This window comes from Anomaloglossus baeobatrachus, chromosome 7, assembly GCF_048569485.1.
Source record: "Anomaloglossus baeobatrachus isolate aAnoBae1 chromosome 7, aAnoBae1.hap1, whole genome shotgun sequence".
NCBI lineage: Eukaryota > Metazoa > Chordata > Amphibia > Anura > Aromobatidae > Anomaloglossus > Anomaloglossus baeobatrachus.
This window is the reverse complement of record NC_134359.1, coordinates 219,425,848-219,570,026: the sequence shown is the minus strand read 5'-3', so window position 1 is coordinate 219,570,026 and position 144,179 is coordinate 219,425,848.

Sequence of the window (144,179 nt, the reverse complement as noted above, 5' to 3'; positions counted from 1 at the left end):
AGAGGAGACTCAGCCAGAACCAGCTCATTCCAGTTGTTTCCAGACAGAGGCTGGAGAATAGCTCCACCTATTGAGCCATGTGACCAAGAACTAGCCAATAGGATAACACCCAATGAACACTTCAGATTCTTACAGTTTTCATCAGTAGATGGTGCTAGAACACAACAAATGAAAAATGCTTTACTTATAACATATAGCATAATATTACATATAAGTAAATGTACTTAAAGAAACAGACACAATCTGGACCAGGCCACTACACTTGTATTACTCTAAGCAGCCTGTTTTACCTAAACATGCTACCATGGCCTACCGTATTTCCAGACTTGTCTGCCATCGAACACATTTGGATCGTCAGTTATCAGCAATTACGGATGAAGGTGCCAACAGAGGATCTTTATGATTTGTGTGCACAAATGTGTTGCGTGCACCTCTAATAGACAACCATTGATGACATGGAGCATGGATTTCTGCACATGGTGTTCATATTCAATACTGAATAGCTTGAGATGTTTTGAATACTTTGTTTCCATTTTTTCATCATTTCTATATTACTAACCTGTCTATCCATCCTGTGGTTTCCATAATTCTCCATCTTTTCCATCTTAGTGTTGCAATTTCAATGTTGAGTAGAGTATATACTTAATCTGTTTGTACTTTCTTTAGTTCGATGACCTGAGCATTTTCTATTTTTACAGTGTAGAGGTTACTCTGGGACTCCCGCTACCTTGTCCCCTCGATGCCTTATAATGAATAAAATATTCTCTATAATATGGAACATTTGTTATAGGGTTTAGACAGCCTTATGCTTTACTTTCTAATACTTTACCCAACACTTGAATGGTTTCCCTTAAAATAGAAGCTATTAACTATGCATTGTGCTTTATAACTCTTGTGAGAAATGGTTACTGTAACCATTCATCCATGGTCCTATTAATGGAGCACTAGACCGTCTCTCAGGCGTAAAATACTAATCTAACTCTGTGAAGTATTTTTTAGTGCTTGCTTATTCCTCTGGGGTTATTTTGAGGGATGTTTTCGCTAATGTAAAATTTACTATTAATAGGATTACAATATCACCATATGTGTGTTTAGATACGTTTTCCAAAGTTATTGTTTTGAATATACAGGTAAAGCTATGGCAGATATTTATCAATGGAGTTACACTAATTTTGTTTTTTTAATAGCTCAATATATCACGTATCAGGACACATTTTTGCTATATGAAAGTTTAAAATACCAAAAGTTTTCAAATTTACCAACTCCTTTTACATCCTATCTTTAGCCATCCAACTAAAAGGAGAAGGGACCAAAAAAGAAATCCAAATCTGAAAAATGAAATCTCCTGAGTTTATAACATTGCAGTAATATTTTCTATCCATTGAAACCTGATTTGATAACTTTTATATTTTATTTTCTATTATTGCCTTTTTTAAGCAGAATTGAATGGAGACACTATATTTTCCCATGTTGCAATTGATGGTCTATTCAGATATCCTACTTGTAGAAAGCACAGCTTTTACATCACCAAAGCTCTAAATATAGCATTAGCAAATTATTTCTTACCTCTTATAGTTGTTATTACTACGCAGTATGCAAAAAAAATTGCATTGAAAGGGAAAATCCAACTGAAACATCTTTTTTCAAATATGCTTTGGACTTTTCCAATAAAAATGATTCTCATTGATATGTTCATGTCAAGCTTTGCAGCACTGTGTAGTTTTCATCTTATACAATATATCTGGATGATATGGTCTCCTAATAATAGTACACCATTAAGATATTTTAACACATGCATGTTATCACTTAGGCTCCTTTCACATTGCGTTTTTTCCTAAGTCCACAGGTCCCGTCAGAGGATTCGTCCGAACCGCCCCTCCCCCACTCTGCAAAGCGTGTTCCGGACGCATGCGCCCGGCAGGGCCATTCACTGAAATGGAGCACATTGCGTTAGCGTGTGCTCTGTTTTGTGCCATTTTTGCACATATACGTTTTCCGCAGACAGACACCCGAACGTAGTTCGCACTGGGGCACTGTACCCCAGCGGTCGCCGCCAGGTTTCTAGATGATGTTACAGCCAGGACCTAGCTTTCTCTTCTCAGAGCAGTGTTTGGGCCGCTTCCAGCAATTTAACCCCCTGAATGCTGTGATCAGTGCAACCTCAGCATTCAGAAGGCAGGAAGAGGGATCACTTACCTCTCCCTGGTGCTCAGGTCCCTGGAAAGTGATCATGGGGGCCCGATTGCTGCCATAGTAATCCTGGGTCATCACCATTATGACTCAGTCTTACTGAACTACGGATCATCTCACAGACCAGTGCACTTACGTCACCAGACTTCCCTCCAGCAAAGTCCCGTGGTAGGACCTGGAGCTCTTGGTGCAGGGAAACCTGGTGACATCACAAGGTGAATTGTGTTCATGCCGGTGGATCTGCAGGAAACCTCGGTGATTCGCTGGCATGAATACGATTAGCCTTGTGATGTCACACAGGTTACCTGCACTCACATGTGAACGTCCAGGTGTCACCGTCACTAATCGAATGACATCACCGCTGATTGCGGCTCACTCTCTGCTTGCATGTACAGTATTTGGTCATGTTCCACGATCGCATGCTGTAACTTCAGATGTAGAATTATCGTGGGACCTCGAGTGGATTATGTCGGACGTCCAGGGGTGTTTTGGGGTTAATAAAGTGGTGACAGAAGGTCAATGGCATAACTACCGGGGGAACAGAGGGGGCCGTTGCCCTGGGACCTGTGCTCAGAGGGGGCCTACTAGGAGTTTATGACCTGTGAGTGCTACAGGGGCAGAGCAGAAACTCTTTCTCAGATGACGAAAATACATCCTAGTGGTGTAGATAGGACCTGCGATGATGTCATGCCCATGTGACCGAGTGGGAGGAGCCCCAGTTTTGCCGGTCAGAAGGCAAGCATCAGGAGATACTGATTCCTGAAGGAGATGGGAACGCGTCATCTGTAATGAGGGTAGAGGGGGTTGCAGGGTGAGTGGCATATGAGGGGTGCAGACTGTGACAAAATGGTGTGAAGGGGTGCATGGTGTTTGAGAGAGGAGTAAGTTGGTGTACAGGCTGTGTGAGATATAGGGATGTAGGCAGGGTTGGCTCCAGGTTTTTGTGGGCCCTAGGTGAAAGATAAACGAAAATGAGTACACCCCTCACCACATTTTAGTAAATACTTTATTATATCTTTTCATTGGACAACACTGAAGATCTGACACTTTGATACAATGTAAAATAGTCAGTGTACAGCTTGTATAACAGGGTAAATTTGGTGCCCTCTAAATAACTCAACACACAGCTAATATTATCTAAATCACTGTCAAAAAAGTGAGTACACCCACTAAGGGAAAATGGACAAATTGACCCAAAGTGTCAATATTTTGTGTGGCCACCATTATTTTCAAGCACTGCTTTAACTCTCTTGGGCATGGAGATCACTAGAACATAGCTGGAGAAAATGACATAAACCACACATCCAAAAATGATACTTTGACCTAATGCTGCTAGCCAAAAATTGGTAGTGGCTTCATAGAGTCTGATCAGAATGATAATCCAAGAATCTCATGTTCAGGTACATACATTTTTGCCTAGTGGCATTTGATCAAAATATGATTTTTGGATGTGCGGTTTATGTCTTTTTTTCCAGCTATGTTGCTTTGCACAGGCTGTCCCCCTCTGTTTTTTCCTTGAACCAGCACTCCTCCGATTTGGCACAGGCATTTTTAATTAGCAGGAGACTGCAAGGAGGAGTTCTGCTATTTTTTTTGCGCTCAGTTTACATACTGAGAGCTAGTGGAGGGTGAGTTATCCAGCTCCTTTTACATGGTTTTTGTGCTGTTTGGCAGCCATTGTTGTGGTGGTTTTGTGTTAGTGGGGCCTGGAGCCATGTGGGCTCAGCCTTGCAGCATTGGTGTTGTAAGGCACCAGGTCACCTGCACTGATGGTGCACTGACACTGCGGTGGTGGTTGGCACACGGCACCACACCTTTTAAGGCTTCATATAAGTTAGGGACCCACTTAGAGGTTCGCCGTAACGTGGCAGAAAAAGTCATTGACCGCACATCCAAAAATTGCACTTTGATGTAATGCCGCTGGGCAAAAAATTGTATACCTGAACATGAGGTTCTTGGTTAGCATTCTGATCAGTATAATAATATATAAGACAGTGTCTTATTTTCAGGGAAACACGGTAGCAGATATTCAAGGGAAAGTTCAGCCCAAGGATTCTGTGGCTCTTAAGGGTGATTTACATGCTGCGACATCGCTAACGATATATCGTTGGGGTCACGTCGTTAGTGACACACATCCGGCGCCGTTAGCGACATCGCAGCATGTGACACCAATGAGCGACGATCAATGAGCGCAAAAACGTGAAAAATCATTGCTCATTGACACGTCGTCCATTTCCTTAATATCATTGCTGCTGCAGGTATGATGTTGTTCGTCATTCCTGCGGCAGCACACATCGCTATGTGTGACACCGCAGGAACTACGAACATCTCCTTACCTGCGTCCACCGGCAATGAGGAAGGAAGGAGGTGGGCGGCATGTTCCGGCCGCTCATCTCCGACCCTGCGCTTCTATTGGACGGCTGCCATGTGACGTCGCTGTGACTCCGCACTAACCTCCCCCTTAGAAAGGAGGCGGATCGCCGGCCAGAGCGACGTCGCAGGGAAGGTAAATCCGTGTGACGGGTGTTAGCGATGTTGTGCGCCACGGGCAGTGATTTGCCCGTGTCACACAACCGACGGGGGCTGGTACGCTCGCTAGCGATATCGGTACTGATGTTGCAGCGTGTAAAGTACCCTTTAGGCCCTGTGCGCACACTGCGTTTTTACCTGCGTTTTTTTTGCATTTTTGCTGCAGAAATTTCTTGACAAAATGGTTGTAACCTTTCTGCAGACATTCCCCAGTAAATCCTATGGAAAAAAAAATTAGCTGTGTGCACACTGCGTTTTTTTCTCAAGAAAATTCTTTCTGTAGATTTTCTTGAGAAAAAGAATGAGCATGTCACTTCTTTTCTACAGGTAGCTGCGTTATTTCACTCCATTGACTGTAACGTAATCATGAAATACCGCAGGGAATAACGCAGGTAGCAAATTATGTGAATTTCACTGCATTTTCCTTCGTTATTCCCGCATTATTTCACGTTTTTCGGGACATAATGTTCATCACTGCCCTGCGTTTTGCAGGGAAGTGATGTCATTATGACAGGAAGAGGAAGTTGAACAGAGAGTAAACACACATATCACACTCACACTCACACACAGACAGAGACATATAGAATGCACATAGAAATCAAACGTACATATTAAAAATAAAAAGACAAAAAAAAACGGGGACTCCGACGTATTTTTAACGTTCAGCCAAGGTAAACACACAGCGGCGGCCCGGTATTCTCAGGCTGGGGAGGGCAAGGGTCATGGTTAATGCCCCCCAGCCAAGAATATCAGCTTGCCGTTGCCCCGAGAATGTCGCATCCATTATGCGACAGTTCCGGCGTGTTACCGGCTCTTCCCAATTGCTGTGATGCGGTGGCAATCGGGGTAATAATGAGTTAATGGCAGCTATGCGCTGCCACTAAGTCCTAGCTTAATCATGGCAGCGTCTATGAGACAGCTTCCATGATTAACCTGTAAGTAAAGTAAATAAACACAGAGACCGAAAATCCTTTATTTTAAATAAAATAACAAAAAAGCCCCCTCTTTCACCACTTTATTAAACCCCCCTCAAAAACACAGCTTTGGCGTAATCCACACAGGTCCCACGACGCTTGCATTCAGCCGTGTCTGACACAGTACTCAATGCAGCCTCGTTCAGTGAATACCTTTTCTCATGATTGGATACACCTGTCTATGAAGTTCAAAGCTCAATGAGGTTACAAAACCAATTTAGTGCTTTAGTAAGTCAGTAAAAAGTAGTTAGGAGTGTTCAAATCAAGAAATTGATAAGGGTGCCCATACTTTTACACCGGTCAAAGTTTAAATGCGGATTGCACATTTTCTGTTAGTACAATAAACCTCATTTCAATCCAGAAATATTACTCAGTCCATCAGTTATTAGATATATGAAACTGAAATAGTTGTTGCAAAAACCCAAATTGTTATAAAGAAAAAAGGTTAACATTAATAGGGGTGCCCAAACTTTTTCATATGACTGTATTTATCTATCTATCTATCTATTATCTATGTATTTATTTATCTGTCTGTCTGTCTGTCTATCTATCTATTGGTTATCTATCTATTATCTATATTATTTATTGCTGTTATATCATTAAAAAACGCAGGGACCAACCTGCAAAAAAAGCACCAAAAACACACAAAAAACGCACCAAAAACGCAGTAAAAACGCATGCGTTTTTGGTGCGTTATTGGTGCGTATCTTTAACGCAGGTGCGCTAATCCTTCTTAAGAAATTTCTTGAGAAAAATCCTTTTTCTAGTGCACACATAGCCTTAGGCTATGTGCCCACGTTGCGTTCTGTCCCTGCAGAAATTTCTGCAGTGATTTGAACAGCACACATGCGCTTCAAATCGCTGCAGAAACAGTCCGTAATGAAAAGCCGATTTCATGCGCTCTGGATGCAGCCTCTCCCATAGACAGAGTGGGACCTGCATCCAAAGCGCATGAAAGAAGTGACATGTTGCTTTTTAGAACGCTGCGCTTCGGCAGCATGCAAATCGCTGCGTTCTAATACGCAACGTGGGATGGATTATGCACAATCTTCATAGATTGTGCTGGGGACGCAGGACACATGCAGTTACGCTGCAGGGTAGAACGCAGCGTAACTGCATGAAAATACGCTACGTGGGCAGATAGCCTAACAGAGATATTACCGGAGTGTGGGTTGTTCTTCCTTGACAGCGTGTTTTACCTTCCTGATGAGGCTAAATTTTAGAAGTCTGACCAGTATCACTTTATTCGGCAAGAACTATGGAACGCTTCAATGAATCCCAGTGATTCTGAGATTGTTTTTTGTGACACATTGTACTTCATATTTATGGTAAATTTAGACTGAAATCTTTTACTTTTGTTTCGTAAAAATAACAGAATTTTGTCAAAAATGTTGAAAATTTTGTAATTTTCAAACTTTAAATTTTTATGCCCCTAAACCAGAGAATCACACAAAATAGTTAGGGATAACATTTCCCACATGTCTACTTTACATAAGCCTAATTTTTTTTAAACATATTTGTTTTTCTTGATTAGGAAGTTAGAAAGGTTAAATGTTGATCAGCAATTTCTCATTTTTCCAACAAAATTTACAAAACCAATTTTTTTAGGGACCACATCACATTTCAAGGGACTTTGAGAGGCCTAGGTGACAGAACATACCCAAAGGTTACACCATTTAAAGACTGCACCCTGTAAAGTGCTCAAAACCACATTCAAGAAGTTACTTAACCCTTTAAGTGCTTCATAGGAATTAAAGCAATGTGGAAAGAAAAAAATGAAAAGTTTAAATTTTTCCCCACAAAAATTATGCTTTAGCCACAAATTTTGCATTTTCATAAGGGTAATAGGAGAAAATGGACCTTACAATTTGTTGTGCAATTTCTCCTGCGTACACCAATACCCCATATGTGGTTAAAAACTACTGTTTGGGCGTATGTGACGGGGGTGTACAACAGAGCAAAGGATGGACGAGGCCGAGGGACGATCCAAAGGTTTATTAACAGGAATACAGGAACAGCACACGATAAGTCCACGTAAAACAGATTCGGGGGCCCTTCCCGACAATCCTCGGACCGGATAACAAAGCAATCGTCCTTACAGTAGTCCAAAGAGTTCCACACAATCCCACGGGCTGCCATACAGGCCTAGCTCCGTCCGTGTCCACAGCCACCCAGGCTGGGAGCTCCTTCTTCTTCCAAGTTTCAGCTCACTCTGAAGTTACAAAAAGGGAAATGCATTGTCTGTGCTCCTTGACCAGCCCACCATGTTCAGGGGGGTAGGGGTCACATATCCTATCATCAATGGTTTGGTCCATCACAGGGCTCTGATATGTCTGCCAGCCACAGTAGATGAAGGGATCCCCTGCCGTGCAGAACAATGACTATTCCTTCACTGGCCAATGCAATTACAGACTAGATACACAACTCTGGATAGAAGACAACAGGCTATTTACATAATCACATTAGATGCCAAGACTGCAATTGTATGAGAGAGACACATTGAGACCAGTAGCTCCCCCAAGGAAATACATGAATTACAACTAATACAACCAGGGAAAAGTTACATGACATATTATACAAAATAAATGACAGGGAAATATACATATCATGACATAATATCACAGCATATACAGTGAGAGGGTAAATTACATCTTCACAGCGTACAACCGAGTTCGGAAGGGAAGGAGCGCCATTAGACTTTTGGAATGCACCTCTAAAGGAATTTATTTAGAGATCTGGTGAGCATCTTAAACCCACAGGTGCTTCACATAATTGTATGAGAATGAACCGTGAATATGAAAAAAATGTATTTTTCCTAAAAACTTGTTGTTTTTGCCTCAAATTTTTAAGTTTTTAGAATGGTAACAGCAGATAATGAACTTTACAATTTACAATTTTTTGTGTAATTTTTCACATATATGTGTACTTTTTTGTTTTTACATGTCGGCAAGGGGTTAAAGGGAACCTGATTGATACTGCCATAATGTGTGAAAGGCCTCACTCTAACATGAGTAGAACTAAGTTGAGTGCGATGCCGTAAAATATCACATTGTACTCGCACCAATGTTATTAAAAGAGGCATTGCTCACCTGCCAGTTTTTCCTCAGCTGTGATTGTGCTGAGGGAAAACTCACAGCATGCTGCATATGGCCTCGTAAAACAGCTGACACTCGCCAATGCAAGTCAATGCGTGCGAGAAAAAAATCGGACGGCGCACAGACGATGCATATGCTGTCCAATGTTTACACTCCTATCTCAGAGGAAAAAACAAACAAAACCAAAATAAAGCTGTAGTTGGATGATAGAAAGATATCAGATAGATAGAATAGATCGATATCCTGAAGATATATAATTTCACAACCCACCTACATATTATAAACTTGCACCCTTTAGTTCATGTCATGTGGTACTACAGATTGTTTAGCCTTGTTTAAACTAATAAATAATTAAAAAAAACAGCAAAGGTAAAGCAGACAGCTGTGGGCTGGTATTATTAAACTGATAAGGTCCATGATTATTGGACCCTTCCCAGTTTAAAAACAAGAGCCCACAGCCACCCCACAAGTGGCATATCACATTAGATGCACCAATTCTAGTTGATTTAAAAAAAAAAACACCCCGACTGTTTTCCCTGATTCACCAATTTATTATAAAAACAAACAATCAAAAAACCCATGCACATCCAACGTAGTCCAGGGAAGGGAATCAGACGTAGCCCACAAATGGAAATGGAAACCTTAAAAACAAGAGGCTGTCCTTCATTCACCAATTTATTGGAAAGCAAAGTTCCCACGCAGTTCCGACATAGTCAAGTGCTTCCCATGACCTTCCCCAAACTTCAACAATCAAAGTCTATAGAGCCTTGCTGTGAAGCTCCATAGACTTTGAGCAATCCTGGATGAATTTGCACCCTGTGTGACCCAGTGCTTCCGATGAGTAGTCACCCCTCATCACAGTCGACTAGTCACATGGAGCGCATTGTGAGCCAGGAGAGTCTGCTGCTCTCACAGAGCAAGCCTCTTTAGACTATGGAAAGAGTGTCGGAATGTCGTGGGAAGCACTGAACTCCTTCGGACCTGTATTGGAACTTTAAATTGGTGAGCAAGGGATAGTCTCTTAATTTTCTGGGGGGTTTTTTTGTTTGTTTTTTTGTTTCTCTTTTTAGACTTTTCAGGTCTTTATTTGTGGACTGCGTCGGTTTCCATGGATTATGGCTGATGTGCATGGGATAAATTATAAAATTAGTGAACCAGGGAAAAAGTCAGGGTGTGTTTTTTAAAATAAACAATTTGTGTGTGTGTGTGTGTGTGTGTGTGTGTATGTATGTGTTTGGGGTTTTTTTTGTTTTTTTTTTCTTTTTACTTACTGAGTTTGTAATGGGGTGTCTGATAGTCACTTCTCCATTACTAACACCAAAGCTTGATGTCAGCTGGGTTTTTTGACAATTCACAGCTGACATCAACCATTACCACAACTGACAACGCACCTGACCAATCTGGAAGAGCCGAGGTGAAAAGCTAGAAATAGCCCATCTAATATGACGTGCCACTTCTGAGGTGGCTGCGTCACATTAGGCTCGGAAGGGCCCAGTAACCATTTGTTTGTCTATTATCTATCTAATATCTTTCGATCAGCTATATCTTTATATAAGATTGCTTTATTACTCATGACAACTAGCTTTAATTTACTTTCAATATAATTGTATGTAAAAGATAATATTAAAAACGCATTGCATTTGGTTGGTATATGCATGTGATGCGGATGCTAGGCATGAAAATCGCACACTTCCATGGCATATGGCATCACATCGACATGACACTCGTCCCACTTGTCTGGATGGGTATCAGAGCGAATATTTATAATTGGGAGTGAGGCCAAGCACTGTGTCTATTCAGAGTAATCGTAATTTGTAAAAGAGTTGACTGTGTGAAGAGTTCACTGGTGAGGTCCATTCTTCCTGCCAGTCTAAGCTCGATGGTCAGGTCTTTTCCCTACATACATGTAGACACTTATAATGCTGAGCGTGCGAGGTTCTGCAGCAAAGTGCGGGGATTGAAGATAAGTGTATAGTTTAAACACTATCTCATAGTGGTGATAACTGTAATTGTTTAATTTCATTAGGGAATTGTGTGTCTGTTTGTCTGTGATACTGTGAAAATGAAAAAAAAAAAGTTTGTCTTGTGATTTTATTAGTAGTATTAGCCACACCTGTTTCTAGAAGCTTCTGGAGGCTTCTGGTATTTCTTGTGGAACTAACCAGCCAGAACAAGCGAGGTAAATGTGCGTGCGAGGTTCTGCAGCAAAATGCGAGGATTGCAGATAAGTGTACAGTTTAAACACTATCTCATAGCGGTGATAACTGTAATTGTTTAATTTCATTAGGGAATTGTGTGTCTGTTTGTCTGTGATACTGTGAAAAAAAACAAAAAAAAAAACGTTTGTCTTGTGATTTAATTAATAGTATTAGCCACACCTGTTTCTAGAAGCTTCTGGGAGCTTTTGGTATTTCTAGTGGAACTACAGTTAGGTCCAGAAATATTTGGACAGTGACACAAGTTTTGTTATTTTAGCTGTTTACAAAAACATGTTCAGAAATACAATTATATATATTATATGGGCTGAAAGTGCACACTCCCAGCTGCAATATGAGAGTTTTCACATCCAAATCGGAGAAAAGGTTTAGGAATCATAGCTCTGTAATGCATAGCCTCCTCTTTTTCAAGGGACCAACAGTAATTGGACAAGGGACTCTAAGGGCTGCAATTAACTCTGAAGGCATCTCCCTCGTTAACCTGTAATCAATGAAGTAGTTAAAAGGTCTGGGGTTGATTACAGGTGTGTGGTTTTGCATTTGGAAGCTGTTGCTGTGACCAGACAACATGCGGTCTAAGGAACTCTCAATTGAGGTGAAGCAGAACATCCTGAGGCTGGAAAAAAGGAAAAAATCCATCAGAGAGATAGCAGACATGCTTAGAGTAGCAAATTCAACAGTCGGGTACATTCTGAGAAAAAAGGAATTGACTGGTGAGCTTGGGAACTCAAAAAGGCCTGGGCGTCCACGGATGACAACAGTGGTGGATGATCGCCGCATACTTTCTTTGGTGAAGAAGAACCCGTTCACAACATCAACTGAAGTCCAGAACACTCTCAGTGAAGTAGGTGTATCTGTCTCTAAGTCAACAGTAAAGAGAAGACTCCATGAAAGTAAATACAAAGGGTTCACATCTAGATGCAAACCATTCATCAATTCCAAAAATAGACAGGCCAGAGTTAAATTTGCTGAAAAACACCTCATGAAGCCAGCTCAGTTCTGGAAAAGTATTCTATGGACAGATGAGACAAAGATCAACCTGTACCAGAATGATGGGAAGAAAAAAGTTTGGAGAAGAAAGGGAACGGCACATGATCCAAGGCACACTTGTACGAGTGGATGGGCACCTAGGGAATAGTGACCACAATATAATACAATTCCACTTGTCCTTTAGTAAGGTGCCTTGGAGGGGGGTAACAAAAACGCTGAATTTCAGGAAAGCAAAGTTTGATCAACTTAGAGAAGACCTTCGCCAAATTGATTGGGACAATGTCCTCAAAAATGGGAGCACAGAAAATAAGTGGGAAATTTTTAAATCAGTATTAAACACCCACTGCGAGCTAGCCATACCATACAGAAATAAAAGGGCTAGGAACAGGAGAAAACCAATGTGGCTTAATAAGGATGTAAAAGGGGCAATGAATAATAAGAAAAAGGCATTTAAAAAGCTAAAACAAGAAGGCAGCGAGGAAGCATTAAAAATATATAGAGAAAAAAATAAAATGTGTAAAAAACAAATATATTTAGCAAAAGTAGAAACTGAGAGACTCATTGCTAAGGAAAGCAAAACAAATCCCAAACTATTCTTTAATTATATAAACAGAAAAAAGATTAAAATTGATGGTGTTGGCCCTTTAAAGAATAATGAGGGTAAAATCATAGAAAGCGATGTGGGAAAAGCAAATGTTTTAAATACTTTTTTCTCAACTGTGTTCACACAGGAAAAGCATATGCCAGGGGAAATGCAGAGTGATCATGTAAATGCCCCATTAAGTATGACCTGCCTAACCCAGGAAGAAGTGCAGAACCGACTTAGTAACATTAAAATTGACAAATCACCAGGCCCTGATGGCATTCACCCTCGGGTATTAAGGGAGTTAAGTAATGTGATAGACAGGCCTCTATTCCTTTTATTTAAAGACTCTATAGAAACTGGGTCTGTTCCACTGGATTGGCGGCTAGCAAATGTGGTACCAATATTCAAAAAAGGGTGCAAAAGGGAACCTGGAAACTATAGGCCGGTAAGCTTAACATCTGTTGTGGGTAAAATGTTTGAAGGGTTTTTAAGGGATACTATTATGGAATGTCTCAATGTTAATAACTGTTTAACTCCATATCAACATGGATTTATGAAGGATCGCTCCTGTCAAACTAACCTGATCAGCTTCTATGAGGATGTAAGCTCTCACATGGACCGAGGAGAATCATTGGATGTCATTTATCTTGACTTCGGTAAAGCATTTGACACTGTCCCACATAAAAGACTGCTAAGTAAAATGAGAAAGCTTGGGCTCGGGGAAAATGTGTGTAGATGGGTAGGTAGCTGGCTTAGTGGTAGAAAACAAAGAGTGGTTATTAATGGTGCATACTCAGATTGGGCCAGGGTTACTAGTGGGGTGCCACAGGGGTCTGTATTGGGCCCCCTACTATTTAATATATTTATTAATGATCTGGTGGATGGTTTACAGAGTAAAATATCAGTATTTGCAGATGATACAAAACTATGTAAGGTAGTTAACACAAAGGAGGATAGTTTGCAACTACAGATGGACTTGAGTAAATTGGAGAATTGGGCTGAAAAATGGCAAATGAGGTTTAACACAGATAAGTGTAAGGTTATGCACATGGGAAGGAGAAACAGATGCTACGATTACTTACTAAATGGGAAACTGCTGGGGAAATCAGACATGGAAAAAGACTTAGGCATCTTAGTGAATAAGAATCTAAATTGGAGTGCCCAGTGTCAGGCAGCAGCCACCAAAGCAAATAGGGTGATGGGATGCATTAGAAGAGGTCTGGGGGCACGAGATGAAAACATCATTCTCCCTCTGTACAAATCACTAGTCAGACCACACTTGGAGTATTGTGTGCAATTTTGGGCGCCGGTGCTGAAGAAAGACATTACTGAACTTGAAAGGGTTCAGAGGCGGGCTACTAAAATAATAAATGGAATGGGTGCATTACAATACACGGAAATGTTATCAAAATTAGGTCTATTTACTCTAGAAAAGAGAAGACTTAGGGGAGACCTAATAAATATGTACAAATATATCAGAGGGCCATATAGAGATCTCTCCCATGATCTGCTTGTACCAAGGACTATGACAAGAACAAGGGGGCATTCTTTTCGATTGGAGGAAAGAAAATTCCTACATCAGCATAGAAGAGGGTTCTTCACGGTAAGAGCAGTGAGGCTCTGGAACTCTCTTCCTGAGGAAGTGGTGATGGCCAACTCACTGAAAGAATTTAAGAGAGGAATGGATGCATTTCTTGTTAGCAAAAGTATAGAAGGTTATAAATAGCATAATCTTACAGGTAGATAGAAGAGCGACCAAGATTATTAGAGGAATGGGTGGGCTGCAATACCAAGACAGGTTATTAAACTTGGGGTTAGTTAGTTAGGAAAAACAAAGGCTTAGGGGGATCTAATCACAATGTATAAATATATGAGGGGACAGTACAGAGACCTTTCCAAAGATCTCTTTACACCTAGGCCTGCGACTGGAACACGGGGGCATCCGCTACGTCTTGAGGAAAGAATGTTTAATCATAATCACAGATGAGGACTCTTTACTGTACGAGCAGTGAGACTATGGAGCTCTCTGCCGTATGATGTTGTATTGAGGGATTCACAAGTAAAATTTAAGCAGAGCCTGATCGCATTAATTGAAAAATATAATATTACCAGTTATGTATATTGGATTTTATGACAGGGTGTTGATCCAGGGAACTAGTCTGATTGCCGTATGTGGAGTCAGGAAGGAATTTTTTTCCCCATTGGAGCTTATTTGACACATTGGGGTTTTTTTGCCTTCCTCTGGATCAACATGTTAGGCTACGGGTTGAACTAGATGGACTTAGAGTCTCCCTTCAACCTTAAAAACTATGAAAACTATGAAAACACACCACATCCTCTGTAAAACATGGTGGAGGCAACGTGATGGCATGGGCATGCATGGCTTTCAATGGCACTGGGTCACTTGTGTTTATTAATGACATAACAGCAGACAAGAGTAGCCGGATGAATTCTGAAGTGTACAGGGATATACTTTCAGCCCAGATTCAGCCAAATGCCGCAAAGTTGATCGGACGGCGCTTCATAGTACAGATGGACAATGACCCCAAGCATACAGCCAAAGCTACCCAGGAGTTCATGAGTGCAAAAAAGTGGAACATTCTGCAATGGCCAAGTCAATCAACAGATCTTAACCCAATTGAGCATGCATTTCACTTGCTCAAATCCAGACTTAAGACGGAAAGACCCACAAACAAGCAAGACCTGAAGGCTGCGGCTGTAAAGGCCTGGCAAAGCATTAAGAAGGAGGAAACCCAGCGTTTGGTGATGTCCATGGGCTCCAGACTTAAGGCAGTGATTGCCTCCAAAGGATTCGCAACAAAATATTGAAAATAAAAATATTTTGTTTGGGTTTGGTTTATTTGTCCAATTACTTTTGACCTCCTAAAATGTGGAGTGTTTTTAAAGAAATGTGTACAATTCCTACAATTTCTATCAGATATTTTTGTTCAAACCTTCAAATTAAACGTTACAATCTGCACTTGAATTCTGTTGTAGAGGTTTCATTTCAAATCCAATGTGGTCGCATGCAGAGCCCAACTCGCGAAAATTGTGTCACTGTCCAAATATTTCTGGACCTAACTGTATATAAACCAGCCAGAACAAGCGAGGTTGCTGAGTGTGCGAGATTCTGCAGCAAAGTGCGGGGATTGCAGATAAGTGCATAGTTTAAACACAATCTCATACTTTGACACAAGAACATAGTTTGAATTTATCCTTATACGTTTCCCATTGTTTTCTTTTTTTTTCTTCTTTGTTTTTCTACTTTACTGTTTATCCCCATTTAATAGGTGCTCCATGGACAATGCTACCAGGTGTGTATCTTGTCAGATGTATGCATGCCTTGAGCAGCCATTCGAGGATGAATATGTCTGCACTCGATGCAAGCATGTTGCATAGTTGGAAGACCAGGTAACTGATCTAAATAAGCAGCTTGCAACACTCAGGGGCATTGCAAACCTGGAGAGGAGTTTAGAGCTCACTGAGCTTTCTGTGGCTGGGGCCAGTGATATGAAGGAGGGTGGAGGTGGAGAAGATCAGGACCCAGAGGTAGATAGCTGGGTAACAGTTTGAAGAAGAGGTAGGGGGAAAAGTGTCAGGGAGCCTAGTCCTGATCTGGCACAACCTAGTAAATATGCCTGTTTGGCTGATATTAGGAATGAAGGGCCATTACTAGAGTCACTACAGCAGGATGTTGCTCCTAGCAACCAGGAAAACAACTGCAGTAGGAAGGAGGGAAATAGGAGTGCAGCAAAGCCCAGACAGATGTTGGTGGTAGAGACTCTATAATTAGGCATTATCTGTCACCGAGACCATGAATGCCGAACAGTGTGTTGTCTGCCGGGTGCTCGAGTTCGGCATATTGCTGATTGGATAGATAGATTGCTGGGTGGGGCTGGGGGAAACCCAGCGGTCATGGTGCACATTGGTACTAATGGCAAAGTTAGAGGTAGGTGGAAGGTCATTAAAAATGATTACAGGGAACTAGGAGACAAGCGGAAATCCAGGACCTCCAAGTGGTGTTTTCAGAAATACTACCGGTGCCATCAGCGTCACTGGAAAGACAGCGGAAGTTTAGGGAGATAAATACGTGGCTTAGAAATTGGTGCAGGAAGGAAGAATTTGGGTTCATGGAGAACTGGGCCGACTTCTCAGTCGGCTACAGGCTCTACAATAGGGATGGGCTGCACCTCAATGGGGAGGGTGCAGCTATGCTGGGGGAAAAAATGGTCAGACGGATGGAGGAGCTTTTAAACTAAGATCTGGAGGGAGGGAGGATAGTGGAGCAAAAAAGGGGATAGAGCAGATAGAGACAGTGAGACGGTAGGGGTCAATGAAGGATTGGGGGGGATGGGACATGCAAGGAATGTAGGGAGGCTAGGAGTAATAAATGTGTTAATAGTATTAAATGTCTACTGGCAAATGCAAGAAGTCTTGCAAACAAAATTAATGAATTAGAGACTCTAATGTCAACCATTGATTATGATGTGGTGGGCATTACTGAAACCTGGCTGGATGGAAGCCATGGCTGGGTGACAAACATACAGGGTTATACTACATTCAAGAAGGACAGGAAAGACAAAAAAGGTGATGGGGTGTGTATATTTATCAAATCTAACCTAAAACCTGTATTGAATGATGACATTTGGGAGAACTGCAACAATGTAGAGTCGGTATTGGTAAATGTACATGGGGAGGGGAATAATGGAAAAATTCTAATTGGAGATTGCTATAAGCCTCCTAACATACCTGAACACATAGAGGGTGAAATGCTGGAATAAATTGAAAAGGCAACTAATAATAATAATAATCGGGTTCTTATTATGGGGGATTTCAACTATCCAGACATACAGTGGGATATAGAATCTTCTGGTTGTGCTAAAAGCTGTAAGTTCTTATCTACTATTCAAGACAATTTCCTCTTTCAGATGGTAGATGAACCGACCAGGGGAGATAATTTGCTAGATCTGGTCCTGTCAAATAGACCGGATACAATTTCAGATCTACAGGTCCTGGAGCACTTGGGCACCAGCGATTATAATATGGTAAGCTTCAAAGTAATATTCTATAGAAAATTTCAAAGGGGAAATGCTAAAACCTGGAATTTTAGGAAAGCTGATTTCAACAAATTAAGGGAAGAGCTTAAATGTGTAGATTGGGTCAAAGTCATGGTAAGTGGGGATACTGAACATAAATAGGGTACGTTTAAAAATATACTACTAGAGTCCTGTAAAAAACTTATACCCTCTGGTAATAAAATATACATTAATAAAAAGAAACCACTATGGATAAATAAGACTGTACAAAGTATAATAAAACAAAAACAAAGGGCGTTTAAAATCTTAAAGGCTGAGAATGCAAAAATAGCATTTCAGAAGTATAAAGATATCAATAGAAAATGTAAAAAAGAAATCAAGCAAGCAAAATGAGCTACTGAAACAAAAATCGCCAAGGATATTAAAATAAATTCCAAAATATTTTATAAATACATTAATGCCAAAAGGAAAACAAAGGATAGTATTGGCTCCTTAACCCTTTAGTGACGGAGCTAATTTTCACCTTAATGACCAGACCAAATTTTGCAATTCTGACCAGTGTCACTTCATGAGGTTATAACTCTAGAACGCTTCAACGGATCCCGGTGATTCTGAGATTGTTTTTTCGGCACATATTGGACTTCATGTTAGTATCAAATTTAGGACAATATTTTTTGCGTTTATTTATGAAAAAAATTGAATATTGGCAAAAATTTTGAAAATTTTGCAATTTTCAACTTTTGAATTTTTATACCGTTAAACCAGAGATTTCTGTGACACAAAATAGTTAATAAATAACATTTCCCACATGTCTACTTTACATCAGCACAATTTTGGGAACAAAATTTTTTTTCGTTAGGAAGTTAGAGGGGTTCAAAGTTTATCAGCGATTTCTCATTTTTACATCAAAATTTACAAAACCAGTTTTTTAGGGACCACATCACATTTGAAGTGACTTCAATAGGCCTAGATGACAGAAAATACCCAAAAGTGACACCATTATAAAAAGTGCACCCCCCCAAAGTACTCAAAACCACATTCAAGAAGTTTATTAACCCTTCAGGTGCTTCACATGAACAAAAGCAATGTGGAATGAAAAAAAGCAAAAATTAAATTTTACCTAAAAATGTTGCTCTAACCCAAATTTATTCACTTTTAGAAGAAATAACACAACAAAATGGACCTCAAAACTTGTTCCCCACTTTCTTATGAGCGCGCCGATACCCCACATGTGGTCAGAAACCTCTGTTTGGACAAATGGGAGGGCTCGGAACAGAAGGAGCAATATTTGAATTTTGGAAAGCAAATTTGGCTGAAATAGATTGCGGGCACCATGTTGCATTTACAGGTCCGCTAAGGTACCTAAACAGAAGAAACCCCTCACAAGTGACACCATTTTGGAAACTAGACCCCTCAAGGCTTCTATCTAGGGGTATAGTGAGCATTTTAGATCCACAGGTACTTCACAGATTTTGTTAACGTTACGTTGTCATATTGAAAATTTTAATAATTTTCTCAAAAATGTTGCTTTAGCATCAATTTTCTCACTTTTTCAAGAGGTAATTCCAAAAATTTGACCTCAAGGTTTGTTAACCACTTTTTTATGAGCGCGGTGATACCTCACATGTGGTCTGAAACCTTTGTTTGGACAAATGGGAGGGCTTGGAACGAAAGGAGCAATATTTGAATTTTGGAAAGGAAATTTGGCTGAAAAAGATTGCGGGCACCATGTCACATTTGGAGGACCCCTAAGGTACCTAAACAGCAGAAACCCCGCACAAGTGACCCCATTTTGGAAACTAGGCCCCTCAAGGAATTTATCTAGATGTTTGGTGAGTACCCTGAACCCCCAGGTGCTTCACAGAATTTTATAACGTTGAGCCATGAAAAAGAAAAAATAAAATTTTACCACAAAATTGTTATTTTAACCAGGTAGCTTTTTTTTTTACAAGAGTAAAAGGAAAAAATTCAGCATAACATTTATTGTGCAATTTCTCCTGAGTTTGGCGATACCTTATATGTGGTGGAAATCAACTGTTTGGGCGCATGGCAGGGCTCGGAAGGGAAGGAGTGCCATTTGACTGCAAAATTGGCTGGAATCAATAGCGGACGCCAGGTTGCATTTGGAGAGCCCTTGAGGTGCCTAAACAGTGGCTGTCCCCCACAAGTGACTCCATTCTGGAAACAAGACACCTCAAGGCTTTTATCTAGGTGTATAGTGAGCAGTTTGAATCCACGAATACTTCACAGAATTTGATAAGCTTAGGTTGCCATATTGAAAATTTTCATTTTTTTCACAAAAATGTTGCTTCAGCATCAAATTTCTCACTTTTTCAAGAGACAACAACAAACCGTGGACCCAACAGGTTTTTATCCAATGTCTTATGAGCACAGGGATACCCCACATGTGGCCAAAAACCTCTGTTTGGATAAATTGGAGAGCTTGGAATGGAAGGAGCACCATTTGAATTCTGGAAAAGTTGAGATAAATTGCGGGCACCATGTCACATTTGCAGGGCCCCTTGGGTACCTATACATTAGAAACCCCCCACAAGTGACCCCATTTTGGAAACTGGATTTTATTCAGGAGTATAGTAAGCATTTTGAATCCACAGGTACTTCACAAAAATGTTGCTGTAGCAACAAATGTCTCACTTTTAGGCTATGTGGCCATGATCCAGCGACACGGCGTCTAGTACACAGTGTCAGCCTTCCTGCAGAGATGTGAGTGTTGTCCACGGGAGAACGCAGCTGCCCATGCCCACGATTTGGGTTCAGGCCGCTGTGGAGCTCTATGCTACCTGCAGAGAACACTCATCTCCGCAGCATAAATTGACATGCGGAGGCTCGGGAAGCTGCACCACAGGTCGGTTTATGCTGCGGAGAAAAGAAGCACAGTGGACATAGGATTTCTAAAAATCCTTCCACTGTGCTTCTACTGCACAACGCAGCGTTATGGACGCAGGGAAAACACTCTGCGCCCAAAACGCTGCAAACCCTGATCGTGGGCACACAGCCTAAAATGCTACAATGGATGAATGGATAGATGTCAAACAAATATAACGTCCCACCCCCCTGCATATTCTAAGCTGGCGCCCTTTAGTGCCTTTCATGTGGCACTAAAGGGTGCCTAGCCTTGTATTTAGCCCCCCAAAAAATTAATAATTAAAATAAACGACGTGGGGTCCCCCCTATTTTTGATAGCCAGCTAGGGTAAAGCAGACAGCTGTAGCCTGCAAACCACAGCTGACAGCTTCACCTTGGCTGGTGATCAATTTGGAGGGCTCCCCAGGCGTTTTTTAAAAAAAAAAAAAACGTGGGGTCCCCCCCAAATTAGATCACCAGCCAAGGTGAAGCGGACAGCTGGGGTCTGGTATTCTCAGGGTGGGAAGAGCCATGGTTATTGGACTCTTCCCAGCCTAAAAATAGCAGGCCGCAGCCGCCCCAGAAGTGGCGCATCCATTAGATGCGCCAATCCTGGCGCTTCGCCCCAGCTCATCCCGCGCCCTGGTGCGGTGGCAGACGGGGTAATATATGGGGTTGATACCAGCTGTAATGTCACCTGGCATCAAGCCCTGGGGTTAGTGATGTCACGGCATCTGAACAGATACCCGACATTACTAACCCAGTCAAGTAATAGAAAAAAATAAAGACAAAAAAAAAATTTATTTGAAAAAAAAACTCCCCGAAACATTCCTCTTTTACCAATTTATTGAAAATAAATAAATTTCGGGCGCTGTAATCCATTTTGGAGGTCCCACGCCGACTCTGGATCTTCTAGAATATGGGGGGCACGTTCAGGGAACGTATCCCCCATTTTCTGGAAGAGCAAGCTCTCCATGAGCAGTGTGGGTGCAGTAATCTGAGAATACTGCACTCACACTGCCCCGGTCCAACCTAGGGCAGAGTGACCTGCAGTAACCTCATTCTAGAATATGAGGGGCACGCTCACAGAACGTACCCCCCATTTTCTAGAACAGCAGTCTCTCCATGTGAGGAGTGTGACTGCAGATTACCGCACTCACCCTCCCCCGGTCCACAGTGGAGTAGCCTGTGCAGTAGCGACGTCAGCAGGATCCCTGCTTGCAGGGATCCAGCTGACAGCCGCTGTCTGCGCATGCGCCGTCAGCTTTCAAGAAGGAGGCGGCGTGCTGTGATCGCGGGGCCGGAGCAGGAGCACCAGCAGCCAGGTAACGTAAAACCGGGGGCTGGGGGGGGGGGCGACGGCGACGGCGACACCTGGGGACAACTTTCTGCCGCATGTGACGTGTCACATGCGGCAGAAAGTGCAGGATGAATGCGGCCGCCATCTTCCACGCTCCGGAGGGGGGAGGGGGGAGGGGGGAGGCGGCTCTGGAGACCGGAGGGGGCTCCGGGGACCAGAGATCTCCGGTGGACCGGAGGAGGGGTCAGGGGGAGGACATTTCCCTCCGATCTGAAATGTTTGATCATTTCAGATCGGAGGGAAATGAATGCAGAGCCGGCGGCGGGAGTTTTCAGCGCGCGTCGGCGCCATCTTGGATTTTCCGGAGGGGGGGTAGGGGTGGTGGGGGGACTCTCCGGTACCGGGGGCTTTGGGGGCACTAAGGGCTCATATTTATTTCTCATCTGACATGTTTGATCACGTCAGATGAGAAATAAATCAATTTTACCGGCCATTTATTTTTTTTTAATGTTGTCGCCGGTATACGGTGTATACCGGTGATCGCATTAACGGGGTCCAAAAAAAACACCCCGATTCATAATCTTGGGGGTCTCAGCTACCTCCGGTAGCTGAAACCCCCGAGATTTTTCGTCACTGGGGGGCGCTACAAGCTTTTTCCGGCCTGACGTCTCAAGACGTCGGAACAGAATAAGTACCCTGTTTTTCCGACGTCTTGAGACGTTAGGCCGTCGCTATGGGGTTAAAATATAATAACAAGTTGGTTATAGAGGACAAACAAAAGACTGAGATATTAAACAGGCATTTCTCATCTGTGTTCACCAAGGAACTGACTGTACCAGGGATCATTCAACAAGTGAAAAATCAAAGTTCACCACCTGATATAATTAATTTAACACAAGAAGAAGTACGCCTACGTCTGAGTAAATTAAACATTGACAAATCCACAGGGCCAGATAGCATTCATCCACGAATATTGAGGGAATTGAGCTCCTTAATTAACAGACCGCTGTATCTCATCTTTTTAGACTCGCTTGTAACAGGGTTGGTGCCTCAGGATTGGAGGATTGCTGATGTGGTACCGATATTTAAGAAAGGTAAGAGGGTAGATCCAGGCAACTACCGTCCAGTAAGCCTGACATCAGTAGTATGCAAAGTTTTTGAGGGCATTTTAAGGGATAATATGCAAAAATATATTGCAGAAAATAATATAATAACTGACAAACAGCATGGATTCATGAAAGCTAAGTCATGTCTAACCAACCTGTTGGAGTTCTATGAGTGGGTAAGTGCAAACCTGGATATTGGTAATGCAGCTGTGATATATTTGGACTTTGCAAAGGCATTTGATTCTGTACCACATAATAGCCTTATACTAAAGCTCCAGAAGCAAGGACTAGGGGAAACTATATGCAACTGGGTAAGGAATTGGCTAAAAGATAGGAAACAAAGAGTGGTCATAAATGGTACATTCTCTAAATGGGCAATAGTCAGCAGTGGGGTGCCGCAGGGATCTGTGCTAGGACTGATTCTTTTTAATCTCTTTATTAATGACTTGTGGATGGGATTGATAGTAAAGTGTCAGTCTTTGCTGATGACACCAAACTATGTAGGATATTAAAAACTGACCTTGATAGTACAATATTACAAAAGATCTGGATAAGATGTCAGAATGGGCAGATACTTGGCAAATGAGATTTAATGTTGCTAAATGTAAAGTAATGCACCTAGGACGGAGTAATCATATAACTGCGTATACATTAAATGGACGTAAACTCGGGACTACAGAACAGGAGAAGGACTTGGGTATTCTTATTACAAATAAGCTGAGCAGCAGCACTCAATGTCAAGCAGCAGCTGCTAAAGCAAACAAGATTTTAGGGTGTATAAAAAGATAGATTAGATCCTATGATCCCAACGTATTGTTATCCCTCTATAAATCACTTGTAAGGCCACATCTGGAATATGGGATCCAGTTTTGGGCTCCACATTTTAAAAAGGATATTCAGAAGTTGGAATCAGTTCAAAGGCGGCTAACTAGATTACTACAAGGGATCGAAGGCCTCCCATATGATGACAGCTTGAAAAAGTTAGATATGTTTAGCTTAGAAAAAAGACGTCTCAGAGGAGATCTCATTTATATGTATAAATACATGTGTGGTCAATAAAGGACTGGCACATGACTTATTCCTTCCAAAGACAATACTAAGGACCAGGGGGCATACACTGCGAGTGAAAGACAAGCATTTCCGGCAGCTAAATAGGAAAGGGTTCTTTACAGTTAGAGCAGTCAGACTGTGGAATGCCCTACCACAAAAGGTAGTAATGGCAGATATTATAACAGTTTTTAAAAAAGGGCTGGATGATTTCCTCACTACACACAACATTGTTGGTTATAAATGACTTAGTGACCAAATGTAGAACTGGTGGAGGAAGGTTGAACTAGATGGACCTAGGTCTTTTTTCAACTTAAGTAACTATGTAACTATGTACTATAATGTGCCAGACAGGCAGAAGCCAGAGCGGAGCCATCCAGCAGACTCTTCTCCCCGCCATCAGCTTGTCTTCAGACTGCTTACTCTGGAGTTTCAGCATTTTACAGAAAAGCATAGCACTTTGTATTGGGGAAGCCTTTCAGTATTTTGGGTTGCCTGAAGGTTTAGCAGCAACTGCTCATAGTAAGTTTTATGTCATTGTCCTGCTGCATACAACTGTATGATTGGTCTTTTTATGGTCCGTATTTGTACTTGTTCCATTTAGCTCCATATTATTGATTGTATATTTTGATTTCATAGGAACACTCATTCAGTGTAATCGTGCAGTGTAAATGGGCACCACATCTGTGCCCTTATCCTACAGTATACAGCTGTAGTTTTTCCTGATATTGTATTCTGTACCTTTCTCATAGGCCCCATTCACAAGACGAAGGTGATGGATGCATGCCTAGGCAGCCATCCTGACTGTGCCCATTGTCAGTTACAAGCTTCATGAGTATATGAGGCTGAGAGTTAGCACAGACACAGAGTATTTCTCCTGCCAAGAGATGCAGAAATGGTGCAGAAATATCTGCACCAAATACGTGTGCACAGACCCTAAAGGGTACTTTACACGCTGCGATATCGGTACCGATATCGCTAGCGAGCATACCCGCCCCCGTCGGATGTGTGTCATGGGCAAATTGCTGCCCGTGGCACACAACATCGCTAACACCCATCACACGGACTTACCTTCCCTGTGATGTCGCTCTGGCTGGCGATCCGCCTCCTTTCTAAGGGGGCGGTTCATGCGGCGTCACAGCGACGTCACACGGCAGCCGTCCAATAGCAGAGGAGGGGCGGAGATGAGTGGCTGGAACATACCGCCCACCTCCTTCCTTCCTCATTGCCGGTGGACGCAGGTAAGGAGATGTTCGTCGTTCCTGTGGTGTCACACATAGCGATGTGTGCTACCGCAGGAACGACGAACAACATCGTACCTGCAGCAGCAACGATATTAAGGAAATGAACGACGTTTCAATGAGCAACGATTTTTCACGTTTTTGCGCTCGTTGATCACTAATGACGTGACCCCGGCGAGATATCGTAAGCGATGTTGTAGCGTATAAAGCATCCTTTAGAGGTTATTTGCAACATAATCCCATACCAGTAGACGCAAGACAGGAGTAACATAATGACTGCTGTATACTCTGCATAGTGGTGAGATCCCTAGTGATGAGCTGTGATTTGTGGGAAAATCTCTCAGCATCGCATTGGAGTGTGAATGGAGCTTTGAACATTGAGAGAATTAATAGACGTACAAGACACAAGGGGAACAACAAGCACATCTATCATGGTTAAGGCTCATTCATTTGACCATTCTGTTTGTTCTGGTCAGTTCCCGTTTTTTTGCGGACCCACGGACAGGACCATCTTTTCAATGTCTTTTGTGTAGGATCGGATGGCAAAGGGAAGCACTTCCGTGTGCATCTGATCCTACAAACAAACACAACGGATGCCAAATGTCCGTTCCGCTATTATGTCCTATTCTGTTCCGTAATTGCGGACCGTGACACAATACAAGTCAATGGGTCTGCAAAGTCCCTGGAATCCACATGGAAGCACTTCCGTGTGTCGGGTGCCCTTGAAGTCTGTGTCCCGCTCCCACGCTGGCACCGCAGCTACTCGCACTCCAGTGTGTCAGCATCTGCCTGCAGAGCAGTGTGTCAGCATCTGCCCGCACAGCACTGCAAGCAGCTACAGGGATGGACAGTGCTGACATCAGGAGGTTAGCTAGGTTCATTACCTGTGGTGATGAAGTCTGCTGCACTCTTGACGTCAGGGCTAGAGTTGAGCGCGGTTCGAGGTTCGAGGTTCTCCAGTTCTAGGCTCGAGTGATTTTGGGGCCTGTTATAGATCGAACTAGAACTCGAGCTTTTTGCAAAAGCTCGATAGTTCTAGAAACGTTCGAAAATGGTTCTAGCAGCAAAAAAACAGCTAATTCCTAGCTGGCTTTCCGCTGTAATAGTGTAAGTCACTCTGTGACTTACACTATTATGAAATTTCAGTGTATAGTGTGCGTGAACAGCGCCTTCAGATCACTGCTGTTTGTATAATGGCGATCGCCATTTTTTTTTTTCTTGTCTTCCTTCCCTAAGCGCGCGCGTGTAGTGGGGAGGGCCAGCATGTCAGCCAATCCCAGACACACACACAGCTAAGTGGACTTTTAGCCAGAGAAGCAACGGCATGTGTGATAGGATGTCCATGTCACATGTCCCTGCATTATAAAACCGGACATTTTCCTCCAGCACGCCATTATCTGCCTTCTGCGTCCTTGGTGTCAGACATCACTGGCGCAGCTCCGTCCTAAATCCTATCGCCGATACAGCTGTATGCGCTCCATCCACAGCGCTGGACAGCTTAGGGATAGCACTTTCCATCAGTCCTTTTAAGGGCTCGTACCGGCAGGGTCAGAGCTAGAGTGACAGGTCCTGAAAACAGAGACAGCGTCTGTGTAGCTAAGGTCAGGGATTTCGTCGCTGCATTTCCCCATTAGGAGGGAATAGAAAGGCAGGCTTCCATTCCTCTACCCAGAGCCCCACAATCCTGGCACTGTACCCTCCTGTCCTCTGCACACTCCAACTCATTATAACTAAGCCATTATACTAGCAAACACTCAGTGTACCTAGTGGCATCCTAAACGTGGCTATTGGACTTTGCTATAGTCCCACTAGTGCAAAGATATTTGCAGCACCTCTGCCTGCATTGCACACTCCAACTCATTATAACTAAGCCATTATACTAGCAAACACTCAGTGTACCTAGTGGCATCCTAAACGTGGCTATTGGACTTTTGTCTAGTCCCACTAGTGCAAAGATATTTTCAGCACGTCTGCCTGCATTGCACACTCAAACTCATTATAACTAAGCCATTATACTAGCAAACACTTAGTGAACCTAGTGGCATCCTAAACGTGGCTATTGGACTTTGCTATAGTCCCACTAGTGCAAAGATATTTGCAGCACCTCTGCCTGCATTGCACACTCCAACTCATTATAACTAAGCCATTATACTAGCAAACACTCAGTGTACCTAGTGGCATCCTAAACGTGGCTATTGGACTTTGCTATAGTCCCACTAGTGCAAAGATATTTGCAGCACGTCTGCCTGCATTGCACACTCAAACTCATTATAACTAAGCCATTATACTAGCAAACACTTAGTGTACCTAGTGGCATCCTAAACGTGGCTATTGGACTTTTGTCTAGTCCCACTAGTGCAAAGATATTTGCAGCACGTCTGCCTGCATTGCACACTCAAACTCATTATAACTAAGCCATTATACTAGCAAACACTCAGTGTACCTAGTGGCATCCTAAACGTGGCTATTGGACTTTGCTATAGTCCCACTAGTGCAAAGATATTTGCAGCACCTCTGCCTGCATTGCACACTCCAACTCATTATAACTAAGCCATTATACTAGCAAACACTCAGTGTACCTAGTGGCATCCTAAACGTGGCTATTGGACTTTGCTATAGTCCCACTAGTGCAAAGATATTTGCAGAACCTCTGCCTGCATTGCACACTCCAACTCATTATAACTAAGCCATTATACTAGCAAACACTCAGTGTACCTAGTGGCATTCTAAACGTGGCTATTGGACTTTTGTCTAGTCCCACTAGTGCAAAGACATTTGCAGCACCTCTGCCTGCATTGCACACTCCAACTCATTATAACTAAGCCATTATACTAGCAAACACTCAGTGTACCTAGTGGCATCCTAAACGTGGCTATTGGACTTTTGTCTAGTCCCACTAGTGCAAAGATATTTGCAGCACGTCTGCCTGCATTGCACACTCCAACTCATTATAACTAAGCCATTATACTAGCAAACACTCAGTGTACCTAGTGGCATACAAGAAGTGGCTGTTGTACTCCATTAGTGCCCCACTGGTGCAAATCTATGTGCAGCACCTCTGCATGACACCCTCCTGCTCTGTTTTTAATAAGCTATAATGATAGCAAAAAATACTGCCATTTAGTGGCATCATAGAACTGGCTGTTGGACTCCTTTATTGTGCCACTTGTGCCAAGCAATCTCAAGCACCTCTGCATTCTACCCTCATGCACATTTAGCTATGCTAATTTTATAGCAAACTCAGGGAATTCGTTGCTGCATTTGATCATTAGGAGGGATAGAAAGTGAGGCTTCTTTTACTGTCCTGGTACACACAGAACACGGCCACTGTACCCATCTGTCCACTTTTGCCACGCTATTTCATTTGCACAAAGAGCTGACTCTTTTTCTGCCTTCCTAAAATTGTCTGGAATACTAAGTTAGTGTTCCTTTGCTGCCAAGCAAGGTACAACACATGTGCATTCTACACTCCTTTCAATTTCTGGAATGCAATTATTAACTGCAGGTAGTCCAGGCAATCTGTGACGAAGGTGCAGGCGTGGATATAATGTAGCCTGCATCCAATGATGGTTCTCTCGATGTCTGACAGCTCAACAATACCTTCTGTTTCCAGTTCCAAAACAAGTGATGACCTGCCAATCACACTCCCTGTTGCGGGTTAAGGAGTGGAAGTTCAGTGTGAAAAACCATGTGTGACTGCTGTCCCCACAGTCACAGAGGATGAAGAGCACGCAGATGCACTTGATGGGGAAGGCGGTGGTTGCACAGGCACGCTAGGCCGCATTGTAGCACAGTGAAATTCACATTGCGACTTATGCTTCATTTTAAGTCGTGTACAGGGTGGGCTCCCCAGTATGCAGCAAAACCAGGCAACAGGAAAAGGACTCTAGGCAGTTGGGTTGATAAATGATTGTTTAACTTTACCAAAACAAACAATAAGAACCATGCATACAATTTAAATAATTGAACAATCTATTCTGTTGCCTACTACCTGCTAATCCCTCTGTGTAGCAGTAATTGTGTGTTTGTGTGTGTGTGCGAACATGACTTACCAGTGGCGCATCACAAGAGCTTACAAGTTATCTACCTAAACATAGACAAAACACATGACACCCCCTGAATACCCTTGTTAGCTGAAGCCTCACAGATAATGCAGATGATAACAGTGTGAATGCAAACCACACAGCTCTGCAACACAGTCATGGAAATCTTGAAAAGCAACAGTCAATGCAAACATGTGTTGCTGTCCCTCTATGTAACACACACCTTTAGCTTTTCCTTCTGTTCATAGACAGCATCTCCAAGTCCACACCCGAAGAGCAATTTTATATTGCTATAGTGACCAAAGGCAGATCCAAAAAAACAACAGCCCCTTGTGTGTAGTCTGCAACAATGCATGCAATGAACGGCAAATAAGCATATTGCGTTGACAGTTGCTAAAGCTGAGCAATACACCTTCACGCTGTCAATTCATATCCATGTGATACTTCATGGAGGAAGTACTCAAAAGTGTGAGTTTTTGCCTTCTACTTAAAGATTGTTGACAAATCTTACAGATTACATGACTTTGGTGATCCTTTGCGATGTCCAAAAATTCACAGGCTAGGAAAGGCTTACAGCCCATGCGACCTGCATAGCCAACACGACATCTGCTCAGAGTCAAAGTTGTGGTCCAGGATTCAGTTGTTGACGTGCTTCCAGTACTTTGTCTCTGGCCTGGAAGACGCAACGTAACCTCGTCGTCAGTAGCATCCTCCTCCACCTCCTCTGCTGACCTCATCGACTGGCTGACTTTGGTTTGACAGTAAGTGTTGTCTCCAACCTCATCAATAACCCTGTGTGTTTTCATTCCCCTCGTCATGAGTACTCCGAGACAACCTCTTCCTGCCCTGACCGAATAGTAAAGTTGTCCTTCCAATCAGGTATCTGTGCTCCTCATCATGTTCCCCATTGTCTCCACCAGGAGGATTTAATTTTTGGAAATGAGGGTGTAGATTAGGCACAGCACCTTCTTCATCGGGGCCTGGATCCCAGCCACAAAGCTTCAGGCTATCTGCGCAGATCATTTCCCTGTGTCTCATGGAACTCGCTACCTCAACACGTTAGATTATATGCTACGCACGCAAGCTTCAAACTGAATCTGAAAACTCATCTGTTCAGAAATGACTATAACCTTCAATGACAACACCACCATACGTACTTGACGCTCAACTTAAACCACTCCTACTGTCTCATCCCAAAAATCCTTTAGAATGTAATCCCGCAAGGGCAGGACCCTCTTCCCTCTGTACCAGTCTGTCTATAGTTACTTGTATATGTATTCTGTATGTAACCCCCTTCTCATGTACAGCACCATGGAATCAATGGTGCTCTATAAATCAATAATAATAAAAATAATAATAACTTCCTTGTCTGTACTCATTGCAGCTTTGGAGCAGATCTCTGATTCCCAGGCTATAGTGCGACTGAACAGCTATGCAAACTCAACCATCTCTGTCACCCCATACTCAGCAGGGCTGGTGGAAACTTGAGAGCTGTTAGGAAGCAAGTGCGATTGGATTGACACCACAGAGGAATGGAGTATTTGGGATCTTGAAATTGGGGTGGAGGAGAGGCCACTTTATGGAGCAATTCAGATCCATTGAAGCAGCTGCTGATTTGGCCTCATCTACATTTGTTAGCGATGGTCGTGTCCATGAAAAAAGGGATCATATCAGATTATCCATCGGAAGAAGTACACCTGTTCTTTTGGATGTTATTTGTTGTTACAAAACGGTGACGCCTTAAACGCAAGCAGCCTGCTGCGGTTTCACTTGCTCCCAGGCATCAGCTGCCATTTAGGCCTGTGCCTCGGGTTGTCCAGCTGGCTGCTTTCTCCTCCACGTCTAAGTGTGGAGAGGCAGCTAGTGCGCATGCGTGTGCCGATTTACCCCAGCCGCAGCCTAACTCCAGTGTTTCGCCTAGTGAGTATGCTCAGCCTGACTGTGCCATTCCTGAGGCTAAGTCTTCATTTAGGGCTACAGCGCATGCTCCCACACTTAGTGCGAAAAGCCTCTTTGCACAGGTACTTGCACTCCGTGCCGGGTTTAAGTCCTGTGTTGTGCCTAGACACCATGCTAAAGCTGATAGTCGACAAGATCCCCAAGGCGTACGTGGCGAGCTCAGGCAATTTATCAAGATTGGAAGCCTAAAATGAGCAGGGCTCAAGTTGCACAATAATGGAATCGATGTTTCCTTGCATATACTCATATATCTGTGTGTCCTCCTCTTTTTCCTTGTCCAGCTGTTTTGTTTTCGCATGAGTATATGTCCTTGTCACTTTCCCATGTGTTTGTGTTGTGTTGTGAGTTGTTTGTCACCTTTTGGACACCTTTGAGGGTGTTTTCTATGTGTTTTTATGTGTTTGTGAATGCCTGCCATTGTTTCCTATGTGGTTCGAGTTCGGTTCGTCGAACGTTCGACGAACCGAACTTGAACGGGACCTCCGTTCGGCGAACCGACCTCGAGCCGAACCGGGACCGGTTCGCTCATCTCTAGTCAGGGCTTGTCACTGACCATGCCCGCCGTGTTCTCACATCAAGTCTCACGAGTTGCCCGAGATTGTGACTAGCGGTGATGTCATGTGCAGCTCGTGATGCTTCTCTGTAAACGAGGTGGACAATACAAGTCAGTGATGAACCCTGATGTCAGGAGTGCAGCGATCATCGCAAGTAATGATCTGAGCTAACCTCCTGATGGCAGCGCTCGTCATCCCCTGCGGTGACCTGGCCTGACCTACTGATGTTAGGTCAGGTCGCTGCACTGCTCTCCCAGCCAATGGGGAACGTTCTTTTCTTCATTGACTGAGACAGTGAGTATGGAATGTCATGGGACCCCCTTATTGGATTACGCCAGACCTGGATTTGTTTGTTCTTTCCAATAAATTGGTAAAGAGGGAATGTGTTGGAGAGTGTTTTTTCAAATACAAATTTGTCGTCTATTTTTTTGTTACTGACTGGGTTAGTGGTGTTGGGTATCATATACATGCCGTGACATCAATAACCCCAGGGCTTAATGCCAGTTGACATTACACAGCTGGTATCAACCCCATATATTACCCAATTTGCTACCGCACCAGGGCAACAGGATGAGCTGTGTCGAAAGCCAGGATTTGCACATCTAATAGATGCGTCACTTCTGGGGCGGTTGCAGCCTGCTATTTTTAGGCTGGGGAGGGTCCAATAACCATGGACTTCCCTAGTCGGAGAATACTAGACCACAGCTGTCCGCTTTATCTTGGCTGGTGATCCAACTTGGGGGGACCCCACATTTTTTGTTTTAAATTATTTATTTAATTTAAAATAACAGCGTGGGGTGTTTTGGATTACCAGCCAAGGTGAAGCTGCCAGCTGTGGTCTGCAGGATGCTTTACCCCAGCTGGCTACAAAAATATGGGGGACCCCATGTCACTTTTTTTTAATTATTTATTTATTTTTTGGCTAAATACAAGGCTAAACAGACTTTAGTGCCACATGAAAGGCACTAAAGGGTGCAAGATTACAGGATGCAGGGCAGTTGAACATTATATGTCTTCCTCATCTATCTATTATTTATCTGTAATGCCTTGGACAAGCAAGGTAGTCACAGATAGCGCCCCGCACTACACCTATCCCCTAAAAAGGTGTCAGCAGCCAACCAGTAAAACCCTAGTCACCCCTCTCAGGGCTTGATGTTCACACCAGGGGGCGGAGCCAGGCGGTTGGCCATGCCCACTGATGAGTTCCAAGAGCCTGAGGCGGGAAAACAGTCAGTCAGTCAGTGAGTAGTCAGATCAGTTAGTGGAGGGCACACCTCTGCCAGGTCTGCAGAAATCTGACAGGTGCCGGGGTTGGAGCCCGGGCACCTTTGGCTAGGAGGCAAGCGGTGGCCTCAGCCTGCAGGAGCCAGGAAGACGGCTCGTTGGAACCGTGGTGGACCGGGACAGGGTAGTGGCCCGCCGGTACCGACTCGGGGAACCGACTCGGAAACCGGAGCACAAAGGGGGGTACGCAGACCCTGAAATGAGGTCCAGAAGCCACTTGACCGAGTTAATTAACTGATTGCGGTCTGGACTATAGGTCCTTTCCCACCCAAAGTCCTGACTAAAGACAACAGCCCAACGAGGGGGATATAAAGCCACAGCACAGGCAGAGAGATCCCACAGGCCAGCATCTATGGGCAAAAGGGCTCTTCCGACATCCACAAAGCCGGGGAGCGGACTCCCGTCGCTGAAGCGCAGGCAGTCCACAGATACACAACACGGTGCAGGAAAAAGGCAGAGACCACCAACCGGGTGGGGGACCTGACTCAGCCGGCTGCGGGCACGACCACCATCAACTTGTTTTACCAGAGACTTGTAAGTGTTACAAAACGTGAGTACAACAGTGCCCTCCGGCCGCGCACCTCCCTGCACCGCCCAACCACACAACACCCAACGGGTCCCGGGGCCATCATCCCTGCCCATGGAGGGGTTAACATCTTGCTGCATAAACATCTCCCCCGGGTGCCTCGTAACTGAAGTGGTAGTGTCTACCTTCACCACATCCCGTGGGTGGCGTCACGAACTTAACCATGGCTCCGGCCGTACACCTACGTCCCCTAAACCGCCAGTTCCTTTCAGATCGAAGTGACCACAGGGCCCCCCCGGGTCCGGAGACACTCGAGCCACCTACCAGCGAGCCCGGATCCGAGCAGCTCGGCTGCAGCCGAGCGTGGGGCGGTACATATCTATCCACTATCTATCCCTCTCTCCATCTATACCTCTATTTCTCTATCTATCTCTCTAGCCATCTATCTATCTATCTATTTATCTATCTTTCTAGCTGCTTCCTTTTTTTTGCGGGCCGCAAAACTAATGGAAGGTACACGGATGACATACGGACCGTATACGAAACAAATGGATATGAACATCACATGGATGTGACACGGATGCATCCGTGGAAAAACAGGACTGTTTTTTGCAGACCGCAAAAACGGTTTGGTCATGTGAATGTAGCCTAAAGGGGGCTTTACATGCTATGATATCGTTAATGTTTTGGCGTCGGGGTCAAATTGTTAGTGACGCACATCCGGCGTCATTAACGATATCGCAGCGTGTGACACTGACCAGCGACCTTAAGCGACCTCAAAAATGGTGAAAATCGTTCACCATGGAGAGGTCGTCCCAAACTCAAAAATCGGTAAGGGTTGTTTATCCAGGTGGTTCATCGCTCATGCGGCAGCATACATCGCTATGGGTGACACCGCAGGAGCAAGGAACGTCTCCTTACCTGCCGCCGGCCACAATGCGGAAGGAAGGAGGTGGGCGGGATGTTACGTCCTGCTCATCTCCGCCCCTCCGCTTTGATTGGCCGGCCGCTTAGTGACGTTGCGGTGACGTCGCTGTGATGCCGAACGTCACTCCCCCTTGAAGGAGGGATTGTTCGGAAGTCACAGCGACGCCGCTGACCAGGTAAGTATGTGTGACGCTGCCGTAGCGATAATAATCGCTACGGCAGCGATCACAAACAATCGCATGCGCGACGGGGGCGGATACTTACACGCTTGCTATCGCTACAAATTGCTAGCGATATCGCTACCGTGTAAAGCCCCCTTTAGTGTGTTGTCAGCAGCTCGGTAAAACCACCGGTTACTTTGTAATGTTAATTCTGCAACTGCTATTATGAGATAAAGATAAGATAAAACGAATCCAATGGTAAAACTCAGTATTTCCATTTTTTCTGTGATATCTATCAGCTTATAGTGCCACAGTTCTGACACAGGGCTCATTTAGGTTGTGTGCACACTGCAGATTTGGTGCAGAAATTTTTTGCATGAAATCTTTCTGGCAGAAACAACGCACCTAAAAACGCATGAATTTTTGTGGCATGTGTTTTTTTAATGAAGACAATGGGTGTGATATGAGTGTTCTTAGGAAAGCTCGTTCATCTAATCCTGCAGCGCAAAACTGATCTTATAGATCACCATACACATTAGAGAAAACTTAAGAACGAATGATCATTCTATCTGATAGAACACCATTGTTTGAAATAATTTGCTCATTTGCTTTTGTCCTAGGTTTTGTCCGTTACTGGCCATAGTGTGAATGTTCACCAACACATTATACTTGGGACCTTCTTAGAGGGTGTTTCTTTTTCTTTTACTTCAAATATAAGATTTTTTCAATGTTTGTTTATTTACTTTCACTTACCGATTAGTGATGGGGGGTGTCATAGATGCCTGCCATCATTAATCTAGAGCTTAGTGACAGCTTTAGGTTGTTATTAACCTCTTTTATCACGCCGATTGCCACCGCACCAGGGCAATTGGGAAGAGTTGGGCTTGTCACATCTAATAGATATGAAAATCCTGGGCGGTTGAAGGTTGCTATTCTTTGCCTGGGGGCGGCTAATAACCATAGGACTCCCCAGGCTGAGAATACCACACCCCAGCTGTTGGGCTTTATCATGGATGGGTATCAAAATTATGGGGGACTACATGCTGTCTTTTTAAATTATTTATATAAATTAAAAAAAAAAGCCACATTTAGTTCACATGCATTACATATGTTTTTTTTCCTGCGTTTTTCACTAACTCCATTGAAGTCAATTGGGGAAAAAAGCAGGGAAAAAAGAAGCAAGGTGGGCACAGCAAGTCACCATTCTCATAGACTTTGCTGGAATGATTTTTCCTTGCTTTTATTGATTAAAAAAAGCAAGGACAAATGCTAGAAAAAAATGCAAAAATAACCATCCTGTGGGCACAAGGCCTTAGATGTTCTTTAACTCCCCCGGAATTTTATACAAAAGCTTTTATAGAGAATATGTGTCATGGGGTATGACTAGGTAACTTTGGATCAGGGACTCATACACTGGCCCTAGCTATCTCTGTTCCCAAAGATATGTCTAATGGTGATGATGTTTGGGCTGCCTTCCTAACCCTAGCTCCTGAATAGTCCTGGTCTATACCCCCTCTCCCCCACCCGTTTGGAGTGGTTTATCTCACACAAATAGACAGGAGTGGTTTACAGTGAAAAAACAAAACTCAAACTCACTGCATACACAGAGAGATAAGACAATATGTGCTCAGGAGGAAGTAAAGAATCAGAGAAAAAATAAACAGACACTGAGAATATTTCCACAACACACTAAATTATGCACAGGTGATCACCAGAACCAGATCATTACAGCACGAGTACTGGTATCGCAAATGAAGCTATAATCGGTGTGGGAAACAGGCTCCACCATCTTTTAAAGGGTGGAGGCGGCTGTGATAGATATATAAACCTACACTAGACCTGCGTAATCACATAGTACACCAATGAAAGTACACATTATTTCAAAAAGTATTACAAAATTTTATTAACATGATACCAATAGACAATATATCACATGATTCGAGAGGGATATCATAAGAACACACAGTAAAAAGTCATTACCCCTTAAAAACACAGAAACAATCCTGGGACAGTGTGGTCTTAGAGTTGGTACATTATAGTGGTCAGAAAGGGATATATACATGCACCCAAAAAGTACATCAAAGATAATACTGCAAAACCAGCAATCTGGTATACTGTAATCACAAAGGATGCATGCATAAGTCCCAAATATATCAAAAGTGATAGTACAAAACTGGCACTCCAGCAGGAATAAATACTGATGTATAAATTCTCATATCATACAATTGTAAACATGTGGTACATAAAGAAACCCTTGCGGATTACATAGATCAAAACATTCTGCAATGAGATTTTTAGACATACCCCACATGAAGTTATGCCAGCATTCAGGTCAGTATCATGCCATCCTATCACCCAAGAAGGGGGAGATGGGGAGAAATCAGACCTGAAACACTGCTGGAGGCAGATTGGAGTTAATAGGAGACCACTACCTGATGACCAAAACTGCCCAGCACCTCTACGCGCACGTTTCACATTTGCTTCGTCAGGTGCTGAGACAGGGAGATGGTCATTTTTTATGGCGCAGGACTCACCTGAGGCCCATCAGTGGCGCGCAAAGTGCGGCGACAGCCATGCCGCCCACTCCAGCCGGCGTCCCGGAAGCCGCATTGCGCATGCGCGCTAATCGCTTCACTCATTGGGTGCCGGCTGCAGGGGAGGGACAGACACCGACACACAGAGCGCGCACGGGCATCAGTAAGTCCAGCGCCATCTTGGATGAGGGCAGAAGTATTGGCAAACAACACAGATCGGGAATTCACATAAGCATTTTACCAAGATATTGTTCCCAAGCAATAACAATAATATACAAATGCATAATCACATATGGCGTTGATACAGATGCATAATCTCATAAAAAGGTATGAAAATGCAGCACATAGAGATGCCAAAAAGACATTATTCAGCCATCTATAGCAGAGAGATAATCAATCAATTCACGGCCATCCCATGTGCTGCATAATCATAACCCTGATTTTCATCATACAATCCATAAGGGCCAATCAATAGAACATCTAATACATTAGTTAATGCGCGTGGATCCCGGAGTGTGGTTCCGTCATATATGTAGAGGGTGTACATCCCACACATGACTAATTTCCAAAAAATTGCTCTCACCAAGCTCTGTATATAAAAAATCAAGAAAAGAAAGAAAAAAGAATTAAAAAAATGACCATAAAAATCAAACAGAGAGCAATAGGCCCAAAGAGGCAGCCCAAACCAGACTCAGACAATAAGTACAGAACATGATTAGACAAGGAAGATCAATGCGTACCAAAAAACGCATGAGAGCAGGATCAAAACCAGGAATATCCATAGGGAAGGCGATCACAGGAAGGGCTTAAAGGATACCAGATCATTTAAACCCCGAGGCTTAGTGGTCTCCAATGTGGTAATCCACTTCACCTCCTTCTGGGCCAGTACCTTCCTGTGGTCACCTCCCCTCGTACCAAAATAGACCCTATCTATCTCCCTGAACTTAAGAAGACGCCAATTACAACTATGCCTTTCCCAAAAGTGCTTAGGTATATTATTAAGAGCCTCAATTTCCTCCGCTGTTTCAGCTTTCGCGGCTTTTTTGATGTCCCTAATGTGTTCAAGAACCCTGACTCTAAATTCCCGGGAGGTCAACCCTACATATATCAATCCGCAAGGGCACTTTGCCCAATAAACAACAAAAGTTGTCCTGCAGTTGATAGTATGTACAATCTTGTAGGACTTGGTATTAGACGCATCATGGAAAGTAAAGGACCTTTCCATTTGGGGACAGGCCCCACAGTCTCCACAAGAAAAAGAGCCCCATTTGGGTCCCTTTGACAAACCCAGAAATGTAGAAGGGGGTGGGACATAGTGACTCTTCACTATCATGTCCTTTAGTTTTCTAGACCTACGTGGCGTGACCGATGGCCTAACCGAGATAGCTTTTGCTAAATCACCATCAGACAAAAGTATAGGCCAATAACGTGCTACAACTTCGTGATAGATCTCCTGCAACCTGTGACCCTAGCAGCAATCCACAGGCTAGCAGAAATTAACTCCTACTAGACTGATCACTAATAAGCAGACTACTGGTTGATGCTCAAGTCTGACTGTCCAACTCAAAAGCACCAAGGAAACCATAGTGCAACATGTCAGACTCTGCAGTGTGAATAGGGTCAGAAGTCGCCATGACCTTCGGTGAGTTTAGAGCTGAACACCGTGTGACAATATGATCTGTACACAGTCATTTTTTATTTAACCAGAACCTGGCAGCACAAGTACATCCCTAAACTCATTCACCATTTTTAAAAATAAATTTTCATCCTTTACTCACTTTTTTCAGCAGTTAAAATACCGTAACTGCTCTTCATAATGTTCCAGTTTTCAGCCAAGTGCTTAGTAAGATTGCATATAGTCTGTGTGCAGCCCCCAGCTTTCTGCTTGTAGAGGAGCACTTTGTACTTGTAGCCAGCAGTACTAGCAACATTTCAAGCAATTTATTTTAATTCTAGGACTTTTACTTATCATTAGAAATAAACACGTTGTTCCTATACAGAGTTTATCCGGATAACTGAATCAGTTTGGGATTTTTCTTGTCTTTCAGCTACATTGAGCAAGTGGAAGACTATAACAAGTGAAAATGTTCCTCTTGCATTTTATTATAGAGAATTTGTCACCAGGTTTTTGCTAACCAATATGAAAGCAGCATGATTTAGGGGCAAGGACCCTAATTTAAGCAACGAGTCACTTACTGCAGATTTGATAACATTCCTATTTTCTCTACTGCAGATCTACCATTTTTTTAGCTTGATATTGCAGCGCCCCGTGGGGCAGGTGGTTAACCTACTCGTTGCCGGGCAGTCGCGGGTCGGGTGAGGTGATGTCATGGGTGGCCTTGCCCGGTTCAGTTGCCCCCAGGTGTGCAGTAAATGAAGAGAAAGGGTGATTGGGGAAAGTTTGTTGTGACGCCACCTGTGGTATGCAGCCAGGGAGAAGCTGCCGCTGTAGAATTCCCCACCGGGGCGGTTTTTATGGCAGCTGGGATGGTGTCACTCTCCACAGACGGAGCAGGCCCCGGGTGGATGATGAGAGTAATCATGGTGGTCGGCACCTAAGTGCGGGGCGGCAACACCGGTAAGGATAAGCAGATACAATCTCTGCGGGTTCAAGGTATCTTTTACTCACAGCTTCAATTGCCAGCCCCATAGTACTGGTCACCGCCGTGATGGGCTCCAGACGATCCTGGATACGTGGGAGGTCAGAACCGGAGTGGTAGTCTGTAGGCCCTTCCTTGCTGTGCTTTGTAGTGTGGGTCCCGGTAGCTTGAAGCACTTAGGGTCCCTTCTGTAGTAGGTAGAGTACTGTTCCCTATGTGAGTAGCGTGGATACCCTTGAGTCTGACCATGATCGAGGCCCTGGAATCCTAAGTGCCACTTGGCTCTGGAAACTTGTGTGGCTCGAGAAGCAGAGAAACTATTCATCCGGCAGAGTCTGGTGATGCAACGTGGAATTGCTCCACCCTAGGGTGCTGCACCCTGAACTGTGCTGGTCCCGGGTCCACAGTGACCGTTAAACTCCTATGTCCCACAGGAGCTACCGGGAAAGACGTCTGCTCAATGTCACTCCTGCTGGAGAACTCCTCTATTGCTGTGTGTGTGATTCCTAAGTCCCCCTCGTGGCCGCTCCTCCCCTCACCCAGGTCTAGTGGATTGGGGCCCAAAGTTGTGATGGCATCCTGTAAATGCCACACTGTAGGCAACCCCTTTGGTACCCGACCCTAGCCTAGTCCCCAGTGGGGAAGGAGCAACCCATGTGTGTATGTGGTTGTGTGTGGTGAAACCGTCAACGACCTCCCTTGGATCCATGATCAGTACTACACCCCGGTCGAAGTGCAGTACCCTGTGGCGACCAGAGCATCAGGGATGCCACAATATAAATGTGCTCACTCCTCTGACTGGCAGTTTTCTGTGTACACTGTGCATAGGCAGAAATCTGTCAGTCACTGGTGGGACAGGGTTATACATAGCTCATGAATGTTGAGGAGGTTTACTAGTTCTTTAGTGATAATCTCCTGCTGATAAATCAATGAATTTTTCAAAACTACAGCAAGCAGCCCAGTAAGTTATACATCGCTGGAATCAGAGTCTCTGTCTCTACATTATACTGATCTAAGATTAGGTGGCAAAAACCTAGTGACAGATTCCCTTTAACTAGCGAACATGACAATTAGTGAGATGATTCGTTCATCTGTACTCAGTTTGGTTATCGAATTGAATAATAATTTTGTCTAACAAGAACTGTGCCTCTTATGAATAATTGATAGTAAGTGCATGTAATTCTGAAGAGCTTACTGTGCTCAAAGCAACACTTCTTAGCAGAACTAATTAATATATACAGGTGTCAATTTACTTGATAATTTAGAAATTCGATTGGATTGCATTTGTGTTAAAGTAAAGGCTATACAGTTATAATAAACTGTTTTGGCTAAAGACCTTTAGTATGGACCATATCAAATTTTGTTATGCATAGCGCGCATCAGACAGAGCTACACTGCAAAAAGCTTGTCAGAGGATTCATGAGCCTTCAGGCAAGGGACACTTCATGTGTTTTGGGGGTACACACTAAGGGGGTGCAGAATCCTTGGTTGTCTGCAGCCAAATTTGAGTCCAATATACGTATACATACAATAACCATACTGATCAAAGAGCCTTGATTAAAGCAGGCAAAAGACTGTTTACTTTAAGGCAGTAAGGTGCTTTGATAATGGTCTCTTGGTAAAGAATTGGAATCCAATGGAATGGATGGAAAAATTCTTTATCATATTGTGGCGCCCCTGGGGCTTTAGTCGCCGCAGGATATTGCATCTCAATTGGGGTGCAGTACTCGTCCTGGGTAAGGAAGGGGTTAACCACTGGTGTTTACCATATTCACACATAACATACAGTTAGGTGCTTTCCCACTGGGATTGGCCTAGGGTAGACATGGGGTGGCCATCATGAGGTATGGGACTTTCCGGTCTCGAGGGCAACTACCTGGGGGCAGGCACCATTGGGGGGAAAGGAAGAAGCATCTTCTCACATAGTCAGTCAACCCCGGGCACAGCTCGGGGTAGGGAGACAAGTCGGAACCTCGGTGGCGATTATCGCCAGACAGGCAGCCTTCTTGAAGCTCCACTTATGGCAATAGAGGATGGCAGCAAAGCTACAGGGGAGCCCCCATCGCCTTCATTGTTAAGCGACTCAGCCAGCCCCAGTGCAATACAATGACATCATTGAGACAGAGAATGTATGGAGGGGTAAGAATTAAAACTTTTTTTGTACTAAAGGAATGAAATAAGAGCATGAAAGAGAATGTTATAATGAATTTAAAGTGGAGGAGGTGGGAGAGAAAACAGTATAATGAATTGAGGAGGTGGGAGAGAAGACAGTACAATGAACTGATGAGGTGGGAGAGAAGACAGTATAAGGAATTAAGGTTGGGGGATGGGAGAGAGTAAATTATAATAAATTGAGGACAGGGGGTTGGAAAGAGGACATTATATTATTGTGAAGTGAGGGTGGGAGAGGGGACATGACATAATGAATTGGGAGTAGAGGGCATGGAAATATAATGCATTAAGGGGACATGTTATTATAATGAAGTGGGGCAATGGGAGGTCCACAATGATGGGGCAGTGAGGATGCAGGAGTGTGACTGGTAATGAATTGGTGGAAAGAGTACAATGGCTAATTCATTTATATAGTTATTGAGCTTGGGAAAAGTTGCTAATTATAATTAATAATGTCATGATTTACTCCTGGCTCAGCTGCAGCTGAGCCTTTTTTTAGTTTCACTTCTGATACAGGTCACTTTAGGGGTTAATCCTTCCTGCCTCATTCTGGAGGTCAGGCTACTTTATTAGGGCACTGTTTCTCTGGGACTAAGCCAGTGATATTTCTGGCTCTGCTGTGTTCTGCTCGTGAGTGACCTGTTGTCTGCCCTGCCCCCTCCTGACCTCCGTGTTCACCTGACCTGTTTTTAACCTCCTCTGTTCTCTGTTTCCATCTTGTCAGTGTCTCTCCCACTGTCTCCCTTCAGCTTCCTGCTCGTCTGTCTCCCTGTTCGTTCCATATCTGTTTACCTTGATTCTGTTCTTGTCTTCCCATTCTCCCTCGCTTCTGAGTTCTGATTTCCCGGCTACTGACTGTTTGCTTCCCTCTGACTACGTTTAGACTTTGCCTCTTTGTATTTACAAGACCTCATGTTGTGACACGGCTTTCTGACGATTCTACTGCCATCTGGTGGGCTTGACTAGTATTACCTCTGCTAGGAAATTCTATGCTCATACGTTTTCTCCACTCTAACCCCCTCTAGTGGTTTACCAGCTAACTACCTTCTCAGGTAGTTTCAAGAATCCTCTCAGTCCCACATTACTGCGCTGTACTGCTGGTGTACATCTTAGAGTACAGCGTGACAAATAGGGGGCACAGTGGTGGATCAATTTACATTTGAAATTGTGGGTTGTCTGTTATTAATTATATATTTATGATGTGTTGCATGTTGGTACTCAGCAGTGCAGTGTGTGTGTGTGTGTGGGGGGTTCTTATTCAGGAAACATACACTAAACAAAAATATAAACACAACACTTTTTTGTATTTTCTCCCATTTTTCATGAGCTGAACTCAAAGATTGATGACTTTTTCTATGAATATAACAAGCCTTTTTCTCCTCCATTATTGTTCACAAATTTGTCTATATCTGTGTTATTGAGCTTTTCTCCTTTACCAAAATAATCCATCCACTCCACAGGTGGGGCATATCAAGATGCTGTTTAGACAGTATTATTATTGCACAGGTGTACCTCAGGCTGGCCACTCTAAAATGTGCAGTTTTAGTCCCCCTTCACATGTCCGTGTCTCCGGTACATGTTTGGTCCGTTTCATCATGTGCCGGAGAAACTGGCACACATAGACCCATTAAAATCAGTGAGTCTGCGCACACGTGTGTGTTTTGCTATGGACCATGTATACGTGTGGAGCATACGTGTGCCCGTGTGCTCCACATGTGGCACCCCTGACCTGGTCAGGCACCATTGAGCACTGCACCCATGCTGGGGGCAGTACAACACAGGTAATCCAGAAGGCTGACCGGGGTGTGGTTACACAGGCGCATAGTAACCAGGTCTCCCACATTGACCTTTGAAGGGACCCCTGGGGAATCCAAGAGGGGGCGTGGCCTCCATCTCCACTCAAGGGGTGTGGCAGAGAGTCTGGTTGCTAAGTTGCGTAGGCAGGCACAGAGGGGAGGAAGTAGTGAGCCAGTCAGTTAGTGAATCTCAGGGAGAGCAGTCGCAAGGAGGAAACCTGGAGGCTGTCACTAGTCAGACACCGCAGGTGCAGTGGTTGCTGGCAGGGGAGAACGGTCACCTGGTAGTGCCGCCCGAAATCCACCTAAGGCCGGAGTGCAGAGAGGTGGCTGAGTACGGGGACTGCCAGGCGAGGACCAGGCCCGCATGGGGTTACAGGTCCCCAGAGCAGGGGCCCATTCAGTTGGCCTGCTCAACCTGCAGGTGGGGGTACTTCATACCCTCCACCAAAACACCTCAGAGTCCGCAGCCACGTAGCAACGAGAGGGCCCATAGATCACAAGAGGCAAGCAGCCGGAGTGACCTGGTCCAGGCTACAAGCAGACGGGCTGAAAAAAGGGAGAACAGGCAGAAACAACTTTCCTGGGTAACCCCGTAGGACTACAAGTCTGGGTCACCACAAAAACATGAGGACTAGGAAGGCGAGTCAGCAGCCACCCCCTAAGTCAGCCTGAAGGAGCCTAGTTCTCACTTGGAGCATCACAGCATCGCCCGGGTTACTCACCCCTGCCACCTGAAGTGAGTAAAAACCCTAAAAGTAATTCCTGCTGTGCGTGTGAGTTCTTCTGCAACCTGTGGTACTACACTCCCACACTGGGCCCTGGGGCCAGCCTCACTCTCGGGAGGCCACTACATCTAACTGCATTCAACATCAGCCCCAGGCGTCCCCTAATCTGCAGTGGCGGTCGCCCTGACCACAATACCGAGAGTGGCGTCACGAATCCCATAGAAGTCAACCTACCTGTCACCAGAAGGACCCAGGACGCGCCGTCCCTGAAGACCCTGAGACGACCTGATGGTAACAGGACACTGGGCGGCACACACACTTAGACATGTCCGGTTTTCTCCGGCATCACGGGTGTCACACGGACTGCACACTGACCGCACAGATGTGATCCGTGTGACACGCACCAGAGAAAACACACGTGTTTGTGAAAAAAAAAAAAATCTATACTCACGTTCTCCAGCACCGCTGTCTCTGCGGCTGCTGTCACTTGCTTCCGACCCCCGCTCATTATGCTCATCGCATATTCACTCCACTGCGGGCCAGAAGCAGCAGCAGCGGGGAGTGGCAGGAACAGAGACCGAAGATCAGCACCACGGACAGCAACGCCAGGGACAGGTGAGCAGAAAGTTCCAGTTCTCCGTGTGTTATCACAGAAAACACACGGAGAACACACGTTGTGCCATAAAAACGGCACATGGAGGGCAAAACGCACCTTTGACACGTCTGTGAAAAACGTGCGTCCTTTTCACGGACGTGTGAAGGGGGCCTTAGGGAGTGTGCCCACGATCAGTGTTTGCAGCGTTTTTGACACAGCATGCTTCAGCTACTTCCAAAACGCTGCATTGTACAGTACAGCAAACACTGACCTGCGGTGCGTCTTTCAAGACTGCAACATGTCAATTGTTTGCTGCGGATTCGCATGCATCCTTCCAAGGGAGAACACAAGCAAGAGACCACAGCGCACTGATCCCTGATTGTGGGTACAAGCAGCTGTGGTTTCCAGCGTTCTCCTGCGGAGCAGATGTGCGGCCCCGCAGGTAAGGACCGGCTGTGTCCAAGACGCAGTGAGTCCTGATTGTGTGCACATACCCTTACAGTATTAGGTGCTCCAGGGGGATCAGAAAACCAGCCAATATCTCCTGTGACCATCATTTACCTCACATAGTCCAACACATCTCCTTCATTTTGAGTTAATCAGGTTGCTGATTGCGGCCTGTGGAATGTTGGTCCACTCCTCTTCAATGGCTGTGCAAAGCTGCTCAATATTGTTAGAAACTTGAACACGCTGTTGTATACGCCGATCTAGAGCATCTTAAACATGCTGAATGGATGACATGTCCGGTGAGTATGCTGGCCTTGCAAGTACTGGGATGTTTTCAGCTTCCAAGAGTTGTGTACAGATCCTTACAACATGGGGCTATGCATTATCATGCTGCAACATGAGATGATCGTCGTGGATGAATGGCACAACAATGGTCTCAGGATCTCATCATGGAATCTCTGTGCATTCAACATGGTATCAATAAAATGCACCTCTATTTGTTATCTATAACATATGGCTGCCCTTACCATAACCTCACCTCCACCATGGGCCACTTAATTCCCAAAATTGACATCAGCAAACAGCTGAACCACACAACACCATATATCGAGCCTGGTACTTGCCCTGTATAGTGAAAACCAGCATTCATCCATGAAGACAACACCTCTACAATGCGCCAGACGCCATAGAATGTGAGCATTTCCCCACTTAAGTCGGTTACGATGACTAACTGCAGTCAGGTAGAGTCTCCGATGAGGTTGACAATCTTCCTGATGAGCTTCCCCGAGATGATTTCTAACAGTTTGTGCAAAAATTCTTTGTTTATGCAAACCGATTGTTGCAGTAGCTGTCCAAGTGGCTGATCTCAGATGATGTTGGAGGGGAAGATGCTGGAGGTTTTAACGCCAGTTGCATATACTGCAAAGTTCTCTGAAAAGCTTTTGAAGACAGTTTAAAGAAGAGAAATAAACATTCAATTCACAGGTAACAGCTCTGGTGGACATTCCTGCAGTCAGCATGCAAATTGCATGCTCCCTCACAACTTGCGACACCTGTTGCATTGTGCTGTGTGATGAAACTGCACAAATAAACTGCCTATATTGTGGGCAGCCTAAGGAACACGTGCAAAAATCACTCTGTCTAATCAGCATCTTGATATGCCACACTTCCGAAGCAGATGGACTTGTGCATTATGATGAATTATTTATCTGACTAGGGCCCATATATAGTTCTTGCATAGGGGCCCTTTTCTGTGACTGCCAGTGGTATAGGGGTACTGCCTTTCAGATTATCAAGGAAACTGTGTGACATAGCATGGGCGACATTGGGTGCTGAGGAAGCCCACACCATCTATACTGCCTAGGGCACTGGCCAATCTTAATCTGCTCCCGAGTACATGGAATTTAATAGAAAAAAATATTTAAAGTACAATGTAAACTTTCGGCAATCCACAGGAAAATGTCCTTAAAAAAAGTTCTAATAACAAAATATAATATCTTTCCATGTAAATGTGCCGCCCCCGTGTCAGCAGCCGAGCTGCTCGGATCCGGATCCGCGGTGGCTCGAGGGGTGTCTGGACCCGGGGGTCATGCCGCCACTCGAATGAAGGGGGGTATTTACAGGGGATTTTATTTAGCGTTTGTGACGCCACCCGTGGTGTGTGGTAAGGTGGAATACCACTGCTGCAGCTGGGAGTACCCGGTGGTGATGGAGTGGGCAGCCAGGTTTTTAACCCCTCTACGGGTAGGGGGGAATACCCCGGGACTCGGTGATGGTGACAGGGATGTGCCATTGGGGAGATAAGAGTTACTTGCATGCTCACTCAGTCCAATAACGCTGACACAGACAACTTTAGTAAACCAAAGTTCTGGACACCGCTGCCGTTGAGGTAAAGCACGTTTGGGTCCCATTTCTGCTGGTGTTGCCTGTTGATCTGTGACCTTTCCCTTGGCACCTTGTTTCCTTCTAGTTGGTCTCTGTAGCTTGAAACTAGTCGGGTCCTGCTCCCCAGTGTGGCTAACTGAGGGAGCTTGCTCTCAGGGTTCACGTTTGGGATTTCTTGGACCGTATTTGTGGAAAGTCCTATCCCTCTCGTTGCGCTAGTACCCCGATTTTGGAGCGAGTGGAGAGCGGATCTTGAAGGCTCCGTTCTCGTCGGGCGAATTATCAGGTTGCTTGAAGCTACTCCCTGACCTAGGGTCAACGTACCCAGTCGTGCCCTGGTACCAGCCCGGTGATGATACAAGGCTGCTGGCTGTCCTCCCCGACAATACCGTGCCCCTTGTCACGATCCCCTGCAACCGGAGGTCCAGCTCCTACCAGGCCCAGACCAACGTCTGCTACCTAGTAGTTCCAAGGAGCCCAGCTCCTGACCTCCTCTTACTTTCACCTCCAACACTACACTCTCTCTTTTTTTGACTGACTCCTGACACTCCTGACCTCCCCTTAATCAACCCCTCCCCCCCCGAAGTCGGCGACCCTATTCCACTCAGGCCGTCCACTGGTGTGTCTGATGGGTGTGGTGCAGAGTGTTCCTAGGATTTTGATTAGCTGGTTTTGGCAACACCATTGGTTAGGGACCTGTAACCAAGGAGGAGGTGGACATTGCACAGAAGGGCAGATTGCACAATACCCTGTGACGACCTGATAGTCTAGGGCGTCACATAAATAAAATAAAATAATTAATATTCTCCATAGGAAATATGATAAATCTTTCCACATTTAGATACATTATTCAAAATTTTAAGTGGATATAATTAAAATAAATCCATAAATGAATAACTGTATAAAATAGCTATGTGTGAAAAATATTTGGAAAAAAAACCCATATAGCTTATAATAACGTTTGTACACGTCAGTGATACTGGTGTAATTGTCTGTAGTCCTACCTCAGTAGTCTCTCAGCATTTAAGCAGTCATCCTCAGCCAAATATCAAAATAAGTATAATAATTAGGCCAGGGACATGCACTGAATGGCTTTCTAGTAACTTCTGTCTGAATTGCCTGTTACTGTGCTTCTCTATCTGAGCCAGAAGGAGCTGCTTCTTTGAAGAATTGAAGATGACCCTTTTACGCTTTTACTGCGCACTGTCCTGACTGTAAGGAATTTGGCTGTGTGAGATATTGTCGCGGGCGGAGGAGGGGACGCTGCGCTCTCCCACTGCTCGGGTCCGGCTGCCGCTGCTCCTGCGGCTGCTGCTGCTCGGTGGTGGCTCGAGCGGTGGGCCGGATCCCGGGGACTCGAGCGGCGTTCCTCGCCCGTGAGTGAAAAGGGGGATTTTGATTGTGGGGGTTTTGATTATTGTCCGTGACGCCAACCACGGTTGTGGAGATATTGGTGACACCACCGCTGCTCTGGACGGGGATCCCGGGAGCGGTGACAGGGAGCAGCTTTGTTGTTATTTCTCCCCTCCGTGGGTAGAAGGTTGGTTGTCCCGGGGCCCGGTGATGGGGTAGGGATGGATGGCAGGTGGGTTACAGGGCCTGGTGAGGTGCAGGGTCGCGGGGGCAGCGCTGTGCCGCACGGCACGGTGGTACTCACTCAGCCAATGTGTTACGGGGGGACCGGCAGATTAGGACCAGGGGTATATATCCCAATCGCCAGTCGGGGCCCACCGTGCTCCAGATGGTAATGGAGCTTCTGGCACCCTGTGGGTTAAGCGGAGACTATAGAGCTGGATGGCTCTGAGATAACTCAAGGAACCGGTCACGTGTGTAGGGACACGTCAGACCGGACGACAACCCAGTTAGCGTTTCGGTGGAGCGGACGCTACTCCGACCACATGTGTAACAACACGTCAGGCCGGATGGTAACCAGTTAGCGTTGACCGAGAAGACCGCTGCGACAGCGCCCTGTCGGCCACGTGTGTAAGACACGTCAGGCCGAGCGGTCCTCCAATTAGCGTTTCTGGCCACCACTCGACTGGCCACGTGTGTAAAGGACACATCAGAACAGGTAGTCACACCAGTAGCATTTGACTGGGAAGCCGAGGAGGATAATAGGGTTCACACACCCAATCCAGGAACACCCTGTTAACTTCACAGGGGTTCTGGGGTGCGCTGTCCGTGCACGTAGAGGGCACAACCGGACAGGTGGTGCAGCAGGTACACTGTCCGTGTGCGTAGAGGGCACTCTCGGACAGGTGACGCAACAGGTATTCTGTCCGTGTGCGTAGGAGGCACAACTGAACAGGTGACGCAGCAGCCGCAGCCCAGTTAATGCCACTGGACTGCTCTAGCACAAAAGGAACGGTAGCAAGGAAGCACGGCGCCTGACCCTCATGTGCTGAGCCACGAATCTTGGCGTGACAGACACCGTTCGCCTAGCCCTACCTACCGCTTCCAACAAGGCTTATGCCACCAAGAACTCTAAATGAAGACTGCGCACCTCCATGTTGTCTCCAGCCCATTTTATAACCTGGGTCCGCCCCAAACCCAGGGTGGAACCACCAAGGTCCAATAGCAGAGTGCCATGTCATCAGTGACGTCACATGCGACCTATCCGGAACCGCCACGTCATTGATGACCTCATCGCAGCCACGCCCCAAACACTTCACCAGTCATCGTCTGACGACCAATGGTGAGGTGCCAGATCATAGGGGCAGGCCTCTGCGAGCCAGTCTGGAGTTGCCACGTCATCAGGACACCTGACACCCTCTGCGCTATCAGGGCCTGCCACCTCACGGACATGCTCAGTGAGGTCCTTACCGGACCTAGCCTCTGATACACTAAGTGCCTGAGCATGCTCAGTAGCCTGAGCCACAGGCTTAGAAAGCAGACTATCAGTTTGAGCATGCTCAGTAGGCACATCCCAGAACTTAGACACAGCACGAAGTCCAAGTACCTGTGCAAAGAGGCTGTTAGGGTTAATTGTGGGAGCATGCTCAGTAGCCTGAACTGAGGACTTAGTCTCAGACATAACACAAACAGGCTGAGCATGCTCACTAGGCAAAACACCGGGCTTAAACTCTGGCTGGGGTAAATTGGCGCACGCATACGCACTAGCCGCCTCTCCACACTTAGACATGGTGGAAGGAACAGCCAACTGGACGACCCGAGCCAAGAACGGCAGCCGGCGCCTGGGCGCAACAGGAACTGCAGCAGGCTGCTTGCGGCATTGGCGGCGCTGGTTGGTAACACCAATGATGAGGCCACAGTTCTCGGTAAAACACACGGCTGGATGGACGGGTCCCACAGACGGCTGCGGTGTTGTTTTCTCCCGGCAGGTTGATGGTGACTGCCTTTCCCTGCACCTAGATACGTTAGATGGTTCCAATGGGTTTCCACCGGTAACCCGCTCCCCGGCTTGGATATAGGCCGGAGGAGCCCCTTTTGCCCGCAGGCGCTGGCCCTGAGAAACGGTTGCCTTGGCGGTGGCGGTGTCTCCCTCACTTGGTTGGACTGTTGCCTTCTGTCGGGACTTGGCTGTTGGGAAACCCAGGAGGTTCCCTTCACTAACGAATTTGGCAAATTCACGGCGACTCCTAGCCTTGCCGGGGTCCGTAAGCCCCTGCCAGATGGTGCTGACTTCTCTTTGTGTACCGGTCCGGTACCGCCGGGCCACCGCCCGTTTACGGTCCTTACGGTAGACTCCAATCGGTCACTCCTGCAGACGGTCACCACCGTCTGCCAAACTTGCTGTGCCGCCCGGGCCACACACCCGGACGCTGTCAGTTAGTTGCTCCACTACCACTTCACCTCCTTCCACTTTCACCTCCAAAACTGAACTCTCTGTTTTCCCGCCTCTAGGACTGTGAACTCCTCGGTGGGTGGGACCAACCGCTTGGCCCACCCCCTGGTGTGGACATCAGCCCCTGGAGGAAGGCAACAAGGGTTTGGTGTTCTGACTTCGGTGTGCCTGCTGGGAGTGTGGGGTGTGTTGGTGTTGTTCTCTGTGGCCCCTGGCTTGTCCAGGGCGCCACATTATTGACATTGAATTTTTTCTTTAATTCTCTTCTATTTTAGCATGACATTTTGAAGCTAAGGAACCAAGTTATGGTATTTTTTAATTTAGCTATGCTGGAACAAATTATGAGTGGGACATACAGTGGGGAAAAAAGTATTTAGTTAGAAACCAATTGTGTAAGTCCTCCCGCTTAAAAAGATGAAAGAGGCCTGTAATTGACATCATAGGTAGACCACAACTATGAGAGACAAAATGAGAAAACAAATCCAGAAAATTACCTTATCTGATTTGGCAAGATTTTATTTTGCAAATTATGCTGGAAAATAAGAATTTAGTCATCTAAAAACATGCAAATTTTCTGGCTCTCACAAACCTATAACTCCTTCTTTAAAAGGTTCCTCTGTCCTCCACTCATTACCTGTAGTAATGGCACCTATTTGAACTTGTTATCAGCATAAAAGACACCTATCCACAACCTCAAACAGTCACACTCCAAACTCCACTATGGTGAAGACAAAGAGCTGTCGAAGGATACCAGAAACAAAATTGTAGCCCTGAACCAGGCTGGGAAGATTGAATCTGCAATAGGAAAGCAGCTTGGTGTGATGAAATGAACTGTGGGAGCAATAATATGAAAATGGAAGACAAGAATACAAGACCATTGATTATCTCCCTCAATCTGGAGCCCCACGCAATATCTCACCCTGTGGGGTCAAAATGATCACAAGAACGGTAAGCAAAAATCTCAGAACCACACGGGGGACCAAGTGAATAACCTGCATAGAGCTGGGGCAACTATAGCAAAGGCTTACATCAGTAACACACTTCACCGCCAGGGACTCAGATCCTGCATTGTCAGATGTGTTCCCTTGCTTAGGCCAGTACATGTCCGGGCCCGTCTGAAGTTTGCTAGAGAGCATTTGGATTATCCAGAAGAGTATTGGGAGAATGTCATATGGTCTGATGAAACCAAAGTAGAACTGTTTGGTAGAAACACAACTTGTTGTGTTTAGAGGAGACAGAATGCTGAGTTGCATCCATAGAACACCATACCTACTGTGAAGCATGGGGTTGGCAACATCATGCTTTGGGCCTCTTTCTCTGCAAAGGGACCAGGATGACTGATCCATGTACATGAAAGAATGAATGGGACCACATATCGTGAGATTTTGAGTGCAAACCTCCTTCCATCAGCAAGGGCATTGAAGATGAAATGTGGGTGGGTCTTTCAGCATGATAATGATCCCAAGCACATCGCCAGGGCAACAAAGGAGTGGCTTCATAGGAAGCATATAAAGGTCCTGGAGTGGCCTAGCCAGTCTCCACATCTCAACCCCATAGAAAACCTTTGTAGGGAGTTGAAAGTCCGTGTTGCCCAGCATCAGGCCCAAAACAAAACTGCTCTAGAGGAAATCTGCATGGAGGAAGGGGCCAACATACCACCAACAGTGTGTGCCAACCTTGTGAAGAGTTACGGAAAACATATGAACTCTGTCATTGCCAACAAAGGATAAAGAAATATTGAGATTAACTTTTATTATACTTATTTTCCACTATAATTTTCAAAACAAATCTTGCCAAATCCGACGCCGTGATTTTCTGGATTTGTTTTCTCATTTTGTCTTTCATAGTTGTGGTCCACCTATGATGTCAATTACAGGCCTCTCTCATCTTTTTAAGTGGGAGAACTTGCACAATTGGTGGCTGACTAAATACTTTTTTTCCCCACTGTACAACTTAACCTAGGCTTTACCTAAAACCTTGGTCAATTTTTATTGTTAGACCTTTATAACTATATGCCACAAAACTATGCATATTGCTTAAATACAGTCATGCGATGTTTGGTTCCGGACTCATTAAGTGTTAAGGCGGTGTTGGGTTGTGCTCACACTGCAGAGTCTGACAGGCAAACTGATGTCTCTTCGTTGTTCAGCCAGAGCTGGGCATCGGCTGTTTCATGTGCACTGTTCCTCAGTCCGGCAGGAGTTAATTCCTGCTGATGTGGGGGGAACTCTGCTATGAGCTCAGTTTGCTTACCATAACAGCAGTCTCCTTCCTACATAAGATAATGAGTTCTGCTACTCAGTGCCAATAATAGCTTCAGCTTGTGCAGCGATTACGGTCTATGTGATGATCCAATTTTGGTGAACTGTGGTGTGCTTATTGTGTGGGTCATTCTGGTGACTCAGACCTCGCTACCATCAAGCGTGCCTCTGAGCTAAGGGACAGCACAGGGTCCCCAGCCTGAGAGTCAGCCTAGGTGTCCCTGTCCAGTCATTCCATCCCCGTTTGTACAGTAAATTTGTACTTCTAAATACCCACCAAAAGAAAAATAATGTACTTGGCTATCTCGACCAGTGCAACAGAGAATGATTAGAGCCATGGTGAGTCATCGCACAATTCAGAGGGGACGCTACAAAATCCAACTGCTGGGACCCCCATCGATCAGCAAGTTACAATCTATCCTATGGGAATATTGATTTAAAGGGAACCTGTCATGTCTATGGCTGTCTTAACAGCTTTATGGGTCACTGGGCAAACCAGTGTGCAGGGGCACCTATGACAACCACTCACAGCAATAAAAAGTAATTGGTTGATAATATATTAAGCATATATTTATTTTATTGGCAGTTCAACAAAACTGGTGTTAAAACCTTAAAAACAGCAACTATTCAACATGGTAAACATATGAACAATACACAAGACTTAAAAACACAATAGTACTCACTAAGCCACATACATTGCTATTGTGACGCCCTGGGCAAGCCAGGGGTCACAGGTCATCACACCACCACACCCTACACCCCAGTTAGGAACACCAAGGCTAACCTAAAATCCTTGTTGCCTTCCTCCAGGGGCTGATGTTCACACCAGGGGGTAGGCCAGGCGATTGGCTCCGCCCACCGAGGAGTTCACAGCCCTGGAGGCGGGAAAACCAGGCAGTTAAGCTAGGGAAGTGAAGGAGTAAACACGGAGAGTAGAGGCAGAGAAAAGGAACAGTTAAGCGAGCCTGAAGTTGGTCCGGGTGTGTGCCCCGGACAGTGACAGCAAGGTCAGCAGACGGCGGTGATAGTCTGCAGGGGGACTGCTTGGAGGTTGCTGGAAGGACCGCGGACGGGTGGTGACCCGGCGGTCTGGAGCAGTATACGAAGAACAGTCAGCACCAGGGCAGGGGCCTTTCGGATCCCGGCAAGGCTAGGAGTCGCCATAATTTGCCAAATCCGTCAGTGAAGGGGACGTCTGTCTCCCAACAACCAAGTCCCGATTGAAGGCAACAGTCCAACCGCAACGGAGAGACACCGCCACCGCCAGGGCACTAGTTTCTCAGGGCCAGCGCCTGCGGGCAAAGTAGGGCTCCTCCGGCCCATGTCCAAGCCGGGGAGCGGGTTACCGGTGGGAACCCATCGCAACCATTATCATCATAGTTGCAGGACAGAGGGACCATCACCGTCACCTACTGGGGAAAGCAAGTGCAGCCGTCCGTGGGAACCGTCTTTCCAGCCGTGTGTTTTACCGAGAACTGTGTCATCGTCTCAGGCTGCCCCCGCGTCCCTGCGCCCACCAAGCCCTGCATCTCCCACTTCATCACTGGGCCCCGGGATCACCAACCCCTACCCACGGAGGGGCAACACAACAACTGGCTGCTCCATACCATCCCTCCCGGGATCCCCATACAGAGCAGCGGTGGTGTCAACAAATCACCACAACCGTGGGTGGCGTCACGGACAATAAACAATCCCCACACCCAAAAACCCCCTTTCACTCACGGACGAGAAGCGCCGCTCGAGTCCCCGGGATCCGGCCCATCGCTCGAGCCACCGAGCAGCGGCAGGCTGCAGCAGCCGCGGCAGCCGGACCCGAGCAGTAGGAGAGCGCGGCGTCCCCTCCTCCGCCCGCGACACTATGAAGCAGATATTTTATAAATTTTAGTTTTGATAAAGAATGTTCTCCAGTACAGTTGGTCACCATCATACACATGAATGATCTGAATGCAATTTCAACATTCGGGAATACGGATTTCAAATTTTTTAGTATGGTGCAGAGAGTCTCACAATTTTCATCATGAGCCATGTAGTGCTTGAAATGCTCACATTCATTTAGGAGGTCATCATAATTTAGGGTCTTTGTGATACATACTGTATCTGTGCTACCCTCTAAATTTTCTTACTTCCTGATGATTAGAACAAGCAAAAAATGAATAGAGATGCTGAAAAAAATCAACAAAATTTACAGTCTGTAGACAACATTCTGCTGCTTTTACTCCCAGCAAGTTCAGGCTGTGTCCAGCACAGGGGACATAGATGGCAAACTCATTAATTTAATGAATCCATGATTGCAATCTAATACTGTATATCATCCTGACATATTAGAGGCACTATCATGTAACTGACCACTAAAGTTTGCTAGTGGAATTTTTGTTCTCATTAAGAAAATCCACAACAGTGTCTGCTAGATCCTTTGCTCAATGAGAAAAGATGGGGTTGAACATCAAGAAAAGTTCCACAGGCTCATAGCTAGAGTTGAGCGCGGTTCGCGGTTCGAGGTTCTCCAGTTCTAGGCTCGAGTGATTTTGGGGCCTGTTCTAGATCGAACTAGAACTCGAGCTTTTTGCAAAAGCTCGATAGTTCTAGAAACGTTCGAGAACGGTTCTAGCAGCAAAAAAACAGCTAATTCCTAGCTGGCTTTCCGCTGTAATAGTGTAAGTCACTCTGTGACTCACACTATTATGACATTTCAGTGTATAGTGTGCGGGAACAGTGCCTTCAGATCACTGCTGTTTGTATAATGGCGATCGCCATTTTTTTTTTTTTTTCCTTGTCTTCCTTCCCTAAGCGCACGCGTCTTATGGGGCGGGCCAGCATGTCAGCCAATCCCAGACACACACACAGCTAAGTGGACTTTTAGCCAGAGAAGCAACGGCATGTGTGATAGGATGTCCATGTCACATGTCCCTGCATTATAAAAATGAATATCTGCCCGTCCGGACGCCATTATCTCTTCTGCATCCTTGGTGTCAGACATCACTGTCGCAGCTCCGTCCTTTGTCCTATCGCCGATACAGCTGTATGCATTCCATACACAGCGCTAGACAGCTTAGGGAGAGCACTTTCTATCAGTCCTTTTAAGGGCTCAAACCGGTAGGGTCAGAGCCATAGGTGACAGGTCCTGAAAACAGAGACAGCGTCTGTGTAGCCAAGGTCAGGGATTTCGTCGCTGCATTTCCCCATTAGGAGGGAATAGAAAGGCAGGCTTCCATTCCTCTACCCAGAGCCCCACAATCCTGGCACTGTACCCTCCTGTCCTCTGCACACTCCAACTCATTATAACTAAGCCATTATACTAGCAAACACTGAGTGTACCTAGTGGCATCCTAAACGTGGCTATTGGACTTTTGTGTAGTCAAACTAGTGGAAAGATATTTGCAGCATGTCTGCCTGCATTGCACACTCCAACTCTTTTTAACTCAGCCATTATACTAGCAACCAGTCAGTGTACCTAGTGGCATCCTAAACGTGGCTATTGGACTTTTGTGTAGTCAAACTAGTGGAAAGATATTTGCAGCATGTCTGCCTGCATTGCACACTCCAACTATTTTTAACTAAGCCATTATACTAAAAATAGCAACAAAAAGAGGAGATAAAAACTCCCCCAAAAATGTATTATAAAATGTACTCACAGCAAAAAAGGGGCAACCAGTCCAGTTAGCCCAGGCCAACACATCTAATGCACAAACAGGATGCAGACAAGCCTCTCAACATGATGGACACTTCACAGGTGCAAGGTAAATTGCACACCAGTGGCGCGCATAGGGCACTGTTCACACTTGTATGCGCATGGTGTCCAGCCAGCAACCTATTACCATACAGGCCAACACATATAAAAAGATGTGTTGGCCTGGGCTAACTGGACTGGTTGCCCCTTTTTTTGCTGTGAGTACATTTTATAATACATTTTTGGGGGAGTTTTTATCTCCTCTTTTTGTTGCTATTTTTGATATTTATCAGTGTAGGGACCCGCAAGCGTGAGGATCCGTGATGAGGATTGTGGGCTTACGTACATTGGCCAATTTACAAACTAATACCTCACATATATTTTATATGTATTTTTTGCACTTTGACTATGCGGGGTGCAGCCGGGCCTCTTAATACGGCCGTGCATAGTGGAATTTCTGTCCCTTGCGTGCTGCAGTGAGTAGTGTCCGAGTAACCCGCCTAATCTAATAGTAAGGGCGTGGTAATAGGTTGCTGGCTGGACACCATGCGCATACAAGTGTGAACAGTGCCCTATGCGCGCCACTGGTGTGCAATTTACCTTGCACCTGTGAAGTGTCCATCATGTTGAGAGGCTTGTCTGCATCCTGTTTGTGCATTAGATGTGTTGGCCTGGGCTAACTGGACTGGTTGCCCCTTTTTTGCTGTGAGTACATTTTATAATACATTTTTGGGGGAGTTTTTATCTCCTCTTTTTGTTGCTATTTTTGATATTTATCAGTGTAGGGACCCGCAAGCGTGAGGATCCGTGATGAGGATTGTGGGCTTACGTACATTGGCCAATTTACAAACTAATACCTCACATATATTTTATATGTATTTTTTGCACTTTGACTATGCGGGGTGCAGCCGGGCCTCTTAATACGGCCGTGCATAGTGGAATTTCTGTCCCTTGCGTGCTGCAGTGAGTAGTGTCCGAGTAACCCGCCTAATCTAATAGTAAGGGCGTGGTAATAGGTTGCTGGCTGGACACCATGCGCATACAAGTGTGAACAGTGCCCTATGCGCGCCACTGGTGTGCAATTTACCTTGCACCTGTGAAGTGTCCATCATGTTGAGAGGCTTGTCTGCATCCTGTTTGTGCATTAGATGTGTTGGCCTGGGCTAACTGGACTGGTTGCCCCTTTTTTGCTGTGAGTATATAAGCCATTATACTAGCAAACAGTCAGTGTACCTAGTGGCATCCTAAACGTGGCTATTGTACTTTTGTGTAGTCACACTAGTGGAAAGATATTTGCAGCACGTCTGCCTGCATTGCACACTCAAACTCTTTTTAACTAAGCCATTATACTAGCAAACAGTCAGTGTACCTAGTGGCATCCTAAACGTGGCTATTGGACTTTTGTGTAGTCACACTAGTGCAAAGATATTTGCAGCACGTCTGCCTGCATTGCACACTCAAACTTTTTTTAACTAAGCCATTATACTAGCAAACAGTCAGTGTACCTAGTGGCATCCTAAACGTGGCTATTGTACTTTTGTGTAGTCACACTAGTGGAAAGATATTTGCAGCACGTCTGCCTGCATTGCACACTCAAACTCTTTTTAACTAAGCCATTATACTAGCAAACAGTCAGTGTACCTAGTGGCATCCTAAACGTGGATATTGTACTTTTGTGTAGTCACACTAGTGGAAAGATATTTGCAGCACGTCTGCCTGCATTGCACACTCAAACTCTTTTTAACTAAGCCATTATACTAGCAAACAGTCAGTGTACCTAGTGGCATCCTAAACGTGGCTATTGTACTTTTGTGTAGTCACACTAGTGGAAAGATATTTGCAGCACGTCTGCCTGCATTGCACACTCAAACTCTTTTTAACTAAGCCATTATACTAGCAAACAGTCAGTGTACCTAGTGGCATCCTAAACGTGGCTATTGTACTTTTGTGTAGTCACACTAGTGGAAAGATATTTGCAGCACGTCTGCCTGCATTGCACACTCAAACTCTTTTTAACTAAGCCATTATACTAGCAAACAGTCAGTGTACCTAGTGGCATCCTAAACGTGGATATTGTACTTTTGTGTAGTCACACTAGTGGAAAGATATTTGCAGCACGTCTGCCTGCATTGCACACTCAAACTCTTTTTAACTAAGCCATTATACTAGCAAACAGTCAGTGTACCTAGTGGCATCCTAAACGTGGCTATTGGACTTTTGTGTAGTCACACTAGTGCAAAGATATTTGCAGCACGTCTGCCTGCATTGCACACTCAAACTTTTTTTAACTAAGCCATTATACTAGCAAACAGTCAGTGTACCTAGTGGCATCCTAAACGTGGCTATTGTACTTTTGTGTAGTCACACTAGTGGAAAGATATTTGCAGCACGTCTGCCTGCATTGCACACTCAAACTCTTTTTAACTAAGCCATTATACTAGCAAACAGTCAGTGTACCTAGTGGCATCCTAAACGTGGATATTGTACTTTTGTGTAGTCACACTAGTGGAAAGATATTTGCAGCACGTCTGCCTGCATTGCACACTCAAACTCTTTTTAACTAAGCCATTATACTAGCAAACAGTCAGTGTACCTAGTGGCATCCTAAACGTGGCTATTGTACTTTTGTGTAGTCAAACTAGTGGAAAGATATTTGCAGCATGTCTGCCTGCATTGCACACTCCAACTCTTTTTAACTAAGCCATTATACTAGCAAACAGTCAGTGTACCTAGTGGCATCCTAAACGTGGCTATTGTACTTTTGTGTAGTCAAACTAGTGGAAAGATATTTGCAGCACGTCTGCCTGCATTGCACACTCCAACTCTTTTTAACTAAACCATTATACTAGCAAACAGTCAGTGTACCTAGTGGCATCCTAAACGTGACTATTGTACTTTTGTGTAGTCACACTAGTGGAAAGATATTTGCAGCACGTCTGCCTGCATTGCACACTCAAACTCTTTTTAACTAAGCCATTATACTAGCAAACAGTCAGTGTACCTAGTGGCATCCTAAACGTGGCTATTGTACTTTTGTGTAGTCACACTAGTGGAAAGATATTTGCAGCACGTCTGCCTGCATTGCACACTCAAACTCTTTTTAACTAAGCCATTATACTAGCAAACAGTCAGTGTACCTAGTGGCATCCTAAACGTGGCTATTGTACTTTTGTGTAGTCAAACTAGTGGAAAGATATTTGCAGCACGTCTGCCTGCATTGCACACTCCAACTCTTTTTAACTAAGCCATTATACTAGCAAACAGTCAGTGTACCTAGTGGCATCCTAAACGTGACTATTGTACTTTTGTGTAGTCACACTACTGGAAAGATATTTGCAGCACGTCTGCCTGCATTGCACACTCAAACTCTTTTTAACTAAGCCATTATACTAGCAAACAGTCAGTGTACCTAGTGGCATCCTAAACGTGGCTATTGTACTTTTGTGTAGTCACACTAGTGGAAAGATATTTGCAGCACGTCTGCCTGCATTGCACACTCAAACTCTTTTTAACTAAGCCATTATACTAGCAAACAGTCAGTGTACCTAGTGGCATCCTAAACGTGGCTATTGTACTTTTGTGTAGTCAAACTAGTGGAAAGATATTTGCAGCATGTCTGCCTGCATTGCACACTCCAACTCTTTTTAACTAAGCCATTATACTAGCAAACAGTCAGTGTACCTAGTGGCATCCTAAACGTGACTATTGTACTTTTGTGTAGTCACACTAGTGGAAAGATATTTGCAGCACGTCTGCCTGCATTGCACATTCAAACTCTTTTTAACTAAGCCATTATACTAGCAAACAGTCAGTGTACCTAGTGGCATCCTAAACGTGGCTATTGTACTTTTGTGTAGTCAAACTAGTGAAAAGATATTTGCAGCACGTCTGCCTGCATTGCACACTCCAACTCATTATAACTAAGCCATTATACTAGCAAACAGTCAGTGTACCTAGTGGCATCCTAAACGTGGCTATTGTACTTTTGTGTAGTCACACTAGTGGAAAGATATTTGCAGCACCTCTGCCTGCATTGCACACTCAAACTCATTGTTACTAAGCCATTATACTAGCAAACACTGAGTGAACTTAGTGTCATCCTAAACGTGGCTATTGGACTTCTGTATAGTCCCACTAGTGCAAAGATATTTGCAGCACCTCTGCCTGCATTGCACACTCAAACTCATTGTTACTAAGCCATTATACTAGCAAACAGTCAGTGAACCTAGTGGCATCCTAAACGTGGCTATTGGACTTTTGTCTAGTCACACTAGTGCAAATCTATGTGCAGCACCTGTGCATGATACCCTCCTGCTCTGTTTTTAATAAGCTATAATGATAGCAAAAAATACTGCCATTTAGTGGCATCATAGAATTGGCTGTTGTATTCCATTAGTGCCCCACTGGTGCCAAGCTATTTCTAGCACCTGTGCATGACACCCTCCTGCTCTGTTTTTAATAAGCTATAATGATAGCAAAAAATACTGCCATTTAGTGGCATCATAGAACTGGCTGTTGTATTCCATTAGTGCCCCACTGGTGCCAAGCTATTTCTAGCACCTCTACATGACACCTTCATGCACATTTTGCTACGTTAATGTTATAGCAAACTCAGGGAATTCATTGCTGCATTTGATAATTCGGAGGGATAGAAAGTCAGGCTTCCTTTAGCTTTTCCTTCTGTTCATAGACAGCATCTCCAAGTTCACACCCGAAGAGCAATTTCTCCTCCACGTCTAAGTGTGGAGAGGCAGCTAGTGCGCATGTGTGTGCCGATTTACCCCAGCTGCAGCCTAACTACAGTGTTTCGCCTAGTGAGTATGCTCAGCCTGACTGTGCCATTCCTGACGCTAAGTCTTCATTTCGGGATACAGCGCATGCTCCCACACTAAGTGTCAAAAGCCTCTTTGCACAGGTACTTGCATTCCGTGCCGGGTCTAAGTCCTGTTTTGTGCCTAGACACCATGCTAAAGCTGATAGTCTTTTTTCAGAGACTGTATTTCATGCTACTGAGCATTCTCAGGCACTTACTGCATCAGAGACTAGGTCCGGTAATGAACTCTTTGGCCCTGCCCCTGATGTGGGGGTCCCATATAGACCACAGGGCATCAGGTGTCCTCCCAAATGGCTTGCAGAGGCCCACCCCTATGACTTGTCACCGCATTATTGATGGTCAGACGATGACTGGTGAGGTGTTTGGGTCATGGCAGCCATGAGGTCATCATTGAAGTTGCGGTTCCAAATAGGACGCTAGTTATGCCACTCATGACGTGTCACTCTACTTTTGTCTCCAGGAGGTTCATTGTGGTTCACCCTGGTTTGGGGCGGACCCAGGTTATAAAAGGGGCTGGAGCCAACAAGGAGGTGCGCATTCTTCTATTATGCTCCGAAAGAGCACACCTCCATGTGTTGAACCCATTGCGGCTTTAGGCCAGAGGTAGGCAGGGATAGGGTGTCGATGCAGGCCACCACCACAGTTGGTAACGCAGAACGGTTAAGACCAGCTCCTGTCCTACCAGTCCTGCTTGTGCAGCCCAGTGGCATTAACAGGCCTGCTGCTGCTGATGCGCCTGCTGTCCACAGGTGTGGCCCCTACGCACACGGTCAGCGTACTCAATGGCTCCTGTGTTGTTAACAGGGAGTTCCTGGGCTGGGTGGGCATGTGGACCCTGTGACGCTAACAGGGCTCCCAGTCTCCAGATCCGAATGGCGTCTAACTCGGTTCAGGCTACTATTAGTTTCATAGCCACACAGCTCTGTATCCTCCACCTAACCTTCCAGTTGCCAACCTCTCCTTTTCCAACTGCGAGCACGGTGGACACTGACTGCTGATGGGGATATATACCTTTCTCTTTCTTTTCTTATTAATTTTCGTTATATAGCGGTAACATAGTATATACCACCTTATCCAAATCTGCCAGTCCCACTGTAACAGATGGTGTTTCTTCATCAAATGTTACTTTTGCTTAACCACCAAATCCACGGACCAAAACTTTTTTCCCCTTTCCAACACACCTGTTCCCCTTTCCACCAGCATCTGTCCTTTTTCAACTCATTTTGGTATATTTCTGCAGATACTCCTGTATACGTGCGTCCATTTCTATGGCAGGAATTATTTCGCCAAATTTTGTCTTGTACCAGGGATCTAACAGTGTGGCAATCCAGTATTCAGGATTACTTCGAATTCGTACAATCCGAGGGTCATGTAGGTAGTGCAGCAAGAAGGCGCTCATGTGTCTTGTGCATCCAGGAGGACCAAGTCCTTGGTGTGTTGGTGGCAGAGAGGTGAGAATCGTGCCTCCTTCCTCTGCCCTCTCCCCACAACCTCGCACAACCGAAATGTGAGCAAGCTCTCACTCATCTGCTGAGTCTTCCATGCCCATCGCCAGTTCGTCCTCCATTTCTTCATGGGCTCCTGCACTTTCCTCAACACTTTTTGCTGATACTATGCGCCCTTGTTAATCCCTCTCCCTCACCATGACTGCCGCATAGGTGCCGCTGACCATCTGGACCTCGTAGATCTTGTTATCCCTTCCGCATATGACTCCTCCTGTACTTCCTCCCCTTCCTCTTGTCCCAACACCTGACTCCGAATAATAATTACAGTGTGCTCCATCATGTAGATGACCAGAATTGTCACGCTGAGAATGACATTGCCAGTGCTAAACATCTTCGTCGACATTTGTAAACTGTGTAGCAGGGTGCATAGGTCCTTGATCTGACACCACTCCAGCAGCGTGATCTGCACCACCTCTGGATCAAGTTATCCCAGGCTATATGTCATACCGTATTGCAGCAGGCCTCTGCGGTGCTGCCACAGACGCTGCAACATGTGCAGATTCCAATTCCTGCGTGTCGGAACATTGCATTTCCGGCGTTTAACTGCCAGACCCTAAGACTTCCGGAGTGATGAAAGTTGTTGAGCTGCTGTGTGCGCACGATGGAAGTGAGCACATAGCGAGCGTGCCCGCTGCACAAGGCCATGTAGGCCGGGATGGTGTTTTAAAAATTGCTGGAGAATTAGGTTCAACACGTGAGCCATACAAGGCACGTGTGTCACATTGCCCTGATGATGGCCCGCAGCCAGGTTTGCATCATTGCCGCACACGGCTGTTAAGTCACCAACGGAGTACGCTCTGTCAATTTGTACTCCGGTCGCCAGGTGACAACGTGTTCCTTTCATGCATAGTGCTGATGATGGGAGAGGAGTCGATGCCAGCGGCGCAGGTGGACGCAGGTTATGCTCACCCACTGGGCTGCATTACCTTGACAGATGCAGAATCTCTGGCTGAATGTAGCTGGTGGGTATCTCACAGATGAAATACCATCATTCAGCTACAACCAATGGGAAGACACCACACCCTTTTTTATGCCCATCCTGTCTGCAGACCACTGCCAGACATAGCTATGAACCTCTGGTTAATTTTACCCCCAGTTCAGTTTTATGATTTTGTGTGCTTGTTACCTGACTACTTTTCCTGCTTGCTGTTTATGTACCTTGTTGGCCGATCCGCATTTCACCTCTGCTTGTTTTATGATTAAGTCCTGGCCGTCCCATTCTGTTCCTGTTCCTCAATTAATGTTTTGACCCTGCCTGACTACTATTCTCTGGAACTGCAGCCTTCCACAGGTATTAATCACCTTGGGCCCTGTGTAATTCCTAATCCCTGTATAGGGGTTAAAGGGTTTCAGGGTTCTAGGGGTCCTGCTTGGTGAGTGGCTTCCCTCTAGCCTATCATTTACAGCCCATCTGAGTGTGTGGATCAAGGAAGGCGTTACACCGTGCTCTCTGCAGAAGGCCATGTGGGCCAGGATAGTGCTTTAAAAATTGCTGGACAACCAGGTTCAACACGTGAACCACACAAGGCACGTGTGTCACATTGTCACAGCGAAGGGCCGCACCCATGTTTGCATCATTGTCGCACCCGGCCTTCCCTGGCTGCTGGTTGAGTGGAGACAACCATTGATGAAACTCTGTCTCCAGAGCTAACCGTCCACAACTTCTCAGCGGTGTGACTCACATTTCCCATACATTTCAAAATAAACCTTTGACCACCTGATGGCATTGAGCTCTGCTGCCAGCATAGTAAGGAGGTGTGTGGTAGTCCTTGTGCGCAGTTACAAGGAAGGGTGGCCTGACCACACAGGGTTTGCGCCAAGGTGGAGGACCCACACGAGGTTGAAGAGGCAGAAGCAGTGTATTAACTTCTACATACAGAAGAAGGATTGACACAACTCGTGGGGACGGCAAGACTTGTACAGCAGACCCTTCTCCATCAGTCAGCGACATGTAACGCCCCTGTCCATGCTTACTGGGCCAATTATCTGTGGTGAAATGCACCCTGTCACACAGAGTTTCTCAAGGAATCAGTGATGTTTAGTGTGACATGCTGGTGTAGCGCGTGCACGCCTTTGTTGGAGAAGGAGTGGCGCCTGGGCATCGGCTCTTGGGGCACTGCGATGGGCATAAGGTCTCGAAAATCCTCGGTTAAAAAGGTTGGAAAGGCAGCATTTTGGTAGCCAACAGTTTCCAGATGCTGAAAGTCAACCTCTAAGCCATGTCATGCCCTTCTAAAAGCATGTAAAACACAGTAAGGGGACTCCAACCACAGTCTCCCTCGTTGCCACTAATTGGGCCACACACACCCCACTTGACTGGCATCAGTTGACCTTCCCTTTTGAAAAAGAAAAAGATGCTTGGCATGAAGCACTCTCAAAAATACGCGTGCCTTTCCCGTCCCCTGGATGACCCAGGGGAAGAAAAGTCCTCTGAGAGCCATGACATGTTCATCTTGGTTCTTTTAGAAACACAGCGAGGGGACTCCAACCACAGTCTCCTTCGTTTCCACTAACTGGGCCACACACACCCCACTTGACTGGCATCAGTTGACCTTCCCTTTTGAAAAAGAAAAAGATGCTTGGCATGAAGCACTCTCAAAAATACGCGTGCCTTTCCCGTCCCCTGGATGACCCAGGGGAAGAAAAGTCCTCTGAGAGCCATGACTTGTTCATCTTGGTTCTTTTAGAAACACAGCGAGGGGACTCCAACCACAGTCTCCCTCGTTTCCACTAACTGGGCCACACACACCCCACTTGACTGGCATCAGTTGACCTTCCCTTTTGAAAAAGAAAAAGATGCTTGGCATGAAGCACTCTCAAAAATACGCGTGCCTTTCCCGTCCCCTGGATGACCCAGGGGAAGAAAAGTCCTCTGAGAGCCATGACTTGTTCATCTTGGTTCTTTTAGAAACACAGCGAGGGGACTCCAATCACAGTCTCCTTCGTTTCCACTAACTGGGCCACACACACCCCACTTGACTGGCATCAGTTGACCTTCCCTTTTGAAAAAGAAAAAGATGCTTGGCATGAAGCACTCTCAAAAATACGCGTGCCTTTCCCGTCCCCTGGATGACCCAGGGGAAGAAAAGTCCTCTGAGAGCCATGACTTGTTCATCTTGGTTCTTTTAGAAACACAGCGAGGGGACTCCAACCACAGTCTCCCTCGTTTCCACTAACTAGACCACACACACCCCACTTGACTGGCATCAGTTGACCTTCCCTTTTGAAAAAGAAAAAGATGCTTGGCATGAAGCACTCTCAAAAATACGCGTGCCTTTCCCGTCCCCTGGCTGACCCAGGGGAAGAAAAGTCCTCTGAGAGCCATGACTTGTTCATCTTGGTTCTTTTAGAAACACAGCGAGGGGACTCCAACCACAGTCTCCCTCGTTGCCACTAATTGGGCCACACACACCCCACTTGACTGGCATCAGTTGACCCCCCCTTTTGAAAAAGAAAAAGATGCTTGGCATGAAGCACTCTCAAAAATACGCGTGCCTTTCCCGTCCCCTGGATGACCCAGGGGAAGAAAAGTCCTCTGAGAGCCATGACTTGTTCATCTTGGTTCTTTTTTCAAAAGCGAGGGGACTCCAACCACAGTCTCCCTCGTTGCCACTAATTGGGCCACACACACCACACTTGACTGACATCACTTGACCCCCCTTTTCAAAATGAAAAAGATGCTTTGCATGAAGCACTCTCAAAAATACACGTGCATTTCGCCTCCCCTGGCTGACCCAGGGGAAGAAAAGTCCTCTGAGAGCCATGTCCACATTGTCAGTGGACAGACACATGTGCTTATCTGCCAGCAGACCCCCAGCAGCACTGAAGACAGGTTCCGAGAGAACGCTGGCTGCAGGACACGACAAGATCCCCAAGGCGTACGTGGCGAGCTCAGGCAATTTATCAAGATTGGAAGCCTAAAATGAGCAGGGCTCAAGTTGCACAATAATGGAATCGATGTTTCCTTGCATATACTCATATATCTGTGTGTCCTCCTCTTTTTCCTTGTCCAGCTATTTTGTTTTCGCATGAGTATATGTCCTTGTTTGTGTTGTGTTGTGAGTTGTTTGTCACCTTTTGGACACCTTTGAGGGTGTTTTCTAGGTGTTTTTCTGTGTTTGTGATTGCCTGCCATTGTTTCCTATGCAGTTCGAGTTCGGTTCGTCGAACGTTCGACGAGCCGAACTCGAACGGGAGCTCCGTTCGGCGAACCGACCTCGAGCCGAACCGGGACCGGTTCGCTCATCTCTACTCATAGCCTTTAATGTATTGGACGGTAAATGTCAGTTGAAGTGTGTATGAAACGTCTGAAGTGGAATGTACAGTTATTGAATAATCAGACAAAAAGAGACTTAGGGGTACTTTACACGCTGCGACATCGCTAGCGATTGCTAGCGATGTCGAGCGCGATAGCACCCGCCCCCGTCGTACATGCGATATCTTGTGCTTGCTGCCGTAGCGAACATTATCGCTACGGCAGCTTCACACGCACATACCTGGTCGGCGACGTCGCTGTGACCGCCGACCAATCCCTCCTTCAAGGGGGAGGTGCGTTCGGCGTCACCACGATGTCACTAAGCGGCCGACCAATAGAAGTGGAGGGTCGTAGATGAGCGGGACATAACATCCCGCCCACCTCCTTCCTTCCGCATTGCCACTGGACGCAGGTAAGGAGATGATCTCACCTGTCATCGATTTTTGATGTTGGAGTGACCTCTCCAATACCAACGATTTTTACCTCTTTTGTGATCGTTTTAGGTCGCTTAGAGGTGTTACATGCTGCGATGTCGCTAATGACGCCGGATGTGCGTCACAAACACTGTGACCCCGACGATATATCATTAGCGATGTCGCAGCGTGTAAAGCACCGTTAAAGGTGGGCTTTACACGTTGCGACATCGCGGCCGATATATCGTCGGGGTCACGTCATTAGTGACGCATATCCGGCGCCGGTAGCGACATCGCAACGTGTAAATCCTACCTGCGACGATGAACTAGCGCAAAAGTGACAAAAATCACTGATCTGTGTAACGTCGTTCATTTCCATAATGTCGCTCCTGCCGCTGATACGATGTTGTTTGACGTTCCTGCAGCACCATACATCGCTGTGTGTGAAGCCGCAGGAGCGACAAACATCTCCTTACCTGCGTCCAGTGGCAATGTGGAAGGAAGGAGGTGGGCGGCCGCCTAGTGATGTCGCGGTGACGCCGAACGCACCTCCCCCTTGAAGGAGGGATTGTTCGGCGGTCACAGCGATGTCGCCGACCAGGTATGTGCGTATGAAGCTGCCGTAGCGATAATGTTCGCTACGGCAGCAAGCACAAGATATCGAATGTATGACAGGGGCGGGTGCTATCGCGCTCAACATCGCTAGCAATCGCTAGCGATGTCGCAGCGTGTAAAGTACCCCTAAGTCTCTTTTTGTCTGATTATTCAATAACTGTAGATTCCACTTCAGACATTTCATACACACTTCAACTGACATTTACCGTCCAATACATTAAAGGCTGTGAGCCTGTGGAACTTTTCTTGATGTTCAACTCCATCTTTTCTCATTGAGCAAAGGATCTAGCAGAGACTGTTGCGGATTTTCTTAATGAGAACAAAAATTCCACTATCAAACTTCAGTGGTCAGTTACATGATAGTGCCTCTAATATGTCAGGATGATATACAGTATTAGATTGCAATCACGGATTCATTAAATTAATGTGTCCACCGCTGCCTTGACACTCCAATTTTGGCCAGTTTATGATACCAGTTGTCTGATGAAGGCCACCTAGTGGCTGAAACGTCACATGTTTTAGACTTTTGGAATAAATTTATGAAAATTAACCTTTGAGAGTGCCTTGTACCTATTTGATTGACTTACGGTTTGGAAACCAACAAATGCACCTCAATATACCTCCACTATATTGGCTGTGCCTTATCCTTCTACTAGCTTTTTTATGTCTCTGTGGCTGCAGTGGGGTCCTCATGGGTCTCCTGCCATAGCATTTATTTTCATACAGTTGTCAATGGATAGTTGGAGCTGGCACTGATGCACCTTGATCCTGCAGGACAGCTTGAATTTTTCTGGAACGTGATTAGGGTTACCTAGCCACAATATGGACAATTGTGAGTTGCAACCTTTCGGAATTTTTTCTGCTGTTCACATCCAGGTAAATTAGCTACAGTGTCACGGATTATAAACTTCGTGATTATGTTGTACAACGTGGACAAAGGAACTTCAGGGTCTCTGGAGACTGACTTATAACCTTGTAGGTAATTTTTCAACAATTTTGGTTCTCAAGTCCTGAGTTTTCTTCTCCTCTTCCTGTTCTTGCTTAGTGTGGCACACAGACACACCATGCAAATATTTAGTCATCGTCTCCATTTTTTTATCTGGTTTCAGGTGTGATTTTCATATTTCCCATACTTGTTACCTGCCACAGATGATTTTTTATGAGCATCACATGTTTGTAACAATGCTGTTTACTCACAATTTTTGCTGCCTGCCTAATAGGAAACCACCTTAGGACTATGATAAATTACGACTCAGGGCGGTAGTCCTGTGGTTGATGTCTCTGCTCCTCCATGACATCGTGCTGTTTTTCTTTCTTTTACACCAGGTTCTAACCCCGTGTATGTCGTTCAGTATATCTATGATATATCTATTTTGTTTTTTCTTTTGTCAGGATTATTGTACATGTTTACTGTATGTTAGTAGAAGTGTATATAACTGTTTTTGATCATAATTCAATATTCAGGGAACTGTTGGAACATACAGATTTCTAGAATGATCAGGATCCCGCCCGCTTTCAAAGTTTTTTTTCAGGATGGGTGTTTCCTATGACATCATTGCATGCTTTTATACTTCACCATCTCACTTGAAACCAGATTTGATGTTCTCTTGCCAATGTCCTGATGAAGGGAGCTGTGTCTCCAGAAACGCGTAGACTTGTGCATGTTATTAAAGAAGCATTAATCTCTTCCTGGATCCATTGAGTCCTTGGCGCGGAATTAAGACCCTTCTTCTATCACTATCTGTTACTCACAATTTTTGAAAGTTGCCAACAATTTTTTCCTGGCCATATTTTAGGTTTTATGTGAATTTTGTTCAATTTGCCTTTTTTTTTCTTATATTCTTCCAATTCATACAAATAAATGTGTAATTGCAATAATTTAGGGGGAGAAATACTTAATTTTGTGGAACAATTTCAAAGGTGCCAACACTTTTGGTCATGACTGTACATACAGTGCCTACAAGTAGTATTCAACCCCCTGCAGATTTAGCTGGTTTACACATTCGGAATTAACTTGGCATTGTGACATTTGGACTGTAGATCAGCCTGGAAGTGTGAAATGCACTGCAGCAAAAAAGAATGTTATTTCTTTTTTTATTTTTTTTTTTTAAATTGTGAAAAGTTTATTCAGAGGGTCATTTATTATTCAACCCCTCAAACCACCAGAATTCTGTTTGGTTCCCCTAAAGTATTAAGAAGTATTTCAGGCACAAAGAACAATGAGCTTCACATGTTTGGATTAATTATCTCTTTTTCCAGCCTTTTCTGACTAATTAAGACCCTCCCCAAACTTGTGAACAGCACTCATACTTGGTCAACATGGGAAAGACAAAGGAGCATTCCAAGGCCATCAGAGACAAGATCGTGGAGGGTCACAAGGCTGGCAAGGGGTACAAAACCCTTTCCAAGGAGTTGGCCCTACCTGTCTCCACTGTTGGGAGCATCATCCGGAAGTGGAAGGCTTATGGAACTACTGTTAGCCTTCCACGGCCTGGACAGCCTTTGAAAGTTTCCACCCGTGCCGAGACCAGGCTTGTCCGAAGAGTCAAGGCTAACCCAAGGACAACAAGGAAGGAGCTCCAGGAAGATCTCATGGCAGTGGGGACATTGGTTTCAGTCAATACCATAAGTAACGTACTCCACCGCAATGGTCTCCGTTCCAGACGAGCCCGTAAGGTACCTTTACTTTCAAAGCGTCATGTCAAGGCTCGTCTACAGTTTGCTCATGATCACTTGGAGGACTCTGAGACAGACTGGTTCAAGGTTCTCTGGTCTGATGAGACCAAGATCGAGATCTTTGGTGCCAACCACACACGTGACGTTTGGAGACTGGATGGCAATGCATACGACCCCAAGAATACCATCCCTACAGTCAAGCATGGTGGTGGCAGCATCATGCTGTGGGGCTGTTTCTCAGCCAAGGGGCCTGGCCATCTGGTCCGCATCCATGGGAAGATGAATAGCACAGCCTACCTGGTGATTTTGGCCAAGAACCTGCGCTCCTCCATCAAGGATCTTAAGATGGGTCGTCATTTCATCTTCCAACAAGACAACGACCCAAAGCACCCAGCCAAGAAAACCAAGGCCTGGTTCAAGAGGGAAAAAATCAAGGTGTTGCAGTGGCCTAGTCAGTCTCCTGACCTTAACCCAATTGAAAACTTGTGGAAGGAGCTCAAGATTAAAGTCCACATGAGACACCCAAAGAACCTAGATAACTTGGAGAAGAGCTGCATGGAGGAGTGGGCCAAGATAACTCCAGAGACCTGTGCCGGCCTGATCAGGTCTTATAAAAGACGATTATTAGCTGTAATTGCAAACAAGGGTTATTCCACAAAATATTAAACCTAAGGGTTGAATAATAATTGACCCACACTTTTATGTTGAAAATTTATTAAAATTTAACTGAGCAACATAACTTGTTGGTTTGTAAGATTTATGCATCTGTTAATAAATCCTGCTCTTGTTTGAAGTTTGCAGGCTCTAACTTATTTGCATCTTATCAAACCTGCTAAATCTGCAGGGGGTTGAATACTACTTGTAGGCACTGTAAGTGTTTTTGAAATATAAGTGCATATAGACCTAAAGGTAACAAATGTAAAGGAGTTTCCCCAAAATAGTAAGTTATCCCATATTGATAAGAGGGTAGAACAAGTTTCCGGAACCTCAAAAAATAGAGCGAAGGTGCGCATAGCCGACGTCCACTCCAGTCGTTGTCAACAGGACTGTCAGAGATGGCTACACGCTGTATCCTGCTTTCTCCATCAGTCCCATAAACAATGAATGAAAAGGAGGCTGATCACCAACTCGCTCCTTTCCAGGAATTTCAGCCTAAAGGCCGCTTTACGCGCTGCAACATCGCTCAAGCGATCTCGTTGGGGTCACGGAATTTTTGACGCACATCCAATCGCTTTAGCGATGTCTTTGCGAGTGACACCTATGAGCAATTTTGAATCATCGCAAAAATGGTCAAAATCGCTCATCCGTGACATGCCCCCCTATTCTCGAATATCGCTGCTGCTCGGTGTACAAAGTAGTTCATCGCTCCTGCGGCAGCACACATCGCTATGTGTGACACCGCAGGAATGAGGAACCTCACCTTACCGGCGGCCGCCCGCAATGATGAAAGAAAGAGGTGGGCGCGATGTTATGTCCTACTCATCTCCGCCCCTCCGCTTCTATTGGGCGGCGGTTTGGTGACGCTGCTGTGACGTCGCTGTGACGCTGAACGAACTGCCCCCTTAGAAAGGAGGTGGTTCGCCGGTCACAGCGACGTCGCTAGGCAGGTAAGTAGTGTGACGGGTCTGCGTGATGTTGTGCGCTACGGGCAGCGATTTGCCCATGTCGCACAACCGATGGGGGCGGGTACGCACGCTAGCGATATCGGTCACGATATCGCAGCGTGTAAAGCGGCCTTTAGTCTCAAAAAATAGCTTATTTCTCATCTCATATAATTATGTTCTCATATACTACCAGCGGAATCATATTTCTGTTATCACTTAAAAGCCCTATAAACAACGCAAAAGTATTTTTAACATACAAGTGAATATAAAACAGAATGTAACAGCTTAAATGGGTGTTCCCAAAATTGCAAGTTATCCTGTATTTATGGAACAGGGGATAACTTGCTGGTCGCTGGCAGTCAAACCGCAGGGCCCTCAGGGATTACAGCAAGTTATCTTCTATCCTATGAATAATGAATAACTTGCTATTTTAAGAAAATTGTCTCTTTAGAGAGGAAGTAAACAAACTCTAGTTCCACCTATTGGAAGTAGCAATCCTAAAAGTCAAATGTAACCTGTAACGAGCCTTGTCATATGACTTAGGATTTATGACAGATCAATTTGCAGATATATTGTTTCGGGGCGATTGCTCCTCATCAGTGCAAAGTATGAGATCTGATCTGGCTGGTTGATCTTGCTATTTTAAGAAAACCCTTTTAAAGTATCAGTGGTTGGACACTATTATAGAAGACTCCAAAGAAAATTGTTATTTGTGGTTACCTGCACAATTAAAGATATAGGGGTTAAAATGAGACATGTGGACCTCTTTTTGGAAAAAAATAATTTTTTTCAAAGCTTTACTAAACCAATAAGCATTGAAATGAGCAATATCAATAATGAACAAATGAGCATTGATTCGAGCAGAGGCAAATGGTTGGTTAGTTCTACAACTTTATTTCAAAAGTCAACTTTAAACTCCGGTTACAGATAATAGAATGTGACCGGGGATTTCAGATATGATAATGTGTGTACATTGTTTGGTTACAGGAAGAGATGTTTCACACTAGGAGAAATAATTTTATTAATACTCGTAAAGGGCTCAGAAATAGAAAAATCAGTGGAACGATTACCAGGCTTCACAATGAATTACAGCAGAAGCAGCATTTCTGGATCCACTGCGAGCATTACAGCCCTCGTTACAGCACCGCACGGATTCCTGAGGCTTTGCTGCCATCTGCTTCTACGCCATGTTACAACGCCTTCCTTGGCTCGCTGGTATCTGTTAAGTGCTGCATCATGTTTTACACTGTCACAAACTAAATTATTAAAAATGTGGTAACTGTAGAAGGCAGGTGCAATGACTGAGAGCTTTTAATCATCATGTCATAGCCACTGTGGGTGACGGGCTTGTCGCCCCATCCATATGTATTATATTGCACCTTAGTGGCTCGAGTACTTTTTTTTTTTTTTTACATTTTCATTGGACCGCTTATGAAAGGATAATTTCTTCATTTTACAAAAGAGCTTTGTACCGGATCAAGTTATATTCTATGTTATTTCATGATACCAGGGTGGGTGCGCTATAGAGCACTCTGGATGGCCAACAACTGCTATCAATGAGAGACCAGTCATAAATATTAAATTTCATTGGACCATCGGTGGATACAGACAAAAAAGGGGCTCTGTGCAAGAACAGTATACAAGACCCCTTTGAAGTCCAATAGCTCATCATAATACACACTGCTTTGGAGATGAGAAAGGTCCCTTTACCTCTTGGGCCCCTGTCTGGCTGCACAGGTTGCACCAATTATATTTCAACCTCTGCATTGGACCAATCAGCTGAATTAATATCATTAGCAGAACCAAGATACCTTACGATCAGTATGAAAAAAAGATGTCTATAATGGTGTAACCATTGGGCCCCATTGCAAAATTTAGACCTTGGTCCCCCTTACATGTTCGTCAGATTTATAGGCGGGCTTTGCACTCTACGACATCGCAGGTGCGATGTCGTGGGGTTAAATTGAAAGTGACGCACATCCGGCATCGCATGCGACATCGTAGTGTGTAAAGGTTCGATGATACGATTAACGAACGCAAAAGCGTCGTAATCGTATCATCGGTGCAGCGTCGGCGTAATCCATAATTAAGCTGATGCGACGGTCCGATGTTGTTCCTCGCTCCTGCGGCAGCACACATCACTGTGTGTGAAGCCGCAGGAGCGAGGAACATCTCCTACCGGTGTCACCGTGGCTTCCGTAGGATATGCGGAAGGAAGGAGGGGGGCGGGATGTTTACATCCCGCTCATCTCCGCCCCTCCGCTCCTATTGGCCGTGTGACGTCGCTGTGACGCCGCATGACCCGCCCCCTTAATAAGGAGGCGGGTCGCCGGCCAGAGCGACGTCCCAGGACAGGTGAGTCCATGTGAAGCTGCCGTAGCGATAATGTTCGCTATGGCAGCTATCACAAGGATATCGCAGCTGCGACGGGGGCGGGGACTATCGCGCTCGGCATCGCAGCATCGGCTTGCGATGTCGCAGCGTGCAAAGTACCCCATAGGCCTGTAAAGTATTTCAAATCCTATGAAGATTTACATGTTTGCCCCCCTCCCCATGTAATAATGTCCCTTATCCTAGGCCCCTTACTGATACAATGTCTCCCTTTCCTGGTTTAATGTCCCCAATCCTAGTATAATTTCCTTTATCCTTGACCCCTTCCAGTAATAATGTCCCTCCTCCCCATTTCATCACAATCACGTTTGCACACGCTAACTAGATACTTCAATCCAAAACATTGGGTCAGAGTCTGGTCATTGTGGCTAATGTACATGTGGATTTCACCAAATAACATGAAGATAGAGTAAAAAAAAAAAAAAAAAATCATAGGTCACAATTTAATACAAGTCTATGTGAGCCTTGTTCTGGCTCTCATAGACTTGCATTGGAAGCTTGCGACTTGCGGGACAGGAGCAGCATTGGTAAAAGGTGAACATGCTGGAGGGTGAGTATAAGACAGGGAGCAGGGCACATAGATTAATAGCACCACTTCAGTGATGAAAAAAATAGTGGCGTGGTGATTTAATAAGTGCAGTGTTCTTTCTGAACACTAATATTACAGTTAGATCATTCATTGACTTGGTATTTTAAAATGTGATTCTATAAACAGTCATTTGGTTATGAATGTCTATTTCTTTGGACAGCAAGGTGCCTGAATGTGCCCAGTGGTTAGCAATGTTCCTAAAGTTGAGCAAATGTAGTGAAATTCTATTTGAGCAGATTCACTCAATTTGGGGGAGGGGGGATATAGATTTGATTCCCATATGATACATTTGGTGCAAATAAAATCTGTCAGGGGCATTGCAGCTATAAGTCCCCTTACAACTTACAGCCAGACTGGTTTGTCAGGTCTCCATAAGGAGAATAGTCTTCCCCCGTGGTCCCCACATAGCTTCTCATAAGCCAGATCAGATACCCACACTTCGCACTGACGAGGGGCAATCACCCCGAAACACCGTGTCTGCAAATTGGGATTCTGATCTGGCATATATCCTAGGTCATATGAAAAGGCTTGTTAAAAGGCCAATTTTGACTTTTAGGATTGCTACTTCCAATAGGTGGCGCTAGAGTTTGTCTCCTTTCCTGGAGAGACAATTAGGAACTAGTTAAAAATAAACATTCTCATTGCAAGGTGTCTCTCTTCTAGTGCTGTCATTAAATAGGCCTCTTATGGTAATGTATAGAGCTGAGTGACCCTAACAATTAAGTTCGGTGTTTGTACCAATCACGAACATTACAAAAGAAATCAGTGTTCCAGCTTGGAGTTCAGGTGCTTTATGTATGCTGACCAATCGAGTGAGCATCACTGTGCTCGGGTACACTCAGTGCTCAGCCCAGTGCGAGCCACTTGCAGTGTTTGAATGGCTCGTACTCGGGGTAACAACAGCATGATCAGATGTAGTGCGCACAAAAAAAAAAGAAAATGAAAAAAACTCCACCCTCCTTCCCCTGTAAGTAATCTGTCTATGGCTGGCTATATGTAGGTGAAGACCCGAGCTGCCCAATTAGTGACTTCCAATGGGTTTTAGGTCAAGTTTGGTTCCAGGACAGAACTTTATCTAAAGTCTGGATGAACCCGCTGAATCGAGCTTCAACGGGTCCTGTCATCTCTAGTCATGTGTAGTGCAGAACATATTGTTGGGCTTATTGACATGCTTCACACCCCACATAATCATGTGACACACCACACACTTCATTAATGTAAATGATTTGCGTTGCACCCAATGTGATGGCATTGGTTCTACCACCAGCATAGGAAAGATCTAGAAGTAGACTGAAGAGAAAGGCCAAGAAGAGGTCTATTCTTTAAAATTTCTGGATTCTGGCAAATATAACTTTTTCAAGAAATGTGTAGCATTATGTTTCATTGAAATTTGAATCACTCATCTTTAAAGGGAATCTGTCAGAAGATTTTAGCTATGTATTCTGAAGACTGCGTGATGTAGCGGTTAACACAGAAATTTCAGCTGTGTACAGTTATTTTTCTGCAATGCTGGTTTTAGCTTCTGGAGATTATCATTGCTAAACTAGGTCAGCTAGCGTTTCACTAGTCTGGCAAGCCCCCTTCTGTGATTAGCAGCTCACTGTCTATGGACTTTGTATTTAGAGAGCCTGGTACAGCTCTGCTGCAATCCTAAATCTAAGCATTCTGATTGAGTATGAATGGCTGTACCCAGTAAACTAAGTGATATCATGTTTCTTCAGGGTCTCTTTGCCTACATCATGCTGCTCTCAGATGAGGTAGCAAAAACCTGCTGACCGATAACCTTTAAATGTTTCTTTACAGCATTTACAGTAGTTCAAACTATCTGCATGGAGTTTATAAGTTCTCCATTGCTTGCATAGATTTCCTCTAGGAACTTCAATTACCTTAATCTCCAAAAACATCCAGATAAGTAAACTGGTTTCTTGTAAAATATAGCAGAATGTGTCTGAGAAAGGAAATGTTGATGCTTAACCCCATTGTGGATTAATGTGAATAATGAAGACTGTTCAGCCCTATAGAGTACTGCATGATATAAGCAACAGCAATAGAAATATCATAGTATAGAAACAGAACCTTATGGTCAATATTACAGATGGGAGAATCAATTTGCACAACTCTGGTCCATCGGCCAGGTCCGTAATCTGCGACTGCTGGAATGGAGAATGGAGACCTGTGAATTATTAATTAATTTATTTATTTTACTCACTTAAGACGCACTTTTCCTCCCAAAAATTTGTGAGGAAAGTGAGGGGTGCATCTTATAATCTGAATGTAGCTTACCAGGGTGGTGGAGAGGGATCGTAAGGGTCCGGGGGAATGCTGCGGCGGCTGTGCAGGGTCTGCGGAGGTTGGTGCAGCTGTACAGTGTCAGTGTGAAGCCCCTCCAGTGTTGTGTCGGTGCATTACCTTCAGGGACTCCACGTCGATGGAACAGTCTGGTCACAGGTAGGAAACCTTCTTTTAGGATTGTCGTGACGCCACTCTCAGAATTGCGGTCAGTGGGGACCGCCACTGCAGATTAAGGGATGCCTGGGGCTGATGGTGGGTGCAGTCAGTTGTAATAGCCTCCTGAGAGTGAGGCAAGCCCCAGGGCCCTGTGTAGGTGTGTAGAACCACAAGGCGCAGAATAACTCAACACAAGCAGAATGTCTTTCAGGGGTTTTACTCACTGAAGATGGCAGGGTGAGTAACCCGGGCGTAGCTAGGATGAACCAGGCTGGAACCAGGTATCCTTCAGGCTGACTGATGAGGGTGGCTACCGACTCGCCTTCCTTAGCCCTTTACGTTTTGGGGTAACCCCGACTTTTAGTCCCTATGGGGGTCACCCAGGGAAGTTGCTGGTGCCTCTCTCCCCTTCGTTTTGGCCCGTTTGCTTGTAGCCTGGACCAGGACACTCCGGCAGCTTGCCTCCTGTGAACTATGGGCCCTAACTGTGGCTACGTGGCTGCGGACTCTGTAGTGTGGTCTTGGGGGTGTGAAGTGCCCCCTCAAGCAGGTTTGGCAGAAGAAATCTGGATCTATCTCCGCACTGGGACCTGCTACCCGTTTGGGCCTGGTAACTCCCTGGCAGTCTCCTTACTTCCCACTCCGTTGCTCTCTCTTTAGCTGTGTGTGGATTTCGGGTAGCACTACTAGGTGACTGTTCTCCCCCGTCGGTAGTCACTGCGCGGACGCTGTTAGACTGCAACAGCTCCAGGGTCTGCTTCTGCTCTCCCTGAGCTGCACACTAAACCGGCTCACTCGTGGGACCTGCACTGCTGCTCCTGTCTGAGCTCCACTTCCATGCTCCTCACTCCTCCACACTCTGCTTCAGACTGCCCTCTCTTCTACTTTTCCCTTTGTGCCTGCCTACGTCACCTAGCAACCAGGCTCTCTACCACACCCCTTGAGTGGAGATGGAGGCTTCGCCCCCTCCTGGGATCCCCAGGGGTCTTCCCAAAGGTACATGTGTGAGACCTGATCACTATGCGCCTGTGTAGTCACACCTCGGTCAGCCTTCTGGATTACCTGTTTTGTACTGTCCCCAGCATGGGTGCAGTACTCAGTGGTGCCTGACCAGGTCAGGGGCGCCACATCAGCAGCTGCTTGCGGGGTCTCCGGCTGCTGCAGCAGCTGTGCAGAGTCTGTGCGTGCTCTTCGGCTGCTGGTAATGGGGCTGCTGTGCAGGGTCTCCGTCAGCTTTACTGGCGCTATGGGTTGGGCAGTGACGACTTCAAATAATACCTCTTGGAGTCGGCGCATGTGCAGTTGGAGCTCTCGGCTCAAGCTCTCATCTGCACAGGCGCCACCACTGGCGTATTGATCTCCCTCCAGTGGACTTCAGGAAAATGGCACTTGAAGGTGGCGCTTGTGCAGATGATATCTCGGCTTGCCATTGAGCCTAGAGTTCAATCTGTGCTGACTCCGGGCGCCATTTCTTTGAAGCCCTCAACAGTAACCACCGCAGCCCGAGCCTCAGCACACCTGCCAGAGCATGGCAGCACCATCCTCCACCGCAGCCCGAGCCCCAGCCTCTGCAGCCATAGCCCAAGCAGAGCTGCCCTAGCGCCGCAGCACCAGCCCCCACCGCAGCTCAAGACCCAGTCTACACTGCAGCCTCAGTCTCCACCGAAGCCCCAGCGTCTTATAATCTTATAATCCAGTGCGTCTTATAAAATGAAAAATACGGTATATAGGGCTATTAATTCCACAGCGCTTTACAGACGTGATAATTACTCTCCCAATTGGGGCTCACAACCTAAATTCCCTATCAATTTGTCTCTAGAGTGTGGGAGGAAACCAGAGAACCAGGAGGAAATCTATACAAACGCAAGGGAACACACAAACACCTTGCAGATGTTTTCCTTGGTGAGATATGAACCCAGGACTGACTGCAGTGTTAACCACTGAGCCACCATGCTGCCCATCATGAATCTTCTATTACTTCCCCGCATTCCTGGCTCTTCTTTTTATTAGTCAGGCTGGCATGTCATTATCATAGAGGTATAACACATACACACACAATGTCATACTAGTCTAGCTAATCAAAAAAAGAGCCGGATAATGGCGGGAGGTAGGAGATTGGATCCAAGTGGAAGAAACACGGTTGGTGGACATTCATTACTGGGGTAAATCGATTCTTCAACAATGACAGTAATAAGGTTTTTTATTTGCAACGCGTTTCAGCCCCATATCGGCACAGATGTCTGGGAGGTAGAAGATTCACAGGTCTCCCATCCGGCGGTCACAAATTAGGGACCTGTCCAAAGGACTCCTGCGAAGCGATTCTCCCATCTCTAGTTAATATGTATTATATTTAGCCTTTACTCCAAATATTACTCAGAGATCAGTTATTTGTAAGGTTTCTCTCAAATGGAAAAATCTAACCCTCCTCTTATCATTGTATAGCCAAGCAGATTTTCCAATCTGACACCCCGGGAAGCTGGTGAGCATGTCGGCTGCCACCATGGTCTAAGAAACGGTTAAGTCAAATTTCATAAACAGCTAGACAGTAGAGTGTAGCTCGCTGGCTTATATTTCCGATCTGATTTTGGGAAGAAATGCTTATCTGCAGAACAAATGTTATTACAGCAAAGTGCTCTAGCGTGAGATAGGACGGCAGATGCAGGTATCAATAAAAAAAATGCTGACAGACATAAAAAAAACTGAAGCAGCATGACAATAACTTATTGGTTTGATTTCAAAAATGATATGTATTTCGCAATAGCCCAGTTCTCCTATATAGAATATAGACTGATGGATCGAATGTGTCCTTTAAATATAAAACACAGATATTCTTTCCATGTAGCTTGCAGGGCTTTGTTATCTGCACTATTGTCAGTCATGGAGGTCTGCAGACATTGAGATAATTCTAGCTCTGCAACACAGTAAACAGCTTGATCTAACGGCAGAAGTTTATGTGTGAAGGGGGTAAGGGGTATTTCAATTTTTTCGCTCACTAGGGAGTTGATTGTTCCAGGCGGTAATCTCCATGTGGAATACTGTGCCCTCTGCTTGTTAGAAAACCTCCTGTAATCAGTATTGTTATCCAGACAGCAGCGGTAAGGTGCCAATACAGGCTCCGGAGAAACGTATTTGTCTCCTAATGTAAAGTCTTTCCGTGCCTGGCAGACTGCAGATTTTCTTCTTTACTGCAGCTTATTTTACCGTAGACACGCAGCATAGCTCTTCAGATGTTTTGCAGGCTGATCTTACAAATCACAAGAAGTGCTTCTATCTTACCGGTATACAAGAACAGCATTTGCTCTGAGCGTTTGTTCAAGCGACTAGTTCAACATTATCAGCAAATATATTGCATCGGTACAAAATGCTGATTTATTTTTCCTTGCAATTTTTTTTTAATTTGTATTAAATTCAGTAACATACCGATAATGTGTCCATACACAGCCATAAAAATTAAAATCAAGTAAGCCTTAGATTGTGTTGGTCACTTGTGTAGGACCAAAACAGTTCTGACCCATCAATAAATGGACTCCACAAGACCTCTGGCACAAAGACATCAGTAGCATATCCGGTATGCTAGGAGTTAACTCCATGGACTGGATTTGTTTTTCCAGGTTATCCTACAGATTCTAGTTTGTAAACAAATCTGTGGAATCTGAAGATCAAGACAATGCCTTTAACTCTTCGTCATGTTCCTCAAACCAATTCTGCAGGTTGGAAAGAGCATTAACTAAGTGAAAGTAGCGAATGCCAGTCCCTTAAGATCGGGAAATTTTTCATTTTTGCACTTTCAATTTTTCTTTCCCTTATTCCAAGAGCTGTAATGTTTTTTTATTTTTTCTTTGACATAACCATGTGAACGCTTGTTTTTTGCAGTGCGAGTTGTCGTTTTGAATAATATCATCCATTTTATCATATGATGTAATAATAAGTGGGGAAAAAATATGAATGTAGAAAAATGGCAAAAAAGTGCAATTTTGCAGTTGTTGTTTTATTTTTTTTTTACTTCCAGCTCTGATTTTACATTAAAAATGACCTAGCTATATGATTTTCCAGGTCAGAACATCCATGCAGAAAGCAAATATGAGGTTTTTGGTTTATTTAAGTGCTGAACAAAAAAATCAGGAATTAGCTTGAGTCACCGCTATCCAAGAGCCGTAACATTTTCAATTTTTGTGATATCAATGTTTTTATTGTTATACTTTTACAGTATATATAATGTTTTATTGACTGTTATTACATTTTTTTCTGTCGTTGCTGCAGCCAAAAAAACTGCACTTCTAGCTTTCTTATTTTTTTTTCTTGTTCACCATTTACTGATCAGGTTAATACATTTTATATTTTCATAGATTGGACTTTTGTGAGTGCAGCAATATTAAAAATGTAAATATAAACAACATCTGAACAAACGGGGGAGATTTTTGGTGATCACCTCCGATCGACATAACCCCTATATAGGCTAACAAAGATAATGATAAATCCCTGGTAGAGACTCCATAAGTATCAAAAACCAGAAAAAAGAGAGTCACTGACACTACCTTAATGCAGAAATGTACAAGTTTATTAAACAATTGTATAAAAAACACATAGATTAAAAGAGGTTCAAAGATGGAGTGCTGGAGGGGATACAAAAAACGAGGAGCTGCATACCACTGCTGAAGATGTACAAAAGTGCATCAAATAGTGGCTGGGGGACCTGTGTCACCAGGTAATAATTCAGAAATCAGCTCAAAACCTGCAAACGATTGCCATATAAACCACAGTAAGGTGCTGCCTAGTGCATGAATACTGGGCACAAAAGATGGTATAATGAGTGCCCAGCACACAAGCACCATGCCTGACAAGAATAAAGCCGGGGAGAAAATAGACCCCTAGCACATGGCAGAATACATATAAATTTGCAGGTCAAAACAATAACAGTGAGCAGGGACACATACCCATAATAACCGAATCAGCAGACGGAAGTGCAGCTCCACAGACCCCAACGCGTTTCGCGAGGGCTTCTTCACTGGGGGTCGCAATGTATGGTGTGTTTCCCAGGGTATAAATACATACAGAGCAGCTGATCGGAATTCGCGCGATGGCGACATACGTAATAGCGCATGCGCAGTCGGCCCAAAAGAGTCGCCCGGAAACTGCGTCAGCACTCCAGTGACAAGGTCCGGGAGGGAAAACCCCTTCAGACGTCACATCCGGCCAGTCACTCGATGGAGGCATCAGCAGTCACCAGGCAACGCAGGTCGAGCGCGCATGCGCACTATGTCACCAACGTTTGAATGCACTTCCACAGATACCAACGTGGGACGGTCGCATCCAGAAGGGATGCCGACCAGGATCATATTGGAAAGGTCAATGATAGGAGACATAGACAACAACAGCCGCATCTTAATACAAAAAACACATATGTAAGTGCATGAAAATATACAAGCATCGGGTGTCGGGCTGAAGCTTCTCCATAGTCCCCTGACATACTGTTCATGATCCATAGTCAGGTACACATGTAATATGTAACGTGGAAGGAAAAAATTCCAGTAACAGATGAACCACAGCGCTAAAAACAAAAAGAAAAAAGGAAAAAACACACACATTAGTAAAAAGTATGGAAAAGAAGAACAAATATTATTGTCAATTGGCACAATAGTACAGCACGCCAAGGTGTTAGAGACATGGATGGAAAGATATATAGAGCAGAGAATAATGAATAGTTAATAAGATGTAGTAAATGAGAAATGGAAAAATAAAATGGGAAAATAAAATAAAATAAAAGGACGGTGGTAACCAGAGCAGGACATCACATTATAGGAAAGGGGCAAAGGAGAGCCTCTCATTGAGACCATTAGGGGCAACAGATCCCACGAGCACAATCCATCTACATTCCATTTGTGCAAGGCGCCGTTGTAGGTCACCTCCACGGATACCTCCGTGTATGCAGTCAATGCCTCTGATCTTAAGACATTTTGGATTGCAATCGTGGAACCTGAGAAAATGTCGGGGAAGAGTTTTCAAAGTGGTTATGTCCTCCACATCACGTGCTGCCACGATGTCCCTCACATGTTCGCGAGTGCGAACACGTAGCTCACGTGATGTCAGACCCACATAGATTAATCCACAAGCGCATGTGGCATAGTAGATAACATGTGTTGATTTACAAGAAATGTATCTCTTGATCTTAAACTCCCGTTTGCCATCAGATGACATGAAGGTGGTAGCACGGATGATGTTCTTACATCCCATACAGTCACCACATGGAAAGCAGCCCAGCCGAGGTTTACCTACCCCGGGAATACTGGGCTGCTTTACCACGTAGTGACTACGTACAAGTAGGTCTCGAAGATTTTTACCCCTACGAGCCGTCATTAGAGGTTCAGACGGCAAAGACAGGGCCAATGAGGGTTCAGTAGTAAGAATAGACCAGTGATGTGATAAAATTGTCCGCATTCTATTCCACTGATGGTTAAATGTGGAAATGAAACGGACTGGTGGGTTTACTTCTTCTTCCCCTCTTCCCTTAATATTGGGGTTCAAAAGATCACTGCGTTGGCATTTCTTAGCCCGCTTATAACCATCATTGATAGAACGCTTACTATACCCCCTTTCCAAAAACCTTTTTCTTAAATCCGATGCCTGTTGTTCAAAAAACGGGTCAGTGGAACAAATGCGTCGCATCCGCAAAAATTGGCCCCTAGGGACCGCCCTGATGGTGGAGGTTAAGTGTGCCGAAGATGCGTGGAGGAGTGAGTTGACGGACGTCTCCTTCCTATGGACATCCGTCTCAATCCTACCATTCTCCTGGACTAAGAGTCGAATATCCAGGAAATCGACGGATGATCGATTGTACTTATATGTCAATCTGATATTGAGGCTGTTGCGGTTGAGGTCGGACATAAATTCCTGCAGTTCCGGGATGGTCCCATGCCACACAATGAGTAGGTCATCTATGTAGTGGAACCATCCCGAAACGAGGGAGGGGGCGTGGGCGCCACCCCGGAATATCTCCCGCTCCCAGAAACCTAGGAACAGGCATGCATAAGATGGCGCACACGCCGCCCCCATCGCGGTCCCCCGCTGCTGTAAATAGAACTTGTCCCTAAAGGTAAAGAAGTTATGGGTTAGAATAAACCACAACAGCTCCAAAACCAGATCACATAGTGCCATGTCCATATTACTCATCCTCAGAAAAAAGTCAACTGCCCTCATTCCATCCCGATGATCAATACATGTGTACAGGGACTCCACGTCGGCAGTCACCAAAAGTGCACAAGGATCAAGATGTAATCCATCCACCTGTTTCAGAATGTCCATAGTGTCTCTGACATAGGAGGGCAAGGTCTCAACTAGTGGTCTTAAGTAGTATTCGATGAATTTACACACCGGATCGCAAAGCCCTCCCATGCCAGAGACAATTGGACGGCCAGGGGGATTCAGTCGATCCTTGTGCACCTTTGGCAACAGGTAGAAGGTAGGAACAGTGGGAAATTTTGTCAGAAGGCCATCCATGATTTTTTTGGTTATGGTACCCTCTGTTACTGCCCTCTCAAGGATGGTTAACAAGTCCTCCATGAACCCCTTCAGTGGGCAGGATGATAGCAAGGAGTATGTGTCTTTCTGTCTAAGTTGTTTAAGTGCCTCCTTCTCGTATTTCTCTATAGGCCAGATGACGACATTCCCCCCCTTGTCCGCCGGTTTTATCACAACATTGTCAAGAGCTCTAAGTTCATTAAGGGCACGTCTTTGAGTAGGTGTTAAATTGTCATATTTGCATGTATTCTTCAATTTGCGAAATTCGTTTGTGACAAGACGTGTGAAAATCTCGACTTGTGGGCATAAGGACAAGGGGGGAAAAGTCGAACACCTAGGCCTAACACTTGAAGGAAATTTACCTCTCAAATCGCCTCCAGACTCGTATTCAAGCTCCTCCAAGGTGCGTAAAGCAATCTGTTCCTCGGCTGTATTGAGACCCAGATCCATAGAGGGTCTGGAATGGAGCTTTCTCAATACGAGCTTGCGCGCAAAAAGGTGCAAGTCCTTCAAGGCTGTAAAGAAATCGAAGTTTTCATTAGGCACAAAAGTTAGACCCAGACTAAGAACCTCATGCTGTTCACTAGAAAGGGGAAAAGAGGACAAGTTAATTACCTCCAATCGATTAGATTTTGAATCATGTGGGGGAGGTGTGATCTTACGCTTGTTTCCCGGTTGTCCCTTAAAAAAGGAGGCAGAAGGATGTTCACCATGTTCACGTCGAAAGAGAGTGCCCTTAGGGGTCTTGGATCTAACTACCATAGGCTCTTCTATGGATGAAAATGACGTCTGGGACTCGGAGCGGCTCATAGATATCCTACGTGAGGGTTGACGTGGTCTCCTCCACTTGTATGCCATGCCTTTCTGGAAGTCACCAGAGTCACGTAAATACTTTTTCTGTTTAACAGCCAAAATCTCCTTCTCCCACTTTTTAAATTCGGCCTCAAGATCAGCCTCCATTTTAGTCCTTTGCTCAGGAGTGAGTCTAGTGCTCATCTCACCATAAATCCTTTCTATGTCTGTATCAAGTTCCTTCAGAGTTTTCTCATTTAATTGTATCAACATTTTCATAAACCCTTTTGAGCACGTTGATGCTAGGTTCTCCCATTCATTCCTAAACTCAAAATCATCAATCTCAAAAGAGGGAAAGATCTGGACCCTCAATCCTCTAGGTATTAAATCTCTGGATACATAGCGCTCAAGAAATGATTTATTCCACCATAGGCGGCTACATCTGGGTCTCAATACAGCCGAGGAACAGATTGCTTTACGCACCTTGGAGGAGCTTGAATACGAGTCTGGAGGCGATTTGAGAGGTAAATTTCCTTCAAGTGTTAGGCCTAGGTGTTCGACTTTTCCCCCCTTGTCCTTATGCCCACAAGTCGAGATTTTCACACGTCTTGTCACAAACGACTCACTCCTGAGCAAAGGACTAAAATGGAGGCTGATCTTGAGGCCGAATTTAAAAAGTGGGAGAAGGAGATTTTGGCTGTTAAACAGAAAAAGTATTTACGTGACTCTGGTGACTTCCAGAAAGGCATGGCATACAAGTGGAGGAGACCACGTCAACCCTCACGTAGGATATCTATGAGCCGCTCCGAGTCCCAGACGTCATTTTCATCCATAGAAGAGCCTATGGTAGTTAGATCCAAGACCCCTAAGGGCACTCTCTTTCGACGTGAACATGGTGGACATCCTTCTGCCTCCTTTTTTAAGGGACAACCGGGAAACAAGCGTAAGATCACACCTCCCCCACATGATTCAAAATCTAATCGATTGGAGGTAATTAACTTGTCCTCTTTTCCCCTTTCTAGTGAACAGCATGAGGTTCTTAGTCTGGGTCTAACTTTTGTGCCTAATGAAAACTTCGATTTCTTTACAGCCTTGAAGGACTTGCACCTTTTTGCGCGCAAGCTCGTATTGAGAAAGCTCCATTCCAGACCCTCTATGGATCTGGGTCTCAATACAGCCGAGGAACAGATTGCTTTACGCACCTTGGAGGAGCTTGAATACGAGTCTGGAGGCGATTTGAGAGGTAAATTTCCTTCAAGTGTTAGGCCTAGGTGTTCGACTTTTCCCCCCTTGTCCTTATGCCCACAAGTCGAGATTTTCACACGTCTTGTCACAAACGAATTTCGCAAATTGAAGAATACATGCAAATATGACAATTTAACACCTACTCAAAGACGTGCCCTTAATGAACTTAGAGCTCTTGACAATGTTGTGATAAAACCGGCGGACAAGGGGGGGAATGTCGTCATCTGGCCTATAGAGAAATACGAGAAGGAGGCACTTAAACAACTTAGACAGAAAGACACATACTCCTTGCTATCATCCTGCCCACTGAAGGGGTTCATGGAGGACTTGTTAACCATCCTTGAGAGGGCAGTAACAGAGGGTACCATAACCAAAAAAATCATGGATGGCCTTCTGACAAAATTTCCCACTGTTCCTACCTTCTACCTGTTGCCAAAGGTGCACAAGGATCGACTGAATCCCCCTGGCCGTCCAATTGTCTCTGGCATGGGAGGGCTTTGCGATCCGGTGTGTAAATTCATCGAATACTACTTAAGACCACTAGTTGAGACCTTGCCCTCCTATGTCAGAGACACTATGGACATTCTGAAACAGGTGGATGGATTACATCTTGATCCTTGTGCACTTTTGGTGACTGCCGACGTGGAGTCCCTGTACACATGTATTGATCATCGGGATGGAATGAGGGCAGTTGACTTTTTTCTGAGGATGAGTAATATGGACATGGCACTATGTGATCTGGTTTTGGAGCTGTTGTGGTTTATTCTAACCCATAACTTCTTTACCTTTAGGGACAAGTTCTATTTACAGCAGCGGGGGACCGCGATGGGGGCGGCGTGTGCGCCATCTTATGCATGCCTGTTCCTAGGTTTCTGGGAGCGGGAGATATTCCGGGGTGGCGCCCACGCCCCCTCCCTCGTTTCGGGATGGTTCCGCTACATAGATGACCTACTCATTGTGTGGCATGGGACCATCCCGGAACTGCAGGAATTTATGTCCGACCTCAACCGCAACAGCCTCAATATCAGATTGACATATAAGTACAATCGATCATCCGTCGATTTCCTGGATATTCGACTCTTAGTCCAGGAGAATGGTAGGATTGAGACGGATGTCCATAGGAAGGAGACGTCCGTCAACTCACTCCTCCACGCATCTTCGGCACACTTAACCTCCACCATCAGGGCGGTCCCTAGGGGCCAATTTTTGCGGATGCGACGCATTTGTTCCACTGACCCGTTTTTTGAACAACAGGCATCGGATTTAAGAAAAAGGTTTTTGGAAAGGGGGTATAGTAAGCGTTCTATCAATGATGGTTATAAGCGGGCTAAGAAATGCCAACGCAGTGATCTTTTGAACCCCAATATTAAGGGAAGAGGGGAAGAAGAAGTAAACCCACCAGTCCGTTTCATTTCCACATTTAACCATCAGTGGAATAGAATGCGGACAATTTTATCACATCACTGGTCTATTCTTACTACTGAACCCTCATTGGCCCTGTCTTTGCCGTCTGAACCTCTAATGACGGCTCGTAGGGGTAAAAATCTTCGAGACCTACTTGTACGTAGTCACTACGTGGTAAAGCAGCCCAGTATTCCCGGGGTAGGTAAACCTCGGCTGGGCTGCTTTCCATGTGGTGACTGTATGGGATGTAAGAACATCATCCGTGCTACCACCTTCATGTCATCTGATGGCAAACGGGAGTTTAAGATCAAGAGATACATTTCTTGTAAATCAACGCATGTTATCTACTATGCCACATGCGCTTGTGGATTAATCTATGTGGGTCTGACATCACGTGAGCTACGTGTTCGCACTCGCGAACATGTGAGGGACATCGTGGCAGCACGTGATGTGGAGGACATAACCACTTTGAAAACTCTTCCCCGACATTTTCTCAGGTTCCACGATTGCAATCCAAAATGTCTTAAGATCAGAGGCATTGACTGCATACACGGAGGTATCCGTGGAGGTGACCTACAACGGCGCCTTGCACAAATGGAATGTAGATGGATTGTGCTCGTGGGATCTGTTGCCCCTAATGGTCTCAATGAGAGGCTCTCCTTTGCCCCTTTCCTATAATGTGATGTCCTGCTCTGGTTACCACCGTCCTTTTATTTTATTTTATTTTCCCATTTTATTTTTCCATTTCTCATTTACTACATCTTATTAACTATTCATTATTCTCTGCTCTATATATCTTTCCATCCATGTCTCTAACACCTTGGCGTGCTGTACTATTGTGCCAATTGACAATAATATTTGTTCTTCTTTTCCATACTTTTTACTAATGTGTGTGTTTTTTCCTTTTTTCTTTTTGTTTTTAGCGCTGTGGTTCATCTGTTACTGGAATTTTTTCCTTCCACGTTACATATTACATGTGTACCTGACTATGGATCATGAACAGTATGTCAGGGGACTATGGAGAAGCTTCAGCCCGACACCCGATGCTTGTATATTTTCATGCACTTACATATGTGTTTTTTGTATTAAGATGCGGCTGTTGTTGTCTATGTCTCCTATCATTGACCTTTCCAATATGATCCTGGTCGGCATCCCTTCTGGATGCGACCGTCCCACGTTGGTATCTGTGGAAGTGCATTCAAACGTTGGTGACATAGTGCGCATGCGCGCTCGACCTGCGTTGCCTGGTGACTGCTGATGCCTCCATCGAGTGACTGGCCGGATGTGACGTCTGAAGGGGTTTTCCCTCCCGGACCTTGTCACTGGAGTGCTGACGCAGTTTCCGGGCGACTCTTTTGGGCCGACTGCGCATGCGCTATTACGTATGTCGCCATCGCGCGAATTCCGATCAGCTGCTCTGTATGTATTTATACCCTGGGAAACACACCATACATTGCGACCCCCAGTGAAGAAGCCCTCGCGAAACGCGTTGGAGTCTGTGGAGCTGCACTTCCGTCTGCTGATTCGGTTATTATGGGTATGTGTCCCTGCTCACTGTTATTGTTTTGACCTGCAAATTTATATGTATTCTGCCATGTGCTAGGGGTCTATTTTCTCCCCGGCTTTATTCTTGTCAGGCATGGTGCTTGTGTGCTGGGCACTCATTATACCATCTTTTGTGCCCAGTATTCATGCACTAGGCAGCACCTTACTGTGGTTTATATGGCAATCGTTTGCAGGTTTTGAGCTGATTTCTGAATTATTACCTGGTGACACAGGTCCCCCAGCCACTATTTGATGCACTTTTGTACATCTTCAGCAGTGGTATGCAGCTCCTCGTTTTTTGTATCCCCTCCAGCACTCCATCTTTGAACCTCTTTTAATCTATGTGTTTTTTATACAATTGTTTAATAAACTTGTACATTTCTGCATTAAGGTAGTGTCAGTGACTCTCTTTTTTCTGGTTTTTAATATTAAAAATGTGCATTTTTTATCTCTTAATTTTTAATGGGGGAAAAGAGAGTTGATTTGAACTTTTTATATATATATATATATATATTTATTTATGTGTGTGTGTGTGTGTATATATATATATATATATATATATATATACACACAGTATATACACACACTACAGTTCAGAAGTTTAGGATCATTTAGATATTTCCTTATTTTTGAAAGAAAAGCACTTTTTTTTCAATGAAGCTAACATTAAATTAAACAGAAATACACTCTATACATTGTTAATGTGGTAAATGACTATTCTAGCTGCAAATTTCTGGTTTTGAATGCAATATCTACATAGGTGTATAGAGGCCCATTTCCATCAACCACCACTCCAGTGTTCTAATAGTACATTGTGTTTGCTAACTGAAGGCTAATGGATGTTTAATAAATCCCTTGAAAACCCTTGTGCAAGTATGTTAGCACAGCTGAAAACAGTTTTGCTGATTAGAGAAGCTATAAAACTGACCTTCCTTTGAGCTAGTTGAGAATCGGGATCATTACATTTGTTGGTTCCATTAAACTCTCAAAATGGCGAGAAAAAGAGGACTTTCATGTGAAATGCAACAGTCTATTCTTGTTCTTAGAAATGAAGGATATTCCATGTAAGAAATTGCCAAGAAACCGAAGATTTCCTACAACGGTGTGTACTACTCCCTTCAGAGGAGAGCACAAACAGGCTCTAACCAGAGTAGCAAGATAAGTGGGAGGCCCCACTGCACAACTGACCAACAAGACAAGTACATTAGAGTCTCTAGTTTGAGAAATCGACGCCTCACAGGTCCTCAACTGGCAGCTTCTTTAATTGGTACCCGCAAAATGCCAGTGTCAACGTCTACAGTGAAGAGGTGACTCCGGGATGTTGGCCTTCAGGGCAAAGTGGCAAAGAAAAAGCCATATCTGAGACTGGCTAATAAAAAGAAAATATTAATATGGGCAAAAGAATACAGACAAATGACAGAGGAAGATTGGATAAAAGGTTTATGGACAGACAAATCAAAGTTTGAGGTGTTTGGATCACACAGAAGAACTTTATTGAGACGCAGAACTACTGAAAAGATGCTGGAAGAGTCAAGTCAAGCATGGTGGAGGTAATGTGATGGTCTGGTGTTGCTTTGGTGCTGGTAAAGTGGCAGATTTGTACAATGTAAAAGGGATTTTGAATAAGTAAGGCTATCACTTCATTTTTCAACGCCATGCCATACCCTGTGGACAGCGCTTGAGTAGAGCCAATTTAATCCTACAACAGGACAATGACCCAAAGCACACCTCCAAATTATGCATGAACTATTTAGGGAAGAAGCCGGCAGCTGCTATTCTATCTGTAATGGAGTGGCCAGGCCCGTCACCAGATCTCAACCCTATTGAGCCGTTGTGAGAGCAGCTTGACCGTATGGTACGCAAAAAGTGCCCATGAAGCCAATTTAACTTATGGGAGGGTCTTCTGGAAGCATGGGGTGAAATATCTCCAGATTACCTCATCAAATTAACAGCTAGAATGCCAAAGGTCTGCGAAACTGTAATTGCTGCAAAGGGAGCATTCTGTGGCGAAAGCAGAGTTTGAAGGAGAAAATTATTATTCAATTAAAAATCCCTATTTCTAACCTAGTCAATGTCTGGACTATATTTTCTATTCATTATGCAACTCATTTGATGAGTAAAAATATGATTTTTCATGGAAAAGACAAAATTGTCTGGGCGACCTCAAACTTTTGAAATGCAGTGTGTGTGTGTGTATATATATATATATATATATATATATATATATATACACATATATATAGAGAGATACTGTAGATAGATGGATAGATAGATATCTATCTATATATATATATATATATATAGAGATATGTATATATATATATATATATATATATCTCACTTTTAAAACTTTTTTTTACTGTATTAGTAAAGGCTGCTTTACACGTTACAATTAAACATGCGATCGCATTTTCGATCGCACCCGCCCCCATGGTTTGTGCTGCACGGGCAATTTGTTGCCCGTGTCGCACAATGCTGTAAGCCCCGTCACATGTACTTACCTTCCATACGACCTCTCTGTGGGTGGCGAACATCCACTTCCTGAAGGGGGAGGGACGTTCGGCGTCACAGCGACGTCACACAGAGGCTGCCCAATAGAAGCGGAGGGGCGGAGATGAGCGGGACGTAAACATCCCGCCCACCTCCTTCCTTCAGCATTGCCGGCGGGACGCAGGTAAGCTGTGTTCCTTGTTCCCGGGGTGTCATACTCAGCAATGTGTGCTACACCGGGTACGATGAACAACAGGACGTGCGATTTTTAGAAAATGAGCAACGTGTATGCGATCAACGTTTTTGCATACAATCGGAATCGCACGTAGCTGTCACACTCTACAATATCACTAATGATGCCGGATGTGTGTCACTTACGACGTGACCCCGCTGACACATCGTTAGATATATTACAATCTGTAAAGCCCGCTTTAGTCTCCTTAGCGCATGTCAACCTGCATTCATCTGATTGCTTGTGCTATATACAGCAATGGCACAGCATTGCTGTATATAGAGTATACCAAGGTCTTCTATGAACAGTAGCCACAGCCAGGCTTTCACAGGGGTTCAGTGATGACAGACACAGGGGTCTTCAGCAGACCCCTTGCTGTCATGGCAACTCATCATTGTCCCAGAATTGTGTCAGTAGAGTATCAATAAGGGGGCAGAATGGTGCTCCCTCTGCTGGCACATATCACATGCAGTCATTACAGATTGATAGCAGCACTTAACAGACTAAAAGTGACAGGCAGAGCTTTGCTCCACCCATGGCGGTAAGAGGCAGATGATGGCTGAATATTGCAACCATCATCTGCCTTGAAAGATATGGGCTCGGAAGGGAACCAATTTATATCCTAACCATCATCTGCCTTGAAAGATGTAGGCATAGCAGGGAGCTGACTTATGGACATAGTAGGTCATAAGTCATTAAGTGGTTAAAAAACAGAACTTGTACACCTGGTTTACGACAATGTTTACAGAGTAACCATTCTTTTAATTTATTTTTTTATAAATCAATAGTATGCTTTGTAACATAACTTGAAATCGACTGCTTTCACTCATGGATTGATCTTTTACTCTCAATTCAAGGTTTAAATCTGCCGTCAGTGAATTCAGACTTCGTCATTACTAAGAAGAATTTTGGCAATTGGCGTTCATAAAGTTCTACCTTCAACTTTGATGTGGTCTGTGGCCATAAACCAGTTGAAAAGAGTTCCCAAAAAGAGTCAAAAAGTTTCCATTCAGACATTCAGAATGAACTCACTGATAAATTCTAGTAAACTCATTCTGCAGTCAGCGATACACAATGCACTAGACAGTACTATAGAAGGCAAATGCTGTCAAATTTGTAATTGAACTAAATTTCAAAAATGATTTTTAGCCACAAATACATTAAATTAAGTAATAAAAGAAAGTGTTCAACCCTTTTAGTACAAACTCATGTGTTCATTCGCCCATGAATTCGACCATTCTTCTTTTAGACAGTTGAGATGAATGATGCCAATTATATATTGTATATTACACAATAACACTATATTCATAGGGAAACCACTACTGGAGATTCCAGCAATGGCCATAATAAGGTTCTCAGCTTCATCATGAAAGACACAGCACCTTTATGCAGAGTAGCCATGCAAAAAAACAGCAATTATAACATCTGGTAACACAGAGGAAGAAGTATATAACATTTTGATCATATTACTTAGAACTATTTTCATTCGAATGATCTTAATTGTGATATACAAGGCTAATTCTGCTCTGGTGCAATGGAAGGATCCCCGAATACAAATATCCCATATTCATAAATCATTGTAAGAAAAAAAAGCTGACATTTGCTTGCAGCGCTATATATATTGTCCATTACATACTATGCTTAACACGCAAGGCTCGATCAGAACTCTTTGAAGAGTAGTATCAAAAACCTGGTCTAGTGGAAATACAGAATTAGAATTCTAGAGATGCCACTTCTGTGCAATGCAGTATTTTCTCTTCCTGCAAATTACAACTAGTGACTGCAGGCAATGCTACACAGCTCAGATACTCTGAAAATGGCCAATTCATTGCAGTCGTAAGCTTTACATTATCTACACTGAGCTTAATATAGGGAATATATGGAACACTTAATAACAAAGGGTTTTATTCACTCTAATATAAAAAAGTGTCTATTAGACATAGCTTTGTCATAATGTGCCCCACAGATTGAATACAAATAGCTGTGTGTCTGATCCAGACATATCGGTCTGCCACCTGATTTCTGTGGAGGGCACCATATATAGATTTTTACCAATTTAAAGTGAACTTGTCAGGTGTAATATGCACCCACGAGCAGTTCTGGGTGCATATTGCTAATCCCTGTAAAACCGTCCCTGTATACACTAGCGTAGATAAAGGGATCTTTAGAAAAAGTATTTATTTTATCTTATGCTAATGAGCTCAGAGACTAGTCCCAAGGGCGTTGCTTCCCTTGCTTGTTGGCCCCATTAGCATGTTACTATGCCCCTGTGGGCACCTGTCGGTGTGCTAACATGCTAATGAATGTGCAGCGTCAGAGGATGATCTCACTCACCTACCATCGCCACTTGATGCTGGATTTCAGCTCAGTGTACATGACCCCAGAGTTTGGGTAATGCGCACTACTTTAGTTTGAAGCCGTGACATGTACACCCGGCTTCATAGTACGTATGGCTGAAACTCCGGGATCATGCACACTGAGCCGAAATCCAGCATCAAGCGGTGATGGCAGCAAAGAGGTGAGTGAGATCATCCTCTGATGCTGCGTATTCATTAGCATGTTAGCACGCCCACAGGTGTGCATTGACAAGCTAATGGGGTCGACTAGCAAGGGAAGCAACGCAACTCTGGATCAGTCTCCAACTAACGTGGATAACAGTTTTTTTGGATTAATTATTGTGGTGAGCCTCAAAATGTTTTCATAAGAGCTTACACTCTACAAGAGAGAGAGAGGATCCAGCTGACCAAAATAGCTTAAACTCTACAAGAGAGAGATAGAGCGAGGATCCAGCTGACCAAAAGAGCTTACACTCTATAAGAGAGAGAAAGAGAGAGGATCCAGCTGACCAAAAGAGCTTACACTCTACAAGAGAGAGAGAGTATCCAGCTGACCAAAATAGCTTACACTCTGCAAGAGAGAGATAGAGAGTGGATCCAGCTGACCAAAAGAGCTTACACTCTATAAGAGAGAGAAAGAGAGAGGATCCATATGACCAAAAGAGCTTACACTCTACGAGAGAGAGAAAGGGTCCAGCTGACCATAAGAGTTTACACTCTACAAGAGAGAGAGAGAGAGGATCCAGCTAACCAAAAGAGCTTACACTACTCTATAAGAGAGAGAGAAAGAGAGAGGATCCAGCTGACCAAAAGAGCTTACATTCTATAAGAGAGAGAAAGAGAGAGGATCCATATGACCAAAAGAGCTTACACTCTACGAGAGAGAGAGAGGGTCCAGCTGACCATAAGAGTTTACACTCTACAAGAGAGAGAGAGAGAGGATCCAGCTAACCAAAAGAGCTTACACTACTCTATAAGAGAGAGAGAAAGAGAGAGGATCCAGCTGACCAAAAGAGCTTACATTCTATAAGAGAGAGAAAGAGAGAGGATCCAGCTGACCAAAAGAGCTTACATTCTATAAGAGAGAGAAAGAGAGAGGATCCAGCTGACCAAAAGAGCTTACACGCTACAAGAGAGAGAGAGAGGATCCAGCTGACCATAAGAGCTTACACTGATTTCAGATGGTGAGTCTACATGGATTTTCAACTATTTCCCTTGACTAAATACAAAACATATAGGATTGTAGCATGCTAAAGTACAGTTTCCCATATATGCTTAAGGGGTTTTGCAGAATGATGAAAGATACAGCACCTTAATGGTTTGTGCAGGCAATAAGTTGTACATGAGGTTGTAGCTGTTCTATGTACAATAGATCATTTTGCACTGTCATACTACAAACAGTCACAATTACACTGATCATAAATATAAACACAACACTTGTTTCTGCTCCCATTTCAGTCAGTATCTGGTGTGACCATCATTTGCCTCACGCGGTGCAACCCATTTTCCTCGCATAGAGTTGATCAGGTTGTTGATTGTTGCCTATGAATGTTGGTCCTCTCCTCTTCAATGGCTGCGAAGTTGCTGGATATTGGCAGGTACTTGAACACGTTGTTGGATACGCTGATACAGAGCATCCCAAACATGCTCAATCGGTGACATGTCCAGTGAGTATGCTGCCATGCAAGAACTGAGATGTTTTCCCATTCCAGGAAATAGAAGTGAAAAAGGAGCCAGCACAATCTGAAATTGGCATGCACCATATAAAAATGCAAATCCACAGATTTATTCCAACTCTACTACAATAAAAAAAAATGAGATTTTTAGCAAATAATTGATCAATTATGGTTCTGGTTTTAACTTTATCTAGGAGGCCGCATGGCACATGAAGTACATAATATAGTGTAGGACCCCCCTATTGAGATTTGCCGTGACGTTGGCAGGGGTGGCTCAAAGAATTGATCAATTATTTGCTAAAAATCTCATTTTGTATTATAGTACAGTTGAAATAAATCTGTGAATTTGCACTTTTTATATGATGCATGCCATTTTCAGATCGTGCTGGCTCCCCTCTCTCTCTGTTTGGTTGTAGTTATGCTACAAATGTCTGGTGGCCGGTCACCACCATGCTATGCACGCCTGATCTTGGTTTGCAATGTATTCCTCCTGTTGGTAGATGTTCACATTCAGTTGCCTCACCCTTTTCCACAGGCATTGCTAATTAAGCACCATACTTGGATCTGGTCCACCTTAATCAATGGTTGCTGTCTGGCACTGGGAGGGTCAGTTCTGATATACACTTATAGGCTGGACTCACACGAATGTATTAAAAAACGGTCCCATTCTCGTTTGCGAGAGTCGGACGAATTTTTTTCACTTGTCATCAGTGTGCACTCAGTGTGCTGTCAGTGTGCTGTCAGTATGCTGTCAGTATACAATCCGTTTTTTTGCACAGCAGCTGTTACTCATTTACAGTCATGTACAGGAGAATTTACAGTGTTCTGTGCTACATGATAGGATTGTATTTATAAAAACGGATGTCACTAGGATGGTCCGTGTGCCGTCCGTGTGACATCCTATTTTTCCTCGCACCCATTGACTTGTATTGGCGAGCCTCGGACGTATTCTGGATCAAATCGCAGCATGCTTCCGCTTTTCTCGCATCCAGAATCTGGATGCAAGAAAAGCTGACCAACAGCTCAACCTCATTGACTAGTATTGGTCCGAGTGCAATGCGAGAATTTCTCGCATTGCTCTCGTCCGTTTTTGTCGCTCGTGTGAGCGTACCCATATAGCAAGATACCAACTCACTACCAAAAGACAAATTTAAATAGCAAGATGTGTGGACATTGTGCAACCGCACACTAAACATAAAATATAACTTTTAATGGTGCTCATTTAAAACGAGTAAACCTCATAAAAACGTGAGTATAAAATGAGAATACCCAAAGCAGTGTCCCCCAAGCTCAAATGGACCCTGGTTTGGGTACAGCGCACAAAACACTATCTAGACTGGGTCACTATTATGTCACCTCAGTACTATATTAGAGGTCACATGTAAAGGAAACTGCCCTCCATGTTGGTAATTTGTGCATTTCAAAAATCTATCCTGCCTGGTCCTAATGGGACCAGAGCTATCAGGGCATGCTGAGCACTGGATACTTTGTACTTAGTATCGCAAAAAACAGAAAGCAGAACAAAATGACAGCTCCGTTAGAAAGCACATTGCTGTAGCTTCACTCTGTAAATCTGTGCTGGAAGCGGGCATTGTTTTTTGAATCCAGGTCTATGTGCTGTGACTATATAGAGTACAAACTTGTAAGAGATAAATGTACACAGTCACTATTTTAATGGTGCTTAGAACAGCTTAGATGATCTACAGGTAGTTACTCTTTGATCTTCGCACTTCTGATGTTTTTCTTAGAAATTGTAACCTTTTTTATTTTTGTACCTACATTCTCTGTGCTACAGTCCATGTGCTTTATAAATACACCCAGTAGACAGCATACGGTAAAACTCTATGTACTGTGCTCTGTTGCACTATGCCTCTATTATGCTTCACTAAGTAAAAATATATGAAGATGGCAATATTGCCATTGCATGGGAGCACTAAGTATTTCTTTTCTTTCATCTTCCAAAAAGACATTCTTTTTTTTTTTTCATTAGACGAAGTCTGAAATATTAGTTGAAAGATATATTACTTCATATATATTATACTGTTTCACGTAGCCCTTTACATAGATAATGTTTGGTGAAGATATTTAGCCAAGATGACTTACCATATGGGCAACCACAAAATTCAGTATACATATGTAAGAGGTGGTTGAGTCCCTCCTACTGTCTTATGCCAATTGTCTGTATTGTCAAAGTAATGTGTTTTAGGTACCAAGTACACTGTTAATGTATGTAGTAGAGTTAATGTTGCTGCTAGTAAAGTACAGGTCCCCGATGTAGCAGAGCCAAGATGAGGTAGTGGTCTGCGCCACCCAGCGGTCAGGTAGGAGCAGTGTGAGACTAGATGTTACATATGATAGGAGAAGGCGTGACAGATGACCAGTGGGTTGGTTAGAGAGACGGGCCTTGTGAGGAGCCAGTTCTGCAAAGGGGTTTGTGGACTAAAGATGCAACATGGAGTAAGTACCAGTCAGTGAACCCTGAGGTAACCTCCTAAAGGTCCAGAGCCTACAGCTCACCCCGTCTGGCCCAGGGAAGTCTTCCAACTAGACAGCCGTCAGGGCCCAGAAGCGGACAGCCGTGAGAAATGAGTGAGAGAACGGAGGCACAGGTGCCCAGAATAGTTCTAAGATAGTGAGGATAGGCCGAGAGAGAGCACCCCAGAGAAAACAGCAGCAGAACTGTAGGAGTGAGGCCATGTCTGACATAATGATGAAAAGGAGACTAAACTATTCAACTTTGGTTTTCCAAGAGAACTTCTTTGCCACGTGTTTGTCTACTGATTCTATGATGGGGACCAGCTGCGGGGTGATGGCAAAAAGCCTGAAGCTGTTCCCTGTATGCTTGGAAGCTGGGGATCAAGAAACCCTTTGGGTTCAGAGGAGCTTGCCTTCGCTCAATCACCCATCATCACTTACGTTGTGCACCCGGCACCCTAGCGGGGAGACAGACGCCAGTTTCCTGTTTCCCCAGAGCAGCTTTGTTACCCCAGTCCTGGCTATGGTTTCTCTTGCAGTGAGGAGCCTGGCCTAGAGGGCTAACTCTGCTGTCTACGTGAAGGTGGGCGAGTCAAGGCCCACCTGAGTAAGAGGTCGACCTTAAGCTGCACTGCAGGATATATCACCTTTCCTTGACTACACTCTCAGTTGTGCTGGTTGCACATACAGAACTGTTCTGCATCCCTTGAGGGGGTGGGGGTCAGGAGACTCCGCTCCTGAAGTTGGCCCAGAGCAGCCAAAGTTTTTGTTATGTTTTCCAGTTGTTTTGTTCATGTTGCACTCCCCTCTACTGGAATGCGGAAAACTTAAGCTGGTGGCAAACCCACTCACACCTACACCATGGACACTGCCCTGGCTCTCCATGAACTTCACCATTGCCCCAAGGACTTTGCACCTTTGTTTTAAAGACCTTGCCCTTGCACTCAAGAACTTGGCCCCAAGGAACTCTACCCACACCCGATACTCCGGGGCAGTGTTGTACAGCAGGGACTTACATCCACAGAAAGGGGAGGAGGAAGAAGGAACTAGTGGACCCTCGTCAGGTACATGGACAATACTACCGATGGCAGGAAGAGGGACTGTTGCCTATGGGTGACTTGTTTTAAAAAGTTTTTGTCGCGGGCGGAGGAGGGGACGCCACGCTCTCCCACTGCTGCTCGGGTCCGGCCGCCGAGGCTGCTGCGGCCTGCTGCTGCTCGGTGGCTCGAGCGATGGGCCGGATCCCGGGGACTCTAGCGGCGCTCCTCGCCCGTGAGTGAAAAGGGGGTAGTTGGGTGTGGGGATGGTTTATTGTCCGTGACGCCACCCACGGTTGTGGTGATTTGTTGGCACCACCGATGCTCTGTATGGGGATCCCGGGAAGGATGGTATGGAGCAGCCAGTTGTTGTGTTGCCCCTCCGTGGGTAGGGGTTGGTGATCCCGGGGCCCAGTGATGAGGTGGGAGATGCAGGGCTTGGTGGGCGCAGGGACGCTGTTTACTCCTTCACTTCCCTAACCTTTCTTAACTTCACACTCTAGCTCTTCCCTGAGCTTTCTGCCTGGTTCTTCCCGCCTCCAGGACTGTGTACTCCTCGGTGGGTGGAGCCAACCGCCTGGCCCACCCCCTGGTGTGAACATCAGCCACTGGAGGAAGGCAACAAGGATTTTAGTAGCTTTGGTGTTCCTAACTGGGATGTAGGGTGTGGTGGTGTGATGACCTGTGACCCCTGGCTTGCCCAGGGCGTCACATTTTCGCCCTTGAATTAAGTGGATTCTGGTCGCCAGGCAATACGAAATGTGAATTTTGAAAAAATGTATGACAATGTTATGATACTGAAGTTTTATCTGTTTTACTGTCTTATAAGGTGGTTGTGGTCAGGAATGGCCACGTTTAAGTGGGGAGGCATGTAGGACGTGGTCGAGCCCCCCCTCAACTTTTTTAATATTGTCTGTGTTGTCAAAGTAGTGTTTTAGATACCAAGTATGCTGTTAATGTATGTAGTAGAGTTACTGATGCTGCTAGTGAATTACGAGTTCTCGATGTAGCAGAGCTGAGACCAGGTAGTGGCTGGTGCCACCTGGCCGTCTGGTAATAGCAGCGTCAGACTAGATATTAGGTACAATAGGAGGAGGAGTGACAGATGGCAAATGAGTTGTTAGAGAGACGGGTCTTGTGGGGAGCCAGTTCTGCAGAAGAGTTTGAGGACTAAAGATGCAGCCTGAAGTAAGAGCTGGTCAAGGAACCCTTGAGTTAACCTCCTAAACATCAGGAGCCTGCGGCTCACTCTGACAGGCCCAGGGAAGTCTTCCAACTTGACAGCCAACGGGGGCTCGGAAGTGGACTGCAGCGAGAAACGAGTGAGGAAATTGAGGCACAGGTGGCAGGCAGCTTGCAGACTAATTCCAAGAGAGAGTACCTCTGAGAAAACAGCAGCAGAACTGTAGGAGTGAGACCATGCCTTTCAAAATGATGAAAAGGAAAAGAACTGTTCAACTTTGGTTTGCCAAGAGAACTCCGGTGTCACGTGTCTACTGCGTCTATGATGAGGACGAGCTGCAGGGTGATGGCCACCAACCCGAAGACAATAGTAAGTGTCAAACACCCCACCTGAAGATCTACACAAACTGACTCTCTCTGCCATAGGAGTGCGGAGCCTCCGCGCCCCAGTGTCCATACAATCCTACATATATACTGGGAAGGGTGTACGAAAGATTAGCATTACAGCATGGTCAGACAGATTATAGAACAATGAGGTACCAGAGGGAGTATAGTATGTAGCCATATAATCCAAGGTCCCTAGCAGTAAGCTAGCAGAACAAGAAAATGAATAATTCAGAAAAATAGTCAAAATGCTACAGGACACCTGGTGAGGTAGAGTCTCTTAGCTGTAGGGCAGATTCAGCAGCATAGACTGGAGGCGGTGATAATATAGCAGAGCTGAATGTTACGTGTGTCAGTGAGGATCAGTACAGCAGGGTATGCAAAATGGCAGCTGAGTAAGCGGAGATAGAAGTACTAGATGTAGATGACCCACATGTGCGGATAGTACAAAAATAGTAAAGATGTGCAGGTTGTTTGTATCTTGCTGTAGGAGTGCAGATACATGCAGAAATTGTAGTGATGTATGCAACAAACTGGTAACTTGATTGCAGCACTGCAGTTACACAATGGAATAGCTGAAATGTGAATAGCAATAATGTATAGGCAAACTGGTAACTTGATTGCAGCAGTACAGTTACACACTCTAATGGCTGAAATGTATTGCAAAACTTGTAACTGGCTTGCAGAGGTACAATTACACATAAGAATAGCAACAATGTATTGGCAAACTGGTAACTTGATTGCAGCAGTGCAGTTACATGCTCTAATAGCTGAAACGTATTGGAAAACTTGTAACTTGCTTACAGAGATAAAACTACACATAAAAATAGCAATAATGTATAGGCAATCTGACTAACTTGCTTGCACAGGTGCAGTTACACACACAAATTGTAGTGTAGGAAATGTGGATAGCATCTGAATAGTAGAGACAAGCTTGTTACCTTGACACAGCAGAGCTAAATATGCAATAGCACTAGGTATTGAGGATTTGAGCTTGGAAGTAGAAGCTGGTGGCTGGATTGTAGACAGGAGTAGCTGGGAGAATAATTAGACACTTTGTTGGAGTCAAGAGGAAGATGAGGCTAACTCCAGTAAAACATGTGGTAGTTCAGGTAGATGAATGGCCTAGGATGAGGACATAGTTGTGCTTTCCAAGCTACTACACTAACTCAGTGTGGACTTAGCAGAGAGAGTCTCACTCATAGGGGAAGGAAGCAATATCAGTCTCTGGAGCCAAGACAGGTGAAAAATGTGACGCCCTGGCCTATCAGGTCATCACAAGGGTGCCCTGCAATCTGCCCTTCTGCATGGTACTCGCTCCTCCTTGGTTACGGGTCCTGTCCATTTGGTGTTGATACCAACAGGTGTATCAAAATCCTGAGGAACACTCTGCACCACACCCACCAACCAGCCATTGGGCAGCCTGAGGGGAATAGGGCCACCCCGAGAGAGGGATGGAAGAGGGAGGGCATTTGTACAGTTGTAGAGTTGTATAGTGGAAGTGGAGCAGTGAGCAGCAGTGACAGGACTGGTCATGCTGTGCAGCTGGGCTCCTGTACCCGTCCCAGGTGTCAGACGTTGGTCTGGCCAGAAGAAGCTGGAACCCCGGTCGCAGGGCGTAGTGACAGGGGACACAGTGCTGCTACAGAGAGCAGGCCGGCTGCCTTGTGCTAGAACCGGGCAGAGGCCTGGGCCTCCCCACCCGCTCCAGAATCGGGGTACTAGCGCAACGAGGGGGATAGGACTTTCCACAACCATTCAGAAAATCCGAAGTGTGAACCCTGAGAGCAGGCTCACCCTGCTAGCCACGCAGGTGAGCGGGACCCGAATCGCTTCATGTGAGAGGGATCCACCAGTAGCACAGACAGTGCCAAGGGACAAGGCTTCAGACCAACCTGCAACACCAAAAGGGCACGGACCCAGCATACTCGCCCAAAGAGAGCAGGAAACTCAAGAGTTTGGTTTACCTGATGTCAGCGTCAGTGACTTTGGACTGTGTGAGTACCCGATATCTCTGTTTACCCGAGGGGTTCCCCACTCCATCCATCACCGGGTCCCGGGACATCACTAACCCCTGCCCACGGAGGGGTTAACATCTTGTGCACACACCATTGTCCCCGGGTGCCCCCCAAATGGCAGCGGTGGTCCCTCATGTTACCACACACCGTGGGTGGCGTCACGAACATTATCCCATTCACCACCCATAACAACAACATCCCCTTTTTATTTACGAGGTAGCCGCACGACCCCGCCTCGGATCCGGAGACCCCTCGAGCCACTGTGGATCCGGGTCCGAGCAGCCCATTGGCTGTCGCCTAGGCGGCACAAAAACACTGAAAAGCCCTTTTTCAGTGATAGCAGAGCTGAATATGCTGTACATGAGGAATGAGACAGAAAAGGAATTACAGAAATTAAAGTTCAGTTGCAAAAATAGTGATGAAATTTGGGGTACTGTGAGGACATATAAAAGTATCAAAATAAGTCTGATCAAATATGGAGTCAAATGCTAACACTAATACCAAGGAAAACATAAACCTAGCTAAAAAAAACACCCTAATTTATACGGAAGCCAATGCACTCAAACATGACACCCTACTATCTGATTGACCAGATCTGACTAATTTGCTGTAAGATTCTCTGCTGTTAAGCTGGTGTCACACTAAGCGACAGCGACAACGACGTCGCTGTTACGTCACCATTTTAGGTGACGTAACAGCGACCTTGTAAGTCGCTGTTATGATCGCTGCTTAGCTGTCAAACACAGCAGAAGCAGCGATCATAACGTCGCTGTGCTGCATGTGCAGAGAGCAGGGAGCCGCGCTTAGCGCTGGCTCCTTGCTCTCCTAGGTACAGTACACATCGGGTTAATTAACCCGATGTGTGCTGCAGCTACAGGTCACAGTGCAGAGAGCAAGGAGCCGTGCGCACTGCTTAGCGCTGGCTCCTTGCTCTCCTTGCTACAGTATACATCGGGTTAATTACCCGATGCATACTGCAGCCACATGTCACAGTGCAGGAGCCGGCACTGGCAGCAAGAGCGGAGGCCGGTAACCAGCGTAAACATCGGGTAACTAGGGAAAGGTCTTCCCTTGGTTACCCGATGTTTACGCTGGTTACAGCTTACCGCAGCTGCCAGTGCCGGCTCCTGATCGCTTCATTTCGTCGCTCTCTCGCTGTCACACACAGCGATGTGTGTGTCACAGCGGGAGAGTGACGACCAAAAAATGAAGCTGGACATTCAGCAACGACCGGCGACCTCACAGCAGGGGCCAGGTCGTTGCTGGATGTCACACACAGCGACAGCGACGGGACGTCGCTGCAACGTCACAGAAAATGGTGACGTAGCAGCGACGTCGTTGTCGTCGTCGTTATGTGTGACACCAGCTTTAGGATGACACATCACTGATGGACATTGAGGCGAGTGTTAAAGTAGATAACTCTAATTACCCTACAAAAGTGAATATATGACAACTGGTGTGAACCGAGCGTAGACTCAGAAGCAGAGACGGAAAATTGTAATTATTCACAGTAATCACTTGACATGAGTGCTGCTGAAATTGGATCACACCTCCGCGAGTTTTCATACATTTAGAAAGCAAAATATAATTTAAGTCAATAGCTTTTAAAGGGTAATGTGATGATTTATAAATTGTACACTATAACAATTCAACTAAAGCATAATCAGGCTCATAACTCCAATATTGAGTTTTCTTCTGACATACAGGAACTACGACTGTAGCCTCATTGGTCACGACTATAATACAGGCTTTCTTAGAAGAAAATTACCATTCTTCTGGAAAAAGTGGCACACACTATGATCATGTTTTGAGGATTTCCTTAGCATCGCCCGGCTGAAAATCCCATCACCTGTGAAGTCAGGAAAATCCTGAATACATGCACTGTTTGTGGCTTCTTAGGACTGGAATTGGGGAACACTGACCTAGAACATAGCTCTTAAATGGTCACTTTGACCTAAATAAAAATAGTACTAGCAAATATGAGAATTTTTGAAATATATTTTGCCAAAGAAATAAAAAAAAAAAATTCTCCACTTTAGGGTACGCTCACACGAGCATGAAAATCGGACGAGTGCAATGCGAGATAATCTCACATTGCACTCGGACCTATTTTAGTCAATGAGGGAGAGCAGTTAGTCAACTTTTCTCGCATCAAGATTCTGGATATGAGAAAAGTGTCAGCATGCTGCGATTTTCTGCTAGAGCCATATTCCTCGCACCCATTCAAGTGAATGGGTGCGAGAGATACATCGGACTGCACTCGGATGTCATCCCAGTACAGTGCAACATACGCACAGGCTGACAATGGAGGAGATGGGGGGATTAACCCCTCCCTCTCCTCAGCAGCGCCCACCCTCAGCTTCGCAGCTGTGACCTGATTGCCAGATCGGTTCACAGACGCATTACACTCGGCTCAGAGCCTTAGCCGGGAGTCATTAGCATGTCACATCGGATGCCATACGCTCGTCTGAGTCCAGCCTGAGAGCCATCTCTTCTCGTCCCATAGAGAGTAGGAGGAAGGAGTTAAATGAAAAGTGAACCAGGGTGACAGAGACCCAACGTCCTGCTTTCTAGTAATTGTCTACATCATGCCAGAGCTGAATTCACAGCTGCACTGCTCAGTACTCCTTTATAATTAAACTAAACCAGTGCTGACATATACTTTTCAAAGCTGTTATCAAATGGTAAGCTCATTACAAAGGTTACTCTTCTGTAACAGCTTAGGAAAATATACTATAACTCTGGATTAGTGGAAAGCGCTCTTTCACTGATAGGGCGGCCATAGAGGATTGGGGGATCCTGCTCTGCATGTCAAGATCCCACAAAATGGATGTTCAAGCATCACTTTTCAAGAAAGTCTGGCTCTTTACTTCCATATTACTTCTGAGCAGTTTTGTTACTAAATTATATTTTGATAAATCACAAATCTGTGGTGGATTCATGATGGTCTGGGCAGCCATGAAAGAAGAATACTATTATAAGGCCCTATTTCTGAAATCTGCCTTTATTGCCCATAGCAACCAATCATAGCTCAGCTTTCATTTCTTAAACTACTCTGGTAAAACGACAGCTGTGATGCGATTGGTAGCTATGGACAAGAGGGACAGTTTTTCTTTTAGTTTTAAGTAATTTGCCCCAATGACTCCAATCATAGAAGACTAGTCAGTTACTGAGAGTCATTGTCACATGGAGATTTTCTGTAACTTGGTCAGCTGTCATTGCGGTGTCCAGTACTGTTGAGATTGCTGTTTCGGAGATTTCACCTGAGAGATTCTCTGGTGTCTGAGAGCAATGCAGGAAGACTCAGGCATCGACCTGCTGTCTGCTGATTCATAGGCAGGCTAGCAAGGGTTAATATCGACTAGTCTGCTTGTTTGCTGTTTTTGATCACCTGTTCTGAGGGAGCCTATCACATCTGCTCCCTGCATATACAGTTAGGTGTAGAAATATTTGGTCAGTGACCGAGTCTTCATGATTTGGCCTCTGCACGCCGCTATTTTTTATTTAAAATGAAACAACGGAGATACAATTGAAGAGCAGATTATCAAGTTAAATTAAAGGAGTTAAACAAAAAATATCCCATGAAACTTTCAGGAATTACAGCCATTTTTCTACAAAGCCTCCTCATTTCAGGAGCTTAAAAGTAATTGGACAAATAAACTTTACCATAAATAAAATGTTCGTTTTTTATTCTTCTTAGATAATCCTTTGCAGGCAATGACTGCCTGAAGTCTGGAAGCCATGGACGTCACCAAACATTGGGTTTCCTCCTTTATGATGCTTTGCCGGCCTTTACTGCAGCTAACTTCAGTTGTTTCTTGTTTGTGGATCTTTCCCCCTTAAGTTTTGTCTTAAGAATGTGAAATGAAGCTCAATGGGGCTCAGATCAGGTTATTGACTCAATCATTGCAGAATATTCCACTCCTTTGCCTTAAAAATCTCCTGGGTTTCTTTTGCAGTATATTTTGGGTCATTGTCCTTCTGTATGGTGAGGCACCGTCCAATCAACCTTTCTGCATTTGGTGGAATATGAGCGGAAAGTATCACCCTTTAAACTTTAGCATTCATCCGGCTGTTTCTGTCTTCAGTCACATCATCAATAAACACTAGTGACCCAGGGCCATTGAAAGCCAAGCATGCCCGGCCATTACACTGCCTCCACCATGTTTTACAGAGGTTATGCTGTTCTTTGGATCATGAGCCATACCAAGCCTTCTCCATACTTTCTGCTTCCCACCAACAACCCCTGTAGCTTTTCTAGTAGCAAGTAGGGGTTCTGGCTATCAGCTGGGAAATAAATGCTTGGAATTTCAGGTACAGTTCTTAAAGGGGGTATTGCAGGTAATACATGTTTATTTAGAAAACACACTAGACCTGTCTCTGGAATGTATTGCAGGCGGGCCCCAATAAACAGTGTTGAGCTGCAATATCAGACTCAACCTGTGGACAGAGGTGGCAGTGTTTCATGAAACAAAAAAGTGGATTAGCAAATACTTCTGATGCCGGATTGTATTTTATTTCAATTTTCAGACAATGTCAGTACCTAAAGTTACCAGTGCCTGTATGGATACGATATAAACTAGACAGACGGCCTTGAATTCCTCCAGTTCTCCCGTTGTATAAAGTTTTTTCATTTTTTCCTTTCACACAAAACATGTTCTGTTACATTAAGATAACCCTGGCTGAAATAGAAGAAATATCCTCTAATTGATGTGCTATTAAAACTCTCAAGCGTTAATTTGCTTCTATTTAAGGCAGATCTGTGAATACCGGACAATTTATACCGCACTTGACATGGAAAATAAGAATGCAATGCTGAAAACGTATTTAAAGCATTGCAATCTATTGCTCGGTTAAAAATAGGAGTGAAGTTAAGAACCTAGAGTTAGCTCATCAAACAAGTGCATTCATTTAACTCAATTTATATGCATGCAGAATGACTATACAATGTTCCCTTATCTTTCCAAGCCTTTACAATCCACAGCTTCAATAGGTGACACATTTGGTCAGTCCCATCCAATTGCTGAAGCAACAGTGCCACCTAGTGTTAGCAATGGGATTTGCTGGAAACATTCTCTGCTTTTTATTATATTTTATCAGTGTTATCAGCTAACCAATTTTTCTCAGACTGAACCTTTTACAGACAAATTGAAAAAACATTATGATGGGGTGGAGGGAGTGTAAATAAGGTGTGGCTAATATTTTAATTAGCATAAAATATCAAAATGTGCAATGCATGGGCTGTTCTCATTCTAGATTTCAAAGATCTTTTTAAACAATCTCTACGAGGCAAACAAAATCTCAGAAAGAGAAAGAAACATGATTGTACACCTGAACAATGCTCCTTTGGTCTCTTTTTAACCCCTTCACTCCCCAGCGATGTTTTGTTTTTCATTTTCATTTTTTCCTCCCCTTCTTCCAAGAGCCATAACTTTTTTATTTTTCCGTCAATCTTGCTATATACGGCTATGTGCCCACAGGACTATGTTCCTGTGGAGTTTGCCGTGGAAAACCTGTGAATTTATCTGGATTTTCTAGATATATCCGCTGGCTTCAGCATGCACAGATACTCCCCATGTAATCCTATGGGACATAGGGAGTGCTGTGTCAATGCTGCGGTATGTGTGGCTGAGGAACATGCTGTGGATGTGCCGCAGCCGCACATAACTGCATGTCAAGTATTCCTGCAGAATTACCTGCGGAAATCCCGGCCCTCCACTATGGAGATACAGGGCGGGAATTCCGCAGGGAAGTCGCACGAATGTCCGCAGGTTTACCGCAGATATTTCGCTGCTATCCCGCAGCAATGAATAGTCTCAGATTCCGAGGAGCTGCTGCAGGATTCCAGCGAAATAGCTGCGGATATATACGCGGGTACAGACTCCCGTGGCCACATAGCCTTAAGGGCACTTTACACGCTGCGATCTCGCTAGCGAGCATACCCGCCCCCGTCGGTTGTGCGTCACGGGCAAATCGCTGCACAACATCGTTTACACCCGTCACACGGACTTACCTTCCTTGCGACGTTGCTGTGGCTGGCGAACCGCCTCCTTTCTAAGGGGGCGGTTCGTGCGGCGTCTCAACAACGTCACACGGCAGCCATCCAATAGAAGCGGAGGGGCGGAGATGAGCGGGCGGAATATCCCGCCCACCCTCTTCTTTCCTCATTGCGGGTGGACGCAGGTAAGGAGATGTTCGTCGTTCCTGTGGTGTCACACATAGCGAGGTGTGATGCCCCAGGAACGACAAACATCGTACCTCCAGCAGCGCCGATATTATGAAAAGGAGCGACGTGTGAACAGTCAACGATTTTTGTCGTTTCTGCGATCATTGATCGTCGCTCCTTGGTGTCACACGCTGCAATGTCGCTAACGGCTCCGGATGTGCGTCACTAACGACGTGACCCCGACGATATATCGTTAGCGATCTCACAGCGTGTAAAGCACCCTTTAGACCTTGTTTTTTGTGGGACGAGATGTACTTTTGAATGAAACCACTAGTTTTACCATATAATGTACTGGGAAATGGAAAAAAAACTTCCAAGTGCGGTGAAATTGCAAAAAAAGTGCAATAGCACGATTGTTTTTGGGGTCTTTTATTTACCACGTTCCCTATATGGTAAAACTGATGTGTCAGTGTGATTCCTCAGGTCGGTGCAAGTTCATAGATATCAAACATGTCTAGTTTTACTTTTATCGAAGGGGTGAAAAAAAAATCAGACGTTTGTCTAAAAAAAAGAATTTTGCTTTTGTCGCCATTTTCTGAGACCCGTTGCGTTCTCTTTTTTTGGGATCTGGGGCTCAGTGACGGCTTATTTTTTGTATCTTGAGCTAGTGTTTTTAATTATACTATTATTGCATAGATTTGACATTTTGATTGCCTGTTATTCCATTTTCATGCAATGTTGTGGTGATCAAAAAAAGTAATTTTGGCGTTTGCATCTTTTTTTCCCGCCCCGCCGTGTACCGATCAGATTATTATATATAAATTGATAGATTGGGCATTTATGAACGCGGCAAAATAAAAAATGTGTATTTTTTTATAGTTTTATACTCAATGGGGTGAATGGTGGATGATTTGAACTTTTAGGGGTTTTTTTATTTTTTCGTATTTTTTAAAACTATTTTTTAAACCTTTTTTTATTAATTCTACTAGTCTAACCTTGGGGTCTTTATAACTGCACTGTCTGATTGCTTGTGATAATAAGAGCAATGCTGCAGCATCGCTCTGATCAGTAGAAATGCTCTTCTCCTTTGAGTTCCGGCGCTGTCGGCTTTCAAATGAAGTGAGTCTCGGTAGTGTCAAGGGTCATCAGCTGACCCCACACTACTATGGCAACATCATGGCGCCTGGTGATCACGTCACGTGGCCACCGATAGCAGCAGGGAAGAGTGCGTTCTCCGCCGCAGCCATCTAAATCGTGCTGTCAGATTTTGACAGCGAGATGTAAATAGTTAGCAGGCGTGGATGGTTTGCTGATTTCTGATCCACCCGTGCCTGTTAGCTCAACATATCTGCTAAACGTGCGGAGATTATCCTGGGCTTGCCGCCGGAGTCCTCAGTAATCAGGGGTACAGGATCTAGGACAAATATATATGTCCAAGGTCGTGGAGGGGTTAAACTTGCCCTGGTCAGGAGAGACACAAAGCATTTACCACTGACTATGCCCCAATCCTTTTTTACCTACAGTACATTTCTGTCATTGTTCTCTCAGCACGCTGGATATTGACAATTTTTAAAAATAACCTGTCACCCAGTTTTGCTGACCCACCTGTAAGCAGCATGATGTAGGGGCAGAGACCCTGATTCCCATGATGTATCACTTACTGGGCTGCTTCTTGCAGTTTTGATAAAGTTACTGTTTTATTTGCTGCAGATCTAGCAGTTTTTCTGAATGCTGAGCTCTATATAACCCCACCCACACCACTGATTGGCAGTTTTCTGTGAACATTATGCATAGTCAGAAAGCTGCTAATCAGTGTGTGTTTCGGGGCCGGAGTTATACAGAGCTCATGTCAATGGAGAACTATATGGAAGCAGGTTCACTAGACTTCCAGTGATAATCTCCTGCTGATGAAATAGTGATTTTATCAAAACTACAACAAGCAGCACCAACTCTGATAACAGATTCAGCTTTAAGGGAATCTGTCATCAGGTTTTTGCCATAATATAGGGACAGAGATTCTGATTCCAGCGATGTGTCACTTACTAGGCTGCTTATTGTAGTTTTGATAAAATCCCTATTTAATCAGCAGGAGATTATCATTACAGGACTACTTGGCATGCTGCAGGTAGTCCAGCATATTCATGAGCTCTGTATAACTGCTAGATCTGCAGCAGAGAAAACATTGATTTTATTAGAATGACAACAAACAGCCCAGTAAGTGACACATCGCTGGAATCAGGGTCTCTGTCTACATTATGCTGCTCTCAGATAGGGGACCAAAACCCTGGTAACAGAGTCCCTTTAAAGGTAGGTGCAGCATTTAAGTATTACAGCCTGCCTGAGGCAGAACACTGCATTAACAAAGCCCTTCGACTCAAAAAAGAATTTGGAGTTTATGTAGAGTGTGGAAGCGAAAGGCTTCAATGATATCTGTCCAGACATTTCTATAGACGCAGGTAATCGTGAAGAAGTTGTCATGTAGGTCTGGGCCAGATTGAAGAGACTGGAAACATGAGTGACTCTAATTAAAGCATTGTTAATATAAAAGTGACTTCATTCTGCAGTAAATAACTATTTTAACCCCTTAACCCTCAGGCAGTTTTCTGTTTTTCGCTTTTGTTTTTTCCTACCCTTTTTACAAGAGCCATAACTCTTTTATTTTTCAGTCAATATAGCCAAAAGAGGGCTTAATTTTTGCAGGACGAGTTGTAATTTTGAGTGACAACATTGACCGTACCACATGTTGTACTGAGCAGTAAGGTTCAAAAACAAGTGCAATTTCACAATTGTTTTTTAGGTCTTTTATTCCCTGTGCAAACACACTAAACATGTCAGCTCACCCTTCCACCTTGTTATGGTGTTATATATAAAGGTCCTTTGATAAAGGAACATGATAGGCCACCCTAAAAAAGTCCCTAAAAAAGTGTGTTTTTAAGAAGCGCTTAAAACTCTGTACGTTGTGGTTAGTCCACATTTCTTGTGTAGCGCATTCCAGAGAATAAGTGCAGCTCGGGAGGAGTCTTGAAGTCAGGAGTGGGAGGTTCAGACAAGTGCGGATGTTGGTCAAAAGTTGCTTGTGTATCTTAGAGAATGAGTAGGGCGATAAACAAAGGTGAGGTGGAGATGTAGAGGGGTGCCTCAATGTGAAGGGCTTTGTGGGTGAGAACAAGCAATTTAAATTGGATCCTATAATGTGCAATGACTGGCACAGAGCAGAAGCATGAGAGTAACGACTAGCCAGATAGATGACCCTGGCTGCAGCATTAAGGATAGACTGGAGAGGGGAAAGTCTAGTTAGGGAGAGACCAATTAATAAAGAATTGCAGTAGTCAAGGCGGGAATGGTTCAGGGCCACAGTGAGGTTTTCTGCTGTTTCCATGGTAAGAAAGGTGCGGATTCTAGAGATGTTCTTCAGGTGCAGGTGACAAGAGCAGTTGAGAGATTGTATATAGGAGGTGAAGTAGTAGAGATCAGTATAGAGCATAACTCCCAGACAGCGAGCCTGCGGCCTAGGAGTTATCGTGGTGCCACACAGAGAGAGGGAGATGTCATAGTAAGGAGGTTAGAAGATGGAGGGAGAAGAAGTTCAGTTTTAGAAAGGTTAAGTTTCAGATACAGAGCAGAAATGATGATGGAAACTGCAGACAGTCACTGGTGTTCTGTAGTACAGCGGGGGTGAGGTCACGGGATGAGGTGTATAGCTGTGTGTCATCAGCATAAAGATGGTACTGAAAGCCAAATCTACTTATGGTCATTCCAATTGGGGCAGTGTAGAGGGAGAAAAGAAGAGGGCCGAGGACTGAACCTTGAGGGACTCCAACAAGAGATGAAGAGGAGAAAAAGTGGATATGCTGAAAGAGCGGTCAAAACAGGAAGATATTTCCTCTGGTCAGACATATGGCCGGCAACCATTTGTTGTGCAAACGCTTTAACGATTAGGGAACGCAGATTTTCATGCTAATTATCCAGTTCTACCACAAAAATTTCTGAAGTATTTAGGAAAAAAATTAATTTTTTTTTTTTTAATATAACATTTAAAGAATTTTGGTCGAAAAATTATTCAACAATTTTGTATTTTCTCATAATCCTGATCAGGGTGCTACCAAGATAATTCAACCCAGACGCAGGCACAATAATATTTAATTTCACCCAAAATTAGAAAGAAGGTGAGTTTGTTTTATCAAAAAATGCATGAATGTAGTACTATAATTTTTTATTTAAAAATGTTGCATTTTGTACCCAAACCTGGCAGGAAAGGCTTTTTAGTACGATAAATAATGGCAGTTAGGTATCTTCCACTGAACCTCAGCACACACAATTCCTTCACAAAATGTAAATTAGGAGGTGACATCTACTGACATCAATGGTGGTGAGGTTGAATATACAGTATGGGAGTACAGTTTCTATGTCATTGGATGAATGATGCATGTTTCTTGGACACACAAAAGGAGCATTGATGATGGAATGGAGGTAGAGGTGGAAGTGCATGTATAGCAGTAGATGACAATGATGATAGGGGTGATGACAAATACAAGGTGAAGACTTGTTACCGATAATATGATAATGAGGAAAGGAAGAAGGACAGATTGGGCCTTGCTCATCTTGCTGGTCAATTTGCTTTTTCCATACGAGAAGGTAATTTGTGCCGCCCCCGTGTCAGCAGCCGGGCTGCTCAGATCCGAATCCGCGGTGGCTCAAGGGGTGTTCGGACCCGGGGGTCGTGCGGCCACTCAAATGAAGGGGGCATTTACAGGGGATTGTGTTATAGAGTTCGTGACGCCACCCGTGGTATATGGTAATGTGGAGTACCACCGGTGCAGTTGGGAGTACCGAGGGGTGATGGAGTGAGGCAGCCAGGTGTTGGAACCCCCCACGGGTAGGGGGGATACCCCGGGACTCGGTGATGGTGTTCGGAGAGTGCCGTGGGGAGCGAAGGGGTCACTTGCGTACTCACTCAGTCCATAAAGCTGACACCGACAACTGGATAAACCAAAGTTATGGATACCGCTGCCGCTAAGGGGAGCTAGTTCGGGTCCCGTCCCCAATTGAGCTGTCTGGTGATCCGTGACCTGCCTCCTGGCACAAAGTTACGTCTCTGTTGGTCTTGGTAGTATGGAACTTGCCGGGTCCCACTCACCACTATGGCTAAGTGTGGGAGCTTGCTCTCAGGCTTCATGCTTGGGATTTCCTGGACCGTTTTAGTGGAAAGTCCTATCCCCCTCGTTGCGCTAGTATGCCGATTTTGGAGCGGGTGGAGATCGGATCTTGAAGGCTCCGTTCTCGTCGGGTAAATTGTCAGGTTGCCTGAAGCTACTTCCTGTCTTAGGGTCCACGTACCACGTCATGCCCTGGTCCCAGGCCGGTGATGGTACAAGGCTGCCGGCTGTCCTCCTCGACAGTTCCGTGCCCCTTGTCACAATCCCCTGTGACCAGGGGTCCAGCTTCTCTAGGCCCAGACCACCGTCTGCTACCTAGATGGCTTCCTAGGAGCCCTGCTCCTGACCTACTCTCTCCTTCACTTCCAAACTACTTCTCCCCTACTCCTAACACTCCTGACCTCCCCTAACCAACCCCCCAAGTGGGCGACCCAATTCCACTCAGGCCGTCCACTGGTGTGTCTGGTGGGTGTGGTGCAGAGTGTACCTAGGATTTTAATAAGCTGATGTAGGCAAAACCATATAGTTGGGGACCCATAACCAAGAAGGAGGTGGATATTGCACGGGAGGGCAGATTGCACAATACCCTGTGCCGACCTGATAGTCCAGGGACGTCACAAATTCATATGCTGATGGAGTGATTTAGTTACTATTCAATGTGTGCCAGGATGAACTCTGCTTATTTTCAACAGCACAGTCTGCACAATGCAATAGATCAGTGCTCCGGATACTTTGGAAAAGAATTCCCAAACATTTGACTCACTGTAGAGCAAACTCCACCAACAAAACCTGCTCCAGAGCTGACCACAGGAGAAAAAGACGAAGTGTTGTATGCTTGTGTATTGCTAACGCTTGCAACATCCTCCTCCCCTGACCTTAATTTCTTGTCACCCATCTGGTTTCCAAGTTCTGTCCAACACTTAAACATCATCATCGTCATCCATAATTAGGCTGGCAGGTGCCTCTGTGTGTGAAATGGCCAGCGTTCCTTGCCCCACGGACAGTGTCACTTCCACTTCAGCTCACAGAGTCTGAACAGAAATTGGCATCAGAATCATGTTGTCGATCACCTCTGGCACCATGTCTGGCAAGAACAAAGTCTGACTGCTCATGTTTTCAAAATACTAGCTAGAAGTTTTCCTGATGCCGTATGATCCTTAAGCCCGCTTTACACACTACAATATATCTTACGCTGTGTCGGCGGGGTCACGTTGTAAGTGACGCACATCCGGCTTCGTAAGGTACATTGTAGTGTGTAACAGCTACGTGCGATTGCGAATGAACGGTAAAACGTTCATCGCACGCACGTCGTTCATTCCTCATGAATTGAACGTCAGGTTGTTCATCGTACCCGGGGTAGCACACATCGCAGTGTGTGAAACCCCGGGAACGATGAACAGATCCTATCTGCGTCCCGCGGCTCCCGGCCAGCAATGCGGAAGGAAGAAGATGGGAGGGATGTTTACGTCCCGCTCATCTCCGCCCCTCCACTTATATTGGCCGGCTGCCGCGTGACATCGATGTGACGCCGAACGTCCCTCCCACTCCAGGAAGTGGACGTTCACCACCCACATCGAGGTCGTATGGACGGGTAAGTACGTGTGACGGGGGTTAATCGTTTGTGCGGCACATTCAACAAAATTGAACGTGCCGCACATACGATGGGGGCGGTTACGATCGCATACGATATCGTATGCAGGATCGTAACATGTAAAGCAGGCTTTAGCCCCCAGGATGCTTTGGGTTAAGGGTCTTTAACAATAAGGATAATTTTATTTGTATAGCGCCACATATTTCTCAGCTCTTTGCGATTCAACTTTGCCATATACTCCATTATGTCCTCCCTTTCCGCTTCAGTAATGTGCTTATCTGAGAATTTTTTGTTGCAAAGGTGCACCAGGTAGGTTTACAACTTTCAATAAACAAACAGCAGTTTGGTCATGGTGTATGTTATGGGATGTAGACCATTAAAACATGTATTCCAAAAAATAAAAAGAGATCTAAAGTTGAACAAAAAGGCCACTTGATTTTACAAAATTGAATGAGATCAGAAAATGTAGGTAGACTCACTTCCCACAAACAAGCGCGTTCAGTTGGTTGCTGTTTTCAGGTGGTGGGTGTACACATCTAATATTGGATTATTGGATCAATGAAGTGGGCTCAAAAAATTATTTAAACCAACGCACACAATTTAATAGCTACACAATTGTAGTGAAGTTTAAGGACGATGTAGTTTCTCTTAAATAAAACAAAATAAAGCCACAAACCTTTACAAAAACTGATGTGACCAGAAAATGTAGGTAGAATCATGTCCCAATAGTAAGCAAGTGCAGTTGGCCGTTGTACTTCAGTGGCATGTGTATGTGCCTAATACCGGTTCCCTGAAAATAACACCTACCTATAAAATAAGCCCTTGCATGATTTTTCAGGATTTTGGGAGCATGCTTGAAATACAAGCCCTGCTCTAAGAATAAGCCCTAGTTATAGTTCAGTAAAAAAGTGTCCAGGCAGATACCGTTACGTATGTAAAAAAGTAAATAGAATATCGCAGGACAGGTAGAGTAGACCCTTCATTAAGGAAAGCAGACAACCCAAAAAGAAAGCAAATATTCCCAAAAGAATTGCACACAATAGACCCCACAATAATAAGGATTGGCTGGGCTCTCATACACAGATCGGGCAGTACTTCTGTCATCACTCCAGTCCTGAGCATTGTGCCTGTGTCATGGGAATGATGGGTAACTGAGTAACGGCACCTAGACTGGCCCTCAGACTGGAAACCCTGTGCTGTCCCTTAGCTCAGAGTTACACTTGATGGTAGTGAGGTCAGCATGATCCTAACTCTTGTACTCTGGTCTAATACCCTCTCTTGCCCACCCCCGGGAAGGGACAGGACCAAAGTAACAAACCCCACAAGTAATGCAGACAGGGGGGACCCAAAACACATACACACTGCAACCAGAAACAGGGGAGAGAAAACATGTGCACTGGAAGACATAAGATACAGGGAGGAAATAAACTGACAACAGGGATATTTCCACACCAAATATCATACAACTGATCACCAGTAACTGAGTCACACGCTAAGACTGGATTTGCTGGAACAAAGCTGGAGCTTTTATTGGTGATGGGGAACCAGGATCTTATAAAAGGTGGAGGCTAGAGTTGAGCGAGTACCTAACTATTCGTACTCACTATACTCATAACAAGTACTGTCTAATACTCGCATATTCGTTCCGAATAGCATGTGCAATGCAAGTCAATGGGGAAAAACTCGCAAAGTAACCAGTAACCCGAATGCCGTACTATTCGTGCAAGTAGCAAATAGTGCGGCATTCGTGTTACTTGTTACTTTGTGAGTTTTTCCTCATTGACTTGCATTGCACATGCTATTCGGAATGAATACGCAAGTATTAGACAGTACTCGTTATGAGTATAATGAGTACGAATAGTTAGGTGCTCGCTCAACTCTAGTGGAGGCAGCTGTGTGTGGTCATTAGCAACCTGAGCACCTAGCAGCAGTTCACAAGCCAGCAGGAATTACCTCCTGCTATACTGATGACCAGTGACCATAAAACAGCCGACGCCCAGCTGAACAACTCAGAGACATCAGGTGGTCTGTCAGACTCTGCAGTGTGCATAGAGGCCAACGCTGCCATGACATCCAGCGAGTTCAAAGCAGAACTGGCTGCTTCTGGTCACAAAGGGGAGCCAACACTACACTTGACTATAGTGGAACGCAGATGGAATGACAAGGGACCTGACAATGACGCACCTTTGAAAGGCGTGACGAAGATCTGTGTGCGAGAGCCCAGCCACCATCAACACTTGCTGACTCTGATTGTTTTAAGTGTAAGGGGGTCTGGTAAGTGTGATTTTTTTTGGGGGTGTCTGCTTTATTTTTGGGAGTGCCTGCTTTCCTTGATGAAGAGTCTACTGTATCTGTCCTGCTGTATTCTGTTTACTTTATGAGATTGATCATAACAAAAATTTAGCCAGCACAGAGGTGCTTTAGGGAGACAAGATAGGTAATGTATACAGTAGTATCAATAATGGCATCACGGAACATTTTTGAATGAAATAGTTTTTGAAAAGACCTTTTCACAAATGATGTTTAGCTATGGATAAATTATAAAAGTAAATCTTTATTACTTGTATGAAATATCACAAAAGGTTATCACACAAAAGTACACCTCTTGTTTTTTAAACTTTTTGTGAGATTTGATATAAGTAATAAAAATGTACTTTTTTTTATTTACTTACAGCTATATATCATTTGTGCATAGATCATTTTTACATGTTTCCTGGTAGCTTTTTGATTTTTCTTCTTGAATACTGGTTAGTGTAGAATGTTGTACATGGAGAAAGGAAACATGATCTCAAGAAATTCATGATGGCATTTAGTTTTGGAGAGTTATAATGACATTCAAGAATGTGATGACTTGTTGATTTTTTTGTTCAAGAATAGATGTAATTTTTGTTTATGGAAAAAATAAGACATTTCCTGTAAATAAGCCCTAACCAATCTTTTGGTTCAAAATTAATGTAAAACCCTGTCTTATTTTTTTGGGAAATCCAGTATTAGACTTTTGGAGCAATGAAACGGCCTCAAAATAATATTTAACACATCACCCACACTTGTGTTTAAAGCCTGCTTTACACCTTTCAATTCTGCATACAATATCATATGCGATGTGACCCGCCCCCTTCGTATGTGTGACACGTTCAATTTGTTAACTGTGTTTTACAATCGATTAAAAGCTGTCACACGTACTTACCCTTCCATACGACCTCGATGTGGGCGGCGAACATCCACTTCCTGGAGTGGGAGAGATGTTCGGCGTCACACCGACGTCACACGGCAGCCGGCCAATAGAAGTGGAGGAGCAGAGATGAGCGGGACGTAAACATCCCGCCCACCTCCTTCCATCCGCATTGCCGGCGTGAGCCGCGGGACGCAGGTAAGCTGTGTCTTTCGTTCCCGGGGTGTCACACACTGCGATGTGTGCTGCTTCGGGAACATTAAACAACCCGACTTGCAATTTTTAGGAAATGAACGACGTGTATGCGATGAACGGTTTTACGTTCAATCGCAGTCGCACGTAGCTGTCACACTCTACAACACCACTAACGATGCCGGATGTGCGTCACTTACGACGTGACCCCGCCGACACATCATTAGATATGTTGTAGCGTGTAAAGCCAACTTTAGTTTCAAGATTAGGAAGATTTTTAATTAAAAAAAGGCATCTCCAAACACTAGGAGTGCACTTTCATTTACAAACAGAAACAAGCCTTGAATTCAGAATTTGGATCAAAGCCTGCTTTACACATTGCAATTTCGCATACGATATCGTATGCGATTTGCAACGCCCACATCGTATGTGAGGCACGTTCAATTTGTTGAACGTGCCGTACAAACGATTAACCCCCGTCACACGTACTTACCCGTCCATACGACCTCGATGTGGGCGGCAAACGTCTTCTTCCTGGAGTGGGAGGGACGTTTGGCGTCACATCGACATCACGCGACAGCCGGCCAATAGAAGCGGAGGGGCGGAGATGGGCGGGACGTAAACATCCTGCCCACCTCTTTCCTTCCACATTGCCGGCTGGAGACGCGGGACGCAGGTAAGATCTGTTCAATGTTCCCGGGGTGTCACACACTGCGATGTGTGCTACCTCGGGAACATTGAACAACCCGACGTGCAATTCGTCAGGATTCAACAACGTGTATGCGATGAACGTTTTAACATTCAATCGCAATCGCACGTACCTGTCACACACTGCAATGTACCTTACGATGCCGGATGTGCGTCACTTACGACGTGACCCCGCCGACACATTGTAAGATACATTGCAGCGTGTAAAGCGGGCTTTAGTTGCAAAATCTGCAATGAGGGGTTTAATACTTTGCTTGAGTAAAAACAAAACAAAAAGCAACTATTAAAGTGCTGTTGCTGCTATATATCACAGATGTTTTGATTCACAGTCACACACTGAGTGGTGATGAGGAGATGCTATAAGAGTTCATTGTTTATCATTTGAATGTCGGATTTCATAGACTGAGGGGCACTTTGCACACTACGACATTGCAAGCCGATGCTTGCGATGCCGAGCGCGATAGTCCCCGCCCCCGTCGCAGCTGTGATATCATGGTGATAGCTGGCGTAGCGAACATTATCGCTACGCCAGCTTCACATGCTCTCACCTGCCCTGCGACGTCACTCTGGGCGGGTCGTGCGGCGTCATAGCGACGTCACACGGCAGGCGGCCAATAGAAGCAGAGGGGCGGAAATGAGCAGGACGTAAACATCCCACCCACCTTCTGCCTTCCGCATAGCCGGCGTGAGCCACAGGATGCAGGTAGGAGATGTTCCTCGCTCCTGCGGCTTCACACACAGTGATGTGTGATGCCGCTGGAACAAGGAACAACATCGTAACATCGGTCATTTCCAAATTATGGAAATGACCGATGCTACACCGATGATACGATTTACGACAATTTTGCGCTCGTTAATCGTATCAAAAAGGCTTTACACACTACGATATTGCCTACGACGTCGGATGTGCGTCACTATCAATTTGACCCCACCGACATCGCAGCTGCGATGTCGTAGTGTGCAAAGTGCCCCTGAGATTATCACTCCCATTTTCAATTTGGCACATCAGCACTAAAGTAGTACACCACAATAGCACTAGACGTTTTTATATACCTATACTGTGCTGTATGTGAAATGGGGCCGGCAATTTTATTTTTTATTTATGACAATCCTCGTGACTTGAACCGCATGTTGTTCAAATTCACGTGGAATCTCGGATTTCAGTAAATTCAAATATAATTTGTTCCACTCATCTTTAACCAGAGACAGTGAATGCAGCAGTCATTTTGAGGTGGATCAGGATAGTGAGAGGACATCATGGCTCCCAACTTATAAATAGAAATAGGAAGGTAAAGCCAAAAACAATGGACAAATTCTACAAATGAAAAAAATCTAAACTCAGTACCTGCCAGACAAAGTGTGCATGTTACAATATACTGTACTGTTTTATGGCACACCTGTTATACTAAACAAAGTTGACATCCGTACATTCCACAGCAATACTGCAGGCTCTTGCCAAAGGTGTTTTTGGAACATGCACCTATCATTTTTTGTTTAGTCTTTTTAGGAAGTGAGAAATAGTTGTGTTTTTTGTTTGTTTGGTTCATTTTTACCACCTTCAGCTCGATCTCGAGCCATGGTGACTTATTGGATGAACACTCTGTAGGAAGATTGATCTTGTGCAACCTAGAGAGGTTCACCAGGGTCTTTTCTGCCATTTTCTTGATTGCATCAAGCCATCGGGTTGCTGGTCTTCTTCCTCTTTTTCTTATTCATCCTATTCTTCCAACCATGATGTCTTTTTCCAGTCATTGCTCTCTTTGTATGATGTGTAGGCAAATCGTAGATTGGTGATCCTTGCTTCAAGTGACATGTCTGGTTAGACTTGTCCAAAAGCTGTGTTTACAAAGGTAAACGTTACACCAGATCCATACTGCGATCTGTTGTCAAAGCTGTTTTTCAGAATTTAACATAGTATTTCTTGTTCAGTCCTTTTTGAGAAGTGGGAATTGTGTTTGAAATCAATGTCAGCAGTTTATTCTAATATAATGAAGAAAAAAAAACCTTAAACTAAAAAGTAGCAAAGGCAATGGATGGAATGATGTAAAAGGTAAAAAAACATACCATGGCAATAAGAATGTGAGACCCACAATAAGCATCAGTACCACTGGCATCAGCCATCCAGGCACTGGAATTGTCCATCACAGGTCACAATTGTCCTCCTTTGCCTCATTCAAGCATAATAATGGAGAGAAAGTGGAAGAAATGACGGAATATGTGGCACATCACTCGCCTCAGTCATTGCGGGATATTTCCTCTGAAACTGACCCCATCAGTTTCAGTCAGTGTTCTCCACAGCTTTCTTGCTGCACCAACATTACAGGTAACCTTTTACTTTGTGGACTTTCAATTCCATCAGTTTCAACTCTATCTTTTCTGTCCCTTAGTCTCCCAAGCAAAAATAGAACTCTTTTTCAGTCTTGCTGGTTGAGGTCATCGCAGTGGTAGTAGAGGTGGTAGTGGCACTCTAGGTCAAGACAAACCTAAAGGTGGGGATAAGGAGTGGGGCAAGGAGCTCGGGACTTTTTTCACTTTGAGGCAACTGTCAGGGATGATGGTGATGATGACGAACATTATAATTTTGCAGTAGACAGGATGTGGGAACCAGATCGGGGTGCTAAGAGCATGATGTCATCAAAGAAGAAACATGGTATCAGCTGTAAAGAGTGAAGCCAACTTTCGTCTGAAAGATCCTTGGGGGCAGATCGTCTACCTCTGCATGTGAATTCATAGCAGGTGACACTGCAACTGTTTTTGGTGGAGGAAGCTCCACAGCACCTGAAAGCTCTGGTCATATTCGTGGTTGTGGCAAGTCATATGTTCGGGCATCTTGGATGTTGGAATTCTTTTCTACTTTGCCTGCCAATAAATCTTTCACAATGTGCAGGTTCTGCAGCAGGAAAGTAAGCCGTGGATCTGAAAGGAGGTGGACTGGTTGCTGTCGTACTCCATTCCCTGAAGACACCAATTGCGTTGTTGTATTGTCATGTTAATTATGTCCTGCATCTTTGTAAATAGTGTAATATGTGAGTTTTAATGTAATGTGTAATGAATAATTTTTCATTCATTCTTACCTGCTAGTTCCACTGGATTTCTTTGGTTTGTTAATCCTTGCCCTGGCCAGGGCGTGTTCCATGCGGTGACTGTGACTGATTCCCGGATTTCACTACATTGTGAGCTGGCTACTTTTCCTTTTTTCCTTCCATGTTCATTGTTTAGACTAAACTTTTTTGTCCATATTATGACTGTGAAATATGATAGAAGGTCCTTCTTCATGCTGTAATTTTTTGGAGGCTGAGTAGGCTCTTTATCATGAGGGCATTGTATGGGTTGCATTTTTACAGCCTTTCTTGTTTTTTTTAAATGTTTTTAATGGTCAAGTTTTGCTGGTCAATTCTCTATGTAATTTCTTAATAAAATGTTTTGTTTTATTGTTTTTGGTTGATCCCCCCCTATTTGGCACATCTTTTTTCTCCTCACCTCAATTTGTAGTAGGTATAATAATAATATTGACAAATACCTCTAATTAAAAATGTAGTATCACAGGCATGAGCGGTGACGTTCCTGACATCACTGCTCATCACAGTCCCAAAGTCACCAGAGTGTAGCATGCACCGGGACCGGCTGCTGCTCAAAGTCTACGGTGCCTCGTTCTGAGCTTCAATAGATTTTGATGCAGGTAATCGAGGAATGGTATGGGAACCCCTGGATTATGTCTGATGTGGGAACTTCACCTTCTAATAAATTGCTGAATGAGGGAGTCTCTTGTTTTTATTTCTTTATCTCTTTTTTTTAAGGTCTTTCAAGTTTCAATTATGAACTACGGTGGATTCCGTGAACTTTTTCGGACCTGCATGGTTTTTTAGAAATTGGTGAATCAGGGAGTGAATTTTCTTAAATACATTTTATTTTGTCTTTTGTTTCTCTTTATACTTACTGGGTTAGTAATGGAAACGTCTGATAGACGTCTCACCATTACTAACCTCTGGGCTTGATGCTAGCTGACAATTCATAGCTGACATCAACCCCATTATCTCAATTGCCACTGCACTATGGCAATCGGGAAAAGCCAGGCAAAGGACCAGAATTAGCACATCTAATGGATGTGACAATTCTGGGGCGAATGTGGGGTGCTACTTTTAGGCTGGGAAGGGTCCAATAATCTTGGATCATCCCAGCCTAATATCAGCTCACAGGTGTCTGCTTTACCTTTGCTGGTTATTGTCATGGGTGTGTCATGGGTGATACAGTCCTGTGGTGTTTGGCTGCACAAACTGCTCCCTGACCTTCTATTATTCCTGCTTGGTGTATTTGGTATCCTATGTATCTCTGCTGCTTGGTTTTCATCCCTTTCCCTTTAGGACCCTTATCAGCACTTTCCTTGGTGTCTTTATATACCCTCATTTCCATTTACTCTGTGCTGTTGATATACAGTGCCTACAAGTAGTATTCAACCCCCTGCAGATTTAGCAGGTTTGATAAGATGCAAACAAGTTAGAGCCTGCAAACTTCAAACAAGAGCAGGATTTATTAACAGATGCATAAATCTTACAAACCAACAAGTTATGTTGCTCAGTTAAATTTTAATAAATTTTCAACATAAAAGTGTGGGTCAATTATTATTCAACCCCTAGGTTTAATATTTTGTGGAATAACCCTTGTTTGCAATTACAGCTAATAATCGTCTTTTATAAGACCTGATCAGGCCGGCACAGGTCTCTGGAGTTATCTTGGCCCACTCCTCCATGCAGATCTTCTCCAAGTTATCTAGGTTCTTTGGGTGTCTCATGTGGACTTTAATCTTGAGCTCCTTCCACAAGTTTTCAATTGGGTTAAGGTCAGGAGACTGACTAGGCCACTGCAACACCTTGATTTTTTTCCCTCTTGAACCAGGCCTTGGTTTTCTTGGCTGTGTGCTTTGGGTCGTTGTCTTGTTGGAAGATGAAATGATGACCCATCTTAAGATCCTTGATGGAGGAGCGGAGGTTCTTGGCCAAAATCTCCAGGTAGGCCGTGCTATCCATCTTCCCATGGATGCGGACCAGATGGCCAGGCCCCTTGGCTGAGAAACAGCCCCACAGCATGATGCTGCCACCACCATGCTTGACTGTAGGGATGGTATTCTTGGGGTCGTATGCAGTGCCATCCAGTCTCCAAACGTCACGTGTGTGGTTGGCACCAAAGATCTCGATCTTGGTCTCATCAGACCAGAGAACCTTGAACCAGTCTGTCTCAGAGTCCTCCAAGTGATCATGAGCAAACTGTAGATGAGCCTTGACATGACGCTTTGAAAGTAAAGGTACCTTACGGGCTCGTCTGGAACGGAGACCATTGCGGTGGAGTACGTTACTTATGGTATTGACTGAAACCAATGTCCCCACTGCCATGAGATCTTCCCAGAGCTCCTTCCTTGTTGTCCTTGGGTTAGCCTTGACTCTTCGGACAAGCCTGGCCTCGGCACAGGTGGAAACTTTCAAAGGCTGTCCAGGCCGTGGAAGGCTAACAGTAGTTCCATAAGCCTTCCACTTCCGGATGATGCTCCCAACAGTGGAGACAGGTAGGCCCAACTCCTTGGAAAGGGTTTTGTACCCCTTGCCAGCCTTGTGACCCTCTACGATGATCTTGTCTCTGATGGCCTTGGAATGCTTCTTTGTCTTTCCCATGTTGACCAAGTATGAGTGCTGTTCACAAGTTTGGGGAGGGTCTTAATTAGTCAGAAAAGGCTGGAAAAAGAGATAATTAATCCAAACATGTGAAGCTCATTGTTCTTTGTGCCTGAAATACTTCTTAATACTTTAGGGGAACCAAACAGAATTCTTGTGGTTTGAGGGGTTGAATAATAAATGACCCTCTGAATAAACTTTTCACAATTTAAAAAAAAAATAAAAAAAGAAATAACATTCTTTTTTGCTGCAGTGCATTTCACACTTCCAGGCTGATCTACAGTCCAGATGTCACAATGCCAAGTTAATTCCGAATGTGTAAACCTGCTAAATCTGCAGGGGGTTGAATACTACTTGTAGGCACTGTATCTAATACCCTTAACAATACAAGCAGTCTGCTTGTATACATCTGGAGAAAATTTACTTATGTTGCAGTTCCTCTCTCTAAGTCATCTGGAGATGTTATTATTTGTAACAAACACCTGTTTGTTGTCCCTGTGTCTTATTTAGTGCTTTGTGGGGTTGACTAAGCACTCATCCCATTCACTACCTAGGGCCTACTTTAGGGTCAGGTATCTGGCTTGGTGCATAGGTGCGCCATAGCCTGGTGAGGGAAACAAGGGCCCGGTGGTAGGTTTGGTCAGAGGTCACCATTTCCCTCTTCCCTAGATACAGGGATTCTCTTTCCTTCCCTTTCACCATTCGCTTGGTACTTCCCTCCTAGCTAGCGTGACCCCATGTCGTTTTTTCAATTTAATTATTTATTTATTTGGCTAAATAACTGTACAGCTATGTATCAATTATCTATCTATTCATCCATTATCCATCCATCTATCTCTATCCATCTATCTTTGCACATCATTAATAGGGATGATCGAATACCTCAAATATTCAGCAACACCCATATTTGCCGAACAGGTAGCTGCTATTCGACTACTTGCAAATATTCGATGCGCAATGTAATTCTATGTGAAACCAGAATAGTTGCCGAATAGCAACTATTCGGGCTTCCCATAGACTTACATTGCGCATCGAATATTCACATAGCGGCAACCTATTCGTCGGATATTCGCGAAGCCGAATATTGCCGAATATATGTGATATTCAATTATCCCTAATCATTAACACATAAACATTAATGTCATTGTTATGGATTTTTTTTTCCGGTACATATCACCCGGATGACACATACTTAAGGGTGCTTTACACGAGACGACGGTTCGTGCGATGCATCGTCAGGGTCACAGTTTTCGTGACGCACATCCGGCATCATACACAACGTCATCTCGTGTGAAACCTCTGAGCGACGCAGTATCGCTCACAAATCATGAGTCGTGTACTCGTCGCTCAGTTTCATAGTATTGTTTATTTTTACTTGTGCCGGTTGTTCATCGGTCCCGTGGCAGCACACGTCGCTCCGTGTGACACTACGGGAGCGATGACCTCTGCTTACCTGCGTCCCACGGCTCCCGCCGGTTATGCAGAAGGAAGGAGGTGGGTGGGATGTTTACATCCCGATCATCTCCGCCCCTCCGCTTCTATTGGCCGGCGGCTGTGTGACGTTGCTGTGACGCCGAACGTCCCTCCCTATTCAGGAAGTGGACGTTCGCCACCCACAGCGAGGTCGCTCAGCAGGTAAGTACGTGTCACGGGGGTTTCACGACTTTGTGCGACACGGGCAGCGATTTGCCTGTGACGAACAAACGACGGGGGTGGGTACGGCGATCGTGAAATCGCACGATCGGTCGTCCCGTGTAAAGCAGGCTTTACACTCGTGAGGCCACACGGATGGACAAAATGTACCGTGTAACATGTGCAATTTTTAGACAGATGTGTGAACGGGACCTATCACAGTCCTTAATTCCTGCAGAACTCAGGGTGACTGGTATCAAGACCTGTAGAGTTGTCTTTTAGTGTTTATATGGTGGCTCTGCACTTTTTGCTGGATTAAGCAGATTACATTTAATAGAGAATTTACATTACCCCTAATCTTTTAATCTGCGATTGGATTTTACTGTGTGAGGTAGTAAGTAATGTTCTTAATACATCGTTTTAATGAGTTTTTGGCTCTTCTGCAATTCTGTTAATGCAGCACCTACAGCAAACAATAGATTGTCTTATAAATAACGTTTTCATTATGCACAGGCAGACATGAGATCACTGCCAAGACTTCTATTCCCTGACGCTTCTGAGTATCAGAGAAATAGGTGATTTTATCTCCAGACAAGGATTCCATCATTAAAGCACAATTGAATGATCCGCTACAGTCAATGACAATAATGATAATGAAAGTATTGAGATATCTACATCAATGAAGAGAGGAAATAGTGATGTGCCTGCTGTATTCATGAGCGGAGAGCTCCCCCTGCCCCGCACAGTACTGATTGCCTGTGTATTTGGAGAAGACTTCTCTATTCTTTCATAGTTAGCTTTAGGCAAATGGCACCAAACGTTTTAATATAGTTTTCTGAAGCGTACGTTCTGCGTTTAAAATTAAAGGAAGAGAACAAAGGAAATACTTAGGCATCCAATTTATGCATCTAATGTGTTTATATCAAAAAATACATTAACAACTGTGCTAAATTCATCATAATTGATTCTAGGTTACTATGTATCGATTGATTTCTCAGTGATTGTACGGTAATTCATATATATGACCAGCAGATGTCCTCATCACTGCACTTGGTAAAGAACAATGGATCACATTTATATACAATATGTTATCTTTACTAGGGATGAGCGAACTTGAACAAGGACTTTTAACACTAGAAGTCCCAGAAATTTCGAGCTCAACCCATTCAAAAGGTAGAAATGTTAAATGACCCCTCTCTGGGACTTCTAGTGTTAAAAAAAAGTCAGAGTTTGGAGTTCGGATGCTGTTCGGATGCTAAAAAGTTTGTTGAAAGTCTGCTGCGCAGCCAATCAACAAGCCTTATTGCTTGAGGACGATGCCTGCACGCAGCTGTGAACAATAAAGGAAAACAGACTATTTTTGATAACCAGGGCTGGTAAAGCAGATAGCTGCCGGCTGCAACACTCAGTTGTCTGCTTTATCATGGCTGGTGGGTATCAAAAAAAGATAGGACCCCATGCATTTTTTTAAAATAATGTATTTAAATAATTAAAAAAAAACAGCTTGGGGTCCCTCCTATTTTTAATAACCAGCCAAGGTAAAGCAGACATCTGGGGGTGGTAGTATCAGACTGGGAAGACCCATGGTTATTTGTCCCTTCACAACATAAAAATAGCAGTCCGCAGCCGCCCCAGAAGTGATGCATCCATTAGATGCGCCAATTCTGCAACTTTGCTATACCCAATTGCCTTGGTGTGGTGGCAATCAGGCTAATACTTTTTGGGTTGATGTAAGCTGTGAATTGACAGCTGGCATCAATCCTAGGGGTTAATATTGGAGAGGCAACTATCAGACACCACCACTACTATCCCTGCAAGCACATACACACAGGGAAAAAAATAGTTCACTTGAATAAAGACTCCCCCACACTCCATCGTTCACCAATTTATTAATTAAAAAGAAATCATCAAAGTTCCCACATAATCAATTCCTTTGGAGCTTTTGTTCTCAGCGGTCAGCCGTAGCGGTACCAGTGGTAGGCACATAATTTTAACGCGTGCCAGATTTTGTGCATCTAATAGATGTGCCAATTATAGGCTGTTCACAGGCTGCTATTTTAGGCTGAGAAGGGCCAAATAACCATGGGCTTTCTCAGCTTGATAATACCATCCCCCACCTATCTGCTTTATCTTGGTTGATTATCAAAAATAGGGAGGATTCCAAGCCCTTTTTTAAAATTGTATTACTAAATTTTAATCGGTGTAGGGTCCCCTCTATTTTTAAAAACCAACCACGGTAAAGCAGACAGCTGCAGCCTGCAGCCCACTGTTGTCTGCTTTACCTGCTCTGGATATCAAAAATAAGAGGGAGCCAGGGCCGGACTGGCCATAGGGCAATTCTGGCAAATGCCAGAAGGGCCGGTACCTGTAGTGGGCCACTCAATCCTTAGTCACTGCCGCTCTCCTCCACAGTGCGCATTGTGCTGTGCTGTGCCAGCCCTGCTGTGCGATCCTGTGCCCAGCATACACACTGCTGAGGAGAGCAGCGGTGGCCTCCACTCCCTCCTTCCTGATCAAATGTATTTGCGTCTCTCAGCCGTAAATACATTGGTGTAGCGCGGCGCACGGGTCTGGGCTCCAAGGTGCATCAGCGTGATGAGATCAGCACCTTACTGATGTCATCACACTGCTGCAGGCACCACAGAGACACGTCGGGCGGCGGTGAAAGCTCCATGGAGGAGCCAAAGATGAACTGTGTTATCAATGTGGATGCTGGGAAAGGGAGGAACAATCGTGAAAGGGACACAGCTTTGCGACAGGGAGTGGGGTGAGTACTTTATTCAGAGGGGAAGTGTGTGTAAGGGGAGGATATTTTACAAAAAGGGCAGTGTGGGGGGGTCAATATTTTGCAGAGGCAGTGTGGGGGGGTATATGAAGGAGAGTGGCAACGTGGGGGTTATATTGAGGAGAGTGGCAGCGTGGGGGGGGTATTAAGGAGAGTGGCAGCGTGGGGGGGTATTAAGGAGAGTGGCAGCATGGCAGGGATATTAAGGTGAGTGGTAGCATGGGGGGATATTAAGGTGAGTGGCAGCATGGGGGGGATATTAAGGAGAGTGGCAGCGTGGCGGGGATATTAAGGAGAGTGGCAGCGTGGTGGGGATATTAAGGAGAGTGGCAGCGTGGCAGGGATATTAAGGAGAGTGGCAGCGTTGGGGGGATATTAAGGAGAAGGAGAGTGGCAGCGTGAGGGATATTAAGGAGAGTGGCAGCGTGGGAGTATATTAAGGAGAGTGGCAGCATGGGGGTATATTAAGGAGAACGGCAGCATGTGGGTATATTAAGGAGAGTGGCAGCGTGTGGGTATATGAAGGAGAGTGGCAACGTGGGGGTTATATTGAGGAGAGTGGCAGCGTGGGGGGGGATATTAAGGAGAGTGGCAGCATGGGGGGGATATTAAGGTGAGTGGCAGCATGGGGGGGATATTAAGGTGAGTGGCAGCGTGGCGGGGATATTAAGGAGAGTGGCAGCGTGGCGGGGATATTAAGGAGAGTGGCAGCGTGGCGGGGATATTAAGGAGAGTGGCAGCATTGGGGGGATATTAAGGAGAAGGAGAGTGGCAGCGTGGGGGATATTAAGGAGAGTGGCAGCGTGGGGGTATATTAAGGAGAACGGCAGCATGTGGGTATATTAAGGAGAGTGGCAGCGTGTGGGTATATTAAGGAGAGTGGCAGCGTGTGGGTATATTAAGGAGAGTGGCAGCGTGTGGGTATATTAAGGAGAGTGGAAGCGTGTGAGTATATTAAGGAGAGTGGCAGTGTGAGGGTATAATAAGGAGAGTGGCAGCGTGTGGGTATATTAAGGAGAGTGGAAGCGTGTGAGTATATTAAGGAGAGTGGCAGTGTGAGGGTATAATAAGGAGAGTGGCAGTGTGGGGGGTTTATTATGAAGGGGACAGTGTAGATAAGGATAGTTTGGATAAGGGCAGTGGAATATGGGTGGAGATATTTTGTGAAGGAAGTACAGCAATTATTTATTTAGGGTTGCAGCATGGGAAATATTCATATTAATGGGACATAATAATGATCCTTTTATTTTTAAAAGGACTGAGACGAGCTGAGGGCATGAAATCTCATGATGGCGTCTGTACTATGTGGAGACAAAAGGGATGGGATTGACTCTGATCAGACATGATGTCACCTATAAGATACCTGGATTTAAATGTTTATTTTTGATACTTCCTGCATCTTATCAGTACTGTGGTTCTTGTATAGTCCGCAGTCTGCTAATTATTGCTAACAACAATTCTTAGCATCTCCTTACCATTGTTAAGCTGGGTTGACACTAAGCGACAACGACGTCGCTGTTACGTCACCATTTTCTGTGACGTAACCAGGGCTGTGGAGTCGGTAAGCCAAACCTTCGACTCCGACTCCGACTCCGACTCCTCAAATTCTCTTGCATCGACTCCGGCTCCGACTCCGACTCCGGCTCCGACTCCGACTCCTACATATATTGCTTATAGTTAGGTGAAAAATTTATTGTAGTACATGAATATGTGTATGTGAACATCAGACATTTAATAATTGTTATGATACAATAATCAAGATATTTGGATAGAACATAAAATATATTTATTGGATACAACTTTAGAACACAAAAAACTGTAATAAATTGTAAATATGTAATACACTATGTAATATACAGTAGATTACATATATATCTTGTGTGTATATACACTGTATATATATATATATATGTAAATATATATATATTACATATTTACAATTTATTAGTTTTTTGTGTTCTAAAGTTGTATTCCAATAAATATTTTATGTTCTATCCAAATATCTTGATTATTGTATCATAAAGACAATTAAATGTCTGATGTTCACACTGTACTACAATACATTTTTCACTTAAATATAAGCATTATACTAAATGTTATTATTTAGTAAAATATTCAGCACATTCTGCATTGCACTCCTGTCCCTAATTTATTATATATTTTAGGAGTCGGAGTCGGTGCATTTTATACCGACTCCAACTCCGACTCCGACTCCACCAAAATGAGCTCCGACTCCGACTCCGACTCCACGACTCCGACTCCGACTCCACAGCCCTGGACGTAACAGCGACCTTGTAAGTCGCTGTTATGATCGCTGCTTAGCTGTCAAACACAGCAGCCGAAGCAGCGATCATAACGACACGCGTCGCTGTGCTGCAACATGTGCAGAGAGCAGGGAGCCGCGCACACTGAGCGCTGGCTCCCTGCTCTCCTAGCTACAGTACACATCGGGTTAATTACCCAATGTGTACTGCAGCCACATGTGCAGAGAGCTGGGAGCCGGCGCTGGCAGCGTGAGAGCGGCGGAGGCTGGTAACGAAGGTAAATATCGGGTAACCACCTTGGTTACCCAATGTTTACCTTGGTTACAGCTTACCGCAGGCTGTCAGATGCCGGCTCCTGCTCCCTGCACATTCAGGATTGTTGCTCTCTTGCTGTCACACACAGCGATGTGTGCTTAACAGCGGGAGAGCAACAATAAAAAAATGAACCAGGGCTGTGTGTAACGAGCAGCGATCTCACAGCAGGGGCCAGATCGCTGCTCAGTGTCACACACAGCGAGATCGCTAATGAGGTCACTGCTGCGTCACAAAAAACGTGACTCAGCAGCGATCTCCGCAGCAATCTCGCTGTGTGTGAAGCACCCCTTAAAGGCAAATTGAGAGTTGTAGGCTGATAAAATCCAATTGTACATGGGGCTAAGCATGATTCATGTACTGACATTAGTTTTGATGCTGCAGTCATATACTGATTGTGACTCTGGTGCTGCATTCATGCACTGATTATGTTCTGGTGCTGCATTCATGTGCTGATGGAGGTTCTGATGCTGCATTCATGTGCTGATGGTGGTTCTGAAAATAAATGCATTCATGTGCTGATGATGTTCTGTTGATTCATTCATGTGCTGATGGGGGGGGTTCTGATGTTACATTCATGTGCTGATGGGGGTCCTGGTGCTGCATTTATGTGCTGATAGTGGTTCTGGTGCTACAGTCATGTGCTGATAGTAATTCTGACCCTACATTCATGTTCTGGTGGTGGTTCTGAAGCTACATTCATGTGCTGATGGTGGTTCTGGTGCAGCATTCATGTGGTGTTGGTGGTTCTGTTGCGGCATTAAAGTGCTGATGGTGGTTCTGAACTTGACAATCCAAAACAAGTTTCATGGCTATGTTAAATCTTAAAAATAATCAAAAAACTTTGTTTTGAGATTATGAGGAGAATTTGGCAAGATTCTGTTCAGTTTCTGATCCAAAAACATTGTAAATTAGCATATGTTTACACATTTTTTTAAGCAGAATGTCTCCAAATCTTCCTCAAATCTTTGGTTCTAGTGATGTATTCATGTAAGCCCCCCGTCCATGATGCTTACTGCTCACATCCTCTTGATGTCTGATGCGTCCTTTTTGTTATAAAAAATACAAACTGCTGTTGCTTCTGGTGTCTATAAGTGTCTGCATCTATGACATCACATCAGCAGCGCTGCAGCCAATCAGTTAGCTGCTGAGCTCCTTGATTGGTTTCAGCGCTTTCATTGCGATGTGACATCAGCGCTGCAGACAATAGCAGACCTAGGGAGAGTGGATAAAATAAACAAACAATGCAGGGAACGGGTTTCCAAAACCGGAAAATCTACAGGAATGTGCATACAGTATATTTTAAACTCAAGCAAAACCGCCATGTTTCTCAAGCAGATGTTGAAAACCATGGCGGTTTTTTTCCCTGACCCATCTTCTGTGTAGTTTTACAGTTGTTTCCTAGCATCTATGGTTTTGACCATCTTTGTTTTTTGGTTGTTTTTTTTACTGTTTCCCATTTTTTTTGTCACAAATTTTTTACTGCGCTTTTAAGAAAAAGCGATGGTAAAATGCAAAGACGTCCAGCATCTTTTGAGCCTTCCCATTGATCTGCATTGTAAAATACAGAGCGTCTTCTGAGTGGGAAATACCAGAAGAATGGAGCGGTCACTTCTTTTACACGCTTGGTGGTTTTAGAAACCTGAAGTGGTTAAAAAATGCTGAAAAGCCTAAACCTGTGCACACAGAATAGATGCATATGGTCATTCATTTGAGTATTTTTCATACTGGTTTCCATGGTGGGATCTGCCCCCAAAAATGTCATTGCACCTTCTCTAAGTGGTATGCACCCGAAATTATCACCAGTGACATCTACAGCTTCCTTATCTGTAGAATAGGTCATCAATATTAGTTCAGGGGGATGTGATTAGTTACATTCCTGCCATCAGCTATATGACGAGGCCGCAGCACTATGGAGAGCAGCATCCTCTTCATTATCTATGAGACCAGCTCTGGAGGGAAAATAGCGGCTTCACCAGGTCCTGCAATAAATAAGAGCAATAAATAGGCCTGAGCTGTAATACTGGACGCAGCTGTGACTACATGTTATATGCTCGTGTTACACCACCTACAGGTGCACAGAGATATTACACATTCACCACGTGACAAGTGGCCTGTGCACCCCCAAATGCCAGGGCTGAATGTTAGTCCCAGTCCGGCCCTGGAGGGAGCCCACATTTTTTTTTTTATTGTTCACAGCAGTATACAGGCATCTTTCCCATTGTATAAAGCTTGTTAATTAGCTGTGCTGCAGCCTTCCAACAAACTTTATTAGCATACGAACAGCACCTTGCCTCTTAACTTACACACAGACTTTTTTTAAAAGTCCGTCTGCGAGTTTGAGCCATGGGCACCCGATGTCCAGTATGAAGTACAAATTTTACTGTTCGGGTTCACCCATTCCTACTGAAGATCTGACACATACAATGTACAGTAGTCAGTGTACAGCTTCTATAACAGTCTAAATTTTGTGCCCTCTAAATAAACACACGGCCATTAATGTCTAAACCACTGGCAACACAAGTGAGTACACCCCTAAGTGTAAATGGCAAAATTGTGCATAAAGTGTGAATATTTTGTGTGGCCTTCATTATTTTCAAGCACTGCCTTACCTCTCTTCAGCATGGCATTCACTAGCGCTTCACAAGAGCTACTGGAATCCTCTTCCATCCTGCATGACGACATGGAGCTGGTGGATGTTAGAGGCCTTGTGCTCCTCCACCTTGCATTTGAGGATGCCCTAAAAATATTCAATAGAGTTTAGGTCTGGAGACATGCCTGGCCACTCCAGCACCTTTCCCTTCAGTTTCTTTAGCAAAGCAGTGGTGGTCTTGGAGGTGTGTTTGAGGGAATTATCATGTTGGAATTCTGCTCTGCGGCTATGTTTCTGAAGGGTAAGCATTAGAGATGAGCGAGCAGTAAAATGCTCTGGTGCTGCCCAATGTTAGCTTATGGGAAACTCGAGCATTTTTCCGGCGGCACCCCTGGCCATCAGGAAAAAGCTCAAAATGTCACAAATGTATAACAACAGTGCTCAAATGACATGGGAGCAGCATGGGGAAGACATTTCTGCCTCCCATGTCACTGCTGTGAGCAATGTTGTCTTAGTATTAGAAGGAGGAAAACTCCTGTGCTCCTCCTCCCGTGTGACATGCACTTTCGCTTAGTAGCGTATGTGCAGCAGCTTCTCTCTGCCTGTACATTCGCTGCTAAGCGAAATCAAAAGTGATCAGTAGAAGAAGAAAAAAAAATATCATATTTACCTGTCTGCAGACTCCCGAGACACGTCCGATCGCTGCTGGACCGCCTGTAATCTGCTGATGCGGTCACTTGATATGACCGCATCAGCTAATTACCGGCGGGTCCAGGAGCGATCGGACGGGAGTCTGCACAGAGGTGTATAGTTTTTTTTTCCTACTAATGCATCAGCTGATTGTGTAAACGGATTTTAAACAATCAGCTGATGTGTCATGTGATTTAGGTCCTTGAACCTGATACATCTGATTGCTTTGCCTTTCAGTAAACCGATCAGATGATATTTCCTTCGGATTGGACATCGCGGGACTTTCGACCCAGGAATACGGAGGGGGGTTCTTTAGTTCAATAAAGATGGAGTCACTAATTGTGTTGTGTTTTATTTCTACCGGTAATAAAAATATTTTTCTCTGTGTTGTGTTTTTTTTTATCTTTACTAGAAATTCAAGGTGGCCATGCCTAATATTGGCGTGACACCATGAATTTGGGGCTTAATGCCAGCTGACAATACACAGCTATCACTATTATTACCCAGCAAGCCACCCGGCACCAGGGTCGCTGGAAGAGTTGGATACAGTGCCAGACGATGGCGCTTCTATGAACGCGCCTTTTTCGGGGTGGCTGCAGACTGCAATTCGCAGTGGGGGGGCCAGAAAACTTGGGCCAACCTGCACTATGGATTCCAATCCCCAGCTGCCTAGTTGTACCTGGCTGGACACAAAAATTGGGCGAAGCTCACATCGTATTTTTTATATTATTCCATGAAATTAATGAAATAATTAAAAAAAGGACTTCCCTATATTTTTGGCTCCCAGCTGGGTGCAAATAGGCAGCTGGGGGTGGGGGCAGTCCGTACGTGCCCGCTGTACCTGGCTGGCATACAAGAATATGGCAAAGCCCATGTCGATTTTTTTTTTTTTTTTTTTTAAATCATTAAAAAATAAAAGAAAAAACCAAAACACATAACCCTAACCCATGGGTTAGGGGTAAAAACAAAAAGCGTGAGAAACCACTGCATTTTCTATTGCTAGCTAAGGGTAACCCAAGCAGCTACTGGCTTTTAACCCCCACAGCTTGGTGTTATCTTCACTATCAATGGAAAATCCAGGGAAGCCCTTTTTTAAATTTTTTTTTCCAAAAAACTAAAAAAAAAAATTGACGTCGACTTCACCATATTTTTGTATGCTAGCCAGGTACAGCAGGCAGGAACGGGCTGCCCCCAACCCCTAGCTGCCTATTTGTACCTAGCTGGAAACCAAAAATATAGGGAAGCCCTTTTTTAATTATTTCATGAAATAATTAAAAAAAAAATTACATTTGATTCGCCCAATTTTTGTGTCCAGCTAGGTACAGCTAGGCAGCTGGGGTTGGAATCCGCAGCGCAGGTTGGCCCAAGCTTTCTACCCCCCCCTGCTGCAAATTGCAGTCTGCAGTCGCCCCAGAAAATGGCGCTTTAATATAGAAGTACCACCTTCTGGCGCTATATCCAACTCTTCTGGCGGCCCTGGTGGTGGGTGTCACGCTAGGTAATAAGGGGTTAATACTAGCTTTGTTTTACCAGCTGGTATTAAGCCTGAAATTCTTAATGTCAGGCCAAGTTTTACCTGACCATTAAGAATCTCCAATAAAGAGTTGAAAAAAAGACACCACACAGAGAAAAAATACTTTATTACAAATAAATACACAGACACACTTAGGGGCTCCATCTTTATTACTTCCTCTCACCCCTCCATGATCCTGGTCTTCTGTTTTTTTTTCAACCCATGCAGCTCTGCTATATCACACAGCACAGGGAGGAAGAACTCTGCTCCTCCCCGTGCTGTGTAATCGAGCAGAGGCTGCAGCGGGTTGGTAGGCGGTGACATCACAGCTGCCACAGTTGCCATAGTAATATACAAAAACGAAGAAGGGAGTAGATACGTGCAATTAATAGATAATTTTAATATATATAAATAGTTACAAAGATGTATATGACATAAAGAAGCATAAGTCAGGGAAAAAATACATACATAAAGTCCTCGTAAAACATCCTAATTGCTGGTATGTATTTAAAAAGAGAATAGCTGAGGTATATAGAGTGGTATAGCAAAAAATAAGGTGTAAGGCAAGTAAGGACAATTGCTGGGGGGCTTCATCAAGGGAAAGTTATAGATGGAATGACTGAGTCATAGCAACCACTCTTAGTACCGCCAGGAATAAATGCTGCATGGGTGAAAATATCCAGCCATAAAGGGGTATAGCGCAAGTGCATAGGTTAAATAGCATGGAGTCAAAACCCATATAGTAAAAATCAGCAGACCGGGTCAGCAGACATTTGCTTACCAGTGGAGGAAGGTTCAGGGGGACAACAGAGGGGGCCTCCGACGGCCGTTTCGTGGTGCAAGGACCGCTTCTTCCAGGAGGAAAGTAGGGTATACTAAACTATATGGTTTTGACTCCATGCTATTTAACCTATGCACTTGCGCTATACCCCTTTATGGCTCGAAATTTTCACCCATGCAGCATTTATTCCTGGCGGTACTAAGGGTGGTTGCTATGACTCAGTCATTCCATCTATAACTTTTCCTTGACGTAGCCCCCCAGCAATTGTCCTTACTTGCCTTACACCTTATTTAGTGGCAGTTTTTTGCTATACCACTCTATATACCTCAGCTATTCTCCTTTTAAATACATACCAGCAATTAGGATGTTTTACGGGGACTTTATGTATATATTTTTTCCCTGACTTATGCTTCTTTATGTCATGTACATCTTTGTAACTATTTATATATATTAAAATTATCTATTAATTGCACGTATCTACTCCCTCCTTCGTTTTTGTATATTAGTATCTTGGAGTGTGCAGTCTCTGGGACATCTTGGTGGGTTAAACTGTACCCTTTACCAGCATGACCCCAGTGAGACCATAAGGTTTAACCATGAGGCTCTTTGTTTGGACACAGTTGCCATAGTAACCCACTGAGCGGGTTACTACAGCAACGGTGATCTCCGATCAGCTGATTTCCGGCGCCTCTATTCAGGGGCTCCTGCATAAACCGCTGAATAGCATCGCCGGTACATGGGTAGTTAATTCCTGCAGCTCCTGCAGGATACAAGGCATAGCGGCCCTGGTAATCAGGTGATCGGAGATCACCGATGCTATAGTAACCCACTCAGTGGGTTACTATGGCAACGGTGGCAGCGGTGATGTTACAACTCCTAGTACCTACACTACCTAAGACACACACTAAAGTTTGTCCCTAGCTCATCAGCACCTCCCCCTACACTATCTGACTATGGATCATATTGCCGAGCACAGCGCCATCAGGTGTCATATAGAGCTGATGTGCGGCCAGCCAATCACTGTAATGCCACAGCCATGTTGGTTGTGGCATTACAGTGTGTGACATCAATCCCTGCATGTGGCCTGAATCTGTAAATACCACCCACATGCAGGGACGGGGGGCCGAGCATCTGCCCGAGCATCTCGCCGGTACTCGGAGCTCGCAGAGTACACCAAGCACTGAGATGCTCTGGCGAGCACCGGGTAGTGGTGAGCATGCTCGCTCATCCCTTGTAAGGATCATGCTCTGCTTCAATATGTCGCAGTACATATTGACATTCATGGTTCCCTCAATGAACTATAGCTCTCCACAGCCAGCAGCAATCACGCTGTCCCAAACCATGACACTCCCTCCACCATGCTTGACTGTAGGTAAGACACACTTGTCTTTGTACTCCTTACCTGGTTGACACCATCTGAACCAAATAATTTTATCTGGGTCTCATTAGACCACAGGACAAGGTTCCAGTATTCCATGTTTTTTGTCTGCTTGACTTCACCAAACTGTTTGAAGACTGTCTTGTGCATCATGTTTAGACGAGGCTTCCTTTTGGGACAACTGCCATACAGACCAATTTTATGAAGTGCGGTGTATGGTCTGAGCACTGACAGGTGGACCCCCCAACCCCTTTAACCTCTCAGCAATGCTGGCAGCACTCAAATGTCTATTCTGAAGAGACAACCTCTGGATGTGATTCTCATTATTTGCACTCAATTTCTGTGGTCGCCAATGCCAACGTCTATTCTAAGTGAAACCTGTCTTGTTAAAACTCTGAATGGTCTTTGCTTCCATGCTGCAGCTCAGTTTCAGGATGTTGGCAATGTTCTTATAGCTTAGGCCATCTTATAGAGCGCAACAATTCTTGTTTTCAGATCCTCAGAGAATTATTTGCCGTGAGGAGCCATGTTGAACTTCCAGTGACCAGGATGAGAGAGTGTTAATCCCTAAATGTGTTTTTTTTACTTCACTTCCTGTAACGTATTTTTTGAAAGGAGTCTCAAGCGAGGAATCATAAGGAAGCTGGAACTTCACTCTCTTCCACGCCACATATATCATCCCTCATGTACCTGGATATCATCAAGAAACAGCGCTACAGTTACTTGGCACAGTTTCTTTTATCACCATCCTCTGAAGATATCCTGAATCCATTGCGCTGATTGAAGCTGTAGCAGAAATTAACAAGACAACAGCACCTTGGTACTGTCCTTGCCAGCTGCAGTTTCTTACTGTGAAAGATTTCATCATGGGGTGGAGACTGAAGCAGTGGAAGTGATACCAGCACTGCCCCACAGATTCTATTACTGCTCTAAAGAAAATTGGCATCAGGGGGTGGGGATAGAAGCAGAGTAAGTAACACCAACACCCTGGTGATGAGTTATATGTCCACGCTAACTTGCGGCTTGATGATGAATCTACCCCACCAGACGAACTCTAAAAAGAACATTTATGTTCACTCTTTCAAAATGCTTAGGTAATGTAGTCGCTTTTGAATGCAGCTAGCTCGATCCTTGCAGTTCCAACAAGTGCTCCATTGTGGATGGCACGGGCATACCTAGAATGCACATATATTTCTCCCTGTCGTAAGTCACTCCCAACCAAGACATATATGTGGAAAAGGGTTAATGCCCCGTTACACACAACGACATCGCTAGCGAGATATCGTTAGGGTCACGGAATTCGTGATGCACATCCGGCCTCGATAGTGACGTCGTTGCATGTGACAGGTACGAGCAACCGCTAACAATCAAAAATACTCACCTAATCGTTGATTGTTGACACGTCATTCATTTCCCAAATATCGTTGCTGCTGCTGGACGCAGGTTGTTCGTCGTTCCTGAGGCAGCACACATCGCTATGTGTGACACCCCAGGAACGACAAACAACAACGTACTTGCGTCCTGCCAGGAATGAGGTGGGCGTGTCGTTAATGCGGCTGGTCTCCGCCCCTCCGCTTCTATTGGCGGGCCTCTGTGTGACGTCGCTGTGACGGCACACGAACTTCCCCCTTAAAAAAGAGGTTGTTCGCCGCCCACAACGATGTCGCTAGGAAAGTAAGTATGTGTGATGCGTCCTAACGATATTGTGCGCAACGGGCAGCGATTTGCCCATGACGCACAAACGACGGAGGCGGGTGCTTTCATGAGCGACATTGCTAGAGATGTCGCTGCGTGTAAAGCAGCCTTTACACATCTGCCTTGGCTTCAACTCTGCTCTCTGCTTCTGTGACCTGCTGGTTAACCCATTGTTTGCTATAAGCGTCACCAACTGCTACCGGTATTAGGGTCTGTTAACATTATGTTAGCTGCTGTGCATTGTGCTACCTACATATGATTATTGATCTGCCACTTCCCTGTTCAATAGCCTTCCTGATTCTATGACTTAGGCCTCAGTTTCACTAGCCTATGGCATCCAATGCAAGAGCTCAGGCTCTGCTGCGATAGTGAGACGAGTGTCATGCGACTGTGGTCCAATCTTGTGATTATCATAAGTACGGAGAAAGGGAGAGATCACTTTCTCCTTCTCCACGGCTATCTGTGTGTATATTGCAATGCACTCGGATGACATCTAAATGCAGTGCGATGTTTCACACGCTCCCATAGACTTGTATAGGGGTGTGTGATGCGAGATTCGTTGCCAAACATAGCATGCTGTAGTCCTTTCTCATGCCGATCCGGCATAAAAAAAAAATAGCAGATGGACCATGCCTCATAGCTTAACACTGGTGTGAGTGCAATCCGATGTTTTATCGGATTGCACTCATTTATGTTAATTGCAAGTGGAGCTGTCTGCATTCAACCATTGCCTCTTGTCCAGGTCTTTAATCTTCGATGTGCCTTCCTACCAACTGTTCCACCACCCTTTGTCTCAAGTGTCCACCCTGACTTGCAGCTTCATGAATCTTAAATGACCAGGCAAGCACTAACAATAAAATTATTTATTTCAAATGATAATATATGTATATATATATGCACACACACACACACACACACACACACACATTTTTTATTACAACATACCTCCACCAAAAATTTGAGTAGATATTGTTCAGAAAGTTGTATGCGCCCCTAAATGGTATATATAAAAAGAATATATTGATATCACTTCCTAAAAAGTTAATTAGAAAGTTTTGGGTCTAAGAATATGATGACCCAAAGGAACTTTTTATTTTGCTATATTTTTT